The 114,471-nt window shown below is 50.6% G+C and overlaps 9 protein-coding genes, 1 long non-coding RNA gene and 1 other non-coding gene across 27 annotated transcripts; 7 read left to right on the top strand and 4 right to left on the bottom strand.

Moving 5' to 3' along the window:
* Positions 1-6,801: 6,801 nt before the first annotated feature.
* UPK1A (uroplakin 1A) lies at positions 6,802-15,858 on the top strand. Of its 2 annotated transcripts, XM_058279256.2 has the most exons (8): positions 6,802-6,953; positions 7,247-7,335; positions 8,511-8,711; positions 11,495-11,569; positions 11,691-11,798; positions 12,103-12,282; positions 14,195-14,278; positions 14,361-15,858. In XM_058279256.2, the coding sequence occupies exons 2-8, from the start codon at positions 7,255-7,257 to the stop codon at positions 14,403-14,405; spliced, it is 774 nt and encodes a 257-aa protein (XP_058135239.1). In that variant the 5' UTR covers positions 6,802-6,953; positions 7,247-7,254; the 3' UTR covers positions 14,406-15,858. The 2 variants fall into 2 exon arrangements, with proteins under 2 accessions (XP_058135239.1, XP_071065329.1); XM_071209228.1 differs by lacking the exons at positions 6,802-6,953; positions 7,247-7,335 and having other exon boundaries at positions 8,223-8,711.
* Positions 15,859-26,640: 10,782 nt separating this feature from the next.
* Positions 26,641-26,715, top strand: TRNAG-CCC (transfer RNA glycine (anticodon CCC)). The gene has a single exon. It is a non-coding gene; the product is annotated as a tRNA-Gly (tRNA).
* Positions 26,716-32,188: 5,473 nt separating this feature from the next.
* Positions 32,189-42,576, top strand: ZBTB32 (zinc finger and BTB domain containing 32). 2 transcript variants are annotated; one of them, XM_004463126.3, is made up of 6 exons: positions 32,189-32,254; positions 39,993-41,006; positions 41,275-41,348; positions 41,458-41,526; positions 41,652-41,816; positions 42,005-42,576. In XM_004463126.3, the coding sequence occupies exons 2-6, from the start codon at positions 40,093-40,095 to the stop codon at positions 42,280-42,282; spliced, it is 1,500 nt and encodes a 499-aa protein (XP_004463183.1). In that variant the 5' UTR covers positions 32,189-32,254; positions 39,993-40,092; the 3' UTR covers positions 42,283-42,576. The 2 variants fall into 2 exon arrangements, with proteins under 2 accessions (XP_004463183.1, XP_004463184.1); XM_004463127.4 differs by lacking the exons at positions 32,189-32,254; positions 41,458-41,526 and having other exon boundaries at positions 39,194-41,006.
* A 956-nt stretch (positions 42,577-43,532) lies between these two features.
* Positions 43,533-63,971, top strand: KMT2B (lysine methyltransferase 2B). 2 transcript variants are annotated; one of them, XM_004463125.5, is made up of 37 exons: positions 43,533-43,899; positions 44,946-45,018; positions 45,261-47,314; positions 47,556-47,669; positions 47,777-47,927; positions 48,225-48,504; positions 48,683-48,738; positions 48,993-49,271; positions 49,577-49,671; positions 49,907-50,005; positions 50,135-50,248; positions 50,343-50,489; positions 50,594-50,689; positions 51,192-51,309; positions 51,801-51,914; positions 52,088-52,272; positions 52,355-52,444; positions 52,522-52,626; positions 52,755-52,828; positions 53,470-53,585; positions 53,676-53,767; positions 53,848-53,985; positions 55,101-55,259; positions 55,552-55,672; positions 55,752-55,830; positions 55,930-56,090; positions 57,117-57,344; positions 57,430-58,723; positions 58,803-58,880; positions 58,963-59,072; positions 61,880-62,017; positions 62,091-62,165; positions 62,262-62,439; positions 62,747-62,854; positions 62,962-63,045; positions 63,156-63,285; positions 63,376-63,971. In XM_004463125.5, the coding sequence occupies exons 1-37, from the start codon at positions 43,537-43,539 to the stop codon at positions 63,649-63,651; spliced, it is 8,172 nt and encodes a 2,723-aa protein (XP_004463182.2). In that variant the 5' UTR covers positions 43,533-43,536; the 3' UTR covers positions 63,652-63,971. The 2 variants fall into 2 exon arrangements, with proteins under 2 accessions (XP_004463182.2, XP_058135240.1); XM_058279257.2 differs by lacking the exon at positions 44,946-45,018 and having other exon boundaries at positions 43,814-43,899.
* Positions 63,972-64,328: 357 nt separating this feature from the next.
* IGFLR1 (IGF like family receptor 1) lies at positions 64,329-66,869 on the bottom strand. Of its 4 annotated transcripts, none has more exons than XM_012527025.4 (4): positions 66,761-66,869; positions 65,943-66,153; positions 65,408-65,592; positions 64,329-65,176 (listed from the first exon to the last, which is right to left on the bottom strand). In XM_012527025.4, exons 2-4 carry the CDS (start codon positions 66,094-66,096, stop codon positions 64,382-64,384), a joined length of 1,134 nt encoding a protein of 377 aa, XP_012382479.1. In that variant the 5' UTR covers positions 66,097-66,153; positions 66,761-66,869; the 3' UTR covers positions 64,329-64,381. The 4 variants fall into 4 exon arrangements, with proteins under 4 accessions (XP_012382479.1, XP_012382478.1, XP_012382480.1 ...); XM_012527024.4 differs by having other exon boundaries at positions 65,943-66,161; XM_012527026.4 differs by having other exon boundaries at positions 64,329-64,719; positions 64,795-65,176; positions 65,943-66,869.
* Positions 66,870-66,895: 26 nt separating this feature from the next.
* On the bottom strand, positions 66,896-69,057 carry U2AF1L4 (U2 small nuclear RNA auxiliary factor 1 like 4). 2 transcript variants are annotated; one of them, XM_023590653.2, is made up of 8 exons: positions 68,952-69,057; positions 68,720-68,807; positions 68,275-68,341; positions 68,142-68,191; positions 67,969-68,067; positions 67,671-67,792; positions 67,442-67,537; positions 66,896-67,165 (listed from the first exon to the last, which is right to left on the bottom strand). In XM_023590653.2, exons 1-8 carry the CDS (start codon positions 68,993-68,995, stop codon positions 67,081-67,083), a joined length of 651 nt encoding a protein of 216 aa, XP_023446421.1. In that variant the 5' UTR covers positions 68,996-69,057; the 3' UTR covers positions 66,896-67,080. The 2 variants fall into 2 exon arrangements, with proteins under 2 accessions (XP_023446421.1, XP_004464965.1); XM_004464908.5 differs by having other exon boundaries at positions 67,659-67,792; positions 68,952-69,056.
* Positions 69,058-69,146: 89 nt separating this feature from the next.
* Positions 69,147-70,748, top strand: PSENEN (presenilin enhancer, gamma-secretase subunit). Of its 2 annotated transcripts, none has more exons than XM_004464910.5 (4): positions 69,147-69,299; positions 69,423-69,587; positions 70,164-70,268; positions 70,463-70,748. In XM_004464910.5, exons 2-4 carry the CDS (start codon positions 69,527-69,529, stop codon positions 70,600-70,602), a joined length of 306 nt encoding a protein of 101 aa, XP_004464967.1. In that variant the 5' UTR covers positions 69,147-69,299; positions 69,423-69,526; the 3' UTR covers positions 70,603-70,748. The 2 variants fall into 2 exon arrangements, with proteins under 2 accessions (XP_004464967.1, XP_012383161.1); XM_012527707.4 differs by having other exon boundaries at positions 69,176-69,299; positions 69,495-69,587.
* A 324-nt stretch (positions 70,749-71,072) lies between these two features.
* LOC131274197 (uncharacterized) lies at positions 71,073-75,469 on the bottom strand. Its single transcript, XR_009181392.2, has 3 exons — positions 74,623-75,469; positions 72,411-72,552; positions 71,073-71,388 (listed from the first exon to the last, which is right to left on the bottom strand). It is a non-coding gene; the product is annotated as an uncharacterized lncRNA (long non-coding RNA).
* LIN37 (lin-37 DREAM MuvB core complex component) lies at positions 72,395-77,915 on the top strand. Of its 5 annotated transcripts, none has more exons than XM_071209229.1 (10): positions 72,421-72,528; positions 72,640-72,756; positions 75,478-75,553; positions 75,722-75,775; positions 76,116-76,145; positions 76,227-76,312; positions 76,405-76,571; positions 77,209-77,349; positions 77,439-77,512; positions 77,596-77,915. In XM_071209229.1, the coding sequence occupies exons 2-10, from the start codon at positions 72,729-72,731 to the stop codon at positions 77,675-77,677; spliced, it is 738 nt and encodes a 245-aa protein (XP_071065330.1). In that variant the 5' UTR covers positions 72,421-72,528; positions 72,640-72,728; the 3' UTR covers positions 77,678-77,915. The 5 variants fall into 5 exon arrangements, with proteins under 5 accessions (XP_023446419.1, XP_004464963.1, XP_071065330.1 ...); XM_071209230.1 differs by having other exon boundaries at positions 75,725-75,775; XM_023590651.3 differs by lacking the exon at positions 72,640-72,756 and having other exon boundaries at positions 72,395-72,528.
* HSPB6 (heat shock protein family B (small) member 6) lies at positions 77,776-80,186 on the bottom strand. The gene is made up of 3 exons (XM_004464907.5): positions 79,989-80,186; positions 78,940-79,062; positions 77,776-78,850 (listed from the first exon to the last, which is right to left on the bottom strand). Exons 1-3 carry the CDS (start codon positions 80,184-80,186, stop codon positions 78,683-78,685), a joined length of 489 nt encoding a protein of 162 aa, XP_004464964.1. The 3' UTR covers positions 77,776-78,682.
* A 168-nt stretch (positions 80,187-80,354) lies between these two features.
* Positions 80,355-88,818, top strand: PROSER3 (proline and serine rich 3). 5 transcript variants are annotated; one of them, XM_023590648.2, is made up of 12 exons: positions 80,355-81,451; positions 81,715-81,749; positions 82,183-82,279; positions 82,554-82,735; positions 83,503-83,630; positions 83,734-83,837; positions 84,458-84,540; positions 84,641-84,777; positions 87,187-87,362; positions 87,464-88,325; positions 88,411-88,492; positions 88,629-88,818. In XM_023590648.2, exons 1-12 carry the CDS (start codon positions 81,380-81,382, stop codon positions 88,768-88,770), a joined length of 2,100 nt encoding a protein of 699 aa, XP_023446416.1. In that variant the 5' UTR covers positions 80,355-81,379; the 3' UTR covers positions 88,771-88,818. The 5 variants fall into 5 exon arrangements, with proteins under 5 accessions (XP_023446416.1, XP_058135241.1, XP_012383166.1 ...); XM_058279258.1 differs by having other exon boundaries at positions 88,701-88,818; XM_012527712.3 differs by having other exon boundaries at positions 83,737-83,837.
* The last annotated feature ends 25,653 nt before the right edge of the window (positions 88,819-114,471 follow it).

Here is a 114,471-nt window from a genome sequence, read left to right on the forward strand (position 1 = left end):
TGAAGTACCATCCAGGGCAGCTCCATGTCCCAAAGATGCCTCCACCTCTCATCTCTTCCTGCCTTTCCCCATACCCTTCGTCCACTATGTCCACTTTTCCCATTCCAATGCCACCTCTTCTATGTGGACATTGGATTGGTTGTGTCCATTGCACCTCTATGTCAAGAGGAGGGTCAGATTCCACCTGGATGCTGGATGCAATCCTCCCATTTTCAGTTGTAATCACTCTAGGCTCCATGGTGTGGTGGTTGTCCTTCTTCAACTCCATCTTAGCTGAGTGTGGTAAGTCCAATAAATCAGATTGTAGGTGCTGGAGTCTGTTGAGGCTCAGGATCTGGCTATCACATTGTCAGTCCAGAGATTCAAATCCCCTAAATATATCTTAAACCCCAACATTAACTGCACCTCCAGCACATTGGCATGAAAGTCTTATGAAGGGAGATCCCATCTGAGTCCAGATTCATCACACATAAACACCATTTCCAAAGAGGGGCCATCTGCCCTGGTAGTTAACCCCATCGGCCATGACCATAACTCCCGTGGGTCTCTTTAGCCCTCAAAGGAACCAATATCTGGGGGTTGTATCTGCTTTATCTGTCTCTCTGACTCTGCTCAGTTGTGCATGGGGGCAAACCTTCTGCCAGCCTCCAGACTCTTTTTTAGAAACTCGTAGCCATATAAACTCATTTCTCCTTTCTATTTCCCCCTTACTTTAGGTCAAACAGCATTTTAAAGTCATGGTATTTTATGTAGACATGGATATTCTGCTGATCCGCATTGAACCTTCCGTATAAGGTCATTTTCCAGTTGCATCATCAGTTGGTAGTTGATAGTGGTCCCTCGTTGCCAGGGAGGCTCATCCCCGTCACCCCAGATAATCTTAAAGCAAATCTTGGAGATCGTATTTTACCCAGGAAAATGTACATACATGCATCTTTTAGAGAAATAGATCCCACCCCGCCTTTTTTAAAATACAGTCACACTACCATTATTACACCTAAGATATTAACAGTATCACCTAATAATAGACAATGTTCTGCACAGCTTGGAATTTCTCCCTATATTCTAGACCCCTTCCATGTTCACGATGGACTGTATACATTGAAAATGTTCCTTCACGATGCCACAAAGGGAATTGCTGCACGGTGCCCACCCAAACTGTCACCCACCAAATTTGTCAGCGAGAAAGTCCGGGGCAGCATGACCAGCTGGAGCACCATCCTGACACAGAATTGGGGTTTTCTCAAGACCTGTCACGTGGTTGTTCAACAAACTTGTCTGAGCATGTTCAGATGAGCAGGGAGATCAATCTTTGTATTGAGAAAACATCCACGAAGGCATCTGAAATGGCTGCCCATGAGGGAGAAGGGCCTGTTAGCAGGACTGCAGCGCACACACTGGAACTTTGAGGGACCATAGAAGTTGTGGCATGGCGTTGGGAAATGAATTTAAATATGACGAAGATTGCTATTGAAAACAGGAGGGCCAGTGAAAAGCCAACATAAAAGACTCCCCCTGACCCTGGTCCCTCAACTCTGCCCAGAAGCTGCCCCCACTAGCAGTTCCCTGCGTATTTCTCCAGAGAGAATTCTTACATCTAGAAGCATGTATACATTTTATCATGTTTATTTTATAAAGATTTTATTTGACTTTCCTGTTTTCTCTCTGATCTACTTCATCCATGGCAACAGGAACTGTGAACAAATGAGAAGTTTCGTAAAACACATCAGCCTGGTGTGTTCTAAGACCTGAAAGCCTTTGCTCTTGCCATTTGCTCTACCTGAAATGGTTTTTCACAAAATAACCTCATTGCTCATTCTCTCACTGCCTTCAGGTCTTCACTCAAATACAATTTAATGAAGCCTTTTTTGACCCCTCTTAAAATTTCAACCGCCCCCACCGCACACACACTGTGTACCCCTTCCTGGCACTTTTCACTAACATCCCATGTATTTGACTTATTCATCTTTGTTACTTGCCTGTTCCTGCACACACACAGTGTACTAGAATTTAATTTCCATGAGGGTAAGGATTCTTTTAATTATAAATTACTCTCCCATTCAACATTTTATTATGAAAAAGTTCAAGGATGCAAAAATGGATGAATAATATAATGACTATCCTTATATCTGCCACCAAAGTTTAACAATTGTTAATGTTTTGCCATTTTGCTTGGTCTGTGTGTGTGTGTGTATGCTCAACCATTTGAAAGTAGTTTCCAAACTTCTTGACACTTCACCCGTAAATACTTGAGCATGTATCTCTGAAAAATGACATGTTCCTTCATGCCATTTTCACTCCAAAGAAAAATTAATAATTTCCTAATTTCTCATATCTTATTCAATTTGGGACAATTTCCCAAATTGTCCCTCCAAAGATTTTTATGCTATTATTTAATTTGTTTTCTGAACCAGATCAGGTCAAGGTCCTGAGCCAAACCGAGATCATATCAAGGTCCATGTTCTACATTTGGATGTTATGTCTCAACTTTTTTTTTTCAGGTACCGGGGGACAGGGATTGAACCTGGGATCTCATATGAGAGAAACCAGCACTCAACCACTGAGCCACACCAGCTTCCCTGAGTTGTTTTTTCCATTTGTGTTGTTTTTTTTTAGGAGGCACTCAGAACGAACCCAGGACCTCCCATGTGGGAGGTGGGAGCTCAACCACTCGAGCCACATTTGCTCCTTCTAGTCTTTTTCTTTTAAGAATTATTTATTTATTCCCCTCCCCCACCCCACTTGAGATAGCTCTCTGCTCTCTGTGTCCATTCGCTGCATCTAATCAAGACACATTCTTCTGTGTCTGCTCGTCTTCTCTTTAGGAGGCACTGGGAACTTCTGATGTGGGAGAGAGGCACTAAATCACTTGAGTCACCTCAGCTCCCTGGTTTGTTGTGTCTCTCACTGTCTCTCCTCTTTTTTGCTGTGTCATCTTGTGCCAGCTCCCTGCATGGACCAGCTCTCCACACAGGCCAGCTCTCTGCGCGGCGGGCCAGCTCGTTTTCACCAGGAGGCCCGGGAACCAAATCCGGGACCCTCCATATGGTAGATGGGAGCCCAATTGCTTGAGCCACATCTACTTCCCTCTAGTCTTTTTTAGATACTAGATTAGCCCCTCTTTTGTAAAATGGAATTTCGAAGAGGCCAGCTCAGCCATTTCATAGCATATACCCCACTTTGGATTTGCCTGGTTGTTGCCTCATGGTATCAATTATCTTCTTCCTCTGTCTTCTGTAATTCTTATAAATCAGACGTTAGCTCTAAAGGCTTGATTAGATGCAAGTCAATATTTTTGTGAGACTCCTTCCTGTGTGTGTCCCAATTGCACCCAGCAGGAGGTACCTGGTGCTGGGTCTAATCCCTGGGTAAGGTGGTGGTTATTAGCTATCTCCTCTGGAATGATCTGTTTTGCCTTTTTGCCATTGGCAAATGACCTGTGGGGTGATACTATGGGAAATGTCTCCACCGTGGCACCCTGGCAACCTTGCACATCCCTACATAAGCCACAGAGACACGACTGTTGTCTGACCTGAGCCTTGACAGAACGCCTTGTGGTTTCTCCTGGAACAAATGGAGATAAGCAGCCTTGTGAAGAGCCACCATGAGGCAGCGGGAGACAGTGAAAGTCCATTGCTCCTCCATCTCCCTCGTTTCTGTTGAGCTCAAGGACTTTGCACTTTGCTCCCCCTCACAGTATAGCTGCAGGCTATACCACCTTCTATTGTGGGTGCCACCCAGCTTCAACAATGGTCAACTCATGGCCAATTTTGTAATATCAATATGCCCCACAATTTCCCCTTCCTGTGTATAGCAAATCTCAGACATCATGTCATTTAATTCATAAGTATTTCAAAATATATATTTTCAAAAAGGGATGGATTTGTGGGTGTGCCACCCATGCTCTTACACTGAGTCCCCTGCTCAGAAGAGCCCATGCTTGTTTTGATGTTCTGCTGTCATGATCTTGAAATTATTAATAATTTTTTAATCATGGACCTTCCTATTCATTTTGCACTGAGCCTTTCAAATTATATAGTTTGCTCTGAATATCATTCTGTAGAAGTTGGCAATAAATCTTTAATATTATCAAATATCCAGCCAGTATTCAAATTTATAATTATCTCATAAATATAAATGTGAAAATGTGATTGTTATTGTTGCTATTTTTAATTTTCATAGGTTTAAATCAGGATCCAAATAAAGCCCACACATTTGTTGATAGGTCTCCAAAGTCTTTTAATCTAGCAGTTCTCCCCTCCCCCATCTCTCTCTCTCCCTCTCTCCCTCTCTCCCTCTCTCTCTCCCCCTCTCTCCCTCTCTCTCTCTCCCCCTCTCTCCCTCTCTCTCTCTCCCCCTCTCCCCCCACCCCCCTTTGCTGAAGTAAGCAGGTCATTCACCCTGAAGTTTCCCAGAGGTTAGATTTTGCTGACTGCACCCTGTGGCTTGGTTTTAAAAGTTCCTGTTATCTATAACCCCTGTAAATCAGCAGTTGAATCTAGAGTCTTAATCAGATTCAGGTTTGAATTTTTTTGGCAAGACTGCTTCATAGGTGATGATGGGTTCACCCATCCGGAGGTACGTCGTGCCTGGCCACACCTCCCTTTTGGTGGTGTTTGTGCCGTTGATGTCCGTTGCCTAGCTCCATCAGGGGTTCCAAAATGCTGATATTCAAATCCATCACTCCTTCATTTACTGGCTGGAGCCCTCCCTTTTTACGGGTATTCTTATGTTCATCTTTAGGATACATAGGCATGGTGTTCTCATTTGCTAAAGCTGCCAAAATGCAGATATCATAAAATGGGTTGGCTTTTTGTAAAAGTGGGAATTTATTAATTTACAAGCTTAGAGTTTTGAAGCTGAAAAAAAAAAGTCCAAATCGAGTCATTATCAGGTAATGCTTTCTCCCCAAAGTCTGGCTGCTGGTGTTCCTGGACTCCTCTATCACATGGCAAGGAACACAACAGCATTATGCTGGTCTCTCGCTTCTTTTCGGGCTTCATTTCTTTCAGCTTCTTGCTTCTGTGGTTTTCTTCCCTCTCTCTCTCTCTGAATTACATGCTCTTATAAAGGATGCCAGTAAGAGGAGTAAGGCCCACCCTAGGCCATGCCTTAGCTGAAGTACCCTAATCAAAAGATTGCAATAGGTTTACCCCCACAGGAATGGATTCGCTTTAAGAACATGATTTCCTGGGGTACATAACCTTTCTAGGAAGAAATTGCACTTCAACTTTTATTGTTTTGAAAACTGACTTGTATGAGTAAGAAAAAGAAAAAATAGTGAAAATTCAAGCCAGACATCAAAGTACACTGGCATCATGTTTCAGAACAAAATGGGTTCCTTTTATGACCAGTGGCATATCAGTGATAACTTATTGCTCTTGTTGGACATTTATGTAACTTTCAACTATTAATAAAAATATTTCATATTATTAGCTTGACACTGTTTTTTTAAAAATTATTTTAGCCAAGCCTTGTAAAATGTACTTGATCATTCATGTACATTATGACTTAGATTTTCTCATTAGTTCTTTTTCTTTTTTTGGGAATTGACATTTTTTTTGACAAATCAATTTTATTGATACATATTAGTAAAGCATACAATTCATCCAAAGTATACAGTCAATGGTATTTGGTATAATCACATAATTGTGCATTCATTACTTCAATCATTACTAGTCATTGGCTCTTAATAAACATAGGAACCAACAGAGGAAAAATATTTAAAATCTAAAGTGCATTGCCCAAAAACCAAATTAGCCATTTTAATTGGTTAAATATTGTATGTGTCTTATAGCCCAGCCAGTGTCTTGATATGGGAATGTATGTGCTATTGGTGTTGGTCCATCTGGCATGCACCCGAGGAGCCACGGCTCAGGGAGGAAACGCAGTAAATTCCCTGGCGCTCGGCGTTGGACCCCAGGCCACACCTTGTCGCGTGCGGGGTCGGCCTCGCGCCACCAGGGGGCGCGCTCGGAGAGCATGTGGGCGTCTCGCGAGCCCGCTTGGGAGGTGCGCGGCGGCTGCAGACCTGGCCCCCGCCCTAGGTGCACCCGACTCCCGCCAGCTCTGTCCCGCCGCCGCCGCCGCCGCCGGGATCCACAAGCAAATGAGCGAATGCACACGCCAAATCACGCGGCGCAAATAAAGTGGAGCTGGGATGCGAATTGAAGTCTGTCTGCCGATTTTGCAGACTGAAGACAGTTCCATTCGTGGCTCCCAGCTCTGTAACGTTTGTGTGTGTGTGCGGAAGGGGTTATTTCTCACACCAGGCCCATTCAGTGTGCCGCTCCCTTTTTCTAGCACACTCCTCCTCTCCTGCAGCGTTGTGCACTCATGTCCTGGAACTCCTCGCACACACGGAACTCCCATGCCATGCTCTCTCTTCACCCCGCAGCCTGTCCAACAAGCCCCTTGAGGGTCTCTCCCAGCTGCCCCCTTGTCTCTTTCCCCAAGGCCCTGCCCTGGTCCAGCCCTGTCCAGGTCCCTGCACAGGCCTCTCCCTAAGCTCCTGGCTGGGAGGGGTGGAGCCACTTAACCATCCAAGGGCACCGTAGCCAGAGGAGGCAGAGCTGGGGTTTGGGAGTCACAGCAGGTCCAACCTGGATCTCTCACGGGCTCCCAAGGAGACCCATGTCCTAAGGAGCGTGACATCAGGAGGTTCAGGTAGTGTACTCGCCACCCACCCCCACCCCCACCCCAGCCTGGGAATCAGAGGCTCGCCTCGCCCTGCCCATGTGGCCAGAGACAACCTGGAATTTCAGGTCCATAAATCACTGGGGGAGGGGGGAGCTCATAAAAGCTGCTCCCCTGCCCTGGCCTGCCCGCCTGGCCTCTTCTGCCCGATTCTGGTCAACCCCCTCCCTTCCTTGGTGACTGCCCACCGAGGAACCAGTGCATATAGAGGGTGCCCCTGGGGGACGGGCTGGCCACAGGGTCTTCAGAAAGAGAAGGTGAGGAGGGGGCTCTGGGGGTCTGGAGGGGGCAGGGGGAGCAGGGCCTGGTGATGGGAGGCCTGAGACTCAGGGAAGGCCCTGAAAGACTGTCCTGCCTGGGCTTCAGTTTCTTTTCTATAAAATGTAAAATGGGTCTCAGAGCAGTACTCAGTGCCAGGGTGGTGGTGGGAGTCTGGGCACATTCCGGGGCAGCCGTCTGGCAGCTGGGGTGTGGGGTGAGGGGGGGGTTGCGCTGGCCCTCCCAGCCCCCCCAGCCTCTGCCCACCTCACCCCTGCGCCTGTGTCCCCAGGCAGCACCATGGCTTCTGCAGCTGTGGAGGCGGAGAAGGGGTCCCCAGTCGTGGTGGGGCTGCTGGTCGTGGGCAACATCATTATTCTGGTGAGACACCCTCCCCTCCCCTTTGCTGGACAATCTAGTAGGTGTGTAAGGGAGGGCGCTGCGGGCCCAAGACTCCCAGCAGGCCACGCTACAGACGCTCAAGTCAGATCTGGCTGGGTTCGAATCCCAGCTCCGCCTCTTCCCAGCTGCGTGACCTTGAGCAAGCCCCTTCTCTGTGCTTCCATGTCCCCGTCTATAGTGTCCTCCTTGAGTGGACGGTGGTTGTGTGGCCTTAACAGGTTGATCCATGCACCACCCTCAGTTCAAAGTGCTCCATGAGCATCGACATCATTATGGACTTAAAGTGACTGTTTGGCCATAACAATGTCTTTTAATTAATCTTTTTTTAAAATGTGTGATACCTGCACATGGCTCTGGAGCCAGACAGCAAATCCCAGCTCTGTCACTTGCTAATTGTGGGACCTGGGACTACAGTGATGCACCTGTAAAAGGGAGATGAAATAGGAAAGCCAGGAGAGTGAAATGGGTTCTGGGATTAATGTGCTTAGAAAGGAGGTTTGGCCGGTGGGAACCTTTCATATTGGCTGCCGCACAGCCGAGCTCTGTCCACCAAGCTCGCCCTCTTTGCCCCCATCCCCCAGCCCTGTCGTCACCAGGTGCTTAGTTTCTCCAGTATTTAAGAAATAGGCGTACGTGTTCGTATTTTCTCCCCTTTCTTGTCCCAAATGTGGCTCATGCCACATCCTGTTCTGCACCCCGGGCCACGTAGCCTGTGGGTCACTCGGTGTCGGTCCTCAGAGAGCCCCCTGCCCTTTTCCACAACTGCACAGTATCTGTCCTCCCTCTCGTGCGTCACCCCGGTCCCCGCACCTGCCGGGATGCAGGGAAGAACCTTGTGGGTTGGGGATTTCCCCTCTGGGGTGGATGTGTCTCCAGCTTGACTCCTGGACGTGTTATTGCTGGGCCAACGAGTCCATGCATGGGTGATCTTTATGGCCCGGGCCAGTTTCCCTCCTCCGGGAATTAAAGGGGCCGCTGAGGGAGAGCAGGTTGCTGAAGCTTCTTCCCTGGGCCGGGCCTGTGCTCCAGGCTATGCACCGGCAAATCCGGGCGTCTTGGCCCGGGCGCAGCGGAGGCGCAGGGCGGGCACTTGCTCCCCGCCGGGCCCCGCGCGGCCGCGGCCTGAGCAGGCCTCTCGCCCGCCGCCTGTCCAGCTGTCCGGCCTGGCCCTGTTCGCCGAGACGGTGTGGGTGACGGCGGACCAGTACCGCGTGTACCCGCTGCTGGGCGTCTCGGGCAAGGACGACGTCTTCGCCGGCGCCTGGATCGCCATCTTCTGCGGCTTCTCCTTCTTCGTGGCGGCCAGCCTCGGCGTGGGCGCGGCGCTGTGCCGCCGCCGGGCCATGGTGCTCACGGTGAGACCCGGGGCGGGCGGATGGGGACGGCGGCGCCAAGGGGGAGCGCGCCGCGCCTCAGGGCCCGGCGGGTGTGTGCTGGCCTCACTTGGGCCTCACAGGCTGCCCCGCCATGAATCTTCCCATGACTCCAACCTTGGCTGGCTGGGTGTTGCCCCACTTTACAAAGGAGAAAACGGGGCCACGAAAGGGGGAGACAGAGGAGCACGGCTCTTCCTTTGGGATTTGAACCTGATGGTTTGTTGGTCTCCAGTGTGCTCGTGAGCGCTGCCAATAACCCAAACGACAGCGATAATAATAGCATGGCTACCATTGAATGTGTACTCACTATGTGCCAGGAGCTGTTCTAAATGTTTCCTTCCTCACGGCCCACCACGGGATAAATTTTGTTTTCTGAGCACATTTGAAAGAGATGGAAACCAAGGCTCAGAGAGGTGAACTCACTTTTCCAGGGTCACACAGCAAATGAGTGGCAGAGCCAGGACTTGAACCTGAGTTCACCTCTTGATCCTGCCCTCAAAGAATGCCAACAAGAGAGGCAATAACAGCCCCTGCCCCCTGCCCCCCACCCTTCGGCGTCTGAGTCCTTCTGTGCTTGACACTAAGCCAAGCAGTTTAGACCTGAGCTCCCTAAGTCCTTCCAGAGGCCCTCTGACGTGAATGCTTTTCTGCCCATCTACCAAATGAGGAAACTGAGGCTCAAAGAGCAGCCCGAGTGGCTGGGCGAACAGGGATTCCAATCCCGGCCTGGGTGGCACGGAGCCCGGGCTGCGCCTCCTTGGCAGGTGGGGTCTTTCAGATCCCTAGGAGCAACTACTTCAACCAGCAAGTGTTCACTGAGGAACTGCTGGGCCAGCACTGGGGGGTGTAGTGGTGAACAAAACAGGCAAAAGCCCTGGCCCTGAAGGGCCACTCCATTGACCTTGAATAAAGAAGGGAGAACAGGAACTGGGGAAGGGCAAGCCAGGCCTCAGGCCCTGAAAGCAAAGACCTGAAATCCAGGAGCAGGTGAGCCCTGTGTTTAGGGCAAGTGCAAAGGCCCTGAGGCCAGAGGGGACCAGGGGCTAGTGTGACTGGAATGGAGGGAGGGAGGGGAGATTTGGAGAGGAGGGCAGAGAGATAAGGGGTGGGGGTGTGGGATGGGGAGAGGGAGAGGATGGGAGGGGGTAGGGGAGGACCTCGAGGGCCTTGGTGAAGACTTGCCTTTGCCCTGAGTTGATATCAAGCCCTGGAAGGGCTTTTTCTTTCTTTCTTTTTTAATGCTCTATTTAATTTTCTGGCATAACAATTTAACCAAAGCCCTGAAAGTTCACACAACTAGAAAAAGAAAGAAGGAAGGGAGGGAGGGAAGGAGAGAGGAAAGGGAGAGAGAGAGAAAGGACAGAATTTTTAAAGAAATCATTATGGAAAATTGCAAAAGTAGACTGGGGTAGAGAAAAGGGCGTGGACCCCCATAGCCAGCTCCAACCTTATCTCGAGGCCAAACCTTTTCTCCTCCCGCCACCCAGTACCTGCCCACGGCTTTCCCCCTGGGGTGTTTTGGAGCACAGTTCCTGGCACCTGTAAATACTGGAGTGAGTGTTTCCTGTGAGTGATAACGACATCCTTTTAAAGCAGTCAGGCGGGTTTTGCAATATTGTTCCTCTTTTGACCTTTTTTCAGGGAAGTTGTCAAATCCACACCCAACCCCCTGTTGCTTCCAGGCTAGGGGGACAGCTGAGGATTCTGGTGAAGGGTGAGGACGGTAAAGTAATTTTTATTACACATCAGCAACAGTGCTTTTTTTTTTTTTGCACAACCACCACGGGGCCATTGGCCCACCCGGCAAACTTTACCTTAATCCCTTCACATTTTCCAATACCTAGTGCTCAGCCATTCCCCTTTGTCTTGAGAAGGCCTTTATTCTTTTCTTTTTATAGCAGACATTTACTTTACTGATTCCAAGCCATTAGTTAACACTGGGGAATCCTATACATATTTTAAGATGATTTTTTTTCTTTCGTTTGTCCCCAGCATTTTATTATTTTAAAAATTCAGACATACAGAAAAGCTGAAAGAACTGTCCAGTGAACACCATATACCCACCACATCCCTTGTCCTGTAATGTTTTTTAAAAATTACATGACTGTCCATTGACCCATCCCTCAAGGGAGTGTGACTTAAACGGTGTCAAATGAAAGAGAGAGATAGAGGGAGAGAGGGGGAGAAGGGGAGAAGGGGAGAGGGAGAGAAGAGAAAAGAAAGAGGAGAAAGGAAGAAAAAAATCTGGGGTCCCAATAAGGAGAGACTTTGCTGGGGAAGGGGGAGCCTACTGGGGGACGCTGTGACCCTAAGCTCTGCAAGCACCTCAAGGGCCAGGCAAAAGGCGTTTTTCTTCTGTCGAGGAAAGAACTGGGTGCGGGGAAGTGGGATGACAGAGTGGCCCGATCAGATGGTGGATCTGAGACTTTTTTATACTGAAGCAGCCTATTTCCTGGGAGGCCTGGAGGAAGGAGAAAAACTTGACCGCAGTTGGGTTGACAAGCATTCTGCTCCTCTTGTTCAGTGGGGACCAGCAGTTCAGTGAATCATTTATGAAGCAAAGCATGGGAATTCGGGGTCCGTGTCTGGCCCTGCCATGGGTAAACGAGGGGGGCTCCCGCTGTGGGTTCGTGCAGGGGCCCTTTCGGGAAGGCCACCGGGCGGGATGTCTTAACCTTGGCGCTTTCCCGGGACCCCGGGCGCAGGGGGCGTTCACAGCGCCCGCGGCCGTGCCCTGCTGGGCCGGCCTCGTCTCTCCCCAGTACCTGGCGCTCATGCTCGTCGTCTACATCTTCGAGTGCGCCTCGTGCATCACGTCCTACACCCACCGCGACTACGTGAGTCCCGGGAGGCCAGGGCGGGGCGGACTTCAGAGGGGGCGGGCGGGGAAGGGCTCGGCTGGGGCGCCCGGCTCCCCGCCCAGCCTCGCTGGCCCCTGTCCTTGCCGGCCCCCCACAGATGGTGTCCAACCCGTCCCTGATCACCAAGCAGATGCTGACCTTCTACAGCGCAGACACAGGCCAGGGCCGCGAGCTGACGCGCCTCTGGGACCGCATCATGACGGAGGTGGGCGAGGTGGGGGGAGGAGGGTGGCCTCCCCTACCGGGAGGTGAGCCAAGGCCCTTCCCCTGGAGGGCGCTTCCCGGAGAGGAAGGGTGGCTTGCCCAGGGCCTCATGGTTGGTAAGTTTGCTCCAAATCCCCCACCAGTCTCCCAGCCCTGGGACAAATATCATCTGATCCCCAACCCCTCCCCACTACATTAAGGCCTAGGACCTGGCAGTGCAGGCCTTGCCCCTTGTTGCTGTGTGACCTCAGGTGAGCGGCTGACCTCTCTGTGCTCAAGCCTGCCTGACACTCCTCTCTCTTCAGCAAGAGTGCTGCGGCACATCGGGGCCCATGGACTGGGTGAACTTTACCTCGGCCTTCCGGACGGCCACCCCGGAAGTGGTGTTCCCCTGGCCCCCACTGTGCTGCCGCCGGACTGGCAACTTCATCCCGCTCAACGAGGAGGGCTGCCGCCTGGGCCACGTGGACTACCTGTTCACCAAGGTGTGCGCCCCCCCGGGCCCGCCTGCCTGGCCTCTGCCTCTCCTGGCTCCTTCTCTGGCTTCCCTCTCTCTGCGCCCTCCCACTGCCTGTCTGTCATCTCCCTCCCTCTCTTCTCTCCAGTTTCCTCCTCCTCTCCTCTTGCTCTCTCCATCTGTCCCTCTTTCCCTCTGTCTGTCTTTTTCTGGGTCTGAGTCTTTCCCTCTTGGTCTCTAAGTCTCTCTCCCTTCTTATGTCTCTCCTTTTAGGCTTTTCTCTTTCTCCTGTCCTCCCTTCATCTATCTCCTTCTCTATTCCCCTCTCTCTGATCTTCCTGCTGCTTCCTCCCTCTCTTCCTCTCCCCCACCTGCCTCCCTCCCTCCCTCTCCCCCACCTGCCTCCCTCCCTCTTCCTTTCCCCCACCTGCCTCCCTCCCTCCCTCCCTCTCCCCCACCTGCCTCCCTCCCTCCCTCCCTCTCCCCCACCTGCCTCCCTCCCTCCCTCCCTCTCCCTCACCTGCCTCTGTCTCTCTCACAACTGCCTACCCCACCCCTGCCTCTCCCATGCTCTGTCCCTCATTCTCTCTCTTTCTAAGGGGAGACTGTCCCTCGCCTCTACCCCCCACGCCACCCGAGTGCCCCCTCCATGCCCAGCCCCAGGCAGGCCCTTTCCAGGCTGCTTCCCTGGCGAGCGGCCTGATTCTCTTGGACCAGAGATTCTCAGCCTCTCCCGTACATCAGGATCACCTGGGAGCTTGTGGCAACCCTTCCAGGGTTTCTGATTCTGGTGGTCTGGGGTGGGGCTCAATAATGTGCATTTCCAGTAAGTCCCACTGGTCAACCCGGAACACCACTTGTCTCAAGCCACCTGGCAGGTCAGCGGGGCGCACACGGGGGCTGGGCCACCCCCAGGGGCTGCTGGAGCCTGAGCTGCACCTGCAGCTATCCTGGGCCAGGACAGGAAATAAGGGCAGTGAGAGTCAAAACCAACATTTACTGAGCCGTTACCCCCCAGCCAGGTATTCTTTTAAGAGCTTTAGTTTTTCATCCTCTTTAATCCTCCCCACACCTTGTGGGGTACACTTGATAATTACGTGCTCCCACGTGACAGATGCTGAAATTGAGAGGTCACTGCTAGTGCTGGCGCGGGAGGGAGCTGGGATTGGATGTCAGCCAGTCAGGCCCCTCCGGGTGCTTTGAGCACCCACTGCAGGGCTTGTGCAGGTGGGGAGAGAACCCAGAAGACGGTTAGACTGAAAGGAGGACCAGTCCCAGGCATCCCCGCGGCTGCTTGGGAGCCCTTGAGCAGCCCGTCTTAGAGCAGGCGTCACGGAGAAGCATAACCACAGTTAGAGTCGGAATGGCCACTTGGCAGGCCCTGAGCCTGTGGATCACGTGCCGCGTCATCTTCTGCGATCTGTGCCACCTCTCCCAGGGCCTTGGGGAAGCAGAGGTGCGCGGGGCCAGAGTCACACCAGGCCCCACCGCCGACAGATGGCAGAGCTGGCCCCAGCTGGGCCCTGCCTGCCTGCAGGGTACAGACCCTGGGCCTCTGTTCCTGGCTTCCTGCCCGCCAGGCCCAGGGCGTGCAGGAGGCGAGTGGCGTGGCTCTGCCCCCTCAGCCTCGTTTTGACGTGAGGAGGTGTCAGGACCGGGCTGATCTTAAACGTGGGTCTCAAGCCCTTGGGACTTGTGGGCAGCTTGAAAGCCGGCCTCAGTCCGTCGTTCAGAGCCTACTTGTCCAGGGTTCGACATCGCTTACCTGGCTCCCCCGAACCACCCTGGGAGGTCGACGCTGCCAGGATCCCCATTGCTCTTGGAGAAAGTCAGGGCTCAAGGAAGGAAGTGACTTTCCCAGGGGTTCTTTGTGACTCTCGCCCCCAGCTGCCGGCCATCCGGACATTTTCTTACTCCCGCCCCCTTTTGCCCCTGCCCAGGGCTGCTTCGAGCACATCGGCCACGCCATCGACAGCTACACGTGGGGCATCTCGTGGTTTGGGTTTGCCATCCTGATGTGGACGGTGAGAGACGGGAGCCCGTGGGGCTGGGCGGGACGTGGGCGTGGGGCTGGAGCACCCCTCACCCGATTGCCTTCTCGCCCAGCTTCCTGTGATGCTGATAGCCATGTACTTCTACACCACCTTATGAGGAACAAGAAGGGCAGGCCAAGCGCCCACCCCGGCCTCCTCCAGCGGCGGGGGGGGGGGGGGGGGGGGGGGAGTGCTGCATGTGACTGCTCCCCTCTCCCCTCCCAGCTCCCGCGCCCTTCCCCCCTCCCACTCTTGAAATCTCTTTCCGGTTTCTGAGCCCCGGTGGGCCGGAAAGCCCTGGATACGTGTGCATGGACCCTTTGCTCTGACCCCATTTCACTTGGCCGATTCCTGCCCATCTTTTAAGTCTCAACTTAAAAGTCATGTCCTCGGGGTTCCCTGGCCCGATCCCACCACCCCACTCACAGATGCCTCTCTTTCAGCTCCCTGAGCTTCTCCTTCATGGCCAGTGTCACCATTGTCCCTGAATAACTTGTATGTGGTTGCTGTAGAAGCTCCGCAAGACTTGGATTGCCGTGAGGGAAGGGCCAGCTCTGTCACAGTCACTTTACCGTCCCCAGTATTGCTCAGCACAAAAGCATGGGCTAGTAGATATTCAGTAAATAGTGACAGAATGAATGAAGTTGCTTTCTTCTGGGGCAATGGTAAACAAACGAGGACTCTTTAATAGAAGTAGCAGAAAGCCAACCACCACTGGCTGAAGCACAAAATAGAATTTATTGGCTCACGTAGCTGAGTCAATAGGGTTGGCTCCAGGGGCTCGATCTAGGTTTGCAGGAACCTGCTTCATTCTCAGGCAGAATTTCTCCGGCAACGTCTTTAACGCTAAACAACATGGCTGCTGAGAAGGGGCTTCTCTCCCAGTCCAGAGTCCAGGAACCGAAGCTCAACGCCCGGCTCAGGTTCCACACTAGTCTTTGGTAGGGGAGGGGAGGGTCTCATGATGGATTATCCTGCTAAGGATGCATCCAGTAGTGGTGTTGGGGAGAGGGGTTGTTTATCAAAGGAAAATCAGGATGTAGGGCTGTTCAGCAGGTACAAGTGACAGACATTCTTCTCTGTGGTGCTCTGGCTTCCAGCAAGTTCTCTAAGGGATCCGTGACAGAGAAGAGCTTAAGAGTCTCATTATCCTCGTCTTTCCTGAAGCAGCCCATCCTCTCACCATCATGCAGCAATTAAGCCTTGCCAGGAGGGCCTGGCTTCCCTCCCCATCAAATGAATTTTCCCTGGGTCCTCATTTAGTCCACGGGTCTGCAGAGGACATGCACGTGTTGGATTCAGATTTCAGAGTTTAAAGTACGTTCTTTAAAAAAATGTCTGTAATGGTCAAAAAGGTCAATGAGTGAAAAACTGGAAGTTTAACATCCACCAGCAAGCTTATATAACTCATGTTAAGTCCTTCAACTGAAATTCAATTTGGCTGTTAAAAAGAAGATAGATGTGAGCTGTATTAGGATGTTCATTATAGTAACCTAAATGACCATGCATATCAGCTATGCTATGTCCCTATTCTAGGATACTGTGGAAGAATAAAAAAGAATAATAATGAACTAGAGTTCTGTTTTGTTTTGTTTTTTAAAAAAGATTTTATTTCTCCCCCACTGCCTCATTGTTTGCACTGGCTATGTCTGTTCGTCTTTTTTTTTTTTTTTAGATTTATTTATTTATTCCCCCCTCCCCCGTTGTCTGTTCTCTTGTCTATTTGCTGCGTCGTCTTTGTCCACTTCTGTTGTTGTCAGTGGCATGGGAATCTGTTTCTTTTTGCTGCTTCATCTTGTTATGTCATCTCTTCGTGTGGGCAGTGCCATTCTTAGACAGGCTGCACTTTCTTTGGCGCTGGGCGGCTCTCCTTACGAGGCGCACTCCTTGCATGTGGGGCTCCCCTACGCAGGGGACACCCCTGCGTGGCACAGCACTCCTTGCGCGCATCAGCACTGTGTGTGGGCCAGCTCCACACAGGTCAAGGAGGCCCGGGATTTGAACTGCGGACCTCCCATGTGGTAGACGGACACCCTAACCAAGTCCACTTCCCCTGTTCATCTTCTTTGTTGCTTTTGGAAGCACAGGGACTGAACCCAGGCCCTCCTGGAAGGGAGGAGCCTAAATGGTTGAGCTACCTCCATTCCCTGCTCTTGTTGTGTCTCTCATTATGTTTACCTCCTCTGTCTCTTTTTTTTTTAAGATTTATTTTTATTTATTTTTCTCCTTTTCCCCCCTTCCCCTCCCCCCCCCCAGTTGTCTGTTCTCTGTGTCCATTTTTGCTGCATGTTCTTCTTTGTCCGCTTCTGTTGTCAGTGGCACAGGAATCTATCTCTTTTTGTTGCATCATCTTGCTGCATCAGTTCTCTGTGTGTGCAGCACCATTCCTAGGCAGGCTGAACTTACTTTCGTGCTGGGTGGCTCTCCTTATGCACTCCTTGCACGTGGGGCTCCCCTACATGGGGGACGCCCCTGCATGGCACGGCACTCCTTGCGCGCATCAGCACTGCACGTGGGCCAGCTCCACACGGGTCAAGGAGGCCTGGGGTTTGAACCACGGACCTCCCGTGTGGTAGACAGATGCCCTAACCACTGGGCCAAGTCCACTTCCCCCTCCTGTGTCTCTTGTTGCATCATCCTGTTGTGTAGCTCGCCGTGCCTGCCCATCATGTCAACTTGGTGTCTTGTCTTCTTTGGGAAGCACCAGGAACTTCTGCTCCCTGTTTGTTGTGTCTCTCATTATGTTTTTCTTGTGTCTCTTGTTGTGTCATATTGTGGCATTAGCTCGCCATGCCTGCCCATCTTGCCAGCTCACTGTCTTCTTTAGGAAGCACCAGGAACCGAACCACTGTGGTCGGCGGGAGTCTAACCACTTGAGCCACATCTGCTTTCAAGTTCCGCTTCCCAAGAAATACAGAGAAGAAAAAATTATGAAATACCTACAGTACTTTTATTTCCATGTGTGTGTTTCTGTATAAACTCTGGAAAGATAGTCATCAAACATAACAGTGAATTAGTGAATATATCTGAGGTTGCAGGGCTTGTCTAAAGAAATTATAGTCTCTTTATTGGGTTAATATTTTAAAATTAATGTTACAAAGAATGGGAGAAATACCTTTTTTTTTAAAGTCCAAAATCACTTCTATTTAAAAGATTATAAAAATGTATGACATCCCGCCCCCCTCCCAAGACCAAGATGGCTACGAGAGTTTCTGTCTTCCTCTAGAATGCTGGGTCAAGGAGCTGGTGCATGTTGCATCCTTCACCATCAGGGATCTTGCTATGTTCTGCCCCCGTTCAGCCCCTATACCTAGTATGGTACAGCCAGTATGATCAACCAGGCCGCTCCCTACAACTCTCCAGTGCCCATCTAAGAGGATGGCAATAGGTCTGACATGCACATCCACCTCCCAGAATCCCCAGGGCCCAAGTTTGGAGTTTGGAGCGGCTTAAGAATCTGAGCTCCTTCCCCGTGGCCCTCAATAAAAATGTGAAAACAGACAAAATTAAAAAAAAAACAAACACAAAAGCAGAACAACAACTTAGAAGTGGATTCAAATTAGAATGGTGGATTAAATTAGAACTTTTAAAATTATAAAAATACATCCCATGTTCTACTTCTTAGTGGCCCCTCTACCATCTGACCCAATCCCCTAGGTTAGTGACTGCTCTTAACCTGGGGGAAATGTCCTTTTTTGGCTTTTGAAAGTTTATATCAACACTTCTATATGTACTTATACAAACACATATGTATTTAGCAGACTTACACTTTAAATATCTCTTTGTAATTGCTTTCTTCACTTAACCATATACTGTGGTCATCTTTCTGTGTCAGTAAATATAAATTCACCTCTTCTTTAACTATTGTGATGTGTTTGAAAGTATAGATGTACCATGCATTTTCTTGACCCATTAAGTATTAAGGGGAAGGAGCAGAACATTATGTACAAATGCCTTCATCTTTATAAAAAATTATATATACCTAGTTCCCAAGAGAAGTGGAGTGGAATGGAGGACTGAGAGGAAGAGGAATTTTCACACCATGTATTTATATTTGAAAATTTTTTTTATGAAGATCATATATTACTTTTCAAAAAACAAAACAAAGGGAATTCTAAAACACTAAACAATATATAGCTTACTTTAAAACCAGAATTTAAGAATACCACTCAGATGTGACCCTGCTCGGTATTTTAACATGGGAGCCCCTCCTGGTTAACTGGCCTGACTCCTGACTTTTCTGCAGGCCCTGGATGAAACTTCTTCCCTACTTATAAATGTGTCAAGGGAAGGGGAGATTTAGCCCTAATCTGCTTTTAAATCCAGGCATATCCTTGAGAGCAGGTTCACAGTGACTTTGTCTGTGACCTGATTCTCTGGGAGAGGGAAAGAGTTAGCCCTGGATTCTCACCAGATGCACCACACTCAGGCCAGTGATCTTGGCCAGTGACCCCCCTCGATGAGCCCTGATGTGCCTCTCTGTAAAATGGGCGTATTAACAGTCCCTAGGAAGCAGAGGTGGCTCAAGTGATTGGGTGCCTCCCTTCCACATGGAAGGTCCAGGGTTTGGTCCGGGTGCTTCCTAAAAAGAAGAGAGCAGACAGTGAGTGCAAACAATGAGAGGGTGCATAAGAAATAGATAAATAAAATCTTTAAAAAAAAAACCCCACAGGAACACAGTTCCCTAACTCTTGTAGAATGTAGGGCCTACTACATTCTAAAAGTTAAGGAAATGGTAGAGCTTTTTATTCTCAATAGGGACTTTCTCAGTCTTGTAAAATCAGAACCAAATGCAGACCTGCCTGCTGAGGGTGCAACCGTGCCTTTTGAACCTCAATTTCAAATGTCTGGGGTTCCACCCATCCTCAAAGTGCAGTCACTGATTCAAGACACTTACATATTTGCACTTTGAAAAGCAGTCACACTTGAAAATGCTTGATGCTTTCACTAAGATATGCCCAACTCACGGGCTCAATAAGTGTTAAGAGTTAGGATTTAAAAAAAATTTTTTGGCCAAGGGTCTTTCAAGAATCTTTGTGGAGCTCATGGAGATTGATGTGTGTAAAATCAGTTTTTCCCTTACAAATCACCTTGCAAAAGATTATGTAATGGCGCAGGAAAATACTCAGGAAGTTGTTAAGTGAAAAAAGCAGAAAATGGCATGTCAGGTATGATCCCTTTTCTGATAAAAATATAAATATGTATATTTACTTTAAAATAAAATTAAAAGGTCTCTCAAATTTTGGCATTGGTTATTGAGGAGGTGGAAGCACCTGCAGGGGATTTTTATTTCATTCCTTGGGCCTTTATTTTCTATGATTTTTATCACTTTTTAAAAAAAAATCAAGAAATATATGCTAACAAATTATGCCACTGCTGGGTATAAGATGAGCATTGAAAAATAGGGCTACTGCTACTAAACATTTTCAAGTTTTTTCCAGAGCAGCAAAGATGGGCCAGGCCTTGCTGGATGTTGGAACCTTGGCTTCAAGCAGGCCGCTGGACTCTCAGGCAGGCGGCTTGGGAAGGAAGAGCCGAGGGACAGCTCTCTACCCCCGTCCCACGCCCGCCACACCCTCTCTGGCTCCAGCCTGGCCACATACTTGCAGAGTGTGGCTCAGCCTGCCTGGCAGCAGCATAGCCTGGCCAAGACAATCTGAGCGGGCAGGACAGGTCTGTCCGCCCTGACCCCTCACTCAGAAGCCTGCTCCTGTGGGTGAGAGGGGAGTTGAAAGGTCAGGGCCAGGTCAGGGCCAGGACCCGCCAGGGAGAGGGAGCCACTTGATACCTCACCCTTACATGCGACCACATCCTTCCACGCCTCCCCTCCCCGCACACACACATCACGACCCTCAGCACAGATTCCAGCTCCTCGGCCTGGTACTGAGGGTTGCTGTGGCCTGGCCTCCGGCCAGCACCCCAGGCTTATCTCTTTTTCCTGCTCCACTGAGCCAAGATCTGTGTCCCCTCTGGGGTCAAAGAGTCATAGATATGGAAAGAGTAAACTATAACATCACATAGCAGTCACACAGGGCACACGTTTCTCACCATATCCACTGTTGCTTATAAACCTTCCATGAGGGCAAGTTGGCTTATCCACCAAAATGCAAGACCCACACCCCTTTGACCCAACTGATTCCGCCTCTGGGAACTTATCCTGCATGCGCTTTCACACATAGGTGCAAAGACCTAAGTACAAGGATAATTGTAAGAGCAATAACTGAAGTATGGCTCAACTCATACCAGAAGGAACTAGTTGAATAATTCATTTCTTGCACACCATGAATACTAGGCAGCAAAGTTTTAAGATTTGCTATGAACCCATCTCAGAGATATATTGTTCATTGAGAAAAAAGCAATGCACAAGACTAAATGTATGTTAAATGCAATGTGGTATCCTAGGTTGGATCCTGGCACAAGACTAAATGTATGTTAAATGCAATGTGGTATCCTAGGTTGGATCCTGGAAAAGAAAGACAGATATTAGTGGAAATAATGAATGCAATCTGAATGAAGCCCGGAGTTTAGTTTTGTACTGCTGTTAATTTCTGAGTCTTGATAAATGCACCATGGTTATGTAAGATGGTGGCATTGAGAGAAACTGGGTGAAGGGTATATAGGAACTCCCTGAACTCTTTTCAGCTTCTCTGTGAATCAAAAATTGCTTCCAAATAAAAAAATCATTTAAAAAAACTGAACATCTTTCTATTTTTATATATTTCTAGAGGGAAGAAAAATACATAGAAGTTCTTATATGCACAGGATACGCCCTTTCTTGTAAATTCCTTTATTTTCATGAATAATTTTCCTTAACTCAGAAAGAATTATCCAGTTCAACAATTATTCATAGATCACTGATGAATATTTTAAAAATAAGAGATAGAGCAAGATGGCAGGGGAATGGATTTTACAGAAGTGGAAGTCACTACTATTCTTCAGGCAAATCTGGCTGCTGACTTTATGGCGTCCTAATGTGGCCTTGCTGATTGTGAGAATGAGAAGAGTCCGATGCTGGTAAATCTTCCATAAATGGAAGAGCTGATGTTGGTAGTAAGGTCTTTGAGAATGGTGATGTCAGTTCTGGGTATTCAAGGACTGATATTTCTATGCCCAGTGAGAAGCCACTTAAGCAGACAGTGACACTGAAACCTTGTGCTCCCAACAGGAACTGAGGGCCAGGAAGCTGTGCTGAGATAGGCTGGGTGGCAAAATCCTAGGTGAATATCTTTCCAGGCTGATAGTCATCAACTCATTCATAGATTCATTCATTCAGCAAATGTTTATTGCTTGCTTATCCTGTGTGTCAGGCACTGTTCTAGGAACTGGGAGCCCAGCAGGGGATAAAACAGACCCCAACTCACTGCTCATAGAGCTGACCTTTTGACAGGGGATAGAAATAAGGCAATAGGAAAAATGACATGTCTGAAGATTGTAAGTGCTAAGGAGAAAATTAGAATCAAAATGAGAAGAATTTTTAAAAATTAGCCAGGCAGGGGAGGATTGTGGGAAGATGATGATGGACTAACAGGCAGAGGTGAATATTCACACAAAAACAATGGAGAGAGAGGCAAAAGCTGCCCAAGGGACCCGCTTTGAGGATCAGCAGATCAGGATAGTGCTATACAACTCCCAGGAGAGTGAGGGACAGAGAGAGGAAGAAGCTGAAAGGACAATTGTGAGTTATCAAGCCCCTGTGGCAGGGCTCCCCTCCCCACCCCCAAGATATTACGCTGGGGTAAAACCCCTGGCTCACTGCAGCCAAGGGAGGGGAACAGACGTGTTCCTTCCTGTCAGCTGTTTCAAGGGAAAAGGGAGGGGAGGTCAGGGTGCTTATTTTCAGTGAATTTGGCCAGCAGAGTCTGCTTTGAATCTCTACTCTGGAGAGTCAACACAGGAACACAGGAAAGGGGAGACTGAAACACATTGGTGGAAAGGCAGACTAACTAGTGCCATCTGCTGGCCAGTCTGGAAATTGCGTGGGCAAAAACTGCACGCTCTCTGTATCCAACCCCTGGGAGAAAATCTGTGCCCCTCTAGTGAGTCCTGGGCCAATTTTGAAAATTTAAGCGGGGCAATTTTAAAGACTGAGAATATGTTGAACCAAATTATCAAAGAAAAGTGAAAAAGAAAACCAATAGATAAGAGAGAAATTGGCCATTAGAGTAAATTCACCAACATATTCAGATGCCTAGACATCAGCAAAAAATTACAAGACATACTAGGAAACAGGAAGAGACGGCCCAGCCAAAAGAACAAACCAAATATCCTGAAAAGATACAAGATTTAATACAATTAATCAATGATAATCACACAACTCTCCTAATCACTTAAACTAATTTATAGAAAATACGACTTAAGAAATAAAGGATATTAAGAAGACACTGGGAGAGCATAAAGCACTAGTTGAGGGAAGCGGATTTGGCTCAACGGATAGAGCGACTGCCTACCACATGGGAGGTCCAGGGTTCAAACCCCGAGCCTCCTGAACCGTCTGGTGAGCTGGCCCATGCGCAGTGCTGATGCATGCAAGGAGTGCCCTGCCATGCATGGGTGTCCCCCACATAGGGGAACCCCATGCGCAAGGAGTGTGCCCCATAAGCAGAGCCGCCCTTTGTGAAAAAATGTGTAGCTTGCCCAGGAGTGGTGCCGCACTCACGGAGAGCTGATGCAGCAAGATGAAACAACAGGCGGCGGACCTGGCCCAGTGGTTAGGGTGTCTGTCTACCACATGGGAGGTCCACGGTTCAAACCCCAGGCCTCCTTGACCCGTGTGGAGCTGGCCCACACGCTGATGCGTGCAAGGAGTGCCCTGCCATGCAGGGGTGTCCCCCGTGTAGGGGAGCCCCAAGTGCAAGGAGTGCACCCCGTAAGGGGAACCACCCAGTGCGAAAGAAAGTATAGCCTGCCCAAGAATGGTGCTGCTGACACAACACAACAAGATGATGCAACAAAAAGAGACACAGATTCCCGTGCTGCTGACAACAACAGAAGCAGACAGAGAAGACGCAGCAAAAAGACACAGAAAACAGACAATTGGGGTGGGGGGGAAGGGGAGAGAAATAAATAAATAAATCTTAAAAAAAAAAAGAGAGATGAAACAACAAAAAGAGACACAGATTTCCGGTGCTACTGACAAGAATATAAGCGGACACAGAAAAACACACAGCGAATGGACACAGAGAGGAGACAACTGGGGGGAAGGGCGGAGAAGGGGAGAAAAAAAAAGAATGAATTCTGAAAGGACAGAATAATTAAAAAAAAAAGAACAATTTGAAAGCGTGCAAAGAAAAGTAACAGACTATGGGAATGAAAGACAATGGATGAGATAAAAAGTACATTAGAGGCATATAGGAGCAGATTTGAATTGCTTGAAGACATAATTAGTGACTTCAGAGGCAGAACATCTGAACTGAGAAAGAGAGAAGAGAATGTCAAAAATGAAACAGAGTCTCAGGGAATTGAATAACGACACAAAATGCACAAACATTCACAGAAGGAGAAGAGAATGTAAACGGGGCAGAAAGAATATTTGAGGAAATAATGACTGAAAAATTCCCAACCCCTATGAAGGACATAGATATCAATATCCAAGCTATCTAAGATATCAATATCCAAGATATCAATGCACCCCAAATATCTATTTCTTATAATTGATTACATTAAATATAACCTTGCCTTGTACCCTTTTTTTAAAAAGGTTTATTTTATTTATTTATTTCTCCCCAGCCCCTCAATGTTTTGCACTTACCGTGTTAGTTTGTTCTCCTTGTTTCTTTAGGAGACACCGGGAACCGAATCTGATATGGGAGGGAGGCGCCTAAGCACTTGAGCCATATCAGCTCCCTCCTTTGTTGTATCTCCCATTAAGCTCTTCCTCCCCATGTCTCTTATTGTATCATCTAGTTTCATCAGCTCACCACGCCTATCTGTCACATCAGCTCACTGTCTTCTTTAGCAGGCTCTGGGAACCTCTGCTCCCTGCTTTTGTTTTTAATATTTATTTATTAATTTATCCCACCCCCACTGTTGTCTGCTCTCTGTGTCCATTCACTGTGTGTTCTTCTGTGTCTGCTTGTATTCTCATTAGGAGGCTCCGGGAACCAATCCTGGGACCTTCCAGAGTGGGAAGGAGGTGATCATTCTCTTGTACCACCTCAGCTCCCTGATCTCTTGCATCTCTTATTGTCTCTCCTCTGTGTCTCTTTTTGTTGTGTCATCTTGCTGCGCCAGCTCTCTGCGAGGGCCAGCACTCCTGCACGACGCAGTACTTTGCACAGGCCAGCACTCTGCTCAGGCCAGCACTCCACGTGGGTCAGAACACCACAAGGGCCAGCTTACCTTCACCAGGAGGCCCTGGGCATCAAACCCTGGACCTCCAATATGGTAGACAAGAGCCCAATTTCTTGAGCCATATCTACTTCCCTGCTCCCTGCTTTGCTGTGTCTCTCATTATGTTTTTCTTCTTGTGTCTTTTGTTGCATCATCTTGTTGTGTCAGGTTGCTGCACCTGCCTGTGGTGCCAGCTTACTGTCTTCTTTAGGAGGCACCAGGAACTGAACCAGGGACCTACTGTGTGGTAGGCAGGAGCTTAATTGCTTAAGCCACATCGGCTTCCCGCACTCTTTTTTTTTTAAATTTCCCCCTTTCCCCTCCGCCTTCCCCTACCCTGCTGTTTTTGCTATCTGTGTCCATTCTCTCTGTGATCTTCTGTATCTATTTCTCTTTTTGGTCTTCTCTTCTCATTTTTTCTCCTCTGGGATTCACCGGGATTTGATCCTGGGGACATCCCATGTGTAGAGGGCTTCTGTTAGCTGCGCCACCTCAGTTCCTCGTTTCTGCTGCAGTTCACCTTGACTCTCCCCTCCGTCTCTCTCGTGTTGCGTCATCATCTTGCTGTGTGACTCACTTGCGCAGGCAGTGGCTCACCATGCGGGCACTCGGCTGACTGCATGGGCACTGGCTCACCATGCAGGCACGCTTTCTCTTCTTTTTCACCAGGAGGCCCCAGGGATTGAACCCAGGTCCTCCCACATGGTAGGCAGAAGCCCTATCATATGAGCCACGTCTACTTCCCCCACACTCTCTTTTAAAATTTGTAATTTCTTTAAGTCTATTTTTCTACTTATTTTACAATTTTACAATAAAGGTCTTTTTAACAGCTTAAAAAAAATTAGCCAGGCCGGGAGGCAGAGAAGCAGGGAGTTTCAGTGCTTGATGCTACAGCTTCCGGCAGTGGCTCTGGTCCCGGCTCTGGGTTGTTCTCTGCTGTCCTGGGTGGATGCCGTGTCACCCAGTTCCCACCTGTGGGGGTGGGGGAATGGATGTTCTGACTGACGACTCCTGGGACACGTGCTTGCCCTGGGGCCGGGGTGGAATCAGCCTCAGCCCCAGGGCCCCGCCTGCAAGCAGGGAGGGGTTGGTGACCCAGGGCCAGCTCAGGGCCACTTACATTTCAGTGTTAGCCATTATCCTCACTGCCACTTCGCTTACTATCAGGGGTCCCCATCACTCACTGGGTGGCAGGTGGCAACTTACTGCCTTCCAATTCCATTTCCTTGCCAGTGGGAACAGAGCTTGGCCTTGTCAGCAGAGGCCACTCGAGGGGCCCTGCAGGAGGAAGGGCCTTGTCCCTCAGATTCCAGGGCTCTGTTCTCCCTGGGCTGCGACCAGCAAGGGGCTGTCACTTTTCTCCATATTGTAGCTGGTGACCTCCAGGGTGCTCTTCAACTTCCCCCGCCTTCTGGAGTTCTCCAAGGGACTCGCCACTCAGCTCAGGCAGGAGATCTTGAACTTGCATCGCTGCTCCTCGCTGAACTGACTGCCTTCTCACATGCTCAATGGAAACAGAAAGATAAATAGAAAAAGAGAGGAACACAAACATGTTTTGTTTTGTTTTTTTTGAGGGCCACTTTCAGTCCTGCTAGAAAAAATGATCAAAAGAAGATCCCATGGGAAACGGACTTTGGCCCAGTGGTTAGGGCGTCCGTCTACCATATGGGAGGTCCGCGGTTCAAACCCCGGGCCTCCTTGACCCGTGTGGAGCTGGCCATGCGCAGTGCTGATGCGCGCAAGGAGTGCCGTGCCACGCGGGGGTGTCCCCCGCGTAGGGGAGCCCCACGCGCAAGGAGTGTGCCCGTGAGGAAAGCCGCCCAGCGTGAAAAGAAAGAGCAGCCTGCCCAGGAATGGCGCCGCCCACACTTCCCGTGCCGCTGACACAACAGAAACGGACAAAGAAACAAGACGCAGCAAATAGACACCAAGAACAGACAACCAGGGGAGGGGGGGAAATTAAATAAATAAATAAAATCTTTAAAAAAAAAAAAAAAAAAAAAGACATTGTTGTCCTGGGCTGGGGAGCAGATGTAGCTCAGTGGTTGAGCGCCTGCTTCCCATGTATGAGGTCCTGGGTTCAATCCCCAGTACCTCCTTAAAAAAAAAAAAACCCAATGGCTTTGGAGTGAAAGAGGAAGGGAGTGCAGGTAGCTTAGTGGTTGAGTGCCGGCCTTCCACATACAAGGTCCCAGGTTCAATCTCTGGCCCTCACCCCTGTACCTCAAAAAAACAAAAAGCTTTATAAAAAACAAAACAAAAAACCACAAGCAAACAAATAAAAAAACCAACTCAAGGGAACTGATGTGGCTCAGTGGTTGAGCACTGGTTTCCTACATATGAGGTCCCAGGTTCAATCCTTGGCCCTGGTACCTCAAGGAAAAAAAAAGAGATTGAGATTGTTATGCCAATAGCTTTCATTGTTAAGTAGAATGTGTTCAAAGAGGAAATCCTAAAGAAGGAAGGAAAAAAAACAGTCAAGAGAGGATGGATGAAACAGAAAAGGCAGAAAAGTCAACTTGCAACTGGATGATGGTTACAAGTGAGTTCATTAAACCATTTTCTGTAAAAACAAGCAAACAAACAAAAACCCACCTTCTTCTGTGGTTTTGCCAGTCCTCCAGCCTCCAACCCCTCCAGCTTCACTCTGCCCTTCTCCCCGCTGCTTCCCCTCACTTTGCTTTCTGTGCTCTGGGCACACTAGACTTTCCTGCCACACTTCCTGCTGCCCCACATGTCTGGAACCTGCTTTCCTGCTGCCTGTAAGACTTCCCTCTCCCCAGGCTCACTGGCCTGTGCCGATCCTGCGGCTCTTAGTGCAAGCACAGCTTCCTCCAGGAAGTCTTTCGCTTTTGTTTTTTTTTTTGCAGTACTGGAACTGGGACCTCATAAGTGGGAAGCTGGCACTCAACCACTGAGTTACATCAGATCCCCTGAGTTGGTTTTTTTTGTTCATCTGCTTGCTGTTTGTTTTTGTTTTTTTAGGAGACACAAGTACCCAACCCAGGACCTCCCATGTAGGAAGCAGGCGCTTAACCGCTTGAGCCACATCCAAGACCTAACACAGTTTTAATTTTACCTGTAATTAATAAAAATAGTCAACATTCACTGAGCACATGCCTATTCTTTACTGTGCCATGCCTATTCTTAGAACTTTATGGGCCTTTCTTTCCTGAGGCACAGAAAGTAGAAGTCACTTGCTCAAGGTCAAACAATTGGTAAATGCCAAAAGGCAGGATCCACCCACCTTGTCAGTCAGGCTTCAGAGCTGGCATCTTAACCCTTCTGCTCAGCTACCTGCCCCTGAGGCAGATAATATGCCTCTCTCCCACCAGACTGTGAGCTCCTAGGTGGTGGATATTTGGTCTCATCCTTGCTTGCCATTATAGCCTTTGTACCCAATGCCATGTGGTAGTTTAAAAATTATATATAATATATATATATATATGCACTCAGGTGTTACCCTCTCCTCTGGGACGTCCTTCTTCACCCTTCTCTTTTCCCCACTGGTTTAAGTACCTCTTCTGGGCTGCAGTTGCTACACTTTCCATGTGGTTCTTTTTTTTTTTTAAGATTTTTATTTTTTATTTATTTATCTCCCCTTCCTCCATCCCCCGTTGTCTGCTCTCTGTGTCCATTCACTGTGTCTGCTTGCATCCTTGTCAGTGGCATGGGGAATCTGTGTCTCTTTTTGTTGTGTCATCTTGCTGTGTCAGCTCTGTGTGTGTGTGGCGCCACTCTTGGGCAGGCTGTGCTTTTTTTGCGCAGGGCAGCTCTCTTTGTGAGGCACTCTTGAGCGTGGGGCTCCCCTATGTGGGGGACACCCATGTGTGGCACAGCACTCCTTGTGCGCATCAGCACTGCGCATGGGCCAGCTCACCACATGTTTCAGGAGGCCCTGGGTTTTAACCCTGGACCTCCCATATGGTAGGCGGATGCTCTATCAGTTGAGCCAAATCTGCTTCCCTCAATGTGGTTCTGAAAGGAAATGTTTTCAGGTCTATTCCTTCCTAAAAGATTAACTCTCTTTTTTTTTTTAAAGATTTATTTTATTTTATTTATTGCCCCCTCCCTCATTGTTTTGAGGTCACTGTCTGGTCTCTATGTCCATTTGCTGTGTGCCTTCGTGTCTGCTCATCTTCTCTTTGGAGGCACCAGCGACTGAACCTGGGATCTCCCATGTGGAAGAGAGGCACTCAATCATCTGAGCCACCTCGGTTCCCTGGTTTGTTGTGTCTCTCATTGTCTTTCCTCTTTGTGTCTCTTGTTGCATCATCTTGTTGCATCAGCTCACTGCACCTGCCCGCTGCACCAGCTTGGCTTCTTCAGGAGGCGCTGGGAACCAAACCCGGGACCTCCTATGTGGTAGGGAGAAGCCCAGTCACTTGAGCCACATCAGCTTCCCAAGATTAACTCTTTAAGGCAGGGGTTTGGCCTTCTCCAGGGCTCAGCATGGGTGGCACATATCATAGGAGTTTGATAAATCTGTGAGTGAAAGAAAAGTTTCTTGACCTTACACCCAGGCCCTGGGGAGGAAGCAAGAAGATGAGTTCTGAGCGCCATCTCTAAATCCCTGTGAAACCTTGTACAAATTCCTCCAAACTCAGTCTGAGCTCAAAAGTAATTATGGCCTTGGGTTTCTCCAAAGAGCAAAGCTGGGAGAAAGTCTTTAAGCTATGAGAAGTACAGGATTATTGTTACAACTGTCATGAACACTTGTTCAGTTGAGCTCAGCTATTACATCTTAGTCATCTGCTTGGCTCCAGACACACCAGGCTTCTTACTGCACTTCAAGCATTAAGTTCTTTCCTGCCTCAGGATCTTTGGACTGGCTCCTACTACTTTTGGAAACATGCTCCCCCCAGACTTTCCCACTGCAAATATCTGGCCGTATTTTTCAGGACTACATCAGTCAAGGCAGATGATATTGGTTGCAAGGAAACAACTCAGTTTTGGGGCATTTGGGGAAGAGAAAAGATGAGACTGTTCTATTAATTCATTTAATCCTCTTAGCAGCCTGGAGAGGTATTTACTATTATTACCCCCATTTGACAGAGGAGAAAATTAAGCCCTGAGGAGGTAAGTAAGTTGCCAAAGGTCTCACAACTAGTATGTAGCAGAACCAAGATATGCATTCAAGCAACCTGGATCCAGCATCTAGCTTCTGAACCACAAGGCTGTCTGCTTCTTACATTTACTAAAACTTACTTAGTATAGGGTCAGGCACAGAGTGGTTGCTCAATAAGTAATAGATATTTCTCTACTCCTTTCAGACATTTAATTTTCTTAATCTTACAATGCAATCCCCAGAACCAAGTTGACACTCCTTCCTACTCCATCTTGCTAGAACCCTGGGTCCCTCACTCTATCTTCTCATGACTACCCAGGCCAGGTGGCTGGATGTGAGGGTTCAGGAGTCAGGTTCCCCGAGTTTCCATCCAATCTCCACCAATCACTAGCTCTATGAACATAGTAATGATACATCACTCCCAAGGTCTGAGTTTCCTCACCCATAACATGGGGACAATAACAATCCCTATGTCCCCAAATCCCCTAATGGGATTCAGTGAGATGATACATACAGAATGCTTCCCACCTTGCCTAGCTAATAAAAAGGGTCCAATAAATTGCAGCAATTATCATTAGGACTTCTCACGAGCAGCCTCCAAAGATTCTGAGGGTGTGAAATACATCCCCAACCATCCTTAGGATCAAAGATGAACGCATTGTTTGCAGACAAGGCTGGTTGGGTGAGAGGACTCCTCACCTGATCTGACCCAGAATCTACCTTCCTGGAGGCACTGTGGTCCAGGGGGTGAACTCAGACCCGATTTCTAATTCCAGCTGATTTTTCCTTCCGGCCTCTGTTTCTTTATCTGTCAACTGTGAAGGGGACAGTGTGGAAAGTAAAGAATGTGGGTTTGGATTCAGAAGATCATGTATCTTTCTACAGCTTAGCTGTTGTGAACCGAGAGGCCTCACCACTGGGGGTCTCGGTTGTGTGATCTAATGGTCGTTGTCATCATGGCTCTTCCTACGGTTGTTGTGAGGATTCCCCAGGAATCCTCATTCCTGAATGCTGGTCATTCGTGTCAGCACTCAGGGACATTGTAGCTGGCAGGATGGCAAACAGCGCAGACCTGTGGTGAAGAGCTTGGGTTCTGGAGCTGGACGGGCGCAGACCTAATTCAAATTCCAGTTCTCACAATTACTTGGGGTGAGATCGTAGGGAAATCAATTTATTCTCCCGCCACTGCTCCCTAGGGCACCTGCGGGGAAAAAGGCGCCAGACACCCACCGTCCCTGGAGTCATGCAGCTGAGCTGAAGCAGGACCGAACCCAAATAGCCGCCAGAAATTTTAGGGCTGGGCGTCCGCCGCGGGCCCCCTGATCAATCAAAGGCGAAGGCCAGCCTCGCAACCAATCAGAAGAGGCACTGGCGAGGCAATGCCCGCCTCCTTAAAGCACTCTTTCGCCTCATTGGATGTGTCCGAGCGCAAACCCAAGGCTAAGTCAATTTAGAAATACAGCCAACCAATCACTTGTGCAACCGCAGCAGGGCGGGTCGGAGCTGCGGCGCTCTCTGCGAGCCACGGAAAACTGGCCGGGGGCTTAAGCCCCAGGGCCAATCGGGAACGGGGTCGGGGGCTCAAAGTCTTCTCCCTCCGCAAACCTGTCGGTTCCTCCCAGTGCGCGCATAGATGGGAGAGGGGGTCGAGCTCGTTGCCTGTCAGAGCCAGAGCCTTGCCTCAGCCGAAAGCCTGGGGGCCGGGGCCAATTAGTGACGGGGTCCGCGGCGCGGGCCGTTGACTCTAGGTGTGGTGAGGAGCTGGTACACGAGGTACACAGTTAACTCTGGTTTAGCAGGCGTGGAGTCATCAGGGAGAGTTTGACGCGCGAGCCTCAGACCACCCCCGGGTCACGACACCGCCCCCTCCCGCGTCTTCTACTTTCGCGCGTGCTTTGGGATGACGCGATGCGCGATGCAGCCAATCAGTGATGGGGCAGGGCCAGAGGCGGGAAAGGGGAGCTGTCCACAGTCACCTGAAGCCTAACGACTCTTGGAGTGTAGTGGCAACGTACATATCCCATCACACATATGCACTTTTCCACAGATTATAAGGAATTGGGAGGAAGGCGAAAAGGTTTGAAGCGTGAGGTCTTCAGAGTGGCGAGACAAAAGTAAGAAAAAGGGTGGTATCCCTGAGCACCGGCGTTGGCCGCCTCTAGGGTAATCAGACGAAGGAGGTTCATGTAGGGGCAGGAAAGGGCCAACCCCGCAGCCAAACAGCACCCGGGGCCGGCCGGAAGAGGGACGAGCTCTCAGCCTGAAGCCTAACCCCAAGGCCAGTCAGCCTCAAGGCCCTGGCCCTCCACCCACGGGCAAACAGGCGTGCACTCCGCAGCCAGTCAGCGGCGGGCCGAGACCGAAGCAAGGCGGGAGTCCGAAAGAGAGGGCGGCAAGCGCCGCAGCCAATCCGCGTCCGCCGGGGGATCCAGGCGCGAGGGACGAACTGAGCACGCGCCTGGCGTTGCTCCCGGCCTCGCGCCGCTCGCGTCTTTCTAACGGCCGCTCGGGGTCGCGCAGCCCTGAACGTATGTGTGGCCGAGTAGGGAGGCGGAACAGGGGCCGAGCCGGTGAGTGCCATGGTTTTTCTTATTCCTCTTCTTTGTACTTGGGCCTCGCTCAGGCAGAGCTGGATAGTAGGGGCTTGGAGTGGCCTCCGTGAGGGTCGGTAAGTGAGAGCTGAGGGCTTTAGGCCCAGGGGGCTCCTTCTGTCCGGGAGAGGCTGGATGGAGGCCAGCATGCCCTTTTGAATTGTTCTATTGTCTATTTTGAATTGTTCTGAGTTGGACGTGTGTGCTGGGGCAGTAGGAGGCCTTGGAGCTCCGCGCAGGGTCATTGGCCAAGTAGTATGGCCTCTGGGCTGTGGAAGGTTGTCAGGGTCTCTGGACTGAATTTGGATATGGTGACTGGAAGGAGAGGCTCTCAGGAGGTTATAGGGAGTTACTGGCCAAGAGATGAAACTAGCGTGCATTTGAGAGGTTTTCTAGGGTTTTCTGACCCAGCCTGGATTGGAAGTGAGTGTTGGTGAGGTTGAAAGCCCAGTGAGAAGTGGTCAAGGGTCACTGCATCCAGGCTGTGCTGGAAGCATGAGGCTTCAAGGCATTGGGGGAGTCTCTGGACCCCGGGTTGAGGTGCTCTTGGCAGATTTTCCAGCATTGGATCCAGGTTGGATTGTGTGGCCCTTTGGAGGCTCTGGGGAGAGGGGGTGGGGTGTCTCTGAATCCCACCCATGCTGTCTGCCCTGCTTGGAGTAATGACCTGTGTGGCTCTAGACAGAACTGGGATTGGGTCAGTCATTGTCCCCACTTCTTCCCCATGTCCTTTCTGGTGATTCTTAGAAGATATCAGGCTGTAAGCATAGTGCAAGTTCATGGGGAAGATGGCTATTGTATGAGAACACAGGAAGAGGCATGTGAGATATCCTACTCTTTAGAAAACCACCCAAGTTGTCTTTACTGCAGATCTTTTTGTACCCATAGGGCAGGGTGTTGACATCTAATTCCATTCAGCTTCAAGCTCTACATGGTATGAGGCTTTCAGAGTGATTTCATGTACACCCGGAGTTTTTAAACTGGGGTTGGGGTGGGGGGGGGGCAGAAGGGCAAGAGGTAGTCTGTGAATGAATTTAAAGTCTGTGAGCCCCTGGAAATCTTAAGAAAATTGTATGTGTGTGTGCATTTGGCGGGAGCAAAAGGGTCCACAAAGATGAGAGGAGTCATCCTGTCCAAAGATGGGTTTCAGAGCATTCTGTGAATCTTTTTGTCATTCATATGCAAAACAGTATGAGCATCCACAGTTTTCTGAGGTAAAATGTTGGTTCCATGGCTTACATTCTCAAAGGGATGATGGCCTCCTAAGAGGTTAAGAATTAATGAAATCAGCCGGCTCCAATATTATTTACAGGGCCTGGGCATACCTGGCATTGGCCCCCCACTTTGAGGCATCTCACATATTAGCCAGCACATATAAGCTCAGTCCCTGCCCCCACTCTCATTCCAGTCAGGGTCTAAAGTGCACACAGCAGTTGCATGATCCAGTCTCATGAGCACAGACCTGGGATTGAGGCCCATACAGGCCCTGGAAGTAGGCTCAAAGCCATTTGGACCAGAAAGTCCAGAATACCAGGCTCCCAGAGCATGGTCTAGAAGCGGGTTCCAGGTGGGCACTTCCTACCAATGCTTAGACACAGACGAGGCTGGAGTGGTGCCCTCTTCCCCATGTAAATCAATTCGGGTATTCAGTATTGGTCTTGAACACAGCTTCAGTGAGGAAGTTGAGGGTCTTGAAAGTTTAGCCCCATATTAGGGCATAATAAAAAGGCCATTCACTATGAAGATGCAGTGGAGCCTGTCTTCTAACTTCTAGTCTAGTTCTTTTCCCACTTATTCCCTAAAAGGTAGGGTCTCATTATATAGTAGTTTCGAATCATGTCAAGCATAAATTTAAAGAAAGAAAGGAACTAATTCTCCCTGCGACAGCTATCATCTGGTGTACACTGGATGCACTTAATTAGGAAGAGTGAACATCTTGAAAGTTCATGTGAGATTTGGATAATTAGTCTTCATATAAAATGTGGAGAGTTTACCCACCTTTATTTTCTTAAAGAGATGTGTTCCTGGGAGGAGTGGCAAGTTCACAGAATTTTAAAAAATTGAATCTTGTTTAACTTGGCATAGAGATGGGGAGAGCTCAATACTTAAAATAAGTGAGATAAAGGGAGAACACGTCATAAAATGAATAATCTTTCCTCTAATTGAATCATTCTGATCATTTAATTTCAATTATGTTTTAAAAAGAATGCATACTTGTATTGCTGTGCTGACTTTTTTTCATTTTTTTCTTTAACCATGGTAACATATAGATCACAAAGTTTTCCATTTTAACTATTTTTTGAAAATGTACTGGAAACATAAATTTTAAAAAATCATACAATATGATACACAGTCTATTTGGTTCACAGTAATGCAATCCTACAGTATTTGTCCTTTTGTGTCTGGCTTGCTTTGCTCAACATAATGTCCTCCAGGTTTATCCATGTTGTCATATGCTTTACGACTTCATTTCTTCTTACAGCTGCTTAAATTTTCATCGTGTGAATACACCACCATTTATTTACCCATTCATCCATTGATGGACACCTGGGTTATTTCCAACTTTTGGCAATTGTGAACAATGCTGCTATGCACATCCTTGTGCAGAAGTCTGTTCGTGTCACTGCTCTCAGTTCTTCTGGGTATATACCCAGTAGAGGTATTGCAGGGTCATGTGGCAAGTCTATATTCAACTTCTTTAGGAACTGCCAACAGTCCTCCACAGTGACTGTACCATTCTGCATTCCCAACAACAGTGAATAAGTGTTCTTCTCTCTCCACATCCTCTCCAACACTCACAGTTCTCTGTCTTTTTAATAGCGACCATTCTGATAGGTGTGAAATGATATCCCGTAGTTTTGATTTGCATTTCTCTAATCATTAGTGATTTTGAGCATTTTTTCATGTGTTGTTGTTGTTATTGTTGCCATTTGTATTTCTTCTTTGGACAAAGGTCTATTCAATTCTTTTGCCCATTTTTTAATTGGGTCTTTTTTTATTGTTAATTTTTTTTTTTTAAGATTTATTTTACTTATTACCCCCTCCCCCCCATTGTCTGCTCTCTGTGTCTGCTTGCTGTGTGTTCTTTGGTGTCTGCTTGTATTCTCATTAGGCAGCTCCAGGAACCAATCCTGGGACCTTCTGGAGTGGGAGAGATTACTCTCTTGCAATTACTCTCTTGTACCACCTCAGCTCCCCTGTTCTGCTATTTCTTCTTATTTTCTCTCTTCTGTGTCTCTTGTTGCATCATCTTGCTGCACTAGCTCTCCGCATGGGCTGGCACTCCTGTGGCTTTTCCCATGCAAGGCAGCATTCCCACACAGCACATCTCTCCTGCACAGGGCTGCATTCCTGCATGGGCTGGCACTCTGCGTGGGCCAGCTTGCCCTCACCAGGAGGCTTTGGGCATCAAACCCTGGACCTCCTTTATGGTAGACAGGAGCCCAACTGGTTGAGCCATATCTATTTCCCATCTTTTTATTGTTGAGTTGTAGCATCTCTTTATATATCCTTATCAGATATGTGATTTCCATATATTTTCTCCCATTGAGTCAGCTGCCTTTTCACTCTTTTGATAAAGTCCTTTGAGGTGCAAAAGCTTTTAATTTTGAGGAGGTCCCATTTATCTGTTTTTTCTTTTGTTGAGGGTGCTTTGGGTGTAAGGTCTTGAAGATGTTTCTCTACATTTTCTTCTAGTAGTTTTATGGTCCTGGCTTTTATATTTAGGTCTTTGATCCATTTTGAGTTGATTCTTGTATAGGGAGTGAGATAGGGGTCTTCCTTCATTCTTTTGGTTATAGAGATCCAGTTCTCCCAGCACCATTTGTTGAAGAGAATTTCTGTCCCATTAACATGGACTTGGTAGGTTTGTCAAAAATCCAGTTGACTGTATAGGTGAGGGTTTATTTCTGGATTCTCAGTTCTATTCCACTCATCAATGTGTCTGTCTTTATGTCAGTACCATGCTGTTTTGACCACTGTAGCTTTGTAATGTTTCAAGGTCAGGCAGAGAAATTCCTCCCATGTCCCTCTTCTTTTTTAGAATGCTTCATTTTAACCTATTTAAGTGCACAATTTAGTTGTGCTGACATTTTTACATCAAGCTGGGTTTTGCCTGAAGGGGTTTATAATTCCAGGATCTTTGGGAAAAAAAATTTTTTTTTAGACAGTGTATGCACTAAGCCCCTCACACATTTCTCTCTTACTGTCTCATTTGGTCAAGCTTATCAGTGAGAATTTTAAAAATATCAGATTTCAAATTTTATTTAGTAATATGAGTAATAGATGGTAGTGAAAGGCAGAAATCATACCTCCTTTTCCCACATACTCCTCTTCCTATATTTATTACCTCATCCTTCCTACCCACTCTACCTTTTCTCAGGATGCAGGCTTGTGTCATCTTGGCCTGCAGTTTCCTGGCTCTACTCTAAGGGGACAACTGTAGGCATTTCCTGCTGAGTCAGCCAAGGAAGTAGAAGGTGGGCAAGGTTTCTAAGGCTGGGAGCAGGAGATCTTTCAAGAATAACAACAGCCAGTCAGCAGTGACCCTATCTTTCCAAGTCAAGGGGCTATATGCTTCTGCTATCATTGTTCAGTGTAGGGTGGCTTGGGCTGCTCTGTCAGCAATGTTGGGAGAAACTAGAGAAGGGCCTAGAGAATCACTGATGTAATGGTTGAGGTGCAGAGGACTCTGGAGATACCTCTGAGGAGGTGTCTCTGAGGGGATATCCTTAGGTGGGGCAGACACCAAGTGAGAGGCAAGATGGGGTTTCCCATTCTGGGGACTTTTGCTCACTAAATGGGGAGTCCCCTTGCCCCTTCTCCCTTTTAGTTTTCCCCAAAGCCCACTGATACTCTGTCACCTACTTTTGACTTACAGAGGATGCTGCCCTTTGAGCAGTCTCCAAGTCTCTTGATCATCAACAGGCAAACCACACCGGTGAAGAGAGCTGAGTCACAGGCATGTGATATAGGGCAGGGAAGTGAGGGGGACCACACTCCACTGGGTGATGATGTCATCTCCCAGACCCTTTACCTCTGCTCTGCTATGTCTTCATTGGCACTTGGGACTTCTCTCCCATGGCTTATTCCTTATCTTTAAGGATTATGTGTTTCTGTGTTGGAAGAAGGGTATTTCTCTCTGTATATATACATATTAGGGATTGATTTTTCCTTTATGTGTCCAGGCCAAGAGACTTTTATGTGGGTGTCTGATGTGTCCCTGGGTGTGGTGATGTGGGGAGTTAGAAAGCTCAGAAATGGAAAATATTTAACGTTCAGAGGAGTAGCAGATGAATACAACTTGCCCATTTGCATTTTCCCTTTCACTCTGACTCATCTTCCCCTCTCTGTACCCCATTGCCCCTCCACCAGCCCCACCCATTGGCACACCCTATCTGATCTAGGATGGGTTAACACCTGCCTGCGTGGATGAGAGGTAATGGGAAGGCATGTTAGGCATGGAAGGAGAGAGCAGGAAGCTAGTCTAAACATTTTGGGGTCCTGGAGCCAAAGAGAGAAATGGGAGCTTAGAGACACAATATTTGGGTCTATGAGGAGAATAGAGATTCAGGGAGAAGGCAAGAGGGAGCCAGACTGTCTTTTTTGTCAGCAAAGCAGCCTACCAGTGCCTGACATTCTTGTTTATCTTCCAATTATTTTGTGAGCATATATGGTATGGCAGGTATACCTCATAAATTCTTTATCAACATTTGTTGAATGAATGAAAAATTTACTACCGGAGCCAGAAATTTCTTAGAAAAAGAAATTTGAGCCTCTTAGACCTCATCCCTTCCCCAGATGAAAGAGTGCTACAGTGTGAAAAGAGGGAAAATCTCTGGGGACCTTGACCCCTTGGGCAGGAAGTGAAAGAAACCCTGAATCCTGATTTCAGAGAAATGTCATTTGTCATCAGCCCAAGAAAATAAGTTTTTCTTTTCAAAGACCACCACAGGCCTTTCCTGGGGTTGCCCCGTCCAGAGCTTGATGGGAGGATCTGAGTCACTTACACACCCCAGTCCCCCATGGTGGCCCAGATCGTAGGGGTCATTCCTACAGAGCATGTGTTGCCTCCTAGTATCAAGGCAGGGAGATGGAGGAGGTATGCCTTTGGCCCTTCTTCCTCCTCTCCTTGGAATTCACATGTTTCAGTCCTTTTTATTTCTGAAGTAGAAGTAGAAACAGCTTCTAGCTACCACAACTCTGTTGTAGTAAGAAACAGAATACTATTTGAATGATGCTATGAATTTACAATCTGCTTTCACATCCATCACATCATTTTATCTTCACCCCACCTTCAAATGAGGTAAGCAGAGATTATTCTTATTATTTCATGGATGGAATAAGGGAGGCTCAGAGAGGCACTTGCCAAGGTGACCCAACCAGTAAACAGTAGAGATGAGATTCAAATGGGGTTTCTGATTATCCCAAAGTCCTTGTTGCTTCAGATGTATTTCTTTGATTTTTTGGAGTTCATAAATGAAATGAAACAGGAGGTCAGGAGGAAGAATGGGTTCTGCAAGTAGAGGGGGTGGCTTCTCTTGGAGGAGTGAAGGCAGAGTCAGGGATATAAAAACCACACCCCCTTGGGGGACTGTGGCAGACTGATACCTGGGACATCCAATGGAGGGCTGTGAGGTCAGGGGCGGGGCTAGCTCCAGGGGGCCCCCCAGGAGCCCCAACAGCAGTTCAGAGCATGCGGTGTCCAGGGAGGAAGCTACAACCGGTGAGTGGTTGCTTCTCCCCAGCTGAGGCTTTCTTCCCATTACCCCCTACACTCCCTGCCAACCTGCCCTCTCCCTAAGGTATCCAAATAGTAGCCCTCCCTGCAGAAGGGTCCTTGCTCATGGTAAGCCCACCCCTAGGAATATGGCTACTGGGAACAGAAACATTTGGGTTCTATTTTTCTTTGTATTTAGGTTTCCAGTTTTCCTCTTGAAAGCCAATGTGGTGGGTTTGATGTGTAATGAACTCCTACCTTGTTGGGTTCTATCTTTCTAATTTTCTACTTTTTGCCTCATGAAAAACAAAATTAAACCATTTCCTTATCCTAATCTTGAGAAGAAATAGCCTCCTCCTCTACAGTTCCCATTTCCCTTTCTTCTGCTTCCTTAGTGATCAAAGCCTCCAAAACCTCTCTATATCCTTGAATCAGGAGCCTTCTCTCCTGTGGTTTTTGCACCTGCTCTCTTAACTCACTGGATGGTAGTCTTTGGTCTTTTCCAGCTCCTTCTCTGAGGATGCATTCTAGAAGCTTCAGCCTCAGGGGGATGCCTTAAAGCCTACCCTTCTGCAGCCATGACCCCTCTTGCTGCCCTCTTGCCAACCTCTCAGTAGCCTCAGCTTCACTTGATGGGCTCATGGGTTGTGGGCACACCAGCTTTCTAAACCGCTCCATCCCTAAATGCCAGAGCTGGCTGGGTTTTGTGCTGATCTTTGTCTCAAATGAGGAAGGTTTGGCCTGCTTAAAGGTCTTGCTCTGCAGAGGGGCTTGAAGAAGCAGAAATATCAGGGTCTGCTGTCCTTTAAGTCAGAGATTGCCAACTGGCAGTCCCTCTACTAGTTCTAAACTCACTACCTGGTATTTTTGTTAACTGTCTCATCCTTGCTCATTAAGTCCTGAATTTGGTCTGATTTCCATCCCTATGCCCTTATCCCTGTTCTGATTTTGAATAAGCTTAGGCTTGCTCTTAGGCTAGTTTTATTTTCTCCATTTCAGGACAGAGAGCCAGGACCACAACTCACTCTTTCTCCCCTCACCTTCACAGGCTTGAGAATATGCTGTACCTCCCTCCCCTTTCCACCAAGGATCCCATACTATGGCCTTCATCTCAGAATCTCTGAGACTGATACCAAGACAAGGCACAATGTCCCTGAGCCCCACGAGACTGCTCAGCCCTTATGGCTCTGACCGCCTGGTACGGCTCGCAGCCAGTCTCCGGCCGGCTCTGTGTGATACCCTGATCACTGTGGGAAGCCAGGAGTTCCCTGCCCACAGCCTGGTGCTAGCAGGTGTGAGCCAGCAATTGGGCCGCAGGGGCCAGTGGTCTCTGGTGGAAGGTATTAGCCCTTCCACCTTTGCCCAACTTCTGCACTTTGTTTATGGGGAGACTGTGGAGTTACAGCCTGAGGAACTAGGGTCCCTTGAGGAGGCAGCCAGGGCTTTGGGGGTACAAGCTTTAGAAGAGGCATGCAGGAGGGCTCAAAGGGATAGGGCTAAGGAAAAGCAGAATCCAGGGCTGAAGAAACATCAGGAGGAGCCAGAGGAACCCTCATGGGATTTTGAGAGAGGACTGGAGGGGCATGGAGAGAAGCAGAAACCAGAGTTTTTCAGAGCTGGTGGGAGAGAACCAGAGACATTGCACGATCACAGGCCACCAAGAGAGAGCCCTGAGGTAGCAGACACTATGTTGGAGGGACAGGGGAAGCAGATGATATCAAAGGAGAAACTCAACCAACCCTCTGTTGGCCAAGGGGGAATAGATGGGAAATCAGGAATGGTCATGTGGGTGAGAGAGAATCTAGGGGACTCTGAGGAAAGTCTTCAGGGACAACCAGGTTCCCTCCAAGCCAGCATCATCCCCAGGCCCTGGTGGGCTGAGGCCCCTTGCTTGGGGGAGGACCAGCCTGCCCTGTGGAGCATCCTGCTGTGGCCGCCCAGATATGGCACTCCCTTCTCCCATAGCACCCCCATCAATGGAGCCTGGCAGGAGGTCTGGCCCCGGAACCAGAGGTGAGTGAAGGGCCTAGTGTAAGCCCTCCCAGCTGGGATGGAGTGGCCCAGGAGAGGCAGTGGTGATGGGTGGAAGAGCACAGTAGTATCTCTACTGTACATTTCCTGAGCTAAGGATGAGACAGGAAGCTCCTACCATGGGAAAGCCAGAGCCAGCCCCTGAAGAGGACCCAGGATAGCCCCCACCTCAGGAAGGGGACAGGGTTGGTCAGGTCCCTAGGCTTTGCCAAAGCTGTAACTCTCCCCCCCCCCCCCACAACCTCCCCAGGAGCCCACTGTCCCTGAACCCCCACAAAGGGCTCTGGAGCCAGAACCTGTTGGCCTCCTCCAGCCCCACCCGAGGTAAGTCCTGGCTGCCCTGCATATGCCCTATAATATGATCTCTCCTCTGGGGTAGGGGCTCCAGGAGTCCAGCCTGAGTAGGGTCCCTACCTCACTCTGCTCCCTCCAGGTTCCCTCCCCCAGGGCCCCGCACAGCTCAGCCCTGGGGAGATGGAAGCATCTGATCAGGGGGACACAGGTGAGTAGGGTGAAGGTGCTTTTGCCTCAAGCCCACTGTAGCCCCTGATGTCTTGCCTGGATGTACCAGTGACTTGGTTCTGGGATGCCCAGCCCCACCCTCCTTTGACTCCTCTGTGCCCACAGGTGCCCTTGCAACCTGCATGGGTCATGACAGGAGAGCTGGCCACCCATCGCACCAACACCCTCCCCCAACCCGTCCTGCGCGGGCAAGGCCCTATTCTTGTTCTGTCTGTGGCAAGAGGTTTTCACTCAAGCATCAGATGGAGACGCACTACCGAGTCCACACAGGTATGGGCGCCTGCCCAGCGTGAGTTGCTTGCTTTCTTCCCAACTCTGGTCTGTGCCCTCCTGCGTCCCTCTCTGCGTAACTGGCTCGCACACAACCCCTGGCCCCATGGCCTAATCTACCCCTTACTCAGCTGGCCTTTGCCCTCTTCTTCCCTCCTTCATTTGGCCTTCCCCTCTGCCCGCTCTAGGCGAGAAGCCCTTCTCCTGTGGCCTCTGTCCCCAGCGCTCCCGGGACTTCTCAGCCATGACGAAGCACCTGCGAACGCACGGGGCCGCGCCCTACCGGTGCCCTCTGTGCCGGGTGGGCTGCCCCAGCCTGGCTTCGATGCAGGCACACATGCGTGGCCACTCGCCCAGCCAGCTCCCGCCAGGATGGACCATTCGCTCTACCTTCCTCTACTCCTCCTCCTCTAGGCCATCCCGGGCCTCAACTTCTCCCTGTGATCTCCCTTCCTCCACCACTTGAGGGGTTGTCGGGAGCTTCTTTGGCTTCAGCCAAGAATCTAAAGAACGAACGAAAGGCGGGCCAGCGGTCCCGCCCGCCTCCTGATACTGCACCTAGCAAATTCGGCTCCAGAAGCGCAGCAGAAAAAGTGCTGAGAACCTTCGCACTGACGACCGCGGGCTGCAGAAGCCTGGGCCAGCAAGCCCGAGAAGGGTGAGGGCAGTTAAGCTTGCACGAGTTAAGGTAAACTGTACGGGGACTGACAAATGCATCATCAAAATAAAGTTTCCTGTGTTCTCCCCTCGGGACAAGAAAGCTGAGTCCAGACTAGTTAGTCTCTGCGCGGGGGCCCCAAGCCTTGACCCTTGTCCTGTAGCGGCCTCTGGTGGCCGTGCGTTCGCTGTCCAACGCTGCAGCCACCTCCTTCAACTCCCGAAGCACTCGGTTCTCCCTGGAGGCAGCGGCTCCAGGGAGCCTCGAGGGCTTGGTGTCCGCGTAGACACTTCAGCAGGCCCTGAGGGGGGTGTAAGACCCCCAACTTACTCGCCCTCCCACAGCAAGCAAGCCACGATCCCGGCGCGCAGAGGTTGCCTGGGTGCGCCCGGCGCGGGGCTCCAGCGGAACTCGTGCTCCGCCCTGCTTTTGGCCGCCTGCCTCCTTTTCCCGAATGTCTCCAAACTTCTTCCCTTCCTGCCGAGCTGACCGGCCGCCGGGTCATGCCCGGAACAGAGACTAACCCTTTGCCCCAGCCTCTACCCAAGCCCACGCCTCCCGCAATCGCGAACTTCTCTTCCCAGTGAGCTGGGGACCCCAGAGCCGAAGTCAGTTGCACCCTGGGAATGGTAGTCCGCGCGAACTGCTTGTCCAGACAAGGGCGACGGAAGAGTCTGGGGCGGAGACCACACTTCCCGGCAGCCCCGGAGATGGCGATCGGGGCCCTGCTCGGGACTCCATAGTCCCAGCTCTCGCGGCCCGAGCTCCCGGCGGAAGGAGTGAGGCGTCTGAACTACATTTCCCGGAGGCCCCCGCGCCTCGCACTTCTCCGGCGGCGACGCGGGGTCTGCTCTTCAGGTGCGAGTTGAGGGGGCCGGCCGGTCGGACCGCCTCGGACTCCCGCTCCCGTGGTGCTCCGCGCGTGGCCGGCCCAGGCCCGCAGTGTCGCTGGTTGTTGTCGTGAGCCACAGCCGCCCCGCCCCTCCTCTCTCTCCCCTCCCCCCGGCCCTGCGCTCGGGCCGCCCCTCCCCCCGCCTCCCCGGCCCCTCTCACGGTGCCAAGATGGCGGCGGCGGCGGGCGGCGGCAGTTGCCCCGGGCCTGGCTCCGCGCGGGGCCGCTTCCCGGGCCGGCCGCGGGGCTCCGGGGGGGGCGGGAGCCGCGGCGGACGGGGCAGCGGGGCCGAGAGAGTGCGGGTAGCTCTGCGGCGCGGTGGCGGCGCAGCGGGGCCGGGCGGAGCCGAGCCCGGGGAGGACACGGCCCTGCTCCGTTTGCTGGGACTCCGCCGGGGCCTGCGCCGGCTTCGCCGCCTGTGGGCCGGCCCGCGCATCCAGCGAGGCCGCGGCCGGGGCCGGGGCCGGGGCTGGGGCCCAAGCCGGGGCTGCGTGCCGGAGGAGGAGAGCAGTGACGGGGAATCCGAGGATGAGGTGAGGCGGTCGCAGGCGTCCCTGGCGCCGGGCGGGGCGGAGGCTAGGGGTTTTCAAGAGTCTGAGTGGCCCCAGGGGTGGCCTGGGGAAAAGGAGTCCTTAGGGCCCCTTCGGAGAGAAGGGGTCCCGGAAAGAGGCACGGGAGGAGGTAGGCTGCACGGAGCATTCGGTGGAAGGGTCTTCAAAGTGTATAGAGAAACCTCGGTTGCAGTCAGCCACTTGGGCCTGAGGCGGATCCTGCTGAAGGATCCTGGGCTCATCCTTGGTGGTCGGTAAAGCTAGGGCTTGTAGAGGTTCGGGTGAGGAGGCAGTGGGACTGCACGCCCTCCGGGTGGTGGTTGACAGCAGCAGCGTGGCTTTGGTGGACCAAGGCCAGGGCTGTCTGGGCTGTAGGCTCCCCCACCAGACCTCATAACCTGTGACACGTCCCTGGTTTCACCAGTGACCCAGGTTCTTTTCTGACCTAAGGTGGAGAGAGGGTAGAGTGGTGGAGGGGTTCCCCCTGGGGCATGGGTTGAAACCGTGGAATGGAATGAAGGCTGAGACTGGGCACTCTGGCAGGTCTGAGTTCAGCTCAGTACTTATCCCTCAACCTCTCAGAAAAGGTAGGAAGGTGTGGGTTGTATTCCTTAGATTAGTAACCACTTGAGGACCCTCCACTACCTTTCTTTGGGTGCCCCTATTCCCTTATTCACTCATGAAGAAACTGTGGGGTAAGCAACGGGTCCTACTTTTTTCTTTAAGTTGAAGTATGAGGGAACTGAGTATAGTGTCTACTGCCTGACCTGAGGAGACCCTGTTTTGTTCTCCTGAGCCAGTGGACCACTGATGGCTGGGCTGGGGTGGGTTCAAAATACCCTGTGACTCCATCCCTAGAAAGAACACCTGTTTTCTACTCCCCTCTTCTAGACTTTTTAATTCTTTTGTAAATAAGGGTACATTAATGGGGAAGCTGGGAATATTCCTTGATACTTGAGTCCCAGGTGGAACGAGGGCTTTGGTACTGACTGCTGTTTTTCCCCTCCACCCCTGGTCCCCTAAATCAGGAGTTTCAGGGTTTTCATTCAGATGAAGATGTGGCCCCCAGTTCCCTGCGCTCTGCGCTCCGATCCCAGCGAGGTGAGTGATGGGAAACTCTACCTCTATAGCTTTACAAAAATGTTATTCTCGCTCTTCATGTCAGCTTTTCCCTGTTCAATTAGAGTCTCAGTCAGCTACTTAGTGTGTTCTATGTTCAAAGCCCAAGCTAGGCTGGGCTGTGGGGGAAACAGAAAAGTAAGCTTAGTTCTGCCCTCCCGGAGTGCCTTCCTCAGTCTGCAGGGCCAGCTTGACCCATCTCCCCACACCTATTCTCCTTTTAGGTCGAGCCCCCCGAGGTCGGGGCCGCAAGCATAAGACGACCCCCCTTCCGCCTACTCGCCTAGCAGATGTGGCTCCTACCCCCCCAAAGACCCCTGCCCGGAAACGGGGTGAGGAGGGCACAGAACGGATGGTGCAGGCACTGACTGAACTTCTCCGGCGGGCCCAGGAACCCCCAGCCCCCCGGAGCCGGGCATGTGAGCCTTCCACCCCCCGTCGCTCTCGGGGACGGCCCCCAGGACGGCCAGCAGGCCCTTGCAGGAAGAAGCCACCAACGGTAGTGGTGGCAGAAGCAGCTGTGACAATCCCCAAACCTGAGCCCCTACCTCCTGTGGTTCCAATTAAACACCGAACTGGCAGCTGGAAGTGCAAGGAGGGGCCCGGCCCAGGACCTGGGACCCCCAAACGTGGAGGACAGTCTGGGCGAGGAGGCCGTGGAGGCAGGGGCCGAGGCCGAGGAGGGCTTCCTTTTGTGATCAAGTTTGTTTCAAAGGCCAAGAAAGTGAAGATGGGACAATTGTCCTTGGGACCTGAATCAATTCAGGGTCAAGGCCATCATGGGGAAAGCTGGCAGGATGCCCCCCAAGGAAGAATTGGATCTGGACAGGGAGGGGGTCCTTGCTGGAAGAAGCAGGAGCAGAAGCTGGAGGAGGAAGAAGGAGAGAAGGAGAAAGAAGAAAAGAACAAGGAGTCGGGGGAAGAGAAAGAGAAAGTTGTAGGTGTGGAAGAGACGGTGCTAGTCAAAGAAAAGGAGGAGGCAAAGCTGCCATCACCACCTCCGACTCCTCCAGCCCCACTAGCCTCTCCACCTTCTCCACCCAGCCCACCTCCCTCAGCATCTCCTTTCCCCCTCCCTTGCCCTCCACCACCCCCAGTGTCCCCCCCACCCCTACCACCTCCTCCACCACCTCCAGCCCCAGATGAGCAGGAAGAATCCTCTCCTTCTGTGGTCCCAGCTACCTGTTCCAGGAAGAGGGGCCGGCCTCCCCTGACTCCCAGCCAGCGAGCAGAGCGGGAAGCTGCTCGGGCAGGGCCAGAGGGCACTTCCCCTCCCACTCCAACCCCCAGTACCACCATGGGAGGCCCTTCAGAGGATAGTCCCACTGTGACACCCAAAAGTACCACCTTCCTGAAGAATATCCGGCAGTTTATTATGCCTGTGGTGAGTGCCCGTTCTTCCCGTGTCATCAAGACACCCCGGCGATTTATGGATGAAGACCCCCCCAAACCCCCAAAGGTGGAAGTCTCACCTAGTCTGCGGCCTCCCGTTGCCATCTCCCCATTGGCCCCACAGGAACCAGCACCAGCCCCATCTCCTCCACGTGCTCCAACTCCCCCATCTACCCCAGTTCCACTCCCTGAGAAGAGACGGTCCATCTTACGAGAACCTACTTTTCGCTGGACCTCACTGACCCGGGAGCTGCCTCCTCCCCCCCCTGCCCCTCCACCAGCCCCACCCCCACCCCCATCCCCTGCCCCTGCCACCCCATCTCGAAGGCCCCTACTCCTTCGGGCCCCTCAGTTTACCCCAAGTGAGGCCCACCTGAAGATCTATGAATCGGTGCTCACTACTCCTCTTGGGGCTCCTGAAGCCTCTGAGCCAGAGTCGCCTCCTGCCGATGACTCTCCAGCTGAGCCTGAGCCACGGGCAGTGGGTCGCACCAACCACCTCAGCCTGCCTCGATTTGCCCCTGCGATTGCCACTCCTGTTAAGGCTGAGGGGCCCCCTCACGGGGCTCCAGCTCTGAGCAATGGGCAACAGCCCCAGACTCAGCTACAGCAGCCCCTGCAAGCCTTGCAACCCCCGCTACTGCCTCAGGCACCTCCACCATCACAGCAACCACAGCCACAACTGCAGCCACAGTTAGAACCACAACCACCACTGCCGCCACCACCACAGCAGCTGTCACTGGAAAAGGCCCAGACTGTGGACCTGGCTTCCTTACCACTCTCTGGAGTAGAAGAGAAAATGTTCAGCCTTCTCAAGAGAGCCAAAGTACAGCTGTTCAAGATTGACCAGCAGCAGCAGCAGCAGAAGGTTGCATCTTCAATACCGGTGAGCATGACGGTTTGGTCAGGCTCTTGCACCCAGTCCATCTAGCTTCGAGTCTTTGCAATTCCTTAACCTCCTGTCTCCCTAGGCAACCCCCAGCATTGCAGGGACCCCTCAGTCTTTCTCCCATCCCCCAGACTCTTGGGTTCCTTTTCTGGCTCCTCTCTTGCCCCGTGCTATCTCCCTGTCTCCATTTTTCCTCACTTTCCAGCTGTGACCCTGTTTATTCCCTCTCACCCCCCAGCTGAGCCCTGGAGGGCAGATGGAGGAGATCATGGGAACTGTCAAGCAGATCCCAGACAGAGGTTCTGTCAGGTCTGAAGATGAATCAGTGGAAGCTAAGAGAGAGAGACCCTCGGTATGGAGTGGGAGGAGGGCCTCCCAAAGAAGGCTGGTTGGAAGAACAGGGCTGAAGGAGCACAAGGAGCAACTCCCCACGTGTATTCCTGGTTTCTCCTCCCACAGGGCCCCGAATCCCCTGTGCAAGGCCCCCGCATCAAACATGTCTGCCGTCATGCTGCTGTGGCCCTGGGTCAGGCCCGGGCCATGGTGCCTGAAGATGTCCCCCGCCTCAGTGCCCTGCCTCTCCGGGATCGGCAGGACCTTGCCACAGAGGGTAGGAAAGAGAGTGTTGTGGGGAGACTCGATAGCCAGGGCAGGGTTGGGGTTGAGCAAGTACGCTGAGAGCCAAGGAGAGTAGGAGCCAAGTTATGTGCTTGGGGCCAGGTGGCAAATGGGTTGGAGTACTGGGTCTTAGACAAAATGGGTTTGTTTGGGGGTAACTGGGACTTGAGCAGTGTGGGAAAAGTGGGGACCACAGGGACCAATTGACTAGGGGGGACAACATGGAAATTAGAGGTAGTGGCCTGTTGGCTTTGTGGCTCCATGCCCTCTTCTCCATTTGCTGTAATAGATACATCATCAGCGTCTGAGACGGAGAGTGTCCCATCACGCTCCCGGCGGGGAAAGGTGGAGTCGGCAGGGCCTGGGGGGGACTCAGAGCCTGCAGGGTCTGGAGGGGCCCTGGCCCATACACCCCGGCGCTCGCTGCCCTCTCACCATGGCAAGAAGATGCGGATGGCACGATGTGGACACTGTCGGGGCTGCCTGCGTGTGCAGGACTGTGGGTCCTGTGTCAACTGCCTGGACAAGCCCAAGTTTGGGGGCCCCAACACCAAGAAGCAGTGCTGTGTGTGAGTAGTTAGGGTGCAGCCTCCATTCCCTCCTGTGGTTGTCAGCCTCTTGGGCCTCCTGCCCTGGCTCCTCTTCTGCCCACCCAGAGCAGTGGGGTCAGCATCCTTGTGGAGAGCTTCCTCTCTTCCCCCAGAACACCAGTCCCTTCCCCTGGTGATGTGCTGCTCCCCTCCCCAGATACCGGAAGTGTGACAAGATAGAGGCTCGGAAGATGGAACGGCTGGCTAAAAAAGGTAGTGAGGTTGGAGGAGCATTTCTCCCAAAAACCTTTAGATTCGTGGTCTGAAGGAAACCACATTTTCTTTGCTCCTTCTCCCCCCTTATCTTTGCAATCCATCACCACCCTTTTCTTATTTACCATCGTGTGCATTCTTGTCTTCCCTGTATACATTCTGTCCCGCCTCTCTTCTTTCTGGCTTTTCGCCATCCCCACTTTGCCTCTGTCACTGGCTGAACTCAAATCCCACTAAGTCCCCTGTTCCCACAGGCCGGACGATAGCGAAGACGCTGTTGCCCTGGGATTCCGATGAATCTCCTGAGGCCTCCCCTGGTCCTCCAGGCCCACGCCGGGGGGCGGGAGCTGGGGGGCCCCGGGAGGAGGTTGTGGCCCCCCCAGGGTCCGAGGAGCAGGACTCCCTCCTACTGCAGCGCAAGTCAGCCCGGCGCTGCGTCAAACAGCGACCCTCCTATGATATCTTCGAGGACTCAGACGATTCAGAGCCTGGGGGTCCTCCTGCTCCCCGGCGTCGGACCCCACGAGAGAATGGTGCGCATTGCCCACTGCTTACTCTTTAAGTCCTGTGTTTTTGTGCATGGGACAGGGCTCCCAGATCCAGGGTTCTATCAGTCTGATAGAGAAGATGGGTGAGGGCAGAGAAGGGAGAGGTTTTAGGGTGGCCACAGATCTGTTACGTGAGCTTGTTGAGAAAGGCCTCTAAGAGTCAGTCTAGTGGGACTTGGTTAGTTAAGGAAGGTTCTGGGAATCCAGGTAATGTTGGAACAGTGTTGTAGAAGAAGAGGGAGCTGGGGCGGAGCAGGGAAGAGACTTTACTGCTAATGTGTCGTGCCTAGAGCTGCCAGTGCCAGAACCTGAGGAGCAGAGCCGGCCCCGCAAACCCACCCTGCAGCCTGTGGTGCAGCTCAAGGCCCGAAGGCGCCTGGACAAGGTCAGCATGGCCCCACACAAGAACCCTGAGTCTACACAAGGCATATTTCTGGTCTTCCAGGTTAATGGGCACACCTGAGGGCTGTGGTATGTCCATGCCAGAGGGATGAGGTGGGCCTGCTGGTGTGGAAAGCAACATAGAATCTGTAGAAGAGGACAGCGAGGAAAGGAACCTGCAGAAAGCAGGGACTAAGAGCCCTCTGACCACTGTCCCCCACCCCCCCATCTCTCCTTAGGATGCTTTGGCCCCTGGCCCCTTTGCTTCTTTTCCTAATGGCTGGACTGGAAAACAGAAGTCCCCTGATGGTGTACACCGAGTCCGTGTGGATTTTAAGGTGTGGCATTGAGTGGGACAGTTCAGGGTCTATGTTCAAGAGAAACCTGTGGATTGTGTCAGAGAAGCCAGGACTTAACATATGGTACGTCTTGTGCTCCTCTCTGATCCTGTGTCCTCTTCCCCTCAGGAGGATTGTGATCTGGAGAACGTGTGGCTGATGGGCGGCCTGAGTGTGCTCACCTCTGTGCCTGGGGGGCCGCCGATGGTGTGCTTACTCTGTGCCAGCAAGGGCCTGCATGAGGTTGGAGCCTTGCTTTTCTTGGGCCCCCCTCAGCAGGGTCTGATTCCCTGGCTGTCTGGTCTCACTCTGCGCCCATCTTTTATTCCCACCCCAGCTGGTGTTCTGTCAAGTCTGCTGTGATCCTTTCCACCCATTCTGCCTGGAGGAGGCTGAGCGGCCCCTGCCCCAGCATCATGACACCTGGTGCTGCCGCCGCTGCAAGTTCTGCCATGTCTGTGGGCGCAAAGGCCGAGGAGCAAAGGTTTGAGCCCAGGGGCCAGCCTGGGGTGGGAGGAGGCATGGAGGAGAAGGCTATCCCTTCTGCCAGTAGGTGCTGCCATTGCTGTCTTCTCCAATATCCAACAGCACCTCTTGGAGTGTGAGCGCTGCCGCCATGCTTACCACCCAGCCTGCCTGGGGCCCAGCTACCCAACCCGGGCCACACGCAAACGGCGCCACTGGGTGAGAGATGCGGCCCACACCCCTTGCTTTGGGGTCTGATTAATGCCACCACCACACCCAGACTTGCTCTAGGCCAGAACTTTTATGAGGGGGGGAGTATTGGGGATCCTTTTGAGAATTTTCATAAGATTTCCTCTTTAAAAGTTTCACATGAATAGAATTTTTATGCAGAATTTGTGCATAATGATTTTGGGTCTCATGGGTGCTATAATCCAGGGATCAGAATCCCCTGCTCTAGCCTAATCTCCACTCCTCCCATCTTCCTTTTGTGAGTCTTCCCATTTCGTTCCTCTCCTACCTTTCCTGTTTCTCATCTCCTGCTCCTCTCTCCTTCTCCCATCTTCCTTCTTGTCTCCTCATCTTCCCCACACAACCGTTCTACTCTTACCTGTCTTTCTTCCTTTGTTTCCACCTGCCTCTGCCTTGCCCTGCACTCCTCCCATCTCCCCTTCATACTCCACCCCGATGTCTGGCTTTCTCCTGACACTCCCTGCTCCTCCAGATTTGCTCAGCCTGTGTGCGTTGTAAGAGCTGTGGGGCAACTCCAGGCAAGAACTGGGACGTCGAGTGGTCTGGAGATTACAGCCTCTGCCCCAGGTGCACCCAGCTCTTTGAGAAAGGTGGGGACCAGGTGGGGTCCTGGGCCCTGGGACCAGGGGGAAGGGGCAGACTCCCAAATAGGCAGGAAGAACAGAGATACTTTTCTGGTGACTCTTCACCTTCTAGCCAAGGAACCTTTTTTTCCTTTCAAGGTACTTCTCCACAGAAGTCCACCTAGTATGTAACACAGGGACACAGAACCACTCAGAGGCGGTGATCCCTGAGGTGCTGCCCAGAACCTTAAGTCTGCATGAGCAGTTGGGAAACCCAGGTTTTTCTCATTTGTTTAGGCAGCACGTTCCATAAGGCTTTATTCTCTGTGAGATATTGGGGCTGCGGAGTGAGGAAAGAGGCCTTGTTTTCACCCTGTTCCTTGTCAATAGTAAGGAACCAAGATGAGGACGTAATGGAGGCTGCATTTAAGGGGTGGTGGGCCACTGAACAAGGTCTTTGAGGAATAGGTAATAACTCCAGCCCCTTTGACTCTCTCTCCTCCTGCCTTTTCCTCTAGGAAACTACTGCCCAATCTGCACACGCTGCTATGAAGACAATGACTACGAGAGCAAGATGATGCAGTGTGCACAGTGTGACCACTGGGTGCATGCCAAGTGCGAGGGGCTCTCAGGTGAGTGGGCAGAGTCTCAAGGTGCTCCTCAGCTCTGCAGGCTTGTTGCCCTAGCCTGTCGTGCAGACCCTTAGACAAGAGGTGGGCTGAGCATTCCTTGACAACCGAGGGACTGCTGGGAACCCTCACATCTTCCCTAACCATTTTGTCCTTTCCCACCCTGGCTATTCCAGATGAGGACTATGAGATCCTTTCAGGACTGCCGGACTCGGTGCTCTACACCTGTGGGCCGTGTGCTGGGGCCACACATCCCCGCTGGCGAGAGGCCCTGAGTGGGGCCCTGCGGGGGGGCCTGCGCCAGGTGCTCCAGGGCCTGCTGAACTCCAAGGTGGCAGGCCCACTGCTGCTGTGCACCCAGGTCTGGAGTGCTCTGGAGGCAGGAGGGGGTCAAGCCAGGCCCAGCACTGGCCCTGCTGATTCTCACCCCCCCACAATTGCAGTGTGTACAGGATGGGAAGCAGCTGCACCCTGGGCCCTGCGATCTGCAAGCCATAAGTCAGCGCTTTGAAGAAGGTCACTACAAGTCTGTGGTGAGTGAGACACATGGAGGAACAGGAGATGGCTGGGGTTGGGGTGGGGGCTCAGACCCTGACAAACCCCCTTACAGCACAGCTTCATGGAGGACATGGTGGTCATTCTGACAAGACATTTGGAAGAAGGAGAAACCCTAGAGCGCCGGGCTGGAGGCCAGATGAAGGGGCTCCTGCTGAAGGTGAGCTCTTTGGGGGATACCTGAAGGGTAGTTTGAGTGGTGGTAGTGAGGGGCTGTCCTTCAGACCCTGCCCCCACCAGCTCTCCTGGGGAAGCCAGTTCTTCTCATCCTGTTAACCTACTCCCCAGCTGCTAGAATCTGCGTTCGGCTGGTTCGACGCCCATGACCCAAAGTACTGGCGACGGAGTACCCGGCTACCGAAGTAAGCAAGGCCTAGGTAGCAGGAGGGGAACCAGGGAGTGAGGGCAAAGGCAAGGGCATCTAGGAACCCAGTGTCAAGCTGGGCTGAGAATACATGAGGAGCAGAGTTACGATCTGGAGGCTGGAAAGGAGTATGGTGGAACCAGAAATGAGATTCTCGAGTGTTTCTAGATAGCAGAGAGACACACTGTTTGGTAAACTCTCATACTGTTTCTACTTTGGGCAAGGTTGTGTTGGGTTCACAGAAGTAAGGAAGTCAGATTGGGCTCTGAGCTTGAGAAGCTTTGTTTAGGGGACTGGACCAGTACTGATGGTCCCACATGATCAGGACAGAGATGGGAAAGGTCAGGGGACTTTGGATGCTCAGAGAAGGGTCTTGGCTGAGCCTGGGGTCAAGGAAGACTTCCCAGAAGAGATGACTTCTGAGCTCAGATGTGGAGGAAGAGTATTCCAGACATGAGGAATAGCATTTCATATATCAAAAGTGACTTTTGAGAGCCTGATTTGTTTGGGAGCCTGAAGGAAATTCCACATGGAGAGAGGACAAAGGGTATCATGGCATATTTAGGCTGATATTGTGGGTAGGACCAAGTCCAGCTGTCCTTGTTAGAGATGTCAGATACTGGCCCTGCCTGTCCACAGCGGAGTCCTTCCCAATGCGGTGTTGCCTCCATCCCTGGACCATGTCTATGCTCAGTGGAGGCAGCAGGAACTGGAGACTCCAGAATCGGGTCAGCCTCCTGGGGACCCCTCAGCAGGTACTGAGAAATAGGGTCTGGACATCAGGGCTCCCAAGTTAGTGCTGTGGGTCAGACTTCAGGTCCTTTTTCTTGTATCTCCCATCCCAGCTTCCCAGGGCAAAGATCCAGCTGCTTTCTCACATGTGGAGGACCCCCGACAGTGTGCACTCTGTCTCAAGTATGGAGATGCAGACTCCAAGGTGAGGGCTGCTGTGTAAAGCTCTAGAATGTGGGTTCTGATCCCTAGAGCCCCCCTCATCTAACTGTTCTTCTGCCCCAGGAGGCAGGGCGGCTTCTGTACATCGGGCAGAATGAATGGACACACGTTAATTGTGCCATTTGGTCAGCTGAAGTGTTTGAGGAGAATGATGGCTCTCTCAAAAATGTGCACGCTGCTGTAGCTCGAGGCAGACAGATGGTAAGGGCATGAACCTGGAGAGGTGGGTGGCCCTAGGGGTCCTGGCTCTTCTTTCACGTTCTCTCCTGGGGCACGTCCTTTCATTGCTTGTCCTAGGTACCTTTTTCCATTGTCCCAGGACTCTGGCGCTGCAGCGATAGCGGCTTTTTTGCTATTTGTGTCCTCTGGCCATAGCTCTGGGCCTGAAGCCTGGGAATCTAAAAGTTAGAAGACCTTCCGTTGATTGAACCTGGGCTGGATGCTTCCTATACAGTGTGCCCTTTAGTTTTTACCACGTCCCTGTGAGGTGAGATGTGGCCTGGGTTAGAATTCCCCACTCACCAATGTGGGGGCCCAGCCAGGTACTGTAGAATGCTTGAAGCACTGTGTGATTGGGGTGATTGAGTTACCTACTGCATGGGGCAGTTGTGAGGATTAAATGAAATAACACAGGCTCCACATTAGAAATGCTGTGAGGTAAGCGGATGTGGCTCAAGTGACTGAGCTCCCGCCTACCACATGGGAGGTTCCAGGTTTGGTTCCTTGTGCCTCCTGGAGAAGATGAACAAGACAGCGAGCTGGTGTGATGGGCAGGTGCAATGAGCTGACACAGCAAGATGATGCAAGAAAGATAAAAAGAGGAAAGACAGAGACAGAACAAACCAGGGAGCTGAGGTTTCTGAAGCAATTGCCTCTCTCCCACATGGGAGATCCCAGGTTTGGTTCCCAGTGCCTCCTAAAGAGAAGACTGGCAGACATAGCACACAACAAATGGACACAGAGAACAGACAGCAAGTGCAAACAATGAAGTTGGGGTGGGGGGAATGAGTAAATTTTTTTTTTTTTTTTTTAAAGAAATGCTGTGAGAAAGATGGTAATACTGCTCAGTAAGTGTTAACTGTTGTTGTTTTTCACCCTAATGCAACAGTCTGCTTGAAAAAACTTCAAGTAGTTTTGACATACACAAGGCCCTGGATGGAGCTGGGGAAGAGATTATGTTTGGTGAGGGCCTTTGCTGGGCGAGATGCTAGGCCAGATGGGGGTCCAGGCAGAGCCTCAAGGGCAGAGGTGACGAGTGTGCCACACCCTGGCCCTGGTCACTGGCTTCTCCCCTCAGCTGCCCCTTCCACCCGCAGCGCTGTGAGCTCTGTCTGAAGCCTGGAGCCACGGTGGGCTGCTGCCTTTCCTCCTGTCTCAGCAATTTCCACTTCATGTGTGCCCGGGCCAGCTACTGCATTTTTCAGGATGACAAGAAAGTTTTTTGCCAGAAACACACAGACCTGCTGGATGGCAAGGTAAGCCAGAATTGTGGGAGAGCTAGCTAGTTCCCGTTGCTCTCTCTTCCTTTTGAATGCCCTGATCTCCTAAGGATGCCTCATCACCCCTCTGGGACTCCTAAAGCCCCTCAGCCTTGGGCCCTGCTGCCTCTCAGTACCTCTTCCTTGTAGGTTCTCCAAGAGCCCTTCAGGCCAGGTCCCCAGCTGTTCAGTCCCTTCCTATGGAACCTTCCCCTCACATCTTCCTGACCACCACCACCATCACTACCGCCACCAATCCAGCACCCCTCATTCACCACTCACCTCCTAGGAGATCGTGACCCCCGATGGCTTTGATGTTCTCCGCCGCGTCTATGTGGATTTTGAGGGCATCAACTTCAAGCGAAAATTCTTGACGGGGCTTGAACCTGATGCCATCAATGTGCTCATTGGTAAGCCGCCTTTTCCCCACTTTCAGTCTCCCTGACCTTGCCTGTCCCCACCCCTCCTGAACTCCACTTTGTACCACAGGCTCCATCCGAATTGACTCCCTGGGTACTCTATCTGATCTTTCGGACTGCGAGGGACGGCTCTTCCCCATTGGCTACCAGTGAGTAGTGCAGGGATGCTCGTTGGGTGTAGGAAACCCAGGGCTGGATTCCATTCCCAAGTCATCCTCACCTTCTGGACCCACACACCCACCCACCAGGTGCTCCCGCTTGTATTGGAGCACAGTGGATGCTCGGCGGCGCTGCTGGTATCGGTGCCGAATTTTGGAGTATCGGCCATGGGGGCCAAGGGAAGAGCCGGTTCACCTGGAGGCAGCTGAAGAGAATCAGACCATTGTGCACAGCCCCACCCCTTCCTCAGGTACAGCCTTGGTGTACTACTTTGTTTTATTCCCCAAATGCTGTCCTTCCCCAAACAATTACCTACAAACCCTTATTCCTCTCTCCAAAGTGACTTTTGGGGTATCTGCCATTTTTCACTAGCTTCACTGGCAATATTAAGTAACTTATTGGGGCTGTGCTTAGGATTTCTTAGAAAACGAGGGGAGAACAGTATGGTCCCTGCTTGTGTGGGGAACAGTGACTTGTGGTCTAATGCAGAAAGCATTTATGGCTACTGACTCAGGGCTCCATGCTCACATAATATAATGCTCCCCACAATTCTGAGGAAGGTACAAGCTCTGCTTTACTGTGATAAATATTGTGGGGTCAGGTAACAGTCGTCGAGCCAGGATTTGAACGTAGACCTGCTCATTTTCCAAGGTGGTGCTCTTATCTGCCATGCTGGTGCCGCGGGAGGTAGCTGGGGGCTAGAATGGGCTTGGAGAGCAAAAGAAAGAGAGACCATACTGGGTGAAATGGGAGGAGGAGATGGGGGTGGTGTTAAGGGGTTTATTTTAGGTTGAAGCACGACATGAAATGGAGAAGGGTGGTGGGAGCACCCACCCTGGCTGGAAACAAGGGAACGTTAGGAGGCAGAAACCAGCTTGCAAAAATCAGGTGGAGCCAGGTAATGGGAAGCCTCGAGTGCCAGGATTGGGCAGATGCCATTGATGTGGCAAGGATGTGCAGAACAGCATGGCAGGACTGTCCATGCCTCATGGCATTTGGGGACTGAACCAGAGAGAGCAACAGGCAACTCTGACGTCTGGTCTGGAAGGAGGAGAAATGGCAAAGGATGGGAGGGGTGGGGTCAGCCTTAACCCAGAGTATGTGTGGAGGTTTTGCAGATGTCATGGGAGGGGTTTGGGGCCTGGGTGATGACTGGAAATGTGTGAATGTGACTGGGGCAAGGGCTGAGAAGGTCCATTTGAAAGTGAGGACATATGAAGAGAGGCTTTGCCAGGAGAGGCTCTGCCTCCCTGATGAAATTCTCTTACCTCTTTAGAGCCCCCAGATCATGAGGACCCCTTGCCAGATATGGATGCCCTTATCCCTGGAGCTCCCGAGCACCACTTGCCCATTCAGAATTTGGACCCCCCACTTCGGCCAGATTCCAGCAGCGTCCCTCCTCCAGCTCCCCGCTCTTTTTCGGGGGCTCGAATCAAAGTGCCCAACTACTCACCATCCCGGAGGCCCTTGGGGGGTGTCTCCTTTGGACCTCTGCCCTCCCCTGGTGAGCCACCTGGAAGTGTCTGGGGAAGGGATGGGCTGGGGTGGGGCAGGAGCTCCTGGCTGACACTGACCCTTCCCCCCCACAGGATGTCCATCTTCTCTGACCCACCACATCCCTACAGTGGGCGACCCAGACTTCCCAGCTCCCCCAAGACGCTCCCGTCGTCCCAGCCCCCTGGCCCCCAGGCCGCCACCATCACGGCGGACTTCACCTCCCCTCAGAACTTCCCCTCAGCTCAGGGTGCCCCCTCCTACCTCAGTTGTTACAGCCCTCACACCTACCTCAGGGGAGCTGGCTCCCCCTGGCCCAGCCCCATCTCCGCCACCCCCTGAAGACCTGGGCCCAGATTTTGAGGACATGGAGGTGGTGTCAGGACTGAGTGCTGCTGACCTGGACTTTGCGGCCAGCCTGTTGGGGACTGAGCCTTTCCAGGAAGAGATTGTGGCTGCGGGGGCAGTGGGGAGCAGCCATGGGGCCCCAGGGGACAGCTCAGAGGAGGAGGCCAGCCCCACTACCCGCTATATCCACTTCCCTGTGACTGTGGTGTCTGGCTCTGCCCTGCCCCCTGGTGCCCTCCCTGGAGCCCCCCGCATCGAACAGCTGGATGGTGTGGATGATGGCACAGACAGCGAGGCCGAGGCAGTTCAGCAGCCTGGGGGCCAGGGAGCTCCCTCTTCAGGGCCAGGAGTGGGCCGGGCTGGGGTCATCGGGACTTCAGGGGACAGGAACCGACCTCCTGAGGACCTGCCATCGGAAATTGTGGATTTTGTGTTGAAGAACCTAGGAGGGCCTGGGGAGGGCGCTGCTGGGCCCAGAGAAGAGCCACTCCCCCCACCACCTCCCTTGGCCAATGGCAGCCAGCCCCCCCAGGGCCTGTCCCCCAGTCCAGCAGACCCTACCCGGACGTTTGCCTGGCTCCCTGGAGCCCCAGGGGTTCGAGTGTTGAGCCTGGGCCCTGCCCCTGAACCCCCCAAACCTGCTACATCCAAAATCATCCTTGTCAATAAACTGGGGCAAGTGTTTGTGAAGATGGCTGGGGAGGGTGAACCTGTCCCACCCCCTGTGAAGCAGCCTCCCTTACCTTCTCCCATTCCTCCCACGACCCCTGCCTCCTGGACTCTGCCCCCAGGACCCCTGTTGGGTGTGCTGCCAGTGGTAGGAGTGGTCCGCCCCGCCCCACCCCCACCCCCTCCTCCTCTGACACTGGTATTAAGCAGTGGGCCCCCCAGCCCACCCCGCCAGGCCATCCGTGTCAAGAGGGTGTCTACCTTCTCCGGCCGTTCACCGCCAGCGCCTCCCCCAAGCAAGAACCCCCGGATGGATGAAGATGGAGAGTCGCTGGAGGGTATCCCTCAAGTTCCAGGACTTAGTAGCAGTGGGTGAGTGCTGAGGCTGCAGAGGCAGGTGAGGGAGGTGAGCAGGAGAGGGCGATTCAACCTTCTCATGGATCCCCCCCAGGTATAGCCGAGTGAGGATGAAAACACCCACAGTGCGTGGAGTTCTTGACCTGGATGATCCTGGGGAGGAAAGCCCTGGGTGAGTGGAGTGGCCAGTCACCTTAGCCCAGAGGCCCTGGGACCTTTGGCCCTTTCTCCTGCTGATAGGTCTTTCCTCACAGGCTCCTCCAGGAACGGTCCCCTTTGCTGCCACTTCTAGACAGTGGGCCTCCCCGGGCCCCTGATGGTCCCCCTGACCTGCTGCTTGAGTCTCAATGGCACCACTACTCAGGTAGGGAACAGCCTGCCCCCTCACTGCCTCCTTCGTGTGCTTGGTTCAGCTGGGTCACTGACTGATAGAGAACTGATCCACTTCAAAGAATATTGCACACTGTCGAGTACGAGCCTGAGGCTAGGTGCTAGAGTTACAGAGATGCCCTCGGGGAGCTTAAGGCCCTGCAGCAGAGACAGATGAAATTTCAGCTCAGTGTGAGAGTCTTCTGAAAGTGCTTTGTGCAGGGTGCTCCAGTTCCCAGGGGAGGGCCTCAGAGCCTAGTCTGCCTGGGCCAGGGGCCTAAAAAGCTAGTATATCCAAAGATGAAGTTCTGGGGTGCATCCAGAGAAGATGGAACCCACCTAGGGTCTAGAGTAGGGGCAGGAGTGGTGGGAAGAAAAGAGAGAGGTGTCCAGAGGCCAAGGGAAGGGAATAGTCCATAAACCCAACTTCAGCAGAGCACCAGGCAGGTTGGAGTCAAGGATTGGTGTACCTCATGGGTAGGAGGTGCAGGGAGGCAGAGGGTGGTAGTGCTAGAGTCCAGGATTGAAGACGGAGTGGTTGATGAGGAAGCCAAAATGACCCACATAGGTATTTGCCAGAAATCTCAGCTAAGGATGGGGAGGAAAAGGTGGGCAGCGGTTTAGGGGGGTTTGTGTGAGGGCTGAGACCGCAAAAGTCAAGGATAAAGAAGGATGGTCATGAATAGAAAAGAAGGTGGGGGGGGGGAATGGTATGGTGGTCCATTCTGAACAGGAGACCTCCGAAAAGGAGGAAGGTGGATTTGTATAGACAGTACTCAAGAAGGGAGCAGATGGAGTAGGGAGTGAAGGTTTCTGCTAATAGAGGAGGAGTCAAGTCTGTTTAGGTCATAGTTACTTGGGCTGCAGCCACGTAAACTGGTAACAGAGACTACAATAGCAGAATTTATTGTAGTCTCAATATTATGTAGTTGTATGGATTTTGTCATTAGATAGAATTCAGTTGATGAGTATGGAAGTGGAGCAAGGTGGCCTGGGACTACTTAAGTGAGAGACTGCTTGTGGGGGATCACAGGTGGCATGAAGATGTGGCAGTGATCATGAGAGGCAGGCCCTGCCCTTGGGACTTTGGCACATTTTGGTAAGGGAAAGCAGACATGGATGTGAGCAAGTGCACTGCCGGTTAGTTAGGGCACTGTGAGAAAGTACATGCAGAATCCCCTGGAGTCAGTCCTGCTGTGTTCAGGGGACAGGATGTAGGTGAGGATAGGGAGTGTGATAGGAAGAGAAGAAAGTTGTCAGGAATGGACCCTGAGACTCATTGGATATAATTGGAGTCACACAGCAAGAGTCGAGTTTACAGCCAGGCCTCTAAACTGCACCTCCATTCTGATGATCCCCAAACTTCTACCTCCAGCCTAGACTGTCTCTGAACTCCAGGCTCGTACACCCTGCTGCCTGCTCACCCTCTACCAGCAGGTTGAAAGGGAGAGTTTCTAAGAGGCATCTCAAACTCAGCCTGTCCTAAACTGAGCTTTCAATCTTTCCCCCAAATCTGTTCTTCCCCACCCTCGACATGTCAGTTTTATCCTCCCAGTCAGGCCTCAAGCTTCTGAGTTGTACTTGATCCCTCTCTTTCCCAAACACTCATATCACATCAGCAAGTCCTGTTTGCTCACTCTCCAGACCTGACCACTTCTTCATCCTTCACCATAATCCCCCTTGGCTGATTCTTTCTATCTTCTCCTTCCTTATCTCTCTGCTCCTCCTTTGTCCATCCAAATTAGTTCCCTACGCAAAGCCAAAGTGATCTTGTTAATACCTGAGTCAGTCCAGAACCCTCCTTGACTCAGAGCCCTCCCCTCACTCCCACAGCCTTCCCACAACCCAGAGGGTCCTTTACTATCTGTCCTTTCCCCCCATTATCTAGCTGATGACTTCTGTTCTTCTTTACCTCCTTGACCTCACTCCACCCACACTGGCTTTCCTGTCTTCTCTTGAACATACCAGGTGTGCTCTCCCCTCAGGGTCTTGGCACTGACCATTCTCTCTGCCACCAACACCTCTTCCTGATGTGTCTGCATGGCCCTCTCTCTTACCCTCCTGTCTGCTCTTAATAGAGTCCAGTTCCCAGTAAGGCTTTCCTGGGCATTGTGAGCATGCATATGCATGCACTCACACCTTCTTATCTGCCCAGCTTCTTTTTCCTTGGCATTTCCTGATTTACTACATAAATATCTTGCCTTTTTATTTGTTTATTATTTCTTCCCCAGTTAGAATGTAAGATCCATAGGGCAGAGATTTGGCTTAGAAAACATTTGCTGAGCAAATGAATAAATCCAAAATTCAAGTATTAAAATTATTACCTAGTCAGAATTAACCTTCAAGGAACCCCTTAAATTGTTCATAATATATAGCATACTTACTTCTTTGAGTATGGACCTATGTGTTATATTTGTGACATTTATAGATGTGCAGCATATAAACAAAACCTGTGCAAAACATAATTTTCTAGTATTTTAAATTTTTATATGGGAGATGGGCATGGACAGTAGACTGGCTTTGCGTGAACTGTGGCTGCGTGCTGCAGTCACACTGCTCCAGACAGGGACTGCCTGTCTGGCCAGGAGGTCCTTGAGAAAAGGAATCACAGACCCCTTAGGAAAAATAATCTCCATGCTGCAGGGCTCACTTGGCACTTGGAGCGGGAGGAGGGCTGTCAGATCCTTGTATCCATGCTTATGTCTAGGGAGGAAGGGGGTGTGGCATCTACCAGTGCCCAAGGGGGCTTTTGAGTCTAGGAAGGGTGAGCCCTACCAAGTCTGACCTGCTGCCTGGGACCAGGTGAGGCTTCAAGCTCTGAGGAAGAGCCTCCATCCCCAGAGGACAAAGAGAACCAGGCCCCGAAACGGGCTGGCCCACACCTGCGCTTTGAGATCAGCAGTGAGGACGGGTTCAGCGTGGAGGCAGAGAGCTTGGAGGGTGAGTTGGAAGTGCATTGACAGGGAGGGAAAGTGTCTGGTAGAACACCATCATGACTCTGGCCTCTCCCCAGGGGCATGGAGAACTCTAATAGAGAAGGTGCAAGAGGCTCGGGGGCATGCCAGGCTCAGGCATCTCTCCTTTAGTGGTAAGTGGGGTGAGGATGGGGTGGGACGGCTCTTCAAGGGCAAGATGGGCCTCCCTTGTCACTCACTCATGTATCCTCATCTCTGACCCTTACCAGGAATGAGTGGGGCGAGGCTTCTGGGCATCCACCACGATGCTGTCATCTTCCTGGCAGAGCAGCTGCCTGGGGCCCAGCGCTGCCAGCACTACAAGTTCCGCTACCACCAGCAGGGCGAGGGCCAGGAGGAACCACCCCTGAATCCCCACGGAGCAGCCCGCGCCGAGGTCTATCTCCGGTGAGAGGTCTTGGGCAGTGGAAATACCTTGGTCAAGGGCGCCTTGTAGGAACTCTGGAGGGTCCAAATTAGGTCTGTACAGACTGGAAACAGACCTGGAGAAAAGACCCTGGGCCACTCCAAAAATTATTTCTAGAATTGCTGTCAGGAGAATCAACTCCACCCATTTCACCTTTTGGTATTTCTCCAACAGCAGGCATATTAGTTCTTTCCTGCTAGCAGCAAGACCAAGCCAAAGAATAGATAAGCAGTATCTCCTTGAAGGGATGACTCTGAGCCTCCCTTCCTCCTTTCATCTCTCTTACAGGAAATGCACCTTTGACATGTTCAATTTCCTGGCTTCCCAGCACCGGGTGCTCCCTGAGGGAGCCACCTGTGATGAGGAAGAAGATGAGGTGCAGCTCAGGTCAACCAGGTATGGAGGGCAGGCTGGAGCGCTGGGAGTGGTCTGGAAGGGTGACCAGGGGCAAGAGAGAAGTCATTCCTGGGTGCTAGTCCGGGTGACCTTGCCGACCCCACCAGACGTGCCACCAGCCTGGAGCTGCCCATGGCCATGCGCTTTCGCCACCTCAAGAAGACATCCAAAGAGGCTGTGGGGGTCTACAGGTGAGTGGGATTTGGGGAGGAAGGACTGGGAATGGAAAAGCACGGTGGTGGGGATACTTCTGTTCAACCCCTCTACCCCCTGAGCTCTCCCTCCCTCCCTTCCCCTGCAGATCAGCCATCCATGGGCGGGGCTTGTTCTGTAAGCGCAACATCGACGCTGGCGAGATGGTTATTGAGTACTCGGGCATCGTCATTCGCTCTGTGCTGACTGACAAGCGAGAGAAGTTCTACGATGGGAAGGTGGGCTCTATCAAGTCATGGAAGTGAGGTGGGGAAAGCTCGGTAGCCCCCAGGGACAGAGCCCTGACTCCACCTACCCCATCCCTGTAGGGCATCGGGTGCTACATGTTCCGCATGGATGACTTTGACGTGGTGGATGCCACGATGCACGGCAATGCTGCCCGCTTTATCAACCACTCGTGTGAGCCCAACTGCTTCTCTCGGGTCATCCATGTGGAGGGCCAGAAACACATAGTCATCTTTGCCTTGCGGCGCATCCTGCGTGGCGAGGAGCTCACCTACGACTACAAGTTCCCCATCGAGGATGCCAGCAACAAGCTGCCCTGCAACTGTGGTGCCAAGCGATGCCGTCGGTTCCTTAACTGAGGCCGGGGCTGCCCACCACACCCCACTCCCACCCCACTGCCATCTTGCCCCTAGCCTTGGGGCTCCCGAGTCCCTCCCAGAGCATCTCACCCCACCTACATGTTCAGGGTGGATGTGGGCATGCAGGTGGCAGGGTCCTGCCTCCACCCCTCCAGCCCACTCAGCCCACTCAGCAATCGTCCCCTCTTCCTGCCCTGGGGGCCCAAGTTGTAGATAGTGTACAAAAGTTTCTAAATCCCTTCTTTTCTATGCACTTTTTTATTTAAGAGGGTGGGTCCCAGGTGGGAACATCCTCACAATAAAGTCTGTCAATGTTTGGATAGGTGGTCTTCCCATTTGTATGTTGCTAAGTAGGTATAAACAGGAGCTCCTGCTGCTGAACCCAGGAAGCCTGTTACCCTCAACAGCCAGGTGAGAAGTCATTACTTATAAATAAACAGTAGAATCTCAAGGCTTCCAGGTCGGAGCACAGCTGGGTCACTGGTCGTGCACTATCCCTGGGATAAGACTGTTTCTCAGAGGGGCACATGGAGCTGGCTTTCCCACTTGTGGTATGTCACGGGAATGGGTGGGCCCTTGTCAGGGGACGGGGAATAGGATGCTGTCTACTCTCTCTTGGCCTAATTAGGACCATACCCTCAAGAGGGCACCTAAATGAGGTCCAGAAACAGCAGTCGTGTATTTCAAGGCAAACTTTATATTTAGAGTATGAAGCTGGGCACACACCAGATCAGCTGAGTTTGGACAGAACCTGCAGTGCATCTGCCCGCCCTAGGTGGGCCAGGTGAGCACCCAGTTGGCCCAGAGAGGCAGTGGGCTCCCTTGCCACCACCATCTCCAGCAGGGCCAGAAGTGGTGAGCGGCTGGGCCGCAGGGAGTAGGCAAACGTGGACCAGGTGGCAGGCATCCCGTATCGTGCAGCCAGGTGCCGAGTGGTGCCACAGGCCATGCCCCCACCAGGCCCAGGTTCAGGATCCAGCAGCATGATCAGCTCCTCCAGCACCTCCAGCTCATCCAAAAGGCGAGACAAGGGCTGCGAAGCCAGGGTCGAAGGGAGGATTGGCAGCTCTAGGAGACAGGAGGAGTAAAGGGGAGGGAGCTTCCAGTTCACCTCCTCTGGCCCCAGTCCCGTCCCTGACTCACCTGTGCACTGGAGTGGAAGCAGAGAGACCTTACATGCCTCGCCTGCTTCCAGTACCTTTAGGGTGACCAGGGAGGACGAGTGCAAGGGAAAGGGGTTGTGAGGACCACTGCAAGCCAAGCGGGGACAGGGAAAGGAGTCAGATTTCTGTTGGCGGCAGTGGCGCAGCATTCTCAGGGTGAACAGGAGGATCAGTGAGGACACCAGTAGGACCAGCACCACGGGGAGAGCCAAATCCTGTAAGACCTGCAGAGAGGTGTCTGCGGGGATGTTTCTGTGGTCAGAAGTCCACAAAGAAGTCGTCGGTGAGCTGGGCTCCTGAGAGCTAGGGACGCTGTCCTTTCTAGATGTCGGGCAGCAGGCCTTCTTGGGAGGGACCGATCTCTGGGAAGGGAGTATGGAGTAAGGCAGGGGCCATGCCCCATTCACACCTTGTCAGCCCAAACTTCTCATTCTTATCCCTCGAAGGGGCCACATCCCCGCCTATAATCCCATGGATCGCCTCTGAGTCCTGGAATCAAACTCGCCATCTCCCCAAGCTCTAGCCTCCTTCCGTGTTCCCTGCCCATCTCAGGAAGCCACGCCCCCACCAGGTGCTTCGGAACCGACCAGCACCTTTATGCAGCTAGATGCGGAGCGGCGGCCGCCCTCCGCCAAAGTGGAGACTGTGGCCCCGCCGCCGCAGGGGCTGCACAGATCCGCGCCGTTGGGGTTGCATTGTCCAGGAGCGCACTTCTTGAACGGGTGTTGTAGCTGATCGCCGAGGTCACTGAGTCCGCAATTTTCCCTAAACTCGTAGTCTGTGGGCTAAGGGAGCTCTAGTGCCACAGCCAAGCCCGCCCCCTTCCCAAGCGCCCTGTGACGCAGGCGCCGCCCCTTCAATCCCCACGCAAGCCCTGCATTTCTCAAGCAGGCCACGCCTTTTAATTACTTCCCGCTTCTGTGTCAAGCTCCGCCCACAACCGGATCATCTACATAAAGCCCGCCCCTCCCATTAGGCCCCAGTACCGCCTTACAGGCCCTGCCTCCTCCGTTGTTGCTCTCGGAACCCACATAGGTCCATACTCTTGTCCCCCTAACTCTAAGCCTTGCCCCCTCCCCCCACCAGCTCCACCCGGAAATATGCACATGCCCAGTCGCTGCACCTCACCTGGACGGCGGGGTGGTCCGAAGCGCTGCAGGCAACTGCTGCAGCGCTTGTTGTCTGGGTTCCAGTATTCAAGGCGGCCGCAATACTGGGAGGCCTCTGGCGGCAGTGCCTGGGCCAGTAGTGCAGCCGTCAGGAGGATATGTCGCGGCCCCATCGGGGCCGGGCCTCAGCCTGAGGTGCCTGGACCACAGTACTTCCGAACGTGGCGCCTCTGCCGCACTTTCCAGTAAACCCAGGTGGAGGAAGGAAGCAGTGGTTGTGGGGACCTGGGACCCACCCCCCGGCCCACTCGGAAGCTGAGAATCTGCACTGCCCCCACCCCCTCCCAATCCCAGCTCCCGGACCATCAGAAGAGAGGCCCACAAGCCCTTGAGGTGTCTAAGTGTGAGGAGGACTCTGGATCCAGATTGTGTAGCCAGACTGTCCCACTCCAGCATATCCTCAGCTTCCCTGCCCTCCCTTTTTCTATTCGTAAAATGGGGTAACAACAGTATCTGAAGGGAAGCATTAGATGGGAGCCTGGCATACAATAAACCCAGCTTAAATGTTAGGTCTTCCCAACTCCCATTTCAGGAGGCGGGGCATCCGAGAACCTAGCCCTCCCTCCTGAAGACGCCCACCCACCCCACCTAGTCTCTAGCCCTCATCTCCTCTGGGCTGCCTCTGGGCTGGGAATCCTCACACCCATCACAACCAGTGTCTCTTCTTTGAACAGCCTCAGATAGAGACATGGAGGTTTCCAGCAGAAAGGTGTCCCAACCCCACCAGTCCCATTCAGGGGCCTCTAGGGCCTGGGCCCTGAGCCCATTGCTCCCCACCTGTTGTGCGAAGTTCCTCAGCTGAGGTTGTGGCCAGAGTCCCAGCTCACTTCCCCTTTTCGTCAGGAGAAGTGGGCGTGGAAGGAAACTCTAGCCTATAGACATCTTATACTAACCACAAAAACTTCTCAACCCTCGAACAAATATGGAAATTTATTAGAGAAGAAGCTGTAAGGGACAGTCTCTGTGTCCAATGGAGTCCACTATGGAATCTCAAAGCCTGGAGAAGATGGAGATGGGGAGGGAGGGGAGTTTTGAGGAGGGTTTGGGGCCAGAAATGCCTGTGCCTGTCATGGATGGAGGGCAAGGGGACCAGGATCTCAGAAGCGGCCATGCCTGTGGTCTGGGGAACGCCGTCGGTTCCTTTCTCGGGGACGGTGGCCAGTATGGGACCTCGGGGGCGACCTGAGGACAGAAGTGGAGAGCAGATGGTTAAGAGTCCCTAGCCTGTCTCCTGGTTCTGTGATGGGGCAGAGAGGTGTTGAGGTAACTGGGGTTACAGGGATGGTCTAAGGGCAGGAACTCAGGGGCTGAGTGTAGGGCGGGGAGATTCAGGTTGGACTTGGGGTGGGAGTTCAGACTGGTCTGGGGATCAGGACTGGTCTTAGGCTATATAGGTCTGGAGATACTGTTACTGGAGCGTAGGATCAGTTGCACTGGAGCAGGGTAGTCCTGAGATACCTGCGTCGGGGTCCCCGCCCATAGAGCTGCCGCCTGAGGTTCCGGGAGATGGGCCGCAGGTGCATGAAATTGCAGAAGCCACCACGGGTACACTCCCTGGGTAGAGGACAGATGGAGCAGGCCATTGTCACTGGCAGCCCTTGCCACCCCCCAACCCAACACACAGAGTCAGGAATCAGGGACTCTAGGTGCCCATCCCACCCCTGCACCACCATACCCCATCTCGTACTGCCGGCAGCATGACTCCCGGAAGTCAGTGACAGGTGACAACTCGGCATGCACAGCCTGCCCATTGAACCAGCGGTTATTGAGTTCGGCCACTGCCCGCTCTGCATCCTCCTCACGCCGGAACTGAGGGAAAAGTGGATCAGTGTGGGCAATCCAACTCAGAGATCTTCAGGGAACTAGTTAACAGTTCGAGGGCACAGCAGGATTTACGGGTGGACATCAAGCTATGAGGCTTCAGTGGTGACCACTGTGCAATGAAATGCCACGATCTCCGGGCTTGAATGGGGGTGAGCAGGCACCTTGACATAGACGTTGCCTACGAGGTGGTCCCCGAGGTTGTCACACACGTTCATCTCTTCAATCTCCCCATACTTCTCCTGCAGTTCAGTGAACACCTCCTAGGGAAGATGAGGAAGAACTCAGCTGAGCTCCTAACTCACAGGACATCCAACCCACCCTTGCCAACCCTCACCTCAAAGAAGTTATCATAGTGCTCCTGCACCTCCACGTCGCTCACGTGACCTGGAGGAGGGGGGCAGGGTGGGGTCAGGGGATGGCCTCCTGGGGATTTTCTGCCCTGCCCCCAAGCCCAGACCCTCACTCACAGTGTGATCCATCTGCAGTTTGGGCCGTGTTCTGTGGGTTCCGGTACAGGTTAAGCAGCACTATGGTCTGAACAGAAATTAAAAGGGGCAGGGCCTGAGCTCAGAGGGCGGGGCCGCATGTGAAAGGGGTGGGGTATGAAGGCTGGGGGTGGGGCCTCGCACCTGGGGCGGGGCCTAAACCCCATGAGTTTACTAGTGTGGCTTGGTCCTAAGGAAACCAGAAAAGGGGAACCTAGCAGTGGCCGACAGCCCGGAGATACAGGCTGTATTGCGGGGGCGTGGCTACCCCTCCACGGAGGAGGAGCCTGCTGAGATCCGGCAGAAAAAAAGCGGGCCAGTAGGGTGGGGCTTAGAAACACGGAAAAGGCGGGACCTCGCGATGACGGGCAGCAGAAGGGGCAGAGCAAGGAGGCGTTAAACCCCCTGGCTCCGCGCCGGGCCTCACCTGGCTGAAAGTCGGTTTGTTGTGAAGCCGGGAGCACCGGTCCCCGTGCCGGCAGGCCCCGATCTTAAAGTAAAAAGAGCAGTTAACCCTGGAAGAGGTGCAAAGACAGAGGTGAACCGAGGGCCGGGAGGTCGGACACCCCAGAAGCACCGTCCCAAGCCACCTAGCCACAGGGACCCAAGTACCCCGGCCCCGGCCCCCCGAGGGGGCCACTCCCCGCTCCCATTCTCACTTGTCCTTCTCAGTCCCGAATATCGAAGCTAAATATTCAGCCATTTTTATCCGAACCCTCCAACTCTAGCTGCGCTGACGTCACTTCCGCTCCCTAGGAGCGTTGGGAAGTGTAGTTCTTCGCTGCCTCCGAGCCCGCCTCGCGCGCTCGGAAACTCCTTAGCGCCCTGGTTGTATGCGGCCCTCGTCCTCCGGACAGAACCGCTGAGAACAACCCTGAAGGCGCATGCGTGCAACAGTGACTCACCAGAAGAGACTACAAGCTCCAGAGACACTTGCGGCATCTTGCGCAAACGGCGATAATCGAAACTAGCAAGAGCATCCAAGCCGAAGAAAGTAGGCTCCGCTGGTGAGTTGGGGGTCATTTCGCGTACCCCAATAAACATAAAGAACTTCTCAACCCAGCCAGCCCGCGGTGGGAGCGAGGGTACCCTTCTTTCAGCAAAGCCACCTCCACGTTTGTCTTTGTTAGGGGTGTGGTCACTCGCGATCGCGATCCTCGAACCTGTCACTTAGGGATCAAGGCTTGGGTCTTGCCCTGCAGACCCTTGGGACGATAGTCGCTCCAGCGCAACTATGAACTTGGAGCGAGTGTCCAACGAGGAGAAGTTAAACCTGTGCCGGAAATACTACTTGGGTAAGGGCCTGTTGCCTTAGGGTCCCGGGAGAAGAGAGGGCTGCGCGGCTGGACAAGTACGTCTGAGTGAGAAGGGCCTTGGGGGCCTGGATTCGTGGGTCTAAGAGATGAAGTGGGTAGGGACGCGGACTCCTGGTTCTGAGGGAAGGGAAGGTTTGGACCCTGAGGTAAGAAGAGGTTGGGGCCTCAATTTCTGGGTCCCGAGAGAAGAGGGCGCTGAGGCGGGTGTCAGGACTCCTGGTTCTGAGGGAAAAGGGCGTTGGGGAACTACGTCCCTGGAGGAGGAGTCTGAGGGAGTAAACTCTTGGGACATGGGGTAGGAAGGAGTCTGGGGGATTGGACTCCTGGGACCCATGGAGGAGGATGCTGGGATATGAACTCCTGGGTCTGAAAAAGAGGCGGCTAGATCCCAGAAAGGAATGGGGATTTCTGAGGCCCTGAAAGCAGAGATTTCCCCTTTGAACTTGGATGTGGGAAAGGACCTTCCAACTAGGTCTCCCCAGAACCTGCAGAGCCTGGTGAATGATAAGGAAGGTCCTTGTTGCCTTATGCCCCAGAGTGTCTTTTTCTCCCTAGGTGGGTTTGCGTTCCTGCCTTTCCTCTGGCTGGTCAACATCTTCTGGTTCTTCCGGGAGGCCTTCCTTGCCCCAGCCTACACAGAGCAGAGTCAAATTAAGGGCTGTGAGTCCAGGGCACAGAAGAAGAGAGGGCATTGGATGGCAAAAGGGGAGGGGGAAAGCTGGAGCCTTGGTGGGAGGGTGCGGTGGAAGCTCCAGATCCTGGGGCTTTGTCAGAGAGAAGAGAGGGTAGGAGCTGGCTGGGAGGAGCCCAGAGAGCAGTTGGATGTAACCTCCCCACCACTGTTCCCCTGACAGATGTTTGGCGCTCAGCTGTGGGCTTCCTCTTCTGGGTGATTGCACTCACCACCTGGATCACCATCTTCCAGATCTACCGACCCCGTTGGGGTGCCCTTGGGGATTACCTCTCCTTTACCATTCCCCTGGGCACTCCCTGACACCTTTTCCTACACAGGTCTGGCAACTTGCTCATTCTTCCAGGATGGGCGCTTCTGCTCTAAGCTCACTCTTGAGTCCCCTAAGACTTGTTCCCATCTCCCATGTTCTCTGCTGATATCCCCCAATAAAGGACCCTAATTCTCCATATTGAATTCCTGGGATCTTTTGGAGGTAGAAGCATAATATGATTATTAACATTTATTGAGTGCATACTTTGTGTGGGATAGTGCTTCATACACATGCTTTTTTTTTCACTGTATACTACTCACAATTCTCTGAAATAGAAACTTTCCACTCAGGAACCCTATTTTACAGGTGAAGAATCAAGAAAGCAGTAGTGCTTCCATTTCTAGGGGCTGTTATCCTGTACTGGTAATGTGTGAATTTGGAAGCATGACTTTCCCACCCTGGGCTTCAGTAGTTCCATCAGAAGTGTGGATCACAATGCTACTATGTAGGATTGATCTGGGCCAAGACTTACTATGTGGTCATCAGAAGTTTTCCATTATCTGAAGGAGGTGTTACCAGCAGCAATAGAAATATTCAAGAACTTTCTCAGAAAAGGTCTCCTTGAAATTTAAAACTGTTTAATTTAAATAAAATCTAAATTCTTTTTTATTTGAAATTATTTGTTAAAATTTCAATCCCCACCTTAGCACTCTATAGCAGTTTGATATAGTTATGAATTCCAAAAATAGATGTTGGATTATGTTTGTAAACTGGCCTATACCTTTGATTGGCCCATGTCACATTGGAGTTTGATGCTGGAGTCTTGAGCTGGAGCCCTAGGAAGTAAACACACAGAGGAGCATGGTTGTGAGGAAAGAGAAGCAAGTACTGGGAAGAGAGGAACCCTGAGCCTGGAAAGAAGCAAGACCTGGAAAGAGAGGAACCCAGGAAGCCTGAACCCTGGCAGACGTTAGCAGCCATCTTGCTCCAACATGTGGAAATAGACTTTGGTGAGAGAAGTAACCTATGCTTTATGGCCCAGTATCTGTAAGGTCCTATCCCAAATGCATACCCTTTATAAAAGCCAACAGGTTTCTGGCACCCCTTTGGCTGATTAATACATACTCCCAGTGTCCTTTTGGGGACATTGTTTCTTTCTCCAATCACATTTCACTTAAACTGTTTTACTTATTTGTTTATTGTCTATCTTTCATCCTCTAAAAGATAAGCCCCCTTAGGGCAGGGTTTTTGTCTTTTTTTCCCTGTGGTGTACCCAGTGCCTAGAAGAGTGCCTGGCACACAGTAGGCTCTTACTATTTGTTAACTGGATGAGGTGGTGCCTGAAGAAAGATTAACAGGTAGTTACTGCACAGCTAATGCTCAGTAAGATGTTTGGTTCTGAAACCCAGCCCTAACTCCAGACTAGTCTTCCTCTTAGGGACAGGAGGGATTCCCACAGTTAATAGGGGGCTTGGGAGCCCTCAAAGTTTCTAGCACTACAAGTCCCAAGAGGCTTCGCGATGCCCGATCCTACGTCTCCCACCGTGCCCCGCGCGGCGCAGGCGTTTTTGCTCAGTCTGAATCTCGGGAGCTAGAACCACACCTCCCAGGAAGTGCCCGGGCTGTCGTTGGTTTGTTTCCGGAAACGGGGCCGCAGGAAGGTGGGACTTAGGGCTGGGATTTGACGTCACAACTGTTAATTGGTCAGAGTACGAAATCGATGGGTGCACTGACAAATAGGAACAAGGGCTGCCGAAGGGTCCCGCCCACAGAAGGGAAAGTAGGGAGGTTGCTGCAGGCGCGGTGGTCGCCGCCCGACGCTTTTCTGGGCGGAGGGTTGTCCGCAAACGAAGCTTACCTTTGACCTTTCCCGCCGGCCTCCGTCCTTGACTCGTGACCCTAGGCTCATCTGACCTAGGGAGCCAGACCCCGGACCCAAACCATGTTCCCGGTGAAGGTGAAAGTGGAGAAATCAGGTGAGGAGCCCGAGTTCTGGGGGCCTGTAGGAAAGAACCGGACTAATCAAGGTCTGGAAGTTCCGACAGATTTGATCGCGATAGTGCGACCTACGCGACTTATCCCCGCAGCCCCTCTGACTGTCCCGGTACCCGGCAAAGAGCGATTCCTGTCACCTTCATACTCTCCTGATCTGTGCTCATAGCAGCTTTGAGATTGAATGGTGGTGGCTCTGGCTGTGTGGTGCGGTAAGACACGGGGACCCCGAGACGTGACTCTGAGAAGGGCCCCTTTCTTGTCTCTGCCTCAGTATCCCCATATCCAGCAGTTGTCAGGAGTCAGGCATTGTGCCGTGCGTCTGAAGTACAGGGAAGCTTTTAATCCTCAAATCACTATATCGCAGTAATCCTAGGAAGTAGGAAGTGTGGCAGATGGGGAAACTGAGGCTCAGAGAGGAGAAGTCATTTTGGGTTGGGGCAGAGTTCAATGGAACCCAGGATGGTGGTGGTAAGGGCAGTGGGAGGGGAATGGAATCCATACAACAAACTTGTAAGATGTTAGAAGGAATGAGTGTTATCTAAAAAAAAAACAACAAACAAAAAACAGGAGAAGACAAGGAGAACAGGAATGGGGCAGGATGAGGGAAAGAGCCATGAGGATATGCTGCAGGACAGCAAGTCAGTCAAAGGAAATAGCTGAAAAGAGTCTAAGGTGGGAAACGGACTTTGGCCCAGTGGTTAGGGCATCCGTCTACCACATGGGAGGTCCGCGGTTCAAGCCCCGGGCCTCCTTGACCCGTGTGGAGCTGGCCCATGCGCAGTGCTGATGCGCGCAAGGAGTGCCCTGCTACACAGGGGTGTCCCCCGCGTAGGGGAGCCCCACGCGCAAGGAGTGCACCCATAAGGAGAGCCGCCCAGCGCGAAGGAGGGAGCAGCCTGCCCAGGAATGGCGCCGCCCACACTTCCCGTGCCGCTGACGACAACAGAAGCGGACAAAGAAACAAGACGCAGCAAAAAGACACAGACAACCGGGGGAGGGGAGGGGAATTAAAGAAATAAAAATAAATCTTTAAAAAAAAAAAAAAAAAAAAGAGTCTAAGGTGGGAGCCTGGTCTGGCATGTTAAGGGAACAGGGAGGCCAGTGTGGCTGGAGCAGAGTGGGTGAGGGAGACTGTGGGAGGAGATGAGAGCAAAGAAGTGATGGGAGAAGGGTCAGATCCTGTGGGGCCTTATGGGCCCCGGTGAGGACTTTGGCTTTTGTTCTGAGGGAAATCAGGAGCCAAAGGAAGGGTTTTGAACAGTGGAGTGAGTTAATAAAGATGCCTCCCCCACTCGCAAGGTCAGAAAAATATGATTGGAAAAGTGACGGGGGCCTGACCACAAATGGAGTGGAATGGGAGGAAGGCACAGTCAGGCAGGCGGGTGAATATCAGGCCCAGGAGCTCAAATTCTGTCCTCCAGGCACTGGGGTGCCACAGAGGTTTCTAAGCAGGGAAAGATCAGGGTCAGGTTTGATTTTAGGAAGATTCCCCTGGCCACCTTGTGGAAGTAGATAAGAAGGGGAGACCTCCTAGAGGGAGGACAGGGCAGGTCTAGGGTGGGTGAGGTAGGGATGGTGTAGGTAGAAGAGACACTCAGAAGGCAAGTGGACAGATCATGGGGCCTTTGGTTGCCCCCAAGGGGCTAGGGTGGGGGAGGGAGAGAGATGTTCAGGACAAGGCTCAGGGGTGGACTAGGGGGGACAGTGGAACCACCCCTGAGATGGGGACCCAGGAAGAGGGGATGAGAGGGACCTCAGGGATGTCCAGGGGAAGGGGTCTGGGAGGCTGTGGGATCCCCAGATCTGGGGTTCAGGAGAGAAGCTGGGGGCAGGGATGTGGCCATTATCCATCTCCCTTGGCTCCTGCCCAAGGCTCTTTGCTCCAATTTCAGTTGCCCTCAGTCTCCCATCCCTCCTCATCTCTCCTCTGAGTGATGTTGGGATTCATATGTGTCCCCTGGTCTAGCAAGGCGTCACCAAGTATCCCTCCAGGCTCTGAGCACTAGAGCCAGAGCTCCTACCAGTTTGAACAGGAGAGTGAACACCCAACAAGGGTGAGAGGAGAATATCCCTACCATCATCCTCCTTAAGTTCTGTGACAAGGAGAAGTAAACACACAGGCTGACAGAGCTAGGCAAGGCCGTAACTGAGTGAAGTAGGCCAGGTGGGACCTGTGGCATGCAGGACAATGGGTCAGAGTGCCTTGTTTCCTGGAAAAAGCCAAAAATAGGTATTTTAGATGAAACCTCCCAATCTTTAAATGTTGGCTGATTCAGATTTAATTCAGATTGAAAGTCATATCACTGCCTTCCCCATACAAAGCAAACCAAACTGGGAGGCCAGATTCCCAGCGTGAGCTCTTGCTTTATAAATCCAGCTCTGGGGCCAGGGGTCTTGGGTTGAAATGCCTAGTTCTGCTGTTTCCTAGCTGTGTGACTTTGGCAAATGCCCTAACATCCCTATGCCTCAGTTTCCTCACCTATAAAATGGGAATAAAAATCCTATCTCCCAATAAAAGAAAAAAACAACAACAACAAATCTTATCTCCCTACCAGTGTTATTGTGAGGATTCAGTGGGTTTATATGTGTGATGTGTGTGGAATTGTATAAGGTAATGAGCACTCTATAGACATATTACAATTATCGCATCCTGCTGAGACTTTTTATCACCTGAGGCTTAATTTAAATCTTGCAGCAATCCTAGAAGGTAGGTATCATTTGAGACCCATTTTCAAGATGAGGAAATCGGTTGAGTGAGGTGAGGTGCTTTGCCTCAGGTCACGCAGCAAGCCACTGCACGGCCCTGGAACCCAGAGCTCTCGCTCTCTGCCTGCCACATCCCTCGCATACCTGCCCTTCCCTGGCCCAGTTGGCTGCCTGTCTGCCTCGGGCCTGAACACTGACTCCCACTGGGTACCTTCTTCCCCCAGAGTTGGAGATGGCCAAGGCCCGGAACCAACTGGATGCTGTTCTGCAGTGTCTGCTGGAGAAGAGCCACATGGACAGGTTGGGACCTGGCATGCATGGACAGGTTGGGACCTGGCATGTTGGGCCTTCTGATCCAGGGTGGGACCCCCGAGCTGGCTGGGTGGGCAGGTACCCAAGGGGGAGACCACTCAGTGCCTCCCCGCCCTGGGCCCTGGGGACCCTGGGCCAGCAGTTCTTTTTCACTAGCAGGGAGCGTCTGGATGAGGAAGCTGGGAAGACCCCCTCAGATACCCACAATAAGTAAGTATTTGTTTTTTATGGGATCATCTGGATCTGAGAGTTGGAGAACTTCTTCCCCCATCCCAGCCCTGAGCACTGTGCTCTGTGCTTCTCCCATCCCAGCCCTGAGCACTCTCCCTGTCTAAAGGCCCTGTGGCAGAAAGAAGCTTAGCTGCTCTGCCTTCGTGGCTGGCATCAGGAGCCCGAGGGACATGAGTGGGACACAAGGCCCAAGGGGTCACTGGGGCTTCTGTGAGCATCTCAAGCTTGATTCTAGTATCCCCAGGGAGCCCCCTTGGGGGTTTTGAGTAGGTGTTTGTTCGAGGTGGGGTCAGCCTACTAACACTGTCTCTCCCCACAGGGACTGCTCCATGGTGGCCACTGGCAAACGGTAAGGTGATGGGGCAGGCAGCTAGCCACTGAGGGGTTCCCAGGCCCAGCCCAGATCCTGACGTTCCTCTTCCCCACACAGGCCATCCGCCCGCTTCCCCCACCAGCGGCGGAAGAAGAGGAGGGAGATGGATGATGGGCTGGCGGAGGGAGGGCCACAGCGATCCAGTGAGTGGGCATGAGTGGGTGGCTGAGAGGACAGCAGGGGGCCGGGGGTTACAGGCAATGTTCATGCACCTCCCCGCTCCCCACTGCCCCAGACACGTATGTGATCAAGCTGTTTGACCGGAGCGTGGACTTGGCCCAGTTCAGTGAGAATACACCACTCTACCCGATCTGCCGGGCTTGGATGCGCAACAGCCCCTCAGTACGTGAGCGGGAACGCTCACCCAGCTCACCACTCCCCCCGCTGCCTGAGGATGAGGAGGTAGGATGGGTGGTGGGTCCCAGCTCCAAGGCCAAGGCCGCAGGGCAGTGGGGGGGATGGGCCCAGGTCCCTGTGGCCCTTGTGGGAGTCACAGAAGCCCAGGCTGGAGGTGTGGATAGAGGTCCCTAGGGCCGACTGATGTGCCCACCTGGCCTGGGGGGAAGGGAACAGGGTTCCCTGGAAACCTTCAAAATGGGCTGAGGGCTGGATAGGGGTCCTCAGGGAAAAGAGGTGGGGGGCAGATGGGAACCCCTGGGCAGGGCAGGGTAGGTCCAGGGTCCCTGAGTTAATTGGCCTGAGGGGGTGGAGAGGGTTCTCCTGGGCAGAAAGGACTCCCTGATGGGGCTAGAAAGGGATCCCTGGGGTAGAGACATGGCCACCTGGCCTAGGGAGTGGTAGGAGGTCTCCAGACCTCACCAGCAGTGAGCCCCTGGACAGGGTTCCCTGAGGTTTGCAGGGCTAGACAGGGGCCCCTGGGGCTGGCAGACCTGACCCACAGGCTGGATAGGGCCCCTACCCTTCAGACATGACTCCTTTTAAGTGAGGGTCCCTTAGCAAGATCCTCATGTCTCTTGCCACTGCTGGGGTGGCATGTGTACCGTGGCTATATTCTCTGACTCTTGGGCTGTTTCCCCAGGGATCAGAGGTCACCAACAGCAAGTGTCGTGATGTGTACAAGCTGCCTCCACCCACAGCCCCTGGGCCACCAGGAGACACCTCCAGATCCCGCATTCCATCCCCACTGCAGCCTGAGACCCAGGGTACCCCCGATGATGAGGTGGGTATGCAAGGCTGGCCTGGGGCTAAGTGGGCACACATTATTGGCCTTGGGGCACAGCCACCTAGCCATAGCCTCTGTCTGTGCAGCCCTCTGAGCCTGAGCCCTCACCCTCCACACTCATCTACCGCAACATGCAGCGCTGGAAACGTATCCGCCAGAGGTGAGTGCCTCTGACCTGCCTGTCCCCCTATGGCCTCTGCCCCAATTGCTGAGCCCTCCCTCTGTCCCCCGACCCTACCCCAGGTGGAAGGAAGCCTCTCATCGGAACCAGCTCCGCTACTCAGAAAGCATGAAGATCCTGCGGGAGATGTATGAGCGACAGTGATGTTCCCCTGGCTCCCCACCCCAATAAATCTCTCCCTCCTCCACACCAGCCTCCACTTGCTCTGGCCGGTCCCTCCCCACCCAGGCACAGGCAGCAGGCACAGCTCCAGCACATTTATTGGGGGAGTGGGCCTAGGTAGGAGTGAGGAGTATGGGGGACAGGGAGTTGGAGGAGGGAAAGAGGTGGGGAATGAAGGAGTGTCTGCTTGGTGGGGTGATGGAGGATAAAGGAAGAGGGGGGAGGGTGGAAGGTGCATTGCTGGATTATTTGGCTGGGGCCTGGGGGTCAAGACAAAGGGCCTAGGGGGTCCGCTTAGAGTTAGGGAAGGGGTCTAGGATATCTGCTGAGTCTGCGGAGATTGGGAGATGTCTGTACAGTTTGAGGGTGGGGATCCCATTTGACCTGGGATAAGCAGGCTCTGTCCAAGGTGGAGTTCAAAAGTTGGGGTGGCTAGCTGGTATTTCAAGCCAGAAGATGGGCTTGGGCACAGTGGAGTGTCTGGTTGGAGTGAGGGGAAGGATCCAGAATTTGGCGAACCAGGTCTGGTTGGTCTGGACTGGGAGGTCTGTGCAGAGTCTGAGACAGTTGGGGATAGGGTGGGAGCAATTCCGACTAATCTGGGGTAGGAGCAGGGCTGTCTACACATAATCTCGAGTCAGAGGGAGAAGGGATTTGAAGTAGGGGTGTATAGGTGTCTTCGTAGAGTAAGAAGAGAATAGGGGAAGGAGTTTTGAGAGGTGATATCTCCCAAGAATGTTGGTGGGGAGAGGTCTGGAGGTTGGAGAGTGGCGGTATGGGGTCTGAAGGCGAGGGCGGATTTGGGGGCGGGGGCTGAAAGTTGGAGGGGGTGTTGGTGAAAGGGTCTAGGACCCGGTATAAAGGTCTAGGGTAGCTAGATCGAGATGGGGTGGGGTCCCAGATGGGATCTGTGGTCTGGCTGGGCGGAGTCAGGTCGGCTTTAAAAGAGCCTGGGGCGGCTCCCGGGGTTCAGGAGTGCCGGGACCCCTACTTGGCGGCAACTGGCGGCGGCGGCGAGGCCTGGGCCGGCGCGGGAGCGGCCTGGATGGAGAGGACGCCTTCGGGAGACAGTGCGGACGTCACGGCGGCCGGGTCCACCCCTGGCGGCAAGCGGTAGCGGCGGTGGAACTCGCGCGCGACGTAGCCGTGTTCATCCTGGGGGCGGGGAGAGGCTTGAGCCGCCCCGCCCCACCCCTCCCCGGGGCTTTGAGAGTGCGTCCTGGCCCCGCCCCCAGCGAGCTCACCGGGCGTTCCTCATGTCGCGCATGCACCTCCACGTGCTCGCCCACCACCTTGACCTCGATTTCCTCCGGCGAGAAGTGCTTCACGTCCAGCAGCACCGAGAAATGGCCTGGGTCCCTCGGCACCTGCGCACAACCGGCGCGGGGCGGGGCTGTCATCGGGCGGGGCGGGGCTCGAGGGACCCCGCAAGGCCCCGCCCCCGTGGGCCTCGGTGCTACCTCGCCCAGCTCCTCTGACCCCAGCCTCCGCAACTGTGGACTCCCCCCTAGCGGGGTGACCGAGTAGGGTTCCCCCTCCCCGTCATCGTTGGGATCCATTTCTCACCCAGGGTAACGTGGCTTCCTTCCCCTCCAAGGTCAGGGACCTCCACCCTCACAGGATACAGAGGCCTGCCTCCTCCCCCTGTGTCACTGACCCCATAGTCAACGCGGTCCCCTGGGCACCGACTCCCCAGCCCCGTACTTCTCAAAGTCACCGGGGCCCTTCACCCGCCCACGCCAGAAATCACCAAGATGCCTCTTCCCCCAGTCTCCAGGCTCCAGTCACGGGGCCCGTTCCACCCTCAGCAGTTACTGGTACTCTTCCCCAACTTCTCAGAGTGGCCAGGCCCCTCGACCCAGGTCACAGGACCCCCTCTACCCTTTCAGGAGACACTGGGGGCACCACACCCCATCTCCAATCTCTCCTTCCCCCACCGAATTCCAAAACATCCCACCTCTCGGGAGTCACTGGGCTCCGCCCTTCCCATCTTCCGTGGTTCACTAGCCCTCGTCAGAGCCTCCACGACTCCCTTCGCCGTGAACGCCCCCACTCGACCAGTGCTGAGCCTTTCCAGCCCCCCAGAGCGACCGAGACCCACCCCTTCAGTAACCTGGTGCCTCACTCCCTTCTGAAGCCTGGATTCCACCCTCGGGGGCTCCAGAAGCCCCTCTGAGGGGCCGAGATTCTCCGCCCCACCCACGTCACCCAGCATTCCCCCAGCCCCCCTCGCTGACCGGCGCCCCTGGCCTTCGGAGAGACCGGGTGGCTGCCCCTCCCCCAGGCCTGGCACCTGGGCGGCGGGCAGCGCCACGCTGGGTGCGCGTAGGTAGTAGGGGGCGAGCGCCGCGGGGCAGAGCGCAGCCAGCTCGGCCTCGAGCAGCCCCTCTCCGAAGCGCTGGTCAAAGAGGCGCCCGGGCGCTGAAAGCCCGGGAAGCGGGGCCGAGGCTCGCCGCAGCCAGGTCGGCTGCACAGGCACCGGGATCTCCATCCTGCTCCCCCGCCGCCCTGGGCGCCGCCGCAGTGCCCCTGCGTACGCGGCAGCCGCCTTATAGCACTCTCCGAGCCCGCCCCTCGGCCGGACGCCCAGGGACACCGGGATCGCGGCCAGCCCCGGCCATTAATAGCGCCTTATTTAGAAACCCCCAACAATGACACGGCCATTTATTAAGCGCCTGCTGCATGCCGGGCAAAGGCTGCCAGGGAGGCGTCTTTAAGATCCCCCAGCCTCCCAAAGGGAAAACTAAGGCTGGGAGGCAGCCTTGCCAGAGAGAAGAGCAAGGCGCGGCGAAGGGTTCCAAGGCCCAAGAACCGCACGGCAGAGCCCCGGTCCCTTTAATTCACCCCCACCCTGCAGGCAGCTCTGGGGATGACGCAGAAAGAGGCCTTGGGGGCAGATTCTTGGGTACGGGAAATGCTGTGGCCGGGCCAGGCTGTCAAGAGGACACAGAACAGGCCCTCCCCCCACACTCGGCTGGGCCCTGGGGCCTCAGCCCCCCAGCAGGCCGGGCCTAATTCTGGGCCTCTGACTCAGCCTCGGAGCATAGGGCAGCGGGATCTGCCAGGTGAGCCGCGGCCAGGGGTCGCAGGCACGAACAGTCCAGGCTGGCCCCCCGAGGGCCGGGCGCCGAGGCCCGAAATAGCTCCTTTTGATCCTGCCACCTCGGCCAGGAGCCCAGGCCTGGCGCCCGGCTCAATCAGCTGCTCCGGCATTAAAGAGGGAAGTGGTTAGATAATCGGCTGGACTAGCTGGTTGTCCACTGATGTCCCACTGATGGAGGGACGGCAGGCTGAGAAAGGATAGATTCCCTGACTGCCCCTGCAACCGGAAGTACGGTGGTTAGATGGGAATGCCAAGATTTCTGCAGCAAGACGAACAGTCAGAAAGCAAAACTGCGGCCAAGCAAGCCGACTTTGGAGGCTCTCCTAACCCCAAGCCTGGCCTCAGAGCCTTCCCATTGGTTCATCGGCTTGTCGATTACTGCTGCCCGGTGCAGGCTCACCAATCGAACGTGCTCTCTCGGGCAGGCCAGCGTTACAGCCAGTCACGAGACCTCTCCCTTTGGCCACTTTCCAGTTAGCTCTAGTTTCCTCTCGACCATTGGTTGCCTTGGAGGCCGCTCCGTTCCCGCGCGGGCACTACCAGGAGGGGCGGGGCTAATAGGGCATTGCTAAGCGACAAAGATGCGCGCGGGGCCTGCCCCTGAAGGAGAGGAGCAGGCCGAAGCGTTCTGGGGGTTGCGAGATGGACCGCAGGTGAAATATCCTCTTCTTCCGGGGACAGCAAGATTCCTGGGAAGGACCAAGGAGGGACGGCGACAGCCTAGGGGCAGGTTCGCTAGGGTCCCGAGTCGCGTTGAACCGCACTGGGACCACAATTCCCAAGATGCTTCGCGGCCTGTGGCCCCGCCCGCCTTGTACTTCGCCAGCCCGGGGTTCCTTTAAGTGTCTTAAGCTCTGCTCTGTGGGACCAACGGCTTCTTGGGAATTAAATCTCTTTCTTTTGAAATTACTCCCAGATACCCATGGATGGTGGTGTCTTCAACTTTGTCGCGTACGGTGGAGCCCAGTGACTCATGGGGATTGTAGTCCATCTCTCGCCTTAGAGTCCAAATGACTTAGGGTCTAGCAGCGCTTCTAACACGGCGGGCTGCACGTCAAAATCACCTGGAACGCTTTGAAAAAGATATGGATGCTTAGCCCCGCTTCCAGATATCCTGATTCTTTTAGTCTGGGATGGGGACCGGGCATATGTATTTTTAAGAGACCCTCCTATACTGGATCCAGCGTTGAGAACCGCGGGCTAGCAGTTCTTCGGTTCTTCTCTTTTGAGATGGCTCCAAGGGCTTATGGGAATTGTGCCTCCAATATCTTTTTATTGAATGAACACTGGTGCCTCTTGGGAATTATAGTCCATCTCTTTCAGAGATCTATGGGAATTGTAGTCTGGTCTTGCACTCCCACCTTCACTCCATCTCCCTTTGCAGCCTGCCACTGTCCTCCATCCAAGGCAGACCCTTTGAGGATGTGCCCCTGGGTTCGAGCTATTGCAAGCCATCCCAAAGCCAGACCTGGCGCCCCAAGGTAAGGATACCCAACAGAGTGTTCTGTGCCAACCCACTAGCAAGAGAGTGACAGCTAGAGGGAAGGAGGACATGGGATAAGAGATGGGAGTGAGAGGTCCAGCCCTCTACCACCTGGGTCCACTATCACTGTCTGATTTCTCTGGGTGGTTACCACTGTGGGATGTGTTTCTTCCTTTCTGGACTTCGTGTGAGACTTCGTGTGTGTCTTCATTCTCCCGCAGGAATGACTTCTTGGACCTTACTTTTTCTTGTCCTCCCTTCCTCTGTCTTAGGTTCTGAACCCATCCCAGCCCCACAGATCCAGTCTGCCAGAAGCTCCCAACTCCCCTGAACTGTTTGAAGAATCCTGGTCATCCAGCTCAGGGACATTTTCCCCACCCAGCACCTCTGAGGGACAGATGGGGGCCCTACCACCACCCATCCCAATTGACAGTGGGGACTCTGTGATGGCCAAGTAAGTTCCAGCAGCTCTAGTGGGAAAGGAGAGTTTGGGTCAGAGGGAGGAAGCAGGCAACCCATAATATTCATCGCAGCCAGAGTTGTTTGTGCAGTACTTTTTTAGGACCAGGCACTTCGAGTGTGTTATTAAGAGCTTAGCTTCTAGAGCTAGACTACCTGGGTTCAAATTCCAACACTGTACTCTATATGTATCATCTTGGCCTCAGTTTCTTCATCTGTAAACTGGGGATAGTAATGGCACTTACTCCCAAGGGCTGTTTTAAGCTTTTAATGAGTTACTGTATGTAAAGCATCTATAGCAATGCCTGTCACAGAGTGAGCACTTTGATTTGTAGAATACAGGTTCAGCTGCTATAACAATGAATCTCAAATTAATCCTGGCTTAAACCAGCACTGATAAGGCAGCCCCTAGGTGAGGTTGTCAGGGATATAGCTTTGTTCTATCTTGTTCTCTCATCCCTAGACTGTAGCACTTACCTTCATCGACCAAAATGGTCCCAATCATATCCACTTTCCAAATCACATCCCCTTATACCTTGTTAATCTGAACCTAGTCACATGGCCACAAGGCTACAACGGCAACTAGGAAATGCAGGCCAGAGAAGGATGGCTATGTGCCCAGCTACAAATGGCATGACTAAATAAGAGAGGACAGATAGAGAAGAATAACTACCAGGCTCTGCCATGGCTAATGTGATTATTATTTCTTTTATTATTTGGCTTACCTCACCCCACCCAATTCCCATCCCCTGATGCTCACAGGTATGTAAACCGGTTCCGCCAGGCCCAGCCCACAAGCCGAGAGGAACGCCAGCCTGCAGGTCCAACCTCAGCTGACTTTTGGTGGCTGCAGCCTGAATCTTCAGCCCGCAGCAGTCAACTCACAGCAGGTACTTGTGTTGGACCCATCTATCCCCTGGCTTGAAACCTTTCCTGATCAATTCCCCCAGCAGCCACTCTTCCTAGGCCCCCAACTAAATGGGAGCTTCTCAGCAGGGACCAGCACAGCAGAAGGTAGACCCAATGCAGCAGTCTCCACTCCTGCCAAGGTGGCCAGCACATCCAAGGCTCGGGGCCCTGTTCAGGAAATGAAGCAGGTGACGTCCCATCTATCCCCTCCCCTGTGTAACTGAACTGACATCACTAGCCCTGGGAAATAATTAGAGCAGATCCCAACTCTAGGAAACTTAACCAGAAAGGAGTTGTTGGCTAGTCCAAAAGTTGATGCTTTCAGTAATGACCGGATCCAAGTGTTAGGACAATGTGGACAGGAACCTGACTCTCTCGGCTCTGGGTACCTCTTTGCTGTGCTTGTCTCAGGCAGATTTTCCCCTTGGTGGACATCTCAAGGCTCTAGGCTCCTATGATACTAACTCAGCTACTCCAGGGGAAAAAGGAGATTTTTCCTTTAGCGCCATTCAAAGCCCCTAACCTCATTCTCATTGGTTCATCCTTGTGCAAGGCACTGAACCAGAGGATAGAATGATGTGATCGGTGAGGCCTGGTCAGGAAGTGATCAATCTTCCACAAACAACAAGGACTGCACATAGGTGTGTGGGGGTAGGGAGGGTCTCAGATGAAAAGTGGATCGCTCTTGTCCCAGGAGGCCACGGAGGCCAGCAGGTGAGGCTAGCAGGTAGAGTGCAGATCTCTGTCCAGAGCCCCTTTTCCAGCAGCTTTTGGGGTGGGGCTGGCCTCTGACTCTTTCTCCCCACAGAGCCTCAACACATGGCACTCACCCCTACTGGATCTGGAGACGCTGAGCCTGCAGAGCAGAGCTGCTGGGTTGCTCAAACGCAGGTGCCTCCCCGCCCTCAGCCCTCATCAGCCTCCCGGCTCCTTCAGCTCCAGGCCTGGCCTCTGAGACCCCCATTGCCTCACTTCTGCCTTCTCTCTGCAGCAAGGCCTCCATCTCCTCCTCCCTCAGCCCCAGTAATGCCAGCAGCTCCTCATTCCCTGGTAGCTCTGATGGCGTCTCCTCCTGCTCTGTGACCTTCACCCCTGACTTCAGCAAGGACCCTGGCCCCCGGGCACCCGGTGAGTGCTAGGAGGCCAGGACTGAGGGAAGCCTGAGTGAATTCCACCCCTTCCCAGCTGAGTAGCCCTGGACCTCTCTGGCCCTTGTTTCCCTGACTATAAATGGGAATAATTGTTCTTCGTCCTATGGGTATTGTGAGGATGAAATGAGTTGGTGAACGCATGGAAAGTGCTTGGCTCAGCTCTGTCAACAGGAGCCATCATTAGTATGACAGATCTGCCATCTTCTATCTGCAGTTATAAACACAAAGCTCCCATAACAGAAGGCTTTTTGGCAAATTTGATGCCACACCTGATTTGACAGCAAAATTCTGACCTGAAGAAGAGGAGATCTATAATCCGTATTTATCTTGATTAGGGTGTATATTCACACTTTGTGCTATGGATAGATTACGTTGAGCCATATGAAATTTTTGTTTATGCATGTAAAAAATGGTTGAATATTGGCAGTTCATACCTCTGAAATTTCTGCCCCCAGATTTCAGAGTTGAGATCAAGGACCTAGGTTACTATTACTGCTGCCGTTGCTACTTTAATTCTGTGTCCATGTCGTGGGGTGTAGCGGTGCACAGGCCAGGCACTCTCCACATCTCATGGGGCTCCCATTCTAGGTGGGGCAGGCAAGCACAAGTAAATGGAGAGGTGCTCATGCCCAAGCTCCACCATTTATTCATGTCTCCCTCCTAAGCCTCAGTGTTCTCAACTGTAAAATGGGGGTAAAGCTAGTACCTACTTCATGAATGGTTTTGCTAGAAGTAAGGGCTATGTGGGAAATGATCATGGAGCTGGGAATCAGGAAGGACTTCCCAGAGGAGGAGGTGCTATCTTTTTTTTTTTAGAGGTACCAGGGGCTGAATGCAGGACCTCATATGTGGGAAGCCAGCACTCAACCACTGAGCCACATCGGCTGCCCTGAGTTGTTTTTTTTTCATTTGTTTTGCTTGTTGCTCTTTTTTTTTAAGGAGGCACCGGGAACCAATCCCGGGACCTCCCATGTGGGAAGCAGGCACTCAACTGCTCGAACCACATCCGCTCACATAGAGAGGACCTGAGGTGGGAAGGAGTATGGTGCAGACAATGGACCAAAAAAGGCAAGAGCCAGGGGTGAGAGTAGGGTGGGATAAAGCAGGAAAGGTTGGTGGGAGTCAGATTACATTGGGCCATATAGGCACAGGGAGGCATTTGGTTGTTCTATTAGTACTGGGGAGCCATGGATGGGTCCTGAGCTCGCTGGGAAGGGACGTGATCAGTCTTGGGTGTTAACAAACTCCCTTTGGCTGCTGTGGACATCCAGCAAGAAATCCTGAGCCTGAGCTCGAGGAGCGGAGTGGAGGGAAGCAGCCAGGTTTGGAGTAGAATTACAAGACACAGCAAGGGTCTATTTTGCATCAGAGCGTAGGGCCTCTGAGAAGTACTGGCAGCCCTGCTGACCAGTACTGCTGGAGTGAGGCTCTGGGTGAGGGAATGATGTCACTTGGGCCCACTGCACTGAGGACAGGGCCCAGGTCCGTCTTAGTCACTGCTGTGTCTTCAGCGCAGGGCTGGACTCTGGAACGGAGCATGAGAAATAGTTCATTTTGCATTAATGGCACAACTGTTGATCGCACCAGGCTCTGGTGGGGCCATGGTAATGAATAAGACAGCTCCTTATGGGGCTGGTATTGTGAAGACAGAGACAACAAATAAGCAAAGAAGTGTAATGTTTCATAGGTTAAAAGGTGGAAAGTGCTAGGGAGAAAATGAACAGGGAAAGAGGAGAGGGAGTGGGAGGGCTGGGGGTTGTTGCCACTTTGCACTGGGGTAGCCAGAGAAGGCTTTGGGAAAAAGGAGGCATTTGGGCAAAGATCTGAAGAATGCGAGGAAGTGAACCCTGTGGATATGTGAAGGAAGAGCATTCCAGAACATAGCCTTTTACCAGGAGAGGTGGAGCCAGGGGAGGACTTAGCCTGGGAGGGACCTGATCTGACTCAGGTGTTCACAGGCGGCATCTGGCTGCATGGAGGGGAACAGAGGGTGGGGACAGAGAGTAGGAAGCCCAGGAAGGAGAGGCAGTGATGGTCCGGGTAGGCTGACTGGACCAGGGTGGGGGCAGTGGGCAGGGAGACGTGGGCCGCTTCTGCAGGATCTGTTTTGATCATACTGTCACCCCACTGCTGAGAACAGTGCTTGGCATACAGTAAGAGCCTGATAAATGTTTGCTGAGAGCATGGTGAAGTAAATGAGACAGGTGGAGAAGCCCAGGGGTGCTCTCTCCTCCCTGCCCCACTTCCCACTCCTGGAGGCATTGGGACAGTATCTGGGGTGCAAGACTGAATACCGTTCCGGTCCAGTGGAAGGGGTGAAGGCTGAGGTTGGGTTGCGGAGCAAGCCCCTGCCTCCCCCTCCCCTTCTATAATATTTTCCCCACAGCCACCCTGGCAGCTGCCTCCACCCCCGCTCCAGCCCCGGCCTCCTCCAGGGCACCCTTGCGGCCAGAGGATGACATTCTGTACCAGTGGAGGCAGCGACGGAAGCTTGAACAGGCTCGCGGGGCCGAGGGTGACGGACCTTGGGTGTTGCCCCGGAAGCCTGCCCTCAGCACTCCGGTGAGATGGGGGGATGGAGGAGCCTGGGAAGGGTCGGAGGGGGGAGCTCGAGGGGGACTGAGGACCCTCCACCCTCCTCCCCGCCCTCTCCGCTCTCCCAGGTCCCTGTTCCCAGCTGTCTACAGACCTTTTCTGGCCCGGCGAAGCCCCTGGGGACCCAGCCCACCTGCTTGCCGCTGTGGGGTAGTGTGGCGGCCCCGCCCGGTCCCCCAGAGGCCTTCCGCGTGGAGGGCCTTCCCACACTCCCAGGGGCCTCTCCACACATCCTGTGGGGCCCCAGCCCGCACGGGTTCTTCTGGGCCCCGCCGCCCAGTCCCTGGGTACCTCTCGGGGCCGTTCCTCTAGCACCACCGGCCTCCGTCCCCGCCCCGGCCACCGCCCCCCAGGGCCCGCTCACCCCCCAGGGCCCGCCCACCCCTACCCCCATGCCCGGCAGCCCCGCCCCACCCGAAAGGAAGGACCCCGAGCCCCGGAGGGGCAGAGCCCCGCGCCGGGAGCCTGCGGGGCGCGACCCGGCAGCCGGCGAGGGGCCCGGCGCGCAGCTTCGGGGCGCCCTGGGCCAGGTGGTGAAGGCCAGGCTGTTCCCCGACAGCCCGGAGGGCACGCCCCCTCGCCTCGAGGGCCCGCCTCCCCCCGAGGCTGACTCTCCCAAGGCCAAGGCCACAGCTCCCCAAGCCCAGGTCCCGCCGCCTCCGTCCGAATCACAATTCGCACCGGCCGAGACTCTGCTGGCTCGGTCCAAGGCTGAGTCTCGGGAAGCCAAGGCCACGGCCGCCTCGCCGGCAGCAGGGTCTCCGCCGGCCAAGGCCCCGCCCCCTGCAGCCCAGGAGGCCCGCGCCGGGGCCCCGCCCGCCCCGGGCCGGGGGGAGGTGCTCGGGCCTGTGGCCACGCCCCCGCCCGCCGGCCACGCCCCCTCGAGGGAGCTCCTCGCCCAGGCCTCTCGGCTCATGGCAGCCGCTGAAGGTGAGCGGGCCGCGCAGCCACCTGCATCTGGGTGGAGTCCAGCCCCCTCCGAGTCCGGTCCCCGGAGCTCGCTCTTTCTTCCCAGACTCTGACGGCAGCGAGTTCCCCGATGACCCTGTGCTGCAGGTGCTAAGGGCCCAGAGGGCGGAGCTGCGGCGGCAGAAAAGGTGACCCTCCATCACCAGGATCTCCATTGTTTGATCCCCCTCCCCGACCCCCTTTCCAGCCCCCAGAGCCCTGTCCGCAGCCCCAGACCCCAATCCTGAGCGCATATCCTAGCCTCTGCCCCCGGATTTTCTCCAGGGACGTGGACACAAGATTATCCCTTTTGCTGGATCACTCAGAAGACCTGGGCTCTTGGTCCCCTCCTTTCAGGTCTCCCTCCAGGTCCCCAGGGAGGCGGCTGCGGAGGGAAGGAGACTCCCTCCAGGCCAGGCGACTTTGAATTGTACAAATTTTGTTTTCCTCAATAAAACATTTTTTCTGCAGTGTACTGCTGGCCATCTCTGACAAATGGATGGTTCTCAAAAGGCACAAGAGAGGTGTTAATTTAGGAAAATACACCCCACCCCACCCCCTCACCCCAGCTCCACCTGTGCCCCTCTCTCACACACACACACACACACACACAAACACCTAGCTCTTGACTCTTGAAGCAGACTCTCTTGTTAAACCCTCAGGAGCACAGTAGGAGATCTAGCCCAGTCTTCAGGCAAGAGAGCCATCTGCCTTGTCTTACTTAATTAGGAGTGGGTCCTTCTGTCTCAGATGGGACCAAAGGGATTGTCCTCTAGGCGTGAAGCTCTTAGGGTCACCTGACCGTAGGACAATGGTCAGTCCTCAGGCTCCATGCTGCTTGCGTCGCAGCAGCATTTGATGGAGCTGATCCCTCTGTGCAGCACCTCCCCAGTTTTCAGGACTCTCCTCTCACCTTGTCCTTGCCCTGTCAACTTTGGCATGTCCCAGGGCCTGGCCTTGGCATTTGTGAGACCTAGGTGCTGTCATCTTGCTCCACAGCTCTGAACCTCCCCTCTGTTCTCACAGTCTCCAAAGCTCTGTCTCCAGCCTAGGCCTTGTTCTGGGTGTTACGTGAGGTTCTTTGGGTGATGAGCTGCAAACAAAGCCAGCCAGCCCAGAGTGCCTGAAAGGACAGCTTTTTAGGTCAAAGGTCGAGGGGAAGGGGGCTGCTAGGCTTACCTAACCTCAGCTCCTGCGAGGGTCCATGGGGCAGGAGGGGAGCACATGGGGGTCCCGGGCTCTTGCCCTTACCGTGACCCAGAGGGGAGGGGTAGAATGTTCCCATGGATACTGGGGATTGGCGGTTTCGTACTACATGGTGCAAAAAGCAGAAGTGGTAAAACTTTGGGCAGCTGCTCAGCCACCAAGCCGTATGGAAGTACCCACCCTGCTAGTAAATTTTGAAATTTGCAGCATGAAAAGGCAAGAGGCCTTTCGGAGAAGTGGCAAGGAGTGTTCAGAGGAGTTTGGGGCAGCCTTATCACCCAAACCATAGAGAGGTACAGGCCTTGCTAGTGGGGTTCTGCCCAGGATGGTGCTAGCCGGGGTGGTAGGACTAGGCACCAAATACAGGCTGATGAGGCACCAAATAAAATTTCTTTTATGCCATTAAAATCTACCTTGTGGTGCCTCGGCATCATCTTTAGGATGGTTAGAGCCTGAGTAGTTGAAATATTTGGGGACATTTAAGCTGCACGTCAGGTCTCATGCAGGACTGACGAGAGTGAGGCTTTGGGAGGAATTACACATTTTTAACAAAAGTGTTGGAGATATTATTAATCTGGTGCATTTACCATCGCGTCTTGCCCTGAGTTGATGTATATGTGACAGGCCGTGCTGGTCATCGCGCAGGTTCCCCTCTACTTGGCCAGCAGACGAGTTGACAATTGTGGAGGAGGTGGCTTACTGTTTTGCAGGCTTCAGGGTACTGCATGGGTCCACTGGGTAGGCAGTTGGCTTGAGCCCCAGGGCTGCAAGCAATGCTGTAAATCCTGTGGTCCAATTTCTGTGATGCATTTGACTGGAGGCAAGGTCCTCTCCAGAGAGGAGGTCGTGGACGGCGTGGTGTGTGCGCCAGGGCCAACCCCGGGGCAGGTATCCCTCCCAAGTAACAATCCATAAAGGATGGGAAGTTTTGTCATGGGCGTTTTTTTTTTAGTTACCGGGTTGGGATTTGAACCCAGGACCTCATATACGGGAAGCCAACACTCAACCACTGAGCCATATCAGCTCCCCTGGGTTGGCTTTTTCATCTGTTTGCTTGTTTGTACTTTTGTTTTTAGAAGGCACTGGGAACCGAACCTGGGACCTCGCATGTGGGAAGCAGGTGCTCAACCACTTCAGCCACATCTGCTCCCTGTCATGGGCTCATTTAAAAAAAAAAAGATTTTATTATTTATTTATTTCTCTCCCCTTCCCCCCCAGTTGTCTGCTCTCTGTGTCCATTCACTGTGTTTTCTTCTGTGCCTGCCTGTATTCTTGTCAGCAGCACTGGGAATCTGTGTCTCTTTTTGTTGCGTCATCTTGCTGCATCAATTCTCCGTGTGTGCAGTGCCATTCCTGGGCAGGCTGCACTTTTTTTCACACTGGACGGCTCTCCTTATGGGGTGCACTTCTTGTGCGTGGGGCTCCCCTACGCGGGACACACCCCTGTGTGGCACGGCACTCCTTGTGCGCATCAGCACTGCATGTGGGCCAGCTCATCACACGGGTCAAGGAGGCCTGGGGTTTGAACTTTGGACCTCCCATGTGGTAGGTGGACGCCCTATCCATTGGGCCAAGTCCGCTTCCCTGTCATGGGCTCTTACATACCACTGGGCAGCTCTTGTCAAACTATCTCTGTAAGTTTTATAAAATGGTTGCCATCCCAGAATTCCTTGACTTTTAGGGGGTCATCTAGTTCACACCTAGCAAAGGCTCTTGCTGCTTGTTCCAGCGCAGCCCCCTGCCCTTCCTCCTTCAGGAAGAATATGTTTAATCCCCACTTACATGCCAATTGGATGTTAATTTTTTTTGTAGGCCCTTTTTGCAGTCTAAGCTCCTGTCTTACGATAGCATGTCCTGGGAGTGAATGTGGCTCAAGCAGTTGAGTACCTGCTTCCCATGAGGGAGGTCCCAGGTTCGGTTTCCAGTGTTCCTAAAAACAAAAAAAACAAACCAACTCAGAGGAGCCAGTGTGGCTCAGTGGTTGAGAGCTGGCTCTCCATATATGAGGTCCTGGGTTCAATCCCCAGCTTTGGTACCTCAAAAAAAAAAAAAAAAAAAAAAAAGAATAATATGTCCAGCAGGCTGGAGTTAAAGGACAAGAACAGTGAAACATGAAGGTTTGATTTGATTACATTCATGAGGCCATTGGTGCTGCATGAGTCTCTTCTTTAGGTATGTGTGGGTCGTGATTCATGTATGCATTGGTGCCAGTGGACCCATTTGATATATAGGTTGCAGAGTTTTGGGTCCTCAACCATGCTGATGGCATGGGGGGGTTGGTGCTGTGGTTGAAGAGTGACAGCCAGCAGTCTCCTCTCCTCGGTCCTATCCCATCCCTGGGAATGGTTTTAGGATTAGCTGAGCACTGTTTGAGCCTTCCTGGGTGTGGCGAGGCCTGGTGAGGCCTGGTGGGTGGGTAAGTACGCCCATGGCCAGGGTGAACGGTGACGCGGTGCCAGTTGGCAAGAACTGGCTTCTGGGGCTGCTACTTGTATCATCACTGCCAGACCTGTATTGCTTTTTCCCTTGCTGTGAAATTGCATGGCATTTTCTCTCAGGGTTTGAGGCCTGAGGTCCTATGGCCCAGACCACCCGTCAGTAGGGGAAGTTTGGGGGGCCTGAGTGGGTAGTCTCCGAGGGACCCGCCGATCATGCTGTGTAAGAATGAGCGTAGGGTAGTGTTACCGAAAAGTGACTCTAGTGTGGTGAGTAGAGCACGTGCGGAAATGGGGGAGGCTGTGAGCTGTTTCTAAGTGAGGAGCCTCCCACAAAAGCCTTTCTTTATGAGAAAATTATTTTGTTTCCGTTGGCCTGACTCCCCTGCCAGCCTTTTGGCCCCATCCCAAAATCAGTGAAGATTAGGAGATTAGACAACTGGCAGCTCAGAGCATCCCAGAGGACTAACTGGACCACTTCCAGCTCTGCCAACTGCAAAGACCCCAACAGCCGTCTTGGGTGAGCGCAGCGATGGAGGCCGGGTAATATTCCGAGGCCCTCCAGCGAGCAGCATCGCGTGTAACGATAGCTTCGCCATCAGTGAGATATACTGGCTCCCTTTCCATGGCTAGAGGAGGAGGCCGTGGGGGTGCCATTGCCAGCCTCTCAAAATCCATGGGCTAGGGGCGAAGCCTGGGGGAAGCCACACCCTCCTGCAGTTTGGAAGGGCCCAGTTTGTCAGGGGTAGCCCTCTCTTGTATGCACCATTTCCATATTATCACTTCACTGGCCTTGCTGAGCTCTTGCCAGGAATTATCTCGCACCCATGGCATGATGGGAATCCGCATGCTCAGGCTCACGGGCTGTGGCCCTGTAAACTCTTCCAGTTTTAAGAGCCTAACAAGCAAACCAGGATTGGCCATGCTTAGACCAAGGACCCCAAGAGGTGTATCTGGAGGTTGCCAAGGCTTTTAATTTAAAATCTGTTCCCAGTGGGACAAGGGGCACGGTGAGGGAAATGGCCAACTATGCCCATTCTAAGGCTCACTGCACCTGAGCAGCAGATGCACATGTGATTTTTGCCTAGATGCGGGATATGAATATTCCTAATAGGTGATAATCCTAACATATCTTTGTGACTGAGGTGGGGTTGGTCTGATGGTGGTGGGAATCTGGCTGCCCTTAGAGGACCAGATGATGCCCAGGAATCTGACAGAGTTTGATGGTCAATGTATTTATTTAGTTAGTTATGTATTTATGTATTTATTTATTTTGAGTAAACTTTATTTCAAAGTCAAAAAATAAAATAACAAACAAAAGGCAGTTCAACAAGTTAGGGGAAGCATTACTCAAAAAAAGTTCTGTCCAGGCACTTTTACCTCATTTAATGCCCCAAACAAATTCAATTGCTCCTCCAGTGTTAAGAAAGATACACAGATTAGTTAAAAGATATAATCAAGGTCTCCTTGTTAATGAAGAAAATGAAGACAAAAAAATTCTTAATCATATTCCATAGCTCACAAAACCAAACCCCATATTCTTTCATTTTACCTTTAGCTTTAATACATAACTTCTTTGCTTTTGCTACAAAAATATTACAGTATTGCTGCTAACTATAGTCTATAAGTTACATTGTTATATTTTCCCATGTATCACCGTATGGAAGAAAATGCCTGTATTTATAATATTAACTAAATCCTCATCTACTGCCAAAATCAGTTACACATTCCCTATATTATTATTGTCCAGCTGTCTCCAACTATCACTAACCTCCCTAGACTACTCATTTCAGCCCCAATCACATCCATAAATCAACAGTGTTAGTTATACTCATTATAATGTGCTACCACCAACTCCATCCATCATCACATATCTACAATCATTTTAGACATTCTACATACATTCAGTATCAGCTCCCCCTTCCCAACCCACATTTGGTCTCCCACCAACCCATGCTCCATCATCCAACTCCGTAAGTCTACTCATGATTTTTAGTTCATATCAATGAGACCATATAATATCCGTCCTTTTGTGTCTGTCTTATTTCACTCAACATAATGTCCTCAGGGTTCCTGCGTGTCGTCATGTGCTCATTTCTAAATAGTATTCCATCGTATGTTTATATCTCATTTTGTTTATTCACTCATCAGTTAATGGCCACTTACATTATTTCCATTTTTAGCAATTGTGAATAAGGCTGCTATGACCAGCAGTGTGCAATTATCTGTTCACTTCATTGCTTTCAGTTCTTCCGAATAAATTCCCAGTAGTGGGATTGCCATATCATATAGGCTGTTCTATATTTAGCTTCCCGAGGAACTGCCAAACCATCTTCCACAGAGGCTGCACCATTTTCTACTCCCACTAACAGTGAAGGGGTGTTCCTATTTCTCCACATCCTTTCCAGCACTTGCAGTTTTCTGTTTTTTTTTTTTAATTTAAATAATGGCCTTTCTATAAGGTGTGAGATGATATCTCATTGTTGCTTTGATCTGCATCTTCCTAATGTCTAGTGATGTTGAGCATCTTTTCATGTGCCTTTTGGCCATTTGTATTTCCTCTTTGGAATAAAAAAGTTTATTCAAGTCTTTTGCCCATTTTTAAACTGGGTTTGCTTGTCTTTTTGTCATTAAGTTGTGTGATTTTTTTAAAAAGATTTATTTTATTATTGATTTCTCTCCCCTTCGCCCTCCCTTCCCCCATTGTCTGTTCTCTGTGTCCATTTGCTGTGTGTTCTTCTGTGTTCACTTGCATTCTCAGCAGCACCAGGAATCTGTGTGTTTTTTTTTTTGCTGCATCATCTTGCTGTGTCTGCTCTCCATGTGTGCAGTGCTACTCTTGGGTGGGCTGTGCTTTTTTCATGTGCTTAATGCAGGGGCACATCTTGCACATGGGGCTCTCCTATGCGGGGGACACCCCTGTGTGGCATGGCACTCCTTGTGCACAGCAGTGCCACACATGGGCCAGCTCACCACACAGGCCAGAAGGCCCTGGGTCTGAACCCTGGACTTCCCATATGGTAGGTGGATCCTCTCTCAGTTGAGCCACATTCCCTTCCCTGTGTGATCTTTTTATATAACATGGAAATCAAACCCTTGTCAGATATGTGGTTTCCAAAGATTTTTTCCAATTGAGTTGGCTGCCTTTTCACCTTCTTAACAAAATTGTTTGAAACGCAGAAGTATTTAATTGTGAGGAAGTGTCATTTACCTATGTTTTCCTTCATTGCTCATGCTTTGGGTATAAAGTTCAAAAAACCACCACCTACCACAAGATCCTGGAAATGTTTCCTTACATTTTCTTCTAGGAGTTTTTTTTTTCACAAAGTTTTAAAATTTTTATTTTATTTATTTATTTTATATCTCTACCCTTCCCTCCCCGCCCCACCCCCCAGTTGTCTGTTCTCTGTGTCTATTTGCTGTGTCGTCGTCTTTGCTTCTGTTGTTGTCAGTGGCATGGGAATCTGTGTCTCTTTTTGTCGGGTCGTCTTGCTGTCAGCTCTCCGTGTGTGCGGCGCCACTCCTGGGCAGGCTGAACTTTCTTTCACTCTGGGCGGCTCTCTTTACGGGGCAAACTCCTTGCGCATGGGACTCCCCTACTCGGAGATACCCGAGTGGCATGGCACTCCTTGCATGCATCAGCACTGCATGTGGGCCAGCTCCACACGGGTCAAGGAGGCCTGGGGTTTGAACCACGGACCTCCCATGTGTAGATGGACGCCCTATCCACTGGGCCAAGTCCGTTTCCCTTCTTCTAGGAGTTTTATGGTTTTAGTTTTTATATTTAGGTCCTTGATCCATTGTGAGATAGGGGTCCTCTTTCTTTTAGATATGGATATCCAGTTTTTCCAGCACTTTTTGTTGACTAGGCTATTTTCAGCCAGCTGAGTGGGTTTGACAGCCTTGTCAAAAATCACTTGACCATAGATGTGAGAGCCTGTTTTCAAATCCCAATTCAATTCCATTGGTCAATCTATTTTTATGCCAGTATCATGCCGTTTTTACCACTGTAGCTAGGTAATATGCTTTAAAATTGGATGTGAGAGTCCTCCAACTTTGTTCTTTTTAAAGATATTTTTGGCTATTCAAGTGCCCTTACCTTTCCAGATAAATTTGATCATTTGTTTTTCCAATTTTACAATGAAGGCTTTGGAATTTTTATTGGAATTTGTTGAATCTGTAGATCAGTTTGGGTAAAAGTGACATCTTAATGATAATGAGTCTTCCAACCCATGAACACAGAATATCATTCAATTTATTTAGGTAATATTTGGTTTCTTTTAGAAATGTTTTATAGTTTTCTGAATATGGGTCCTTTATGCCCTTGGTTAAGGATGGTCCCTGTATTTAATGGGGTGCTATTGCCCAGCCTCATTTTTGTATAATATATGTGAGTGTGGTAAGGTTCTCCCAGAGGCCCTTCCTTAGAGTCACCCCTTGATCATATGTCAGCTATATAGTTTCAGTATTAAACAGTCCCCTCCCGGGGGTCCCTCGTCTCTCTGCTTGTTATCTGCTCACTGTGTCCGCCTTTTTTTTTTTTTTTTTTTTTTTACTGGTAAGACTCTTTTTTTTCCATTTTGGTTTACATTTTTTAATTTTTTAAATTTTTTATTTTTGTCTTTATTCATTTTTTTCATATTACATTAAAAAAATATGAGGTGTGTCTGCTCCTTGTCTGCTCGTTGTTTCTACTCATTATGTCTGCTCATTGTCTCTACTCATTGTCTGCAAGTTGTGTCTGCTCGTCTTCTTAGGGAGGCACCAGAAACCAAACCTGGGACCTCCCATGTGAGAGGCAGGTCCCAACCACTTAAACAACACCTGCTCCCTGTTTGTTGTGTCAGCTCATTTCATCAGTTCATTGTGTCGGCTTATCTTCTTTAGGGGGCACCAGGAACCAAACCTGGGACCTCCCATGTGGGAGGCAGGTGCCCAACTGCTTGAGGCACATTTGTTCCCAAGCAGTTTTTTAAAATTTTTATTCTAGCAACATATATACAACATAAAATTTCTCCTTATAACCACATTCAAATATATAACCCAGTGCTGTTAAAAATGTTCACAGTGTTGTGCTACCATCACCACCATACATTACCAAAACTTTATGGTCAACCCAAATAGAAACTCTTTATAATTTAAGCATTAACTCCCCATTCCCTGCCCTCATCCCATCCCCTGATAATCTATATTCTAGTCTCTGACTATCTGAGTTTGCTATTCTAATTATTTCATATCAGTGAGGTCATACGATATTTATTCTTTTATGTCTAACCTATTTCATTCAACATTATTCTTTCATTTTTTAAGATTTATTTATCTCTCCGTTGTCGGCTCTCTGTGTCCATTTGCTGTATGTTCTTCTGTGTCTGCTTGTCTTCTCTTTAAGTGATACTGGGAGCCGATTCTGGGACCTTCCAGAGTGGAAGAGAGGTGCTCAATCCCTTGTGCCACCTCAGCTCCCTGGCCTGCTGCATCTCTCGTTGTCTCTCCTCTGTGTCTCTTTTTGTTGTATCATCTTGCTACACCAGCTCTCCTGCACAGGTCAGCACTTCCGTGCGGGCCAGCATGCTGTGTGGGCCAGCTCTATGCTCGGGCCAGCTCACCTTTCACCAGGAGGCCCCAGAAATCGAACCCTGGACCTTCCGTATAGTAGACAAGAGCCCAATCACTTGAGCCACATCTGCTTCCCTCAACATTATTCTTTAAGGATCATCCGTGTTGTCACTTGTATCAGGATTTCATTCCTTTTTTCAATCAATTTTATTGGTACATATTTATAAGGCATACAATCCATCCAAAGTATGCAATCCATCCAAAGTGTAAAATCAATGGTATTTGGTATAATAACAGTGGTGCATTAATCACTTCCATCATTATTAGAAAATTATCATTATTCCAATAATAATAGAATAAACAAATAAAAAAAGCTCTACCCCTTGATAATCAGCTCTCAATCTCTCTATGCTTCCCCTGACATATATAGCTGCTATTCTGTTTCCTTTTTTCTAATTTTTTTTTATTTACATTTGGTATAGATGGAGTAAAACCATATGTAGTATCTTTTGTCTTGTTTCTTTCACTTAGTATATTTCCTTTTTTTCCCCTTAATGGAAGATTATTAATATATTACTATACATTACTGTCCATACTTTGCTTTGATTGTATTTTTGCCTATATTAATATCTCATAACATTAATGTACATTTGTTCAGTTTCAAAGAAAAAGTCTTACGTAGGCAAAATTAACCATATTCATATTTCACATGAGGTTTTGCTATGCTGTACAGTCCCATGTTACATTTTTATGCTTTCCTCCTAGTAATATACATGACCTTAGACTTTCCCTGTCAACCACTTTCATATTCATGTAATAGCTCTGCTAGTTACAGACACTATGATATGCTTTCACCATTTCTATTCATTTCCAAAAATTTTATCAACAACCTTTTTTTACCAGTTCTGTACAGATTAACCCTCAGCTTTCCATTCTCTAACCTCATTCTATTTTCCAGTGACCTATATTCTAGTTATTAACTCCATGAGTTTACATAATATATTTAGCTCATAATATTACATTCATACAAAATTTGTCCTTCTGTTACCAGATTTCATTTAGGTTCTTGGCTATGCTGCAGAAATGAATTTCAAGAGCACGCTGGGTGGGTTAGGCCTGTAATTTATTCAGGTAGGGAGGGAAGAGAAATGGGAGAAAATAACAGAGCAGGGGTCCCAGGTAGAGAGGAAGGGGCTGAAAAGTGATGAAGAGGGCTGATTTATAGGCTACAATTTCCCATTAGAGGTTATAAATACCCAGGTTTTACTTATGTGGTGATTCAAATGGGGGAGAAGGGGAAGCAGATTTGACTTAATGGATAGAGTGTCCGTTACCACATGGGAGGTCCAGGGTTCAAACCCTGGGCCTCCTTGACCTGTGTAGAGCTGGCCCATGTGCAGTGCTGATGCATTCAAGAAGTGCCCTGCCACACAGGGGTGTCCCCCCGCATAGGGGAGCCCCATGTGCAAGGAGTGCGCCCCATAGGGAGAGCCGCCCAGTGCGAAAAATGTGCAACCTGCCCAGGAGTGGCGCCGCACACACGAAGAGCTGATGCAGCAAGATGACGCAACAAAAAGAGACGCAGTTTCCCAGTGCCACTTGATAATGCAAGCGGACGCAGAAGAACACACAGCAAACGAATACAGAGAGCAGACAACGGGGGCGGGGGGAAGGGGAGAGAAATAAATAAAATAAATCTTTTTAAAAAAATTAAAATGTCCTATTTCCAAATGGGTTCATACCCACAAGGACCAGGAGTTGGGACCTGAACGTGGCTGAGGGCCCCTAAGGGGCAGCACTCATTCATAAGTAAGAGCTCTGCTGTGTGGAGAAACCTAATCACTCGCATTACTCTTCAATCACACTTCATATCTCTTCAGTGCTGATGAATTTTTGTTATACGAGGGAGTCAGGAAATTTCCTCTGGTCTATTTCTGGTAGGCCCAAGCTACTAATATCAGTGGCTGCTAATGCTCCTTAAGAGAAAAGAAAACAGTTCATCCCAACTATTGAAAACAGTTGTGGCAAAACTGGACCATTCAATACCCTGGGCAGTTTATTAATTCCTATTGTTTACTGAGCAAGCTGCAAACCTTAAAGGTGCCTCCACTCTGGACCATTAGACAGACCATCCTAAAATGATTTTTGGAAACAATTTATTTGGAGGCAATCCATTGTGTATCTCCCAGATAATCCATGTTTCCATGTCTCAATTTGTTAGATGAGAGCTCGAGGTAAAAAGGCAATATTTGGTGCAAGAGTTCAGATTTTCATATAGAAGATTTGAAAACACAGATGATTCAGTGAAATTCCAGATTGTCAGGGGAGGCAAAATGTCACCTTGAAACCATAGTTAAGTAAAACTAGAAAGTGGGAGATAGTTTACTCTCTCACTTAATCTTTTCTCACCCTATCTAGGAATTTTATTTTATTATTTTATTTTCTGTTATATTTTGGGGGTACTTGGATTTTTTAAAACGTTTTTTGATCACAGGCCATTAAAGCAAATAAACCAAAAAGATGAGGGAGGAATTTCAACTATTTAAATGATGAAACTTATTTCCTTTTATACAATAATGACCCAAATAAATTTTTTATTAGATTGGGTTCAGTAAAGCAGTGAATTAAATTAAGACAAGTTTCCTTTATGCTCTCTTTCATCCAGAGCATTCTTACTGTGACTGTATTTTGCATAATTTTTATATCTTCATAGAATTCCGAGGAGAGCATTTCCTTGCCTGGTTTACTAGTTGTTTGTGAAAAGCCGGGGTGGCTCAGCTTTTATTCCACTGAAAAGAGGTTTTGCCAGGCTGCATCTCGTCACATGGGCAACTTCATCCCAGGCATTGCAGTTGTCACACATGTTGATAGTAGGATTTACAGGATCTAAAAGGAATGGTTTTGTGTGCCTCTGGTTCATCTTTACAAAAATATGGAAGTTGGAATGATAGTGGCTGTGCCACACAACATCAATTTCTGCATATCGAACCAAAGTTTGAGAATCCCCTTCATTCCCTGCACATGACTGAAGAACAGGGGCTTTTCTGCCAGTTCCCAGATGTAAATTGTGAGGCGTTCCACAGTGTAAGAGGAGGGAAGTTTCTACAATCAGTCCTTGCTGGGTGTTAGGGAGGGTTACCTGCCTCTAGAACCTGGCTGACACTCACCAAATGAAATCGGGGAAATGTTGGATTCCTCTAAGTTCTTGGAGAGATTTGATATGGGTTTCTGTAGGTAGAGACTTATTTATTTACTTAAAAAAATACTTTTTATTGAAGTATATCATTCATACATGAATATGCATAAGCAATAAATTTATAGTAAAAGTTATAAACTTATAAAATAAACATGCATAACATCATACAGGGGTCTCATACACCAACACCTTGCATTGCTGTGAAACATTTATTACAAACTATGCAAGAACATTGTCAAAATATTACTACTAACTATAGTCCCTATCTTACATTTGTTGTGGTTTTCCATAACCAACCCTATTTTTAAAAAATAAATTTTTATTACAGAGGTTATGAACTTACAAAACAATCATGCACATGTTTGGAATTCCCATACAACACCCCTTCACCAACACATTATACCATGGTGGTACATTTGTTGCAGATTATGAGATAGTATCATCAGACTATTACCACCAACCATGGTCCATAGTGTACATTTGGCACACTTTTTCCATACACCTCCATTATCAACACAGTACATCTTTGGCATTGCTGCAAGAATATTTTAGTATTGCTGTTAACCACAGTCTATCAGTCACACCAATTGTAGTTTTCCCATGCTTCTCCACATTCCTACCACCCTGCAATAGTGATATACATCTGCTCTAGCTCAAAAAATTTCACTCTTGGATCTGCACCATCAACCACAATTCTTATCTACCTCTGTGTTATTCAGTTCCTAGATTCTTCTTTTTTTTTTTTAAGATTTTTTATTTATTTCACTCCCCCCCCCCCATTGTCTGCTCTTTGTGTCCATTCGCTGTGGTGTTCTTCTGTGTCCACTTGCATTCTTGTCATGTGGGACCAGGAAACTGTGTTGCTTCTTTGTTGTGTCATCTTGCTGCATCAGCTTTCCATGTGTATGGCGTCACTTCTGGGCGCATTGCGCTTTTTTTTGTGTGGGGTGACTTTCCTTGCAGGGCACACTCCTTGCATGTGGGGCTCCCCTATACAGGGGACACCCCTGTGTGACATGGCACTCCATGCGTGCAGCAGCACTGCATGTGGACCAGCTCACCATGTAGGTCAGGAGGCCCTGGGTATCAAACCCTCCATATGGTATCAGTTGAGCCACAACCACTTCCCCCTAGATTATTCTTTAGCTTTCTTTCAATTGGCATTTACTTCTTCAGACTATCTTTTCAGCCACAATCCCATTTATAAACCAGCTGCTACTCACTATAATGTGTTACCATCAACTCTATCCATTTTCACACTTTTACAGTCAAGTTAATTAAAACTTCTACATATATCAAGCCTTTTCTTATTTCCTAATAACCTATACTCTAGATTTTAACTCCATGCATTTATTCTTCATAGTTCATATTAATGAGACCATGCAATATTTGTCCTCTTGTGTCTGGCTTACTTCACTTAGTATAATGTCTTCATCCATGTTATCACAAGTGTCTCAATTTCATTTCTTCTTATTGCAGCACAGTACTCCATCATATGTATATACCACATTCAGCTTATCCATTCATTGGATGATGGACACTTGTGTTGTTTCCATCTTTTGGCAATTGTGAATAAAGCCACTAAGATCATCGATGTGCAGATGTCTGTTCATGTCATAGTTTTTAGTTCTTCTGGATATAGTCCTAGTAGAGGAATTACTGGATTATATGGCAGTCTATATTTATCTTCCTGAGGAACCACCAAACTGTCTTCCACAGAGGCTGCACCATTTTACAATCCCACCAACAGTGAAGGAGTGTTCCTATTTCCCCACATCCTCTCCAGGACTTATTATTGTCTGTTTTTTTTTTTTTTATAATGGCCATTCTATGTGGTGTTAGATCTCACTGTGTTTTGATTTGTGTTTCCCTAATAGCTAGTGATATGGAACATTTTTTCATGTGCTTTTTGGCCATTTGTATTTTCTCTTTGGAGAAATGTCTATTAAAATCTTTTGCCCATTTTTAAAGTGGATTGCTTGTTCTTTTATTGTTGAGTTGTATGATGTCTTTATGCATGATGGAAGTCAAACCCTTACCAGATATGTGGTGTAGCAGTTTAATATGGTTCATGAATTCCAAAAACAGATATTGGATTATGTTTATGAACTGGTCTGTACCTGGGTGTAATTAAATTATGATTAGGGCTTTGAATGGGCCATGTCAGTAGGGTGTTGAACTCCCACAGCGTGGGAACTCACAGATAAAAGATCTGTCAAAGGACAGAGTTGGAGTTTTTTTTTTTTTATGCTGGCGTTTTGAGCTGGAGCCTGGAAGGTGAACACACAGAAGAACACAGAGGAATATAGACGGCTCCTCAGACATGGCAGGAGCCCTGGGAAGAGAGACAGAGCTGGTCTCCTAATAGTCTACAGCTGGCCTTGTGGAGAGAGGCAAAGACTAGAGAACCTCATAGTCTACAGCTGACCTTATGGAGAAAATGGAAGAGCTGAGCCCAGAGAGAAATGAAACCCAGGAAGAGAGGAGTCCAGGAGGCCTGAACCCTGGCAGGTATTGGCAGCCATCTTGCTCCAACACATGGCAAAAGTCTTTGGTGAGGGAAGTATCTTACACCTTATAGCCTGGTAACCGTAAGCTTCTACCCCAAATAAATACCCTCTATAAAAACCAACCGGTTTCTGGTATTTCTCATCAGCATCCCTTTGGCTGACTAATACATGTGGTTTCCAAATATTTTCTCCCATTGACTGGGCTACTTTTTCACTTTCTTGATGAAGTCTTTTGAATCACAGAAGTGTTTAAGTTTGAGGAAGTCCCATTTATCTGTGTTTTATTTCCTTGCTCATGCTTTTGATGTAAGGTTTAAGAATCCACCACCTACCACCAGGACTTGAAGGTGTTTCCCTACATTTTCTTCTAGGAGCTTTAAGATACTTCCTTTTATATTTAGGTCTTTGATCCATTTTGAGTTAATTTTTGTATAAGGTGTGAGATAGAGGTCTTCTTTCTTTCTTTAAGCTATGGCTATCCAGTTCTTTCAGCACCATTTGCTGAATAGACTGTTCTGTCCCAGTTGGGTGGGTTTGACAGGCTTGTCAAAAATCACTTGGCCATAGATGTGAGAGTCTGTTTCTGAACCATCAGTTCAGTTTCATTGGTCTATGTGTCTATCTTTATGCCAATACCATGCTGTTTTTACAACTGTAGCTAGGTAGTATGATTTAAAGTCTGGAAGTGAAGTCCTCCAACTTCACTCTTCCTTTATGAGATGTCTCTGGCTATTCAGGGCTTCTTACCTGTATTAGTCAGCCAAAGGGGTGCTGATGCAAAACACCAGAAATCTGCTGGGCATTATAAAGGGTATATATTTGAGGTAGGAGCTTACAGTTACCAGGCCATAAAGCATAAGTTACTTCCCTCACCAAAGTCTATTTCCACATGTTGGAGCAAGATGGCTGCTGATGTCTGTGAGGGTTCAGGCTTTCTGGTTTCCTCTGGACTCAACTCCTCTGTTTCTTCCACAAGGTCAGCTATAGACTATGAGGCAAATGGCTCTTTCTCTTTCCCCAGGGATCCAGCTTAAGTCTTCAGCATCAAACACCAACATCAAAACTCCAACACCAGAAACCCTCACCTCTGTCCTTTGCCATGTCTTTTATCTGTGAATTCCCACCCACCAAGGGGTGGGGACTCAATGCCCTAATGATGTGGCCCACTTAAAGACCTAATCATAACTCAATCAGGCCCAGATACAGATCAGACTAAAAACATAATCCAATATCTATTTTTGGAATTCATAACCATATTAAACTGCTACATTACCCTTCCAGATAAATTTGATAATTTTGTTTAAAAAATGCTGGTGGAATTTTTGTTAGTATTGCATTGAATCTGTATATCAATTTGGATGGAATTGACATCTTAATGATATTTAGTCTTCCAACCCATGTGCATGGAATGTTCTTCCAATGATTTAGGTCTTTTTAAAATTTCTTTTAGCAATACATTATAGTTTTCTGAATACAAGTGCTTTATATCCTTGGTTAACTTTATTTCTAAATATTAGATTCTTTTAGTTGCTATTGTAAATGGAATTTTTCCCTGACTTCCTCCTCAGACTGCACATTACAATTGTATAGAAACACCGCTGATTTTTGGATATTGACCTTGTATTCTGACACTCTACTGAAATGGTTTATTAGCTCTAGCAGCGTTGTTGTAGATTTTTCAGGACTTTCTAGATATAGGATCATATCATGAATAGTGAAAGTTTTACTCCTTCCTTTCTAATTTGGTTGTGTTTTATTTCTTTTTCTTGCCTGATTGCTCTACTTAGAACATCTAGCACTATATTGAACAACAATGGTGACAGTGAGCATCTTTGTCTTGTCCTTGATCTGAAAGGGAAGGCTTTCAGTCTTTCACCATTGAATACAATGTTAGCTGTGGGTTTTTCATATATGGCCTTTATCATGTTGAGAAAGTTTCCTTCAATTCCTATCTTTTTGTAGTATTTTTATCAAGAAAGGATTCTGTATTTTGTCAAATGCCTTTTCTGCATCAATTGATAAGATCATGTGATTTTTCTTCTTTGATTTATTAATGTGGTGTATTATGCTGATAGATTTTCTTGTGTTGAACCATCCTTGCATTCCTGGTATAAAACCTACTTGATCATGATGAATAATTCTTTCAATGTGTTGTTGGATTCATTCAGCAAGTATTTTATTGAGGATTTTTGCATCTGAATGCATTAGAGAAATGGATCTGTAATTTTCTTTTTTCATAATATGTTTTTCTGGCTTTGGTATTAGGGTGATATTGGCTTCATGGAATGAGTTTGGTAGCATTCCTTCTTATTCAGTTTTTTGGAAGAGCTTGAGTAAGATTGGAATTAAATCTTCTTTGAATGCTTGGTAGAACTCACCTATGAAACCATCTGGTCCTGGACTTTTCTTTTTGAGGAGTTGTTTGATGACTGTTTCAATCTCTTTACTTGTGATTGGTTTGTTGAGGTTTCTGTTTCTTCTAGGGTCAGTGTAGGTTGTTCATACATTTCTAGGAATTTTTTCATTTCATTTCATTTCTAGGAATTTTCATTGTCTAGTTTTTTGGTATAAAGTTGTTCATAGTGTCCTCTTATGATCTCTCTTATTTCTGTGGGGTCAGTAGTAATGTTCCTGTTTTCATTTTTTTAGTTCATTTATTTGCATCTTCTCTCTTTGTTTCTTAGTCAGCCTAGCTAAGGTTTTGTCGATTTTGTTCATCTTCTCAAAGAACCAACTTTGGGTTTTGTTAATTCTTTCTATTGTTTGTTCTGTTCTCAATTTCATTTATTTCTGCTCTGATCTTTGTTATTTCATTCCTTCTACTTGCTTTGGGATTAGTTAGCTGTTCTTTTTCTAGTTCCTCAAGCTATGTAGTTAGGTCATTGATTTTAGCTTTTTCTTCTTTTTTAATGTAAGCATTGAGGGCTATAAATTTTCCTCTCAACACTGCCTTCACTACATCCCATAGGGTCTGATAAGTTGTGTTCTCATTGTCATTCCTTTCAAGATATTTATTGATTTCTCTTGAAATTTCTTCTTTGACCCACTGATTATTTAAGAGTGTGTTGTTTAATCTCCATATATATGTGAATTTTCCCTTTTTCTGCCACTTGATGATTTCCAACTTTATTCCATTATGATCAGAGAAAGTGCTTTGCATAATTTCGATTTTGTTTAATTTATTGAGATCTGCTTCGTGACCCAACATATGGTCTATCCTGGAGAAAGATCCATGAGCGCATGAAAAGAATGTATATTCTGCTGTTTTGGGGTGCAATGTTCTGTATATGTCTATTAGGTTTACTCCTATCATATTATTCAAGCTCTCTGTTTCTTTACTGATCCTCTGCCCAGATGGTCTGTCCAATGCTGAGAGTAGTGTATTGAAGTCTCCAATTGTTATTGTGGAGATGTCTATTTTTCCCTTCAGTTTTGTCAGTTTGCCTCATGTATCTTGGGGGCATCCTGGTTAGGTGCATATACATTTACGATTGTTATTTCTTCCTGGTGAATCATCCCTTTTATTAATATGCAATGTCCTTCCTTGTCTCATAACAGTTTTGATTTTAAAGTCTATATCATCTGATATAAGTATGCCTACCCCAGCTTTTTTTAATTTTTTTTGTTACTGCATGCATGGAATATCTTTTTCCGAACTTTCACTTTCAATCTATTAGTATTCTTGGGTTTAAGGTGTGTCTCTTGCAGACAACATATAGATGGCTCATATTTTCTTATCCATTCCACCAGTCTGTGTCTTTTGTTTGGGGAGCTTAATCCATTAACATTCAATGTTATTACTGTAAAGGCAGTTCTTATTTCATCAACTTTGATCTTTGGGTTTTATCTGTCATTTTATTTTCACCACTCTTTTGACACTTTTAGTTACTGTTACTGATACAGTCATCACTTCTAGACTCTCTTCCAAGCCTCTCTCTATGGTCTTTTCTTTTCAGGCTGTAACACCACCTTTAGTATTTCCTACAAAGCTTGTCTTTTTGTTATAAACTCTCTCAGTTTCAGTTTATCTGTGAATATTCTAATCTCACCTCATTTTTGAAAAATAATCTGGGTATAAAATTCTTGGCTGGCAGTTTTTCTCTTGCAGTACCTTAAGTATATCATACCACTGCCTTCTTGCCTCCATGGTTTCTGATGAGAAATTGGCACTTAATCTTACTTGGTATCCCTTATATGTTATGCATTGATTTTCTCTTGCTGCTGTCAGAATTCTCTCTTTGTCTTTGACATTTGACATTGTGATTAGTATGCGTCTCAGAGTTGGTCTATTTGGATTTATTTGGATGGAAGTATGTTGTGCTTCTTGGACACAGATATCTATGTCTTTTAATAGGTTGGGAAATTTTCCACCATTATTTTTCTGCCCCTTTTCCCTTCTTTTTTCCTCCTGGAACACCCATGACACATATGTTTGCACATCTCTTGCTGTCATTTAGTTCCCTGATACCCTGTTCAATTTTTTCTGTTCTTTTCTTCATCTGTTCTTTTGTATGTTTGTTTTTGGAGGTCATGTCTTCAAGCTCACTGATCCTTTCTTCTGCTTCCTCAAATCTGCTGTTATATTGTCTCCAGTGTATTTGTTTTGTTTTAATTTATTAAAATATATCACTCATACATAAACATACATAAACAGTAAATGTATAATAGTTGTGAACTAACACATATAACATCAAACAAACATATATAACATCTCACGCTATCACCAATAACTTGCATTGTTTTTAAACCTTTTTAACTAATGATTAAAGAGCATTGTCAAAATATTACTACTAAACAAATTATTTTTCCCCAACCAATCCGATTATTATCTTTATATCATTTATATATGAACATACACAAACAAGTGTATAGTAAAAGTTGTGAACTTACAAAGCAAATATACATAACATCATACAAGGGTCCTATACATCAACCCTCCACCAACACCTTGCATTGTCATGAGACATTTGTTACAAACTATGAAAGAACACTGTCACAATCTTACTACTAATCATAGTTCTTATCTTACACTTGGTGTGTTTTTTCCCCCAACCCACTGTATTATTATTTTTTAAATATATACTTTTATGACAGAAGTTGTAAACTTATAAAACTATCATGCACATGTGCAGAATTCCCAAACAATGCCCCTCCATCAACACATCACAATGTGGTGTGTCATTTGCTACAGATAACATAATATCATCTGATTGTTACCATGTCCATAGTGTACATTTAGCTCACATTTTCCATACTGCCTCAGTATCAATACAGTGCATATTTTGCATAGATGCAAGAATATTATATTATTACTACCAACCACAGTCCATAGGTCACCCCAGCTGTATTTTTCCCAGGCTTCTCCACATTCCCATCACCCTGCAGTAATGATATACATTTGCTCTAGCTCACAAAGGGCACTCTTGGATCTGTACCATCAACCACAATTCTCACTCACCTCTTGGTTTACTGTGCTATCGAGTTTCTAGATTATTCTCAAGTTTTCTGTCAATTGGCATTTACATAACTAGACTCCCATTTTCAGTCACATCCCCATTTATAAACTAGCTGTTACTCACTGTGTGTTACCATCCACTCTATACATTTCTACAATTTTACAGTAAAGCTAATTAAAATTTATACATACATTAAACATCAGTAGTCCACTCAGTCCTTCTCTTATCTCCTTTAAGAATCCACCATCTACCACCAGGTTTTGAAAATATTTTCCAATAATTTCTTCTAGAAGTTTTATGGTTCTTGCCTTTATTTTTAGTTTTTTGATCCATTTTGAGTTAGTTTGGGTAAAGTGTGAGATAGGGGTCCTCCTTCCTTCCCTCAGCTATGGATATTTAATTCTTTCAGCACCATTTGTTGAATGGATTGTTCTGTCTGAGCTGTGTGAGTTTGACAAGCTAGTCAAAAATCACTTGACCATATCTGCGAGGGTCTGTTTCAGAATCATAAATTTTGTTCCATAGGTCTATGTATGCTTTCAAATTCTTCTTTGTGCTCATCCAATGTCTTAATATCCTTAATCTCTTTAGCCATCTCATTGAATTTATTAAGGAGATTTGTTTGAACATCTATAATTAGTTGTCTCAACTCCTTTATGTCATCTGGAGGTTTATCTTGTTCCTTTAACTGGGCCATAGCTTCCTGTTTCTTGGTGTGGATTAAAATTATTGGTTGGTGTCTTCACATCTGGCTTACTAGAGTATTTTTTTCTGGGTGCAGTTTCTCTTTAGTTTAGAGCTTCCTATCATTTCTCCCTTGCTGGTTATGCAGTAGGAGCCAAGTAGGTAGTTGTGCTGTAAGCTGTGGAGGCTCAAGCTGCCCTCATTGCACCAGGGACCAATGAAACTTCTTCCAACTTTCTCCCTTGCCAGGGGTAGGGACAGAGTCCCACCTGTGTGGAGTAATCCACCTGCAGGCTTAGACTGTAGTCGCCCAGAGAGACTGATGGAGCTTCACATCCCTTTCTCCCCTACCTGGGGCAGGGATGGAACTGCAGGTGTGGACAGCAATCTATGCAGTGTGGATCCTAAGATGACCACAGTTGCCCCGGTAGACTTCTGATTTTCAGTCTATGCCAGCCGAAGTTCCCTGCAGTTACCTGTATAGGCTGGTGCAGGGCTCCTCCACCTCTTCCCTGCCAGAGGCGGGGCTGAAGCCTAGGCAGGCTGCAGGCTGATCTGCATGAAAGAAACTGTAAGCCAGGCTCCCCTCAGGCTGGCAGTGGAATCAGAATGGCAGCTACTGGCCTCTTTCTGACTTGGGCTGGTTCTCACCCCAGCTGTTCCCAGGGTTATCTCTTAGCCAGCCAAGTCTCCCAATCAGTAGCTGAAATTGGCAGCCAACCTTCTCCTCCTCCCCTGTTTCTGGGAAATGGAGCCTCCAATTCCTGTCACAGAACAGCTCCTGGGGCAGCTTGTGCTGCTAGAATAGGATAGTCACCGGCCTCCATGGCTTGGCCGGTAATTTCCCAGAGAGGTTGGCGCACGTCCCCGCAGCTTCCTCCCTGCTGGAGGTGGCACTGGAGCCTAGGCTAGACCTGCAATATGATCTGGATGGGAAGAAGCCGGTCCCCATCAGCCCTGGGATTTTCAGTCCATCCCGCTTCCCCTCATGCCAGGCGTGGAATTAAGATGGCAGCTCTCAGCCTCTTTCTGATCTGGACAGTTTCAAACCTTAGCTGTTCTCAGGATCATACTGTAGCCCACTGAGTTTCCTCATCATAGTTGAAATTGGTGCCCAACTGTCTCTTCCTCCCCCATTTTGGGGAAGTGGAGCTTTCAATTCCAGCCACGGAACAGCTCCCAAGGCGGCTTGTGTCTCCAGTGGAGGATGGGCACAGGGCTCCGGGGTGTGGAGGGCTCTACTTACGAGTCTTCTCTGCAAATGGGCAGTCTCCTCCTTCCACTCCCCCAAGGACATTGCAGGATGCTCTTCTGGCCTCCTGGAACCCCCAAACAGGTGCTTCAGCTAGCTCCAGAGAGCTCAGGGTGTTTGCTAACTGCCCTGTAGCAGGAGCTGACGCTAGGAGCTCCTTACTCCCCCGCCATCTTGCTAGTTCCTCTCCAGTGTATTTTTAATTTCATTTATTGCACCTTTCATTCCCATAAGGTCTGCTATTTTTCTATGTATACTTTCAAATTCTTCTTTATGGTCCCCCAGTGTCTTCTTAATAACCTTAATCTCTTTAGCCATCTCATTTTATTTATTAAGGAGATTTGTTTGGACATCTATGCTTAGTTGTCTCAACTCCTTTATGTCATCTGCAGGATTATTTTGTTCCTTTAACTGGGCCATATCTTCCTACTTATTGGTATGGTTTCTAATTTTTTGTTGGTGTTTTTTCATCTGGCTTGCCAGATGTATTTATTCTGGATACAGTTTCTCCCTTTAGTTTAGGGTTTGCTTGTCTTTTCTCCCTTGCTCATTGTGTAGTAGAAGTTGGTGCTGTAAGCAATGGAGGCTGAAGCTTCCCATGTTGCCTCAGGAATTGAAGCTTCTCCCACCTTTCTCTTCTGCCAGGGGTAGGGACCGAGGTGCAACCATGTATAATAATCCAAGTTGGGCAGGATAAGACTGTCTGTAGTTGCCTGGAGAAACTGATGAAAATTCACACCCCTTCTTCCCCTACCTTGGGTGGGATGGAGCTGTAGTTGTGGGCAGCAATCTATGCCATGTGGGTCCAAAATGACCACAGTTGTCCAGGTAAACTGATGTAGCACCAGACCCCCTCTCTGCCGGGTATGAGAATGGACTCTCTGGAGTGCCCAACAATCTAATTTATGTGGGCCAGATATACCTGCAGTTGTCCTGGAGGTTAAGGGAGTACTGTCCCTTCTGCCCTTTGGGGGGTGGGAATGTAACCACCAATGCCCAACAGTTCAGTCCCTGTAGGCCGTAAGTGCCCTCCATTGCCAGGAAAAGCCATGGAGACACCATGGCTAGCCTATTGGGGGTGAGGGTGGATCCACAGGCATCCGAAAGTCCAGTCCATGCAGGCCAAAAGTGTACACTGTAGCCCGGAAAGGCTGTGGAAACACCAGCCCTCTCCTTTCTTATTGAGAGTAAGGGTGATCCACAAATACCCACCAGTCCAGGCTGTGTGGGTCAAATCACCTGCAGTTACCCAGAGAGGCTGGGCAAACACAGCCCATCTCTTGTCCTATTGGGGGTGGGGGTGGAGCCACAGGTGCCCAGTGGTCAGGTTTTTGCAGGCCAAAAGCACCTGCAGTTTCCCTGAGAGACTGAGGGAACACCACCTCCCTCCTATCCTATGGGGGCACAGAGGTGGAGATGGACTTGAAGGCACTCAACAAACCAGTTTGTGTCAGCTGAAAATACCTGCCATTGCCTGGAGAGCCTGAGAATACCCAGCTCCTCTCTTTTCCTACTGGGGTGCAGGGATGCAGCCCCAGGTGTCCAACTATTCAGTCTGTGATGACAGCACCTGCAGTTGCCTGGAGAAACTGGTGCAGGTCCTGCCATCTTCCTCTCTGCTGGAGGTGGGGTTGGAGCCTAGGCTAGGGCTATAGTCTGGTCTTGGTGAAAAGAAGACAGTTCCTAACTTCACTGGATTTTCAGTCAGCCAGGCTTCCCCTCATGCCAGGGGAAGCCCTCATGCCAACTCAGACAGGCTCAAACCCTAGCTGTTTCAAAGATTATACTTTAGCCAGCTGATCCACTAATCAGTAGTTGAAGTCAGAGGACAACTGTCTCTTCCTCCACCATTTATGGGAAATGGAGCTTCTAAGGCCAGCCACAGAATAACTCCTGAGGTGGCTTGCACTGCTAGAGTAGGATGCGCACTGGCCTCTGTGGCTTGCAGTTTCCCAGAGAGGTAGCACAGATTCCCCCAGGTTCCTGCCTGCCAGAGGTGGGGCTGGGGTTTAGGCTAGAGTTACAGTCCGGTCTGGATGGAAAGAAGCTGGTCCCTGCCAGCACTGTGATTTTCAATCAGCCTTGCTTGCCCTCATGCCATGGCCAGAGTCAAAATGGCAGCCACTGACCTCCTGACCTGAACAGGCTCAAAGTTTAGTTGTTTCTAGGATTATACTTTAGCTTGCCAAATTTACTAATCAGTAGCTGAAGTCAGTGCCACACTGTCTTCCTCCCCCATATTTGGGAACTGGAGCTTCCAGCTCTAGCCACAGAATAGCTCCCGAGTCAGTTTGCACCATGGGCACTGATCTCTGCAGCATGGAGGGCTCTACTCATGAATCCTCTCTGCAGATGGGCAGTCTCCTCCTTCCATACTATCAAGGATGTTGCAGGACACTTTTCTGGTCTCCTTGGACTTCCAAAGAGGTGCTTTAAATAGTTCTGGGTGATTACTAATTGCCCTGTAGCAAGAGCTGACTCCAGGAGCTCCTTACTCTGCCACCATCTTCTGAATCTATTTATTAACTTTTAATTTCCTCACATGTACTTCCTTGGTCCACCAGCAGATGGCACTCTCCAACACCCCTCTCAGTTCAAACTCTGGTGAGAATATGTTTGCTGCAACATGAACCACACTAATGTGACAGAGGATCCTGCCTCACGGCTATTCGGATCCTTGCAAATCAACCCCTCTCAGAAGCAGTTCTCCAACCTTTGCTGTCAGACCCTTCCCTTTTCCCAGGAAAGAAAGAATTCTACTCCCCTCTTCATCCTCAACAACCAGTCCTGGTCAGTGGGAAGGGTGTTTTGTGAGAGTTGGATCTCTTTCATCCTCTGCCGGCAACCAAGGCAAACAATGGTGCAGCCCCACCCAGGCTGGAAGTGCTCGTGGGACATAGCAGAGCAACTTTGTTGGCCAAAAGCCAAATCAGTCTTAGGCTGCATCCCTCTCTCACCCCTTTCCTGGGGTGGTGGATCCTTGTGGCTTCCTTTGTCCCTAGCCACTGGCCAGGGGCTGGAGAATTCAAAGCTGTCTGCTCTGAGGGTGTGGGGATGGGTGCTGGCAGCTGCAGGTGCAGCTTTTTACTCAAAGAGTTTTCTCATTGAGATTCTTTTTCTTTGACCCTCTCTCTTCTGGGTGATGTCCAGCTTTCCCCTGGTGCCTAAACCCTAAAACATTTTTTTCAGGCTGTGTTTGCCTGTCATCTAGCTATTTTTCTGGGAGAAAAGTGAGTCCTGTGAATCTCTAATCCTCTATCTTCCCACAAGACCTACTTTATTCCTTTTAACAGCTACATAATATTCCATTGTGTGTATACCACATTTTATTTATCCATTCATCAGTTAATGGACACTTGGGTTGCTTCCATCTTTTGGCAATTGTGAATGATGCCACTGTGAACAATGGTGTGTTAAGCAGTTTTTATTTTTATTTTTTAAGTTTTAAAATTTTTATTTCTCGCCCCTTCCACCACCACCGCCCGCCCCTGCCCGCCCCCCAACCCCAGTTGTCTGCTCTCTGTGTCCATTCACTGTGTGTTCTTCTGTGACCGCTTCTATCCTTATCAGCGGCACCAGGAATCTGTGTTTCTTTTTTTTTTTTAAGATTTATTTATTTATTTATTTCTCTCCCCTCCCCCCTCCCCACCCCGGTTGTCTGTTCTCTGTGTCTATTTGCTGTGTCTTCTTTGTCCACTTCTGTTGGTGTCAGCAGCACGAGAATCTGTGTTTCTTTTTGTTGTGTCATCTTGTTGTGTCAGCTCTCCGTGTGTGCAGCACCATTCCTGGACAGGCTGCTCTTTCTTTCGCGCTGGGCGGCTCTCCTTATGGGG

The sequence above is a fragment of the Dasypus novemcinctus genome, chromosome 18 (assembly GCF_030445035.2).
Source record: "Dasypus novemcinctus isolate mDasNov1 chromosome 18, mDasNov1.1.hap2, whole genome shotgun sequence".
In the NCBI taxonomy this organism is placed as follows: Eukaryota; Metazoa; Chordata; class Mammalia; order Cingulata; family Dasypodidae; genus Dasypus; species Dasypus novemcinctus.

What these genes read in the sequence shown, in the direction of transcription:
- UPK1A (XM_071209228.1), top strand. Translation starts at nt 8,289, where the DNA reads ATGGCCCGGGCCAGTTTCCCTCCTCCGGGAATTAAAGGGGCCGCTGAG. An exon ending in GGGACCGCATCATGACGGAG is followed by an intron (nt 11,799 to 12,102) that starts GTGGGCGAGGTG and finishes CTCTCTCTTCAG; the next exon opens with CAAGAGTGCTGCGGCACATC. An exon ending in TGGACTACCTGTTCACCAAG is followed by an intron (nt 12,283 to 14,194) that starts GTGTGCGCCCCC and finishes GCCCCTGCCCAG; the next exon opens with GGCTGCTTCGAGCACATCGG.
- ZBTB32 (XM_004463126.3), top strand. Translation starts at nt 40,093, where the DNA reads ATGGCCTTCATCTCAGAATCTCTGAGACTGATACCAAGACAAGGCACA. An exon ending in ATCTGATCAGGGGGACACAG is followed by an intron (nt 41,527 to 41,651) that starts GTGAGTAGGGTG and finishes CTGTGCCCACAG; the next exon opens with GTGCCCTTGCAACCTGCATG. An exon ending in GCACTACCGAGTCCACACAG is followed by an intron (nt 41,817 to 42,004) that starts GTATGGGCGCCT and finishes TGCCCGCTCTAG; the next exon opens with GCGAGAAGCCCTTCTCCTGT.
- KMT2B (XM_004463125.5), top strand. Translation starts at nt 43,537, where the DNA reads ATGGCGGCGGCGGCGGGCGGCGGCAGTTGCCCCGGGCCTGGCTCCGCG. An exon ending in CCCGAAGGCGCCTGGACAAG is followed by an intron (nt 49,672 to 49,906) that starts GTCAGCATGGCC and finishes ATCTCTCCTTAG; the next exon opens with GATGCTTTGGCCCCTGGCCC. An exon ending in CACTGCTGCTGTGCACCCAG is followed by an intron (nt 52,273 to 52,354) that starts GTCTGGAGTGCT and finishes CCACAATTGCAG; the next exon opens with TGTGTACAGGATGGGAAGCA.
- IGFLR1 (XM_012527025.4), bottom strand. Translation starts at nt 66,096, where the DNA reads ATGGGGCCGCGACATATCCTCCTGACGGCTGCACTACTGGCCCAGGCA. An exon ending in CGGACCACCCCGCCGTCCAG is followed by an intron (nt 65,593 to 65,942) that starts GTGAGGTGCAGC and finishes CTTAGCCCACAG; the next exon opens with ACTACGAGTTTAGGGAAAAT. An exon ending in CCGCATCTAGCTGCATAAAG is followed by an intron (nt 65,177 to 65,407) that starts GTGCTGGTCGGT and finishes CTCCCTTCCCAG; the next exon opens with AGATCGGTCCCTCCCAAGAA.
- U2AF1L4 (XM_004464908.5), bottom strand. Translation starts at nt 68,995, where the DNA reads ATGGCTGAATATTTAGCTTCGATATTCGGGACTGAGAAGGACAA. An exon ending in ACTATGATAACTTCTTTGAG is followed by an intron (nt 68,068 to 68,141) that starts GTGAGGGTTGGC and finishes CATCTTCCCTAG; the next exon opens with GAGGTGTTCACTGAACTGCA. An exon ending in TAGGCAACGTCTATGTCAAG is followed by an intron (nt 67,793 to 67,968) that starts GTGCCTGCTCAC and finishes CTTTTCCCTCAG; the next exon opens with TTCCGGCGTGAGGAGGATGC.
- PSENEN (XM_004464910.5), top strand. Translation starts at nt 69,527, where the DNA reads ATGAACTTGGAGCGAGTGTCCAACGAGGAGAAGTTAAACCTGTGCCGG. An exon ending in GTGCCGGAAATACTACTTGG is followed by an intron (nt 69,588 to 70,163) that starts GTAAGGGCCTGT and finishes TTTTCTCCCTAG; the next exon opens with GTGGGTTTGCGTTCCTGCCT. An exon ending in GCAGAGTCAAATTAAGGGCT is followed by an intron (nt 70,269 to 70,462) that starts GTGAGTCCAGGG and finishes TTCCCCTGACAG; the next exon opens with ATGTTTGGCGCTCAGCTGTG.
- LIN37 (XM_023590651.3), top strand. Translation starts at nt 72,495, where the DNA reads ATGTTCCCGGTGAAGGTGAAAGTGGAGAAATCAG. An exon ending in GAGAAGAGCCACATGGACAG is followed by an intron (nt 75,554 to 75,721) that starts GTTGGGACCTGG and finishes CTTTTTCACTAG; the next exon opens with CAGGGAGCGTCTGGATGAGG. An exon ending in TGGAAACGTATCCGCCAGAG is followed by an intron (nt 77,513 to 77,595) that starts GTGAGTGCCTCT and finishes ACCCTACCCCAG; the next exon opens with GTGGAAGGAAGCCTCTCATC.
- HSPB6 (XM_004464907.5), bottom strand. Translation starts at nt 80,186, where the DNA reads ATGGAGATCCCGGTGCCTGTGCAGCCGACCTGGCTGCGGCGAGCCTCG. An exon ending in TGGCGCTGCCCGCCGCCCAG is followed by an intron (nt 79,063 to 79,988) that starts GTGCCAGGCCTG and finishes GGTTGTGCGCAG; the next exon opens with GTGCCGAGGGACCCAGGCCA. An exon ending in CGCGACATGAGGAACGCCCG is followed by an intron (nt 78,851 to 78,939) that starts GTGAGCTCGCTG and finishes CCCCGCCCCCAG; the next exon opens with GATGAACACGGCTACGTCGC.
- PROSER3 (XM_023590648.2), top strand. Translation starts at nt 81,380, where the DNA reads ATGCGCGCGGGGCCTGCCCCTGAAGGAGAGGAGCAGGCCGAAGCGTTC. An exon ending in GCCAGACCTGGCGCCCCAAG is followed by an intron (nt 82,280 to 82,553) that starts GTAAGGATACCC and finishes CCTCTGTCTTAG; the next exon opens with GTTCTGAACCCATCCCAGCC. An exon ending in GCTGGGTTGCTCAAACGCAG is followed by an intron (nt 84,541 to 84,640) that starts GTGCCTCCCCGC and finishes TTCTCTCTGCAG; the next exon opens with CAAGGCCTCCATCTCCTCCT.